This window comes from Oncorhynchus mykiss, chromosome 11 (genome assembly GCF_057628025.1).
Source record: "Oncorhynchus mykiss isolate SJ-2025 chromosome 11, ASM5762802v1, whole genome shotgun sequence".
In the NCBI taxonomy this organism is placed as follows: Eukaryota; Metazoa; Chordata; class Actinopteri; order Salmoniformes; family Salmonidae; genus Oncorhynchus; species Oncorhynchus mykiss.
Window position 1 is genome coordinate 75,846,223 of NC_143032.1, and position 144,179 is coordinate 75,990,401.

At 42.7% G+C, this 144,179-nt stretch overlaps 4 protein-coding genes across 4 annotated transcripts in view; 2 read left to right on the forward strand and 2 right to left on the reverse strand.

Annotated features, from left to right (window-relative positions):
• The window catches only part of selenoe (selenoprotein e), a 4,217-nt gene extending 2,329 nt beyond the window's left edge, over window positions 1-1,888 (forward strand). The window contains exon 4 of the mRNA NM_001195778.1: window positions 1,557-1,888. Within this exon, the coding sequence (NP_001182707.1) occupies window positions 1,557-1,700 (144 nt within the window). The 3' untranslated portion in view covers window positions 1,701-1,888. The remainder of the gene's footprint in view (window positions 1-1,556) is intronic.
• Window positions 1,889-4,028: 2,140 nt separating this feature from the next.
• Window positions 4,029-6,702, forward strand: zgc:112294 (transmembrane protein 17A). The gene is made up of 5 exons (XM_021622381.3): window positions 4,029-4,757; window positions 4,957-5,060; window positions 5,171-5,284; window positions 5,585-5,754; window positions 6,080-6,702. The coding sequence occupies exons 1-5, from the start codon at window positions 4,625-4,627 to the stop codon at window positions 6,261-6,263; spliced, it is 705 nt and encodes a 234-aa protein (XP_021478056.1). The 5' UTR covers window positions 4,029-4,624; the 3' UTR covers window positions 6,264-6,702.
• Window positions 6,703-45,008: 38,306 nt separating this feature from the next.
• Window positions 45,009-103,352, reverse strand: LOC110536374 (calcium-binding protein 7). Its single transcript, XM_021622128.3, has 5 exons — window positions 101,559-103,352; window positions 55,388-55,531; window positions 54,944-55,056; window positions 52,460-52,610; window positions 45,009-49,680 (listed from the first exon to the last, which is right to left on the reverse strand). Exons 1-5 carry the CDS (start codon window positions 101,668-101,670, stop codon window positions 49,553-49,555), a joined length of 648 nt encoding a protein of 215 aa, XP_021477803.1. The 5' UTR covers window positions 101,671-103,352; the 3' UTR covers window positions 45,009-49,552.
• On the reverse strand, window positions 99,491-101,100 carry LOC149979870 (uncharacterized). The gene is given in 2 exon segments (XM_090189177.1): window positions 99,491-100,340; window positions 101,072-101,100. Coding segments are annotated over 2 exon segments (879 nt in total).
• Window positions 103,353-144,179: the final 40,827 nt, after the last annotated feature.

Consider the following 144,179-nt stretch of genomic DNA (forward strand, 5'->3'; position numbering starts at 1 on the left):
ATTATGGTCATTATAGTTATTATGGTCATTATGGTCATTATAGTTATTATGGTCATTATAGTTAGTATGGTCATTATAGTTATTATGGTCATTATGGTCATTATAGTTATTATGGTCATTATGGTCATTATGGTCATTATAGTTATTATGGTCATTATAGTTATTATGGTCATTATGGTCATTATAGTTATTATGGTCATTATGGTCATTATAGTTAGTATGGTCATTATAGTTATTATAGTCATTATAGTTATTATAGTTATTATGGTCATTATAGTTATTATGGTCATTATAGTTATTATGGTCATTATAGTCATTATGGTCATTATAGTTATTATGGTCATTATAGTTATTATGGTCATTATGGTCATTATAGTTATTATGGTCATTATAGTTATTATGGTCATTATGGTCATTATAGTTATTATGGTCATTATAGTTATTATGGTCATTATAGTTATTATGGTCATTGTAGTTATTATGGTCATTATGGTCATTATAGTTATTATGGTCATTATAGTTATTATGGTCATTATAGTTATTATGGTCATTATAGTTAGTATGGTCATTATAGTTAGTATGGTCATTATAGTTATTATGGTCATTATAGTTAGTATGGTTATTATAGTTATTATAGTCATTATAGTTATTATAGTTATTATGGTCATTATGGTCATTATAGTTATTATGGTCATTATGGTTAGTATGGTCATTATGGTCATTATAGTTAGTATGGTTATTATAGTTATTATAGTCATTATAGTTATTATAGTTATTATGGTCATTATGGTCATTATAGTTATTATGGTCATTATAGTTATTATGGTTATTATAGTTAGTATGGTCATTATGGTCATTATAGTTAGTATGGTTATTATAGTTATTTTAGTCACTATAGTTATTATAGTTATTATGGTCATTATGGTTAGTATGGTCATTATGGTCATTATAGTTAGTATGGTTATTATAGTTATTATAGTCATTATAGTTATTATAGTTATTACGGTCATTATAGTTATTATGGTCATTATAGTTATTATGGTCATTATGGTTAGTATGGTCATTATGGTCATTATAGTTAGTATGGTTATTATAGTTATTATAGTCATTATAGTTATTATAGTTATTATGGTCATTATGGTCATTATAGTTATTATGGTCATTATAGTTATTATGGTTATTATAGTTAGTATGGTCATTATGGTCATTATAGTTATTATGGTCATTATGGTCATTATGGTTATTATAGTTATTATGGTTATTATAGTTAGTATGGTTAGTATGGTCATTATAGTTATTATGGTCATTATAGTTATTATGGTTATTATAGTTAGTATGGTCATTATGGTCATTATAGTTATTATGGTCATTATGGTCATTATGGTTAGTATGGTCATTATAGTTATTATGGTCATTATAGTTATTATGGTCATTATAGTTATTATGGTCATTATAGTTATTATGGTCATTATAGTTATTATGGTTATTATAGTTAGTATGGTTATCATGGTCGCTTGCCTGTACTGAATGTAAGCATGTTGTATGTGTTGTATCAGACTGTCCCTGTGAAGAAGATGAAGGTGGATGAGATCAGTAGCCTGCTGGACTCTCTGGGTTTCTACAAGAGATCTCAGAAGGGAGAGGAGGTGCCAAAGGAGTTTCAACACTTTCCCCTGAGAGCCCCCAGGGACGAGTTGTGAGCACAATAAGATCTGGTGGCCAGACTCTGTCACTGCATCCAGTCACAGATGATGAGAGGGGTCCCAAGGTCACAACATGAGCCAGACCCTAATTTGAGAACAAACGACTCGGTGCAGCTATACAGAGCAGAGCCTACCACACTGTCTCTTTTAAAATATACATTTGTCAATAAAAGTTTAAACAAGTTACATAGAATGTGTCTCATGCTGACTCTGTGGTATAATATGCTGTCTGTCTTCCATCCAAATAAAACGCTGTACAGTAGAGTTTCAGCAGGTAATGACAGCAGTTAGCGTACCAAAAAGGTAATGTTGACTTAAAAGATTACCTTCATTAATCCTGAACCTATTACAGGGTACTGTTTCATTGGTTTTATGTATACTAAACAAAAATATAAACGCAACATGTAAAATGTTGGTCCCATGATTCATGAGCTGAAATAAAAGATCCCTGAAATGTTCCATATGCACAAAAAAAAAATGTATTGCTCTCAAATGTGTTAACACCCGTGTTAGCGAGCATTTCTTCTTTTCCAAGATAATCCATCCACCTGATAAGTGTGCCATATCAAGAAGCTGATTAAACAACATGATCATTACACAGATGCACCTTGTGCTGGGGACAATAAAATGCCACTCTAAAATGTGAAGTTTTGTCACACAACAAAATGCCACAGATGTCTCAAGTTTTGAGGGAGCATGCAATTGGCATGCTGACTTCAGGAATGTCCACCAGAGCTACAGTGCCTTGCGAAAGTATTCGACCCCCTTGAACTTTGCAACCTTTTGCCACATATCAGGCTTCAAACATAAAGATATAAAACTGTATTTTTTTGTGAAGAATCAACAACAAGTGGGACACAATCATGAAGTGGAACGACATTTATTGGATATTTCAAACTTTTTTAACAAATCAAAAACTGAAAAATTGGGCGTGCAAAATTATTCAGCCCCCTTAAGATAATACTTTGTAGCGCCACCTTTTGCTGCGATTACAGCTGTAAGTCGCTTGGGGTATGTCTCTATCAGTTTTGCACATCGAGAGACTGAATTTTTTTCCCATTCCTCCTTGCAAAACAGCTCGAGCTCAGTGAGGTTGGATGGAGAGCATTTGTGAACAGCAGTTTTCAGTTCTTTCCACAGATTCTCGATTGGATTCAGGTCTGGACTTTGACTTGGCCATCCTAACACCTGGATATGTTTATTTTTGAACCATTCCATTGTAGATTTTGCTTTATGTTTTGGATCATTGTCTTGTTGGAAGACAAATCTCCGTCCCAGTCTCAGGTCTTTTGCAGACTCCATCAGGTTTTCTTCCAGAATGGTCCTGTATTTGGCTCCATCCATCTTCCCATCAATTTTAACCATCTTCCCTGTCCCTGCTGAAGAAAAGCAGGCCCAAACCATGATGCTGCCACCACCATGTTTGACAGTGGGGATGGTGTGTTGCTTTTACGCCAAACATAACGTTTTGCATTGTTGCCAAAAGTTCAATTTTGGTTTCATCTGACCAGAGCACCTTCTTCCACATGTTTGGTGTGTCTCCCAGGTGGCTTGTGGCAAACTTTAACCGACACTTTTTATGGATATCTTTAAGAAATGGCTTTCTTCTTGCCACTCTTCCATAAAGGCCAGATTTGTGCAATATGCGACTGATTGTTGTCCTATGGACAGAGTCTCCCACCTCAGCTGTAGATCTCTGCAGTTCATCCAGAGTGATCATGGGCCTCTTGGCTGCATCTCTGATCAGTCTTCTCCTTGTATGAGCTGAAAGTTTAGAGGGACGGCCAGGTCTTGGTAGATTTGCAGTGGTCTGATACTCCTTCCATTTCAATATTATCGCTTGCACAGTGCTCCTTGCTTGGGATGTTTAAAGCTTGGGAAATCTTTTTGTATCCAAATCCGGCTTTAAACTTCTTCACAACAGTATCTCGGACCTGCCTGGTGTGTTCCTTGTTCTTCATGATGCTCTCTGCGCTTTTAACGGACCTCTGAGACTATCACAGTGCAGGTGCATTTATACGGAGACTTGATTACACACAGGTGGATTGTATTTATCATCATTAGTCATTTAGGTCAACATTGGATCATTCAGAGATCCTCACTGAACTTCTGGAGAGAGTTTGCTGCACTGAAAGTAAAGGGGCTGGATAATTTTGCACGCCCAATTTTTCAGTTTTTGATTTGTTAAAAAAGTTTGAAATATCCAATAAATGTCGTTCCACTTCATGATTGTGTCCCACTTGTTGTTGATTCTTCACAAAAAAATACAGTTTTATATCTTTATGTTTGAAGCCTGAAATGTGGCAAAAGGTCGCAAAGTTCAAGGGGGCCGAATACTTTTGCAAGGCACTGTATTTCCAGAGAATTGAATGTTCATTTCTTTAGCAAAAGCCGCCTCCAATATTGTTTTAGAGAATTTAGCAGTACGTCCAACCAGCCTCACAACCGCAGACCACGTTTAACCACGCCATCCAAGGACTCCATGTCTGGCTTCTTCATCTGTAACTTACTAAAATCATTGAAATTGTTGCATGTTGCATTTTTATTTTTGTTCAGTATATTTTCAGTTTTCTCCTTATTAATTTTTTCATTTGTCATCTAAAAACCGCTGATTGCCATCATACTTTCTCCTCCCACATATTAAACCCTAATAATAACATAGTGAATACAGAGACAGAGACACGCTCCTAGGTCTGTCAAGGGTGCTAATCCTCTGTCTTCCTCCTCCCACCACTCCGATAATCTGATTAGTAGACGCTGCTGTCTGGTTAACTGACTAATCCCTGTAGTCCTCAATCAGGGACACACACACTCTGTCTTCTGTTTCTATACACCAATTTATTTTCTATTAGTTTAAGAATAGCATACATTTTTCTGGACACACACAGAGTGGTAGCGGTACATGGTTGTATTGGGCCACAATGCCTGTGTTCTACTCCCCCATACCCCAGAACCTCCGGATGGGCCTGGCCTCTGTCGGTGGATCCGTGTTCACTAACAACAGGACAGGGGACTTTAGCAGTGACTACAACAAGGACCAGGATGATAAAACAGGTAGGCCTGTTGCCTGCTACAATATATGGAGTACTGTATGCTGTATAATGCCTGTGTCAAATATTATTGGGGATTTTGTTTTGTTTTAGGAAAGTATTTTATATATTTTTGGATATATTTTTGGATATTCAGGAAAGCATTTGTATAATTCAAATTGCGAAACTTCAAATATAAATAGTTTTATGTTTTTATATTCCAGTCAATGAGTTGGTGTCTCACCTACCCCTTCAGATGATCCTGTACTTCAACATATTCTATTTCCCATGCTGGTGGGTCTCTGCTGTTCTCATGCTGGATCTAAAGGTGACTTTTTCCCTACTGACTTCAGAGGTTTCCCCCAAGGTTTCCCAACTCTCAATTTATTATGTATGGAATACCCAGATCAATAATACAATATGTCTTTCTTGTCATAGTTGTATTACCTGCCTGGGTACTACCAGGCTCTACTTGTGACTGGAGTGGTTCTGCTTACCATCTGTGAAATGACCAGGCTCTATTTGGGCTATATCGGAAACCTCAAAGAGAAGGTAACTGAATCTAACTTCCTCTCTGGAAACGCTTCTCCTCTCCCCCTCTCTCCTTCACTGTCTACCCCTTTCCCACAAACTCAATGAATATCTGATCTGATACACTGCCTGTTTAAGTACCCTGTGTGAGTAGGTGTGTAAACATTCCCACTGCGCGCACACTTGGCTAGGACGCAACACTAAGTGTCTGACTGTGTGTGTGTGTGTCTTCATACATCTGTGTGTGTATGTCTCTTTCTCCCTGTCTCTTCCACTCTGTCGCTTCAGTCTCTTTCTCTGTGTTCCTCCCTCTGTGATCAGGTGCCAGAGCTGGCTGGGTTCTGGCTGATATCCTTCCTGTTCCAGCTGCCCATTCTACTCTTCTTCCTGACTGACGAGGACATCATCATCCTCCCTCTGGAGAGGGCCGTCCACTCCATCTACCTTCTCTTCATCCTCTCAGAGCTCCTGGCTTCCTTCTTCGCCCTCAGGTAGGATGATGTACTGTATAGTACTGTATGCCATTTATCAGATGCTTTTACCCACAACCTTGGCGTTTCTAGTGCCATGCTCTATAACCTGAGCCATATAGGAGCCATCACAGAGGAGTGTCTATGGAAAGCTGATGTAGACTTATACTGTCAGTGGAATCAACCAATCTCATGCAGAGCGTGGACAGCAGAAAAAAGTATATGTTTACCTCTCAATGGTCGTGGCATCTGTTCAGAGACAGTCATGATATGTAATATATTCCTATTCTCTCTCTCCCTTCTTCTTCTGCTTCTTCTGCTTCTTCCTCTTCTTCTTCACCCTCAGGGCCATGACCAGGAAGTTAACCCTGCTGTTCCACCTCAGGCAGTTTGGGGAGGTGGAAAACCTTCATCACCTCCACCATCACCACCTCCACATAGCGGGAAAGAGCCCAGCCTTCGGCATGCCATATTATGGGAGGACTGTTCTGCCCATGCCACCACACACCAATAACGTTCACAGCCACTGATAGAGCACAGAGAGACAACCAGGAACACTGTGACTGGGATGGATGGGACTGGGAGATGGGGTATGATCTGGAGGGAAAGGCGTAGGGGTGAATAGTTTAATGTGGAAGAGAGTTCTTGAAGGGACTGGGAGATGGGGTATGATCTGGAGGTAAAGTCGTAGGGGTGAATACAGCCTTGAAATGATTTTCCAAAGAGGGAGGAAGCTTTTGAAGTGTTCCATGATGTTCAAAATATAATGCTGGATTTTGTCATCTTTATGAAAAGATGAGTTGATGCACTGTTTTATAATTGTTGTGTTTTCATTTCTAGATATAAAACACGTGTAAAAAATATTATTGGACACCGGTAGTAGTGATGGTCATAACATATTAGAACCACATGGTGGCACTAAATGGCCATAAGAGGGGTTAGTAATAAACTGAAAAGTGTTGCAAAGTCCCAATTTGTCAGGCAGAATAATCACAAAGTGTCATGATGCACAGATACTGGTTAGAGAGCCTTTCTGATTGTCTATACAAGTGAAGCTTGTCAGGAGCTGGTCAGAAGCTGGTCAGAAGCTGTCAGAAGCTGTCAGGAGCTGTCAGAAACTGGTCAGAATCTGTCAGGAGCTGGTCAGAAGCTGTCAGGAGCTGTCAGAAAGTGGTCAGAAGCTGTCAGAAGTTGGTCAGAAGCTGTCAGGAGTTTGTCAGAAGTTGGTCAGAAGCTGTCAGGAGCTGTCAGGAGTTTGTCAGAAGTTGGTCAGGAGCTGTCAGAAGCTGGTCAGAAGCTGTCAGGAGCTGTCAGAAGCTGGTAAGAATCTGCCAGGAGCTGTCAGGAGCTGTCAGGAGTTTGTCAGAAGTTGGTCAGAAGCTGTCAGGAGCTGTAAGGAGACAGGAACAAAGGCAGCACAGTTTAAAAGAGCACTTTTGAAAATATGCTGGATAACACATCTCAAATTAACATGAATTAAATGACCATCCTGTACACCAGACAACAAGTTATTTGTTCGAGAAGGAGTGGTTCTCTTCCAAGATTTAAAAGTTATCTTTCAACAACACATTTCAACTAAAAACATCTAATAACCAGCATACAAGCAACCTTGTACCTGACCACCAATCCTAAAGGTTGTCTACAAATAACAAAATGATTATATATCACTAAATAGAAATCACAGCCTCAATGTGTTTCGAGTCAAGCTTATCTCTCTCTAGCCCATCAAATCGATCTGATCACTATCTGATCGAGATTTGTGGCATCTACACATGGTAATAAAATGGGTCTCTTATCTTCGTTCATATTGTGACCAGATTCAATGGCCCCTCCCTGTATGCAAATGATTCCAACCTGCTTTGCACCCCTATTGTGGCATAAGCTGCATCAATTGAGAGAAAATAGCACACTTTTAAAGTCAATACTTTTATACTCTCATCATTACAGCCTACTTTTGTTATGCAACGATGTAAGACTGGGCGTAATAGGCTACTGTCCCTATGACCTCGAGCTGTCCACAGCCATACAAATAAGTATTAAGGAGAAGCTCTCCCATCCCTAAAATAGTCACCACACAAATTAGCTGAGTATCTGGATGTGTTTACAAAATACAATTATTGCACATTATAAATAAAAATGACTCTTAGCTCCTAATGTAACCTAAAAACAGAAACATGTTCCGTTACAGAGTAGACTACAAAGTGAGTCTCTGAATGGCGCAAAGCAATGTCCAAATAGGTCTGGACAGGGTTGTTCTTTTCGCATGGATGTTTATATACGTTGTCTTTATATAATTGTAATCTTGTATTGCAATAACCTTTAGCATAGGGCTAAACAGTACCAAAGGGAAAAAAGTGACAAGCTGGCAGAACGACCCTGTTTTAGTTTCCGCCAAATAATTGACCAGTGATAATTCGCTGACGGAACATCAATATGATAACCTATTGCGAGACTCACGGGGGGGGGGAAATCGATAAAAAGTGCAATCGATAAAAAGGGCAAAGGAGCACACATGTAAAGCAAATGGCTTTATAAAGGAATAAAGTGTACATCTAGAAGTAGCTTAAAGAGTCCTTCGTTTTGAAGCCTACATTATATTGGACAGTGGCCTCGCTCATGCTTCCAGAAAGCTATGCGCCGTTATGCATCAGTTTGGACATCTTCTGCACTTTATTGAAAGCTGGAAAATGCTAAAAGACTATTCACCACCCATCCACCGTTCATTCTGACTTGTTTTTATTTATTTCACCTCTATTTAACCAGGTAGGTTCTCATTTACAACTGCGACCTGGCCAACACAGAGTTAAACATAAACAAACGCACAGTCAATAACACAATAGAAAAACTAGATCTAAACATTAGGCATTCATATTATACCTGACCATACACTTGTCATGTACTGCGCTCTTCTGCAGTGACTCCATCATAGTCTGTCCCATGGATCACTAATACAGCTTGAGATCAGTTCTGCTATTACAGTCATATTCCCTTACTGTAGCCGATGTTTTTAAATATTTAATGTTGCGTTGGCACTGGACGTGGGAACATGATAACCATTTTTCTCTCATTCTGGATGATATCTCTTTACGCATATCTTTATTTCTATATAATATAATATGCCTATTTTATTCTGAGCTGGACATGGTATTGGACAGTGGCATCTGACAACAGTAGGCGCATAGTTTCTAATGAAGACCATGATCGTAATTCAACTGTCCAGTGTGATTTTTTTTTAGATGGCGGGACAACCGTGACGTTAGCCAAATGTCTAAGCTTTCTTGTCCGTATTCGTTTACACTTCAAGGATAAGATGCATCTTCGACTGGCCCTGGCGGTCAGGAAGATCTAATCATGATCAGATCACAATACGTTTTTTGATTTTCTAAACCTCTTGACAAATCAACTCAAATGTATTTATAAAGCCCTTCTTACATCAGCTGATATCTCAAAGTGCTGTACAGAAACCCAGCCTAAAACCCCAAACAGCAAGCAATGCAGGTGTAGAAGCACAGTGGCTGGGAAAAACTCCCTAGAAAGGCCAAAACCTAGGAAGAAACCTAGACAGGAACCAGGCTATGAGGGGTGGCCAGTCCTCTTCTGGCTGTGCCGGGTGGAGATTATAACAGAACATGGCCAAGATGTTCAAATGTTCATAGATGACCAGCATGGTCAAATAACAATAATCACAGTGGTTGTAGAGGGTGCAACAGATCAGCACCTCAGGAGTAAATGTCAGTTGGCTTTTCATAGCCGATCATTCAGAGTATTTCTACCGCTCCTGCTGTCTCTAGAGAATTGAAAACAGCAGGTCTGGGACAGGTAGCACGTCCGGTGAACAGGTCAGGGTTCCATAGCCGCAGGCAGAACAGTTAAAAATGGAGCAGCAGAACGACCAGGTGGACTGAGGACAGCAAGGAGTCATCAGGCCAGGTAGTCCTGAGGTTATCCTGAGGCATGGTCCTAGCCTCCTAGGGCTCAAAATCAGGACAATGGACACATGTTAGAACCAGGTATGAACGGAACTTTTGACTGATATAGCCTATTGAATCCAACCTCTGCTTATGAAATGTAGTCCTGTGTAATAGCATTTTCCTCATGTTCTCTCTATTCCAGAGAAACTGCTCAACAGATGACCCTGCCCTCCCTGCCCTTCTCCTGAATCATGTTTACAATGTTTGAACACCATTTGACATTGAAAAGGAATATGGAGTAGAAACCGTGGTGAGAAAAAAAGTTTACACAATTCCCTAAGGAGTTCCAGGATTTATCTTAGACACAGGCCACTCCGGCTTCTCAGGATTCTCATCAAATTGCCTTTCATTGGCTGAGTGTGGTGAATAAAAGCCTGTTCACTACCTCATCAAATATATTGTTTCTCCTTGTGCTTTCACCTCCCTTTGAAATGGACCTGCGAGTGTCTGAGTGTCTCTCTCTCTGTCTGGAACCCAGCATACTTTTTATTGTATTTCTTCTGGATTTTATTAATATCCCTGCAGAGTACGGTCATCTCTCTCTCTCTCTCTCTCTCTCTCTCTCTCTCTCTCTCTCTCTCTCTCGTTTTTTTTCTCTCTCTCTCTCTCTCTTTTTCTCTCTCCCACCCGCTCTCTCTTTCTCTCGCCATCTCTTTCTCTCTCTCTTTCTCTCTCTCTCTCTCTCTCTCTCTCTCTCTCTCTTTTCTCTCTCTCCCACTCGCTCTCTCTCTCTTCCTCTCTCCATCTCTTTCTCTCTCGCGCTCTCTCTTTCTCTCTCTCTTTCTTTCTCTCTCTCTTGCTCTCACTCTCTCTCCCTCTTCTGAGGTAGCAGACCTGTCTTCTCCTTAATTATAATTGGGTGCAGCTTGAAGGTAATCAGAAATGTGATCCCTGGGACATGTGGTGGCGGTGCTGTGAGAGCTGTGTGAAACCTGATGAGAAACAACAGCCTCCTGGATCTGAGTGTGTTTTTTTGAGAGGGTGGGACAACCGTGACTTTGGCCAAATTTAAAAGATTTCTTTGTCTGTATCAGTTTACACTTCAAGGATATCCGTATAAGATGCATCTTCGACTAGCTCTGGAAGTGGTCAGGAATATCTCATCACGATCAGATCACAATGCGCCTTTTGAAAATCAGGACAACTGATGCATGTTAGAAGGGGCTTTTGACAGATATAGCCTATTTAAAAATCCAACCCCTGCTTATGAAATGTAGTCCTATGTAATACCATTTTCCTCATGGTCTCCCTGTGAATGAAGGCACCCCTGATCACCCGCACACAGTTCATTTTCATAGCACCACTTTGCTCGTATAATTCCTTTTTGCATCTATTTGCTCTCCTCATCTCACCTTGTCCCTTTGCTTGTGGACTTCAGTGCACAACACAACAGCTGTCTGTGACCAGGATTAAAAACCTCTCCAAACCAAATCTTCATACCATAAACTGCTACACAGCCCACATCATTGTCACCATATTAACGTTATTGTCAACAAACTAGAACTAACGCGCAAGTAAACCAAATCCAATCCATGGCTGGCCCCTGTAGCAATAAATGTATAAACACAAAAGCTTACCTTGACTTGGAAGACTTGCAGTGTTGGATAACCTTAGCCAGCTTAGCTTACATAAATAGCATTCCTCCCTGTTTGTCAGGTTGTTGAGTAGACTAAATTAGCTCTATTAGCTAGCTAAGTAAGTGAAAAATATATGAAATATAGCTAGCTCTTTCTTGCTCTATCTTTCTCTCTCTCCCTGCTACTTCACCTTCATTTTTGAAGAAATTAATTAGTATTTTACTCTCTTTGACTAACTACTCAACACATTTTATCCACTGCAGTGCTAGCTAGCTGTAGCTTATGCTTTCAGTACTAGATTAATTCTGATCCTTTGAATGGATGCACAAGATGTTAATTCATACTGACAGCACTGATAGGTTGGAGGACGTCCTCCGGAAGTTGTCATGATTACTGTGTAAGTCTATGGAAGGTGGTGAGAACCACGAGCCTCCTAGGTATTGTATTGAAGTCAATGTACCCAGAGGAGGAAGGAAGCTAGCTCTCCTCCAGCTACACCATTGTGTTACCCTACAGAGTGCTGTTGAGGCTACTGCAGAACTTCATTGCAAAACAGTGTGACTTAATCAGTCATTTGGTGACGTGAATATATTTTGTTTATTACAAAAGGATAGCTTTTTTAATGTTCCTCTATTTTGATTTTTATGTAATTCACTGAGTAGGATGGTCCTCCCCTTCCTCCTTTGAGGAGCCTCCACTGATGTATTCCACTATTTTTACAACTAGTAGGGTGCATATGTCACAGGCACAATCTCAGTATAGACAATACCAAACATGGACACCTTTCTCAGCCAACTCTTTATTTCTATCCCATCTCTAATGCTCTACCACTGAGCTCAGAGATAATAAATAGATTTTGACACCATCCTCTTATGTATTGGGATGCAGGTGAAGATTGGCGGCGGGAGATTGCCTGTGTTAGGGGAATGCCAGGGCTCAGACTAATTCACTTCCTTTAGTCAGTGGTTTAAATGGCCACTCAGGGTTCTGCATTATGAATATGACAGCAGAGTGGGGCAGCTGGGCTCGTTGATATTGCCATGCATGAGCTAACTGAGCGTCAATTTTTTTTATCTATTTCGTGAATAGTATTTCGATTTTTGCAATGATTTTTAGTGTTTTTTTATGCCTGTATTTACCTTGGTGTATTATGTTCATTTAAGTTAACCATTTACTGCAGTGCCACTGCTACTTTCTGGACAACTGTCCCAACTAGTGCAGCTCACCAATCAATGAGCATATTATTACTGCTCTTATCTTGGATTGATCTATATCACAGCTGATAGTCCTCAGAGTCAGAACTCACCTCAAATTAATCACAAAACTACAGTACACTAGCAGGTTCCAAAGACTGTCCAGGATGGGGCACAAAGACATGTTCCAAAGACTGTCCAGGATGGGGCACAAAGACATGTTCCAAAGACTGTCCTGGATAGGGCACAAATACATGTTCCAAAGACTGTCCTGAATGGGGCATAAATACATATTCCAAAGACTGTCCTGGATGGGGCACAAAGACATATTCAACACTAGGTTGAATAGTGACCATATGCTTGTCTTGCTGGTGTAGTTTTGCTGGTGTAGTTTTGTGATCCATTTGAGCTGAGTTCTGAGGACTCTCAGCTGTGATATAGATTGTTATATTTTGAAAAGAGGGAGCAGAAGGAGCTTGACGTTTTGATGAGCGTGTGGTTTGAGGACGAAACCAGTAGAGGATTCCTCACGATGAGACAACACATCTGGTCTAATAGATCTCCTATGGATTCAACCACAGCTTGATTCACACACTCAGACACACATGCACGTACGATCGCAGACACACACATACACACACACAGGCACATGTGCACACACACGCACACGCACGCACACACAATAATTTCAGACATGCAAATGTGATGTGTTCTGAAATCCTTTCAACCCTTCCCTTCTATGTACTGCAGGCCCCCAAAGCGTCAAAGATGAAAAACAAACAGCATTACTCGCAGTAAAATAACTTAAAAATGGAAATTATGTGTACATCAGAACATTTCTTAGGGTTATGGCTAGGGTTAGAGTTAGGGGTAGGGTTGAGACTAGGGTTAGGTTTAGAGTTAGGTGTAGGGTTGAGACTAGGGTTAGTGGACTCCATCAGAACACAGTGGACTCCATCATTCTTAAATGGTAGAAGTTTGGAACCACCAAGACTCTTCCTAGAGCTGGCTGCCCAGCCAAACTGAACAATCGTGGGAGAAGGGCCTTGGTCAGGGAGATTACCAATAACCCGATGATCACTCTGACAGACCTCCAGAGTTCCTCTGGGGAGATGGGAGAACATTACAGAAGGACAACCATCTCTGCAGCATTCCACCAATCAGGCCTTTATGGTAGAGTGGCCAGACGGAAGCCACTCCTCGGTAAAAGGCACATGACAGCCCGCTTGGAGTTTGCCGAAATGCACCTAAAGGACTCTCAGACCATGAGAAACAAGATTCTCTGGTCTGATGAAAATTGAACTCTTTGCTCTTCGCCCCCTACCATGTCCGTAAGAATCCTGACACCATCCCTACGGTGAAGCATGGTGGTGGCAGCATCATGCTGTGGGGATGTTCTCAGCGGCAGGGACTGGGAGACTAGTCAGGATCGAGGGAAAGATGAACGGAGCAAAGTACAGAGAGATCCTTGATGAAACCTGCTCCAGAGCACTCAGGACCGCAGACTGGGGACCGCAGAAACATTCCAACTGGACAACAACCCTAAGCACACAGCTAAGACAGCACAGGAGAGGCTTCGGGAAATGTATCTGAATGTCCTTGTGGCCTTGAACTGATTGAACATCTCTGGAGAGACCTGAAAACAGCTGTGCAGCGATGCTCCCCATCCAACCTGACAGAGCTTGAGAGGATCTGCAGAGAAGAATGGGACAAAATCCCCAAATATCGGTGTGCCAAGTTTTTTCGTCATAGCCAAGAATACTCACGGCGTAATCGCTGCCCAAGGTGCTTCAACAAAGTACTGAGCAAAAATTGATGAAGGAAAAAAATGATTTAATCCATTTTAGAATAAGGCTGTAACAAAATGTGGAAAACGTCAAGGGGACTGACTTCTTCCGGAATGCAGTGTAACTGTAGCCTCCTCACATATTACAGTGATGCAGTGTAACTGTAGCCTCCTCACATATTACAGTGATGCAGTGTGACTGTAGCCTCCTCACATATTACAGTGATGCAGTGTGACTGTAGCCTCCTCACATATTACAGTGATGCAGTGTGACTGTAGCCTCCTCACATATTACAGTGATGCAGTGTGGACGTGACATTTTCTTTATTTGCCGAAGCGTAACAGACGGGACACACGTGTAGCTCAACATTAGTGTTTATAAAGTATAGAACAAAGAAAAATCAAAGTAAATATGTAAGACTAGTTTTCTAAACCTTTTCCAATGTGAGTCGTTTCAACCCATCCCATTGTTTCATACAGACACAGAGGTATAGATCTGTCTCTAGAAATAATATTACAATATCTTCTTCTAATGTTATTGGGAAGCAGAGGAGGCTGATCGGCAGAGATTTAGGAGGACAGGCTCATCGTAATTGCTAGAACTAAAGAAATGGAATTGTATCAAACACATCAAACCATTCCATTTATTCCGTTCCAGCCGTTACAATGAGCCAGTCCTCATTTCATCCCCCTGCTGCCTTTTTCTAAATATGTTTTTTTCTCAGGCAGAGAAGATCACCTCCAAAATATGACTAGCTAATATCTAATAAAAGCACTATCTGTCAACTGCATACAGTGCCGTGAATCATTATTTCCCCCCTTTATTATTTTCTACATTTTTGCATTTTTTTTTAATACTGAATGAAAAATTGATCTTCAATCAAAACCTAATATTAGAGAAAGGGAACCTGAATTTACAACACCCCCCCAACAAATTGATACTTATTTTATTTATTTAATCAACAAAGTTATGCAATTCCACTGTGTGAAAAGTAACTAACCCCTTACACTCAATAACTGGTTGTGCCACCATTAGCTGCAGTGACTTCAGCCAAATACTTGTGGGAATTTTAGCCCACTCTTCCATACAAAACTGCTGTAACTCAGCAACTTTTGTGGGTGTTCTAGCATGAACTGCTCGTTTCAAGTCCTGCCACAACATCTCAATAGGGATAATGGGACCGACGTCGTCCAAAAGTTCTACTTTTGAATCATCTGTCCATACAACATTCTTACAAGAGTCTTGATGATCATCCAGGTGCTTCCAGGTGTTTTTAGACAAACGTAATTCAACTTTTTGAATGGCATGATTAATTGCCTGGTCATGTGACTTCAGCTGCACGTATTTAAAGACCTCTGTATTGTGTTTGTTGGCGGCAGCCCACAGGAAGTGATGCAGTCTGGAGGCATGGCGGACCCTTTTAGAAGAGCATGTGATGGCTAAAATAGAGTTAGTATGATAAACTAGAATGTATGAAGAGATGGTTCCTTACCTGCTGGACTATGTCGCTTTTTGCTTGGTTTGTCGTGTTGTAAATAGCTTGGTTTGTCGTGTTGTAAATAGCTTGGTTTGTCGTGTTGTAAATAGCTTGGTTTGTCGTGTTGTAAATAGCTTGGTTTGTCGTGTTGTAAATAGCTTGGTTTGTCGTGTTGTAAATAGCTTGGTTTGTCGTGTTGTAAATAGCATGGTTTGTCGTGTTGTAAATAGCTTGGTTTGTCGTGTTGTAAATAGCATGGTTTGTCGTATTGTAAATAGCATGGTTTGTCGTGTTGTAAATAGCATGGTTTGTCGTGTTGTAAATAGCTTGGTTTGTCGTGTTGTAAATAGCATGGTTTGTCGTGTTGTAAATAGCTTGGTTTGTCGTGTTGTAAATAGCATGGTTTGTCGTGTTGTAAATAGCTTGGTTTGTCGTGTTGTAAATAGCATGGTTTGTCGTGTTGTAAATAGCTTGGTTTGTCGTGTTGTAAATAGCTTGGTTTGTCGTGTTGTAAATAGCTTGGTTTGTCGTGTTGTAAATAGCATGGTTTGTCGTGTTGTAAATAGCTTGGTTTGTCGTGTTGTAAATAGCTTGGTTTGTCGTGTTGTAAATAGCTTGGTTTGTCGTGTTGTAAATAGCTTGGTTTGTCGTGTTGTAAATAGCTTGGTTTGGAAAGCTTAAAGTATAATACAATTATACGAAGTGTCAATGATTTACGGAACTGAAATAAGAATGTGAACCGAGAACATGCTTCAACTTTGATTGCAACTTTTTTTTAATGTTAACTGTCCTTATGTCTGCCACTGCTTCACTCTGCCTGCTCAATCCAGACTTAGAACCTGTCACATTCCACCCCGTGACACTCACATTAAAATCAAAGGAACGTATTACTGTATACTCCCAAAGAACTTCTGAATTGACTGAATGGTTTTTCTACCAAAATAATTCAGATTCTTAAGAGGAAAAATTATTTTTAAACCTTGGCTGATGGAGCTCTTCTCTCTTCTGGAAGGTCTGCATCTGTTACAAATAACTGCATGTGGGGTCATTTACAATAAGCACATAACAGAGGCAAAATGTATGGACATGGAAAAGGTACTTTCTTTTCCCACATTCAAAACATTTTCCATCTCGTGTCCTGAACATGAGCCGGGTCTATTAAACTCAGCTTGTACACCTGTGAGTGAGAAACAGGTGCAGCAGGTCATTACACCAATGCGAATGATTGTTTGGCAGGACTAATGGAGATTTACAGTCTATGATTGATGATCTTCTGTAAGTGACAGTAGCTAGGGAGAGGAGATTTCCTAACCACTTGACTGGGCAGTAAAAAAGAACTGATATAATTTAGGAACTATATCCAAAATATAAGGTAATTGCCAGGGGTGTTAATTGGTCATGGCAGGGCATAGCAGGGTACGGCCGGGTATGGCAGTCGCCATGACCATACTCAACACCAACAATTTTAAATAGGCTACTAAAATCATTCATATCCCAATTTAATATGCAATTCTGCGGTAAAAGGGGCAGACTTTAGGAGTGAAGGCTGTTTGTATGGCTGTCTGGCTTTATGGAGAGCAGAGATCTGTATATAATGACGAGATGTGTATGTCTGCGCCCAAACAATGGCGGGAACGCAGGCGACAAGTTTACTACCAAAATAAACCCATAGAAACGCATTGGTGTTATTTTGGATAGATCTACAGAGAGGTTTCAGTTAGATGCAGCTACAGGGAACAGCGGGACTTTTTCTCAACACATTGCAGAGGTAAAAATGGCTGTAGTACATGGCATTGGCTAGGTAACTGCTGTTTGACATGACATGAAACTAGAGTTTAATCCCGGTGCTGAGCTAGTGGGTAGCAGGCAGCTGATTATTTATTGTATGATGTGTTTGTAGAATGTTGAATTCCCTATCGACTGAGGTGAATGAAGTTACAGCAACAAGGTGATAATGGCTGGAGTCAATTTAGCTCATTTCAGCTGTTCTACAAATTGCGGTAAATTAGCTTTAAAAAAGTGTGTGTCCTTATGGAGAAGCTTCCAGTCTGGTGCCTTTATCTCACGTTTAGAAAGCGGAGACCTTGTCAGTTTGCTTTGTCGGTCTACCGTTTAGGGAGTGCGCAGATTGCTTTGAATTTGATGTAGGCATTTGAGCTCTGCCTTGTAAACCTTGTTGTAATCTGATAGCCAGAGGTTGATTAAATTGGGAATTGGTAGGCATGATATTTTAATTATTTCGCCCAGTAGGCTAGTGCAATTTTGGTTTCATGTATTGAAAATAAACTCAACTGAACAACTTGCAATTTAGAGCATTTCCCCAAAATGCATGTCCTGTTTTTATTTTCAAAGGCAATAACAAGCGTAGACTGTATAACAAATAATGATTACTTAGTCGGGCTAACTTATTTTGTTGCTGTAGGCCTACTTCATCCTCCTCTGTCTGCATCCCTGATTCCTACTTGTAGTCTACCTGCCTCAGCTATAATGCATTTCCACTACTCACTCTATAAATCTTGCTCATCCATCTTTCTGAATTAAAATTAGATGTTCTAACAGATCAAACAGTTTCCAACTGCTGTGTGTGTAGGCAACACAATAACATCAGCCAGAGAAAGGCTGCCCTGAGGAAAAATGTGCACCCCCAATTTTCTCTTTTTGATTCCCTTAAGTAGCCTAGAATTATTCTTCATGTATATTTGTCAGATAAACATAATTTACAATTGATACCACCATTTCTAAAGATCTGCGTGTCAGTTATGATTTTAGTATATGCCTACGCATTTCTGGCTACTTAACTGTGCCCTCAAAAATATCTTAACTGCGCACAAGCACAAATGGAAGAAATCTGTATGTTGTTACTTGATAGCATCTCGGCCTTGTTGTGAGCTGATAGCTTGTATTATGCATCCATTTCATGTATTCCCCATTCCACAAGTAAATTAGTCAATTCATGAAGAGGTTGAGTGGTGGTTGACATTGTAGGCGTACACTCCATTCCACAGACCTTTAAAACTAATGCAGTAAAATATCCCCCAGTACTAGAGTTGTGGCTCCTGGCCAGTGTTTGAGTTGTGGCTCCTGGCCAGTGTTAGAGTTGTGGCTCCTGGCCAGTGTTAGAGTTGTGGCTCCTGGCCAGTGTTAGAGTTGTGGCTCCTGGCCAGTGTTAGAGTTGTGGCTCCTGCCCAGTGTTAGAGTTGTGGCTCCTGGCCAGTACTAGAGTTGTGGCTCCTGGCCAGTGTTTGAGTTGTGACTACTGGCCAGTGTTAGAGTTGTGGCTCCTGGCCAGTGTTAGAGTTGTGGCTCCTGGCCAGTATTAGAGTTGTGGCTCCTGCCCAGTGTTAGAGTTGTGGCTCCTGGCCAGTACTAGAGTTGTGGCTCCTGGCCAGTGTTTGAGTTGTGACTACTGGCCAGTGTTAGAGTTGTGGCTCCTGGCCAGTGTTAGAGTTGTGGCTACTGGCCAGTGTTAGAGTTGTGGCTACTGGCCAGTGTTTGAGTTGTGACTACTGGCCAGTGTTAGAGTTGTGGCTACTGGCCAGTGTTAGAGTTGTGGCTACTGGCCAGTGTTAGAGTTGTGGCTACTGGCCAGTGTTCGAGTTGTGACTACTGGCCAGTGTTAGAGTTGTGGCTCCTGGCCAGTGTTAGAGTTGTGGCTCCTGGCCAGTGTTAGAGTTGTGGCTCCTGGCCAGTGTTAGAGTTGTGGCTCCTGGCCAGTGTTAGAGTTGTGGCTCCTGGCCAGTACTAGAGTTGTGGCTCCTGGCCAGTGTTTGAGTTGTGACTACTGGCCAGTGTTAGAGTTGTGGCTACTGGCCAGTGTTAGAGTTGTGGCTACTGGTCAGTGTTAGAGTTGTGGCTCCTGGCCAGTGTTAGAGTTGTGGCTACTGGCCAGTGTTAGAGTTGTGGCTACTGGCCAGTGTTCGAGTTGTGGCTACTGGCCAGTGTTAGAGTTGTGGCTACTGGCCAGTGTTTGAGTTGTGGCTACTGGCCAGTGTTAGAGGTGTAGCTACTGGCCAGTGTTCGAGTTATGGCTAGTGGCCAGTGTTCGAGTTGTGGCTACTGGCCAGTGTTAGAGGTGTGGCTACTGGCCAGTGTTCGAGTTATGGCTAGTGGTCAGTGTTAGAGTTGTGGCTACTGGCCAGTGTTAGAGTTGTGGCTACTGACAAGTGTTAGAGTTGTGGCTACTGGCCAGTGTTGGAGTTGTGGCTACTGGCCAGTGTTAGAGTTGTGGCTACTGGCCAGTGTTAGAGTTGTGGCTACTGGCCAGTGTTCGAGTTGTGGCTACTGGCCAGGGTTCGAGTTGTGGCTACTGGCCAGTGTTAGAGGTGTGGCTACTGGCCAGGGTTCGAGTTGTGGCTACTGGCCAGTGTTAGAGGTGTGGCTACTGGCCAGTGTTAGAGTTATGGCTAGTGGCCAGTGTTAGAGTTACGGCTAGTAACAGGGGTATTACAGACATTACATTTCTTCACATTATTTTGTTAGCTTCTCAGAAAAGAAACATTTCAATGCTCAATTATAATTCCATGAATATCAAATTTTCCAATTAGTATTTCTAACCCAAAGGCTACATCGTCCTGGGGAAAGAGAGAGTAGCATTGATTCAATCACAGCAAGAAGTTAGGTGACTTCTGATTCAATTCCCATCTTGGCTGTGGTCCATGACTGTGCCCTGCATGTAAATGTACTCACTTCTCCACCAACGACAGACAGACAGGACGTCAGACATCGGCAACATGACGCAGAGTCTGTCAGCGTTCATGAAAATTCATGACGCTGCAAATAAATGTAAGATGGATGAGACAAAACATATGTCGATAGCCCACAGCAGCTTGTAGCCCAGCTGTCATGTGTTTACGATGACAACACGATAGGAATTCAAATGGGACGTGATAGGCAAAAAAATATATATCTGTATGGTACATCCTTGTATGTTGCCATACTCGTAACAATATTATAATTTATAGCATCCAATAGTATTATTATGTCCTGCTAATATTGTTAATTCCATTGAAATAATGCAATGTTGATTTCCATTTTTTGGACATAGAAGACTTGAACCATTTGGCAAACATAAAATACTATAATAGCAAACCATAAAAATTCTGGCTACACAACCATAAACCATTTCCAGCCCACGCCACTATTAAGAAATATGCTGACAGACACTGATACAGACAAGCCTTTTTCTCCAAACATATTTTTCATCCCAATGATGAAATAAAATATAATCCCCCTCAACACAAACAATCCAGTGCTGACTCCCGTGTCAAATTGAGTGACATTTCCCCCTGGCTGGAAACGTAACATTGTTTGGTTTCCTTGCAGTCGGTTGATTACTCCACAGTCACTGACCTGTGAAATTAAAGGGTGAGGGAACAGGGGAGAGTTAAAGGTTGAGTTAAAGACTAAATATTTCAGATTTGGTGGTAGCCTATCTATGTGGAACGAGTTTGCTTGTTGCACCAGAACATGTGGGACAATAGTGAGAAATATCACTAATGTAAATAGTGTGGCTTGTTAACCTGGCAAGGAGCTGGGTGAAGGTAAGATGGATCGCTGTGTGACTGTATCGCTGTGTGGCAGCCCATTGAAGATGGCTGTGTGTCAGATGATATGCAGGGGAAGTGGACTGAGGTAGTGTGTAGAGAACTTCACTATGACCATTTGCAGAAACATTTTGAAAAAATCCCACATCTCAAATGGTGTGGACAGGAGAAAGGCCTTGTGTTGCTCCGTCCAAACGGAGGGGTCAGTCAAAATAAAACAGTCCCATCATTATCAGAACATCAGGGCTTTTAACCACTGTGGACTCTGTGAGGTTATAAGGACTGGACTGGACTATTAGCGTTCTCATCCATACACACCATCCATGTGTACGCACAGGCACACGCACACCCACACCCACACGCACACACACACAAAAACACGCACACACACGCACACACACACACACACACACACACACACACACACACACAAACACACACACAAAAACACGCACACACACACACACACACACACACACACACACACACACACACACACACACACACACACACACAAACACACACACAATAAAGGGCTATCTGACCACTGTAGTGTTCAGTGAGACAGAAGGCAAGTTTATGTAATTGGTAATAAACTGCTGCTTTATCCCATCTTGGATTGGGGAATACGCATTATGATCTGTATGGAAACTTGAGAGGTCAGGATTGATTGTGGTTTACAACAGGTAAATTGTTGCGCATGTATGAGAGTTAAAATGGTTTCATTTATTATAATTTTTATTTATTTAACCTTTATTTAACCAGGTAGGCAAGTTGAGAACAAGTTCTCATTTAGAACAGTTACACAAAAACAAACGTACAGTCAATAACACAAAAGAAAATAAAAATAGAAAAATCTATGTACTGTGTGTGCAAATGTAGAAGAGTAGGGAGGTAGGCAATAAGTAGGCCCTAGAGGTGAAAATAATTACAATTTAGCATTAATACTGGAGTGATAGATTTGCAGAGGATGATGTGCAAGTAGAGATACTGGGGTGCAAAAGAGCAAGAGGATAAGAAATATGGGGATGAGGTAGTTGGGTGTGCTATTTACAGATTGGCTGTGTACAGGTACTGTGATCGGTAAACTGCTCTGACAGCTGATGCTTAAAGTTAGAGAGGGAGAAGACTCAGTTTCAGAGATTTTTGTAATTCGTTCCATTCATTGGCAGCAGAGAACTGGAAGGAAAGGCGGCTAAAGTAACTGCTGGCTTTGGGGATGACCAGTGAAATATACCTGCTGCAGCGCGTGCTATGGGTGGGTGTTGCTATGGTGACCAGTGAGCTGAGATAATGCGTGGCTTTACCTAGCAAAGACTTATGGATTACCTGGAGCCAGTGGGTTTGGCGACGGATGTGTAGTGAGGGCCAGCCAACGAGAGCATACAGGTCGTAGTGGTGGGTAGTATATGGGGCTTTGGTGACAAAACGGATGGCACTGCGATAGACAGCATCCAGTTTGCCGAGAAGAGTGTTGGGGTCTATTTTGTAAATGACATCGTCGAAGTCAAGGATCGGTAGGATAGTCAGTTTTATGAGGGTATGTTTGGCAGCATGAGTGAAGGAGGCTTTGTTGCAAAATAGGAAGCCGATTCTAGATTTAATTTTGGATTGGAGATGTGAGTCTGGAAAGGGGGTTTACAGTCTAACCAGACACCTAGGTATTTGCAGTTGTCCACATATTCTATGTCAGAAGCGTCCAGAGTAGTGATGCTAGTCGGGCGGGAGGGTGCGGGCAGCAAACGGTTAAAGAGCATGCACTTAGTTTTACTAGCATTTAAAAGCAGTTGGAGGCCATGGAAGGAGTGTTGTATGGCGTTGAAGCTCGTTTGGAGGTTTGTTAGCAAAGTGTCCAAAGAAGGGCCAGACGTACCTAGAATGGTCTGCATAGAGATGGATCAGAGAATCACAAGCAGCAAGAGCGACCTCATTGATTATATACAGAGAAAAGAGTAGTCCCGAGAATTTAACCCTGTGGCACCCCCATAGAGACTGCCAGAGGTCCGGACAACAGGCCCTCCAATTTGACACACTGAACTCAAAACAAATCAAATGTTATTTGTCACATACACATGGTTAGCAGATGTTAATGCGAGTGTAGTGAAATGCTTGTGCTTCTAGTTCCGACAATGCAGTAATAACCAACGAGTAATCTATTTCACAACAACTACCTTATACACACAAGTGTAAAGAGATGGAGAATATGTACATAGAGATATATGAATAAGTGATGGTATAGAACGGCATAGGCAAGATGCAGTAGATGGTATAGAGTACAGTATACACATATGAGATGAGTAATGTAGGGTATGTAAACATTATATTAAGTGGCATTGTTTAAAGTGGCTAGTGATTCATTTTGTTCATCAATATTTCCATTATTAAAGTGGCTGGAGTTGAGTCAGTATTTTGGCAGCAGCCACTCAACGTTAGTGGTAGCTGTTTAAAAGTCTGATGTCCTTGAGATAGAAGCTGTTTTTCAGTCTCTCGGTCCCAGTTTTGATGCACCTGTATTGACTGCGCCTTCTGGATGATAACGGGGTGAACAGGCAGTGGCTCGGGTGGTTGTTGTCGTTGATGATCTTTACGGCCTTCCTGTGACAATGGGTGGTGTAGGTGTCCTGGAGAGCAGGTAGTTTGCCCCCGGTGATGCGTTGTGCAGACCTCACTACTGTCTGGAGAGCCTTACGGTTGTGGGCAGAGCAGTTGCCGTACCAGTCGGTGATACAGCCTGACAGGATGCTCTCAATTGTGCATCTGTAAAAGTTTGTGAGTGCTTTTGGTGACAAGCCAAATTTCTTAAGCCTCCTGAGGTTGAAGAGGCACTGCTGCGCCTTCTTCACAACGCTGTCTGTGTGGGTGGACCAATTCAGTTTGTCCATGATGTGTACGCCGAGGATCTTAAAACTTACTACCCTCTCCACTACTGTCCCGTCGCTGTGGATAGGGGGGTGCTCGCTCTGCTGTTTCCTGAAGTCTACGATCATCTCTTTTGTTTTGTTGGCGTTGAGTGTGAGGTTATTTTCCTGTCACCACACTCCGAGTGCCCTCACCTCCCTGTAGGCCGTCTTGTTATTGTTGGTAATCAAGCCTACCACTGTAGTGTCATCTGCAAACTTGATGATTGAGTTGGAGGCGTGCATGGCCACGCAGTTGTGGGTGAACAGGGAGTAAAGGAGAGGGTTCAGAACGCACCCTTGTGGGGCCCCAGTGTTGAGGATCAGCGAGGTGGAGATTTTGTTAACTACCCTCACCATCTGGGGGCGGCCCGTCAGGAAGTCCAGTACCCAGTTGCACAGGGTGGGGTCAAGACCCAGGGTCTCGAGCTTGATGACGAGTTTGGAGGGTACTATGGTGTTAAATGCTGAGCTGCAGTCAATGAACAGTATTCTCACATAGGTATTCCTCTTGTCCAGATGGGTTAGGGCAGTGTGCAGTGTGGTTGCGATTGCGTTGTATGTGGACCTATTGGGGCGGTAAGCAAATTGGAGTGGGTCTAGGGTGTCAGGTAGGGTGGAGGTGAAATGGTCCTTGACCTGTCTCTCAAAGCACTTCGTGATGACGGAATTGAGTGCTACAGGGCGGTAGTCGTTTAGCTCGGTTACCTTAGCTTTCTTAGGAACAGGAACAATGGTGGCCCTCTTGAAGCATGTGGGAACAGCAGACTGGGATGAGAATTGATTGAATATGTCTGTAAACACACCAGCCAGATGGTCTGCGCAAGCTCTGAGGATGCGGCTGGGGATGCCGTCTGGGCCTGCAGCCTTGCGAAGGTTAACACGTTTAAATATTTTACTCACGTCGGCTGCAGTGACGGAGAGTCCACAGGTTTTGGTAGTGGGCCGTGTCAGTGGCACTGTATTGTCCTCAAAGCGAGCAAAGAAGTTGTTCAGTCTGTCTGGGCTGGTTTTCTTTTGTAATCCGTGATTGACTGTAGACCCTGCCACATGCCTATTGTGTCTGAGCCATTGAATTGCGACTCTACTTTGTCTCTATGCTGACGCTTAGCTTGTTTGATTGCCTTGCGGAGGGAATAGCTACACTGTCTGTATTCGGTCATGTTTCCGGTCACCTTGCCCTGGTTAAAGCAGTGGTTCACGCTTTCAGTTTCACTCGAATGCTGCCATCAAGATGGAGAGAAAAGCACTTTTGAAGAAAAACAGTTTGATGGTTGTTCCATTCTGGGTTATTGGGTCATCCAGAACAGAACGTTCAGCTTAATGGTCAGTGGCCCAGAGTAGAAAATCCATGTTAAGGGTCAGTGTTCCAGAGTAGAACATCCAGGTTAAGGGTCAGTGGTCCAGAATAGAACGTCCAGGTTAAGGGTCAGTGGCCCAGAGTAGAACATCCAGGTTAAGGGTCAGTAGCCCAGAACACAACGTCCAGGAACATTACTTTTGATTTATGTTTTCATTTGATGAGCTACTAGTACTGCTTGTTGATTTTTAGGAGGCAGCTACAGTAGCTGGAAGATATTAATATCTTCGTTTTTATTTCATTGAATGTATTTTCTTTTATCTGGGTGCTTACATCACCAGCTAGCACCCTGGTACTACCGGCAGCTTCTGTTCTCCTCAGTCCATGGAAACACAGAGAGTAAGAACAACTTGTCAGATTGTGCATTGAAGACTGATGTGTTTCTGTCCTGGACAGATATATATGACAGCCCTAAAACACAGCCGTGGTGTAGCTCTTCATTTCTTTGTGTATTTAGCTGACACAAATAGCATGAATGTGCTCAACACCAATTGGTAGGTGATAATGATTTGTGGTGTGATCTAAAGCTCAAGGGACTGAAGGCAATTTGCAGGACTAGACAGGGCATAGCCTTTTGCACACCCATACCAAATGACCCATACCAAATGACCCATACCAAACGACCCATACCAAACGACCCATACCAAACGACCCATAACAAACGACCCATACCAAATGACCCATACCAAATTACCAAATGCTCTAGATACATTAGGAGAAATAGATGGTCAACTTCAATCTATTCAATAATGGATGCTCTTCAGCTTTCTGGGTGCTGATGGTGTTATGTCATCTAATCTAATGTTATCTAATGTTTGGTTATACTGTACAATCAAATAGAAAGTGTTATAAAATGGGAGGGTAAGGTGTGTAATGGAAACACTACTTTTGTCGGCGGCGATCTTATAGACTTAAAACAAATATATATATAATAATGGTAATCAAATCAAATCAAATCCAATTTATTTATATAGCCCTTCGTACATCAGCTGATATCTCAGTCCTGTACAGAAACCCAGCCTAAAACCCCAAGCAGCAAGCAATGCAGGTGTAGAAGCACGGTGGCTAGGAAAAACTCCCTAGAAAGGCCAAAACCTAGGAAGAAACCTAGAGAGGAACCAGGCTATGAGGGGTGGCCAGTCCTCTTCTGGCTGTGCCGGGTGGAGATTATAACAGAACATGGCCAAGATGGTCAAATGTTCATAAATAACCAGCATGGTCAAATAATAATAATCACAGGCAGAACAGTTGAAACTGGAGCAGCAGCACGGCCAGGTGGACTGGGGACAGCAAGGAGTCATCATGCCAGGTAGTCCTGAGGCATGATCCTAGGGCTCAGGTCCTTCGAGAGAGAGAAAGAAAGAAAGAATTAGAGACAGCATACTTAAATTCACACAGGACACCGGATAAGACAGGAGAAGTACTCCAGATATAACAAACTGACCCTAGCCACCCGACACATAAACTACTGCAGCAAAAATACTGGAGGCTGAGACAGGAGGGGTCAGGAGACACTGTGGCCCCATCCGATGATACCCCCGGACAGGGCCAAACAGGAAGGATATAACCCCACCCACTTTGCCAAAGCACAGCCCTCACACCACTAGAGGAATATCTTCAACCACCAACTTACCATCCTGAGACAAGGCCGAATATAGCCCACAAATATCTCCGCCACGGTACAACCCAAGGGGGGGAGCCGACCCAGACAGGAAGATCACATCAGTGACAACCCACTCAAGTGACGCACCCCTCCTAGGGACAGCATGAAAGAGCACCAGTAAGCCAGTGACTCAGCCCCTGTAGTAGGGTTAGAGGCAGAGAATCCCAGTGAAAATAGGGGAATCGGCCAGGCAGAGACAGCATGGGCGGTTCGTTGCTCCAGAGCCTTTCCGTTCACCTTCACACTCCTGGGCCAGACTACACTCAATCATATGACCCACTGAAGAGAGAGTCTTCAGTAAAGACTTAAAGTTTGAGACTGAGTTTGCGTCTCTCACATGTGTAGGCAGACAGTTCCATAAAAATGGAGAAAGCCCTGCCTCCAGCTGTTTGCTTAGAAATTCTAGGGACAATTAGGACAATTATACAACAAGACTCTGGAGAGCTACTCTCCTGTTTGTTTTCGGTCCAACCCTGTTCCTGGAGAGCTACCGTCCTGTAGGTTTTCCCTTCAACCTTAATCTAGTTAGCTGGTTGATAAGCCGAATCAGGTTAGTTACAACTGGGGTTGGAGGGGAAAAAAAGCTTCCTGATCTTTCTTATGTCTCAGAGATAGGATAGACCCTTCAGAACAAACTTCCTTTAGTTTTTTGGGAAGGGACTATCTATTGTTCCATGTAGTAAATCTGCTGTTCAATGCATTTGTGTGGGATAATAGCAGTAAGTCTTTCTTATACACTACATATATAAAATTATGTGGACACCCCTTCAACATCACTTTTTTTATTCTCCTCAATTAGGTTGGAAAAGTATGCTCGTCAGAAGACTTCCAGTTTGGTGGAGAGCCATTTTCATTCCAATCTTCTGGAAGCTTGCTTCAGTGCCCGGGTATCTTCTGTATACCAGGAAGCAAATGTTTTATGACAAATGTTTTAGATTTTTATAATGTTTGCAATCACGGTATTTTAGGGTATTACGCAAGGTGAAGTTTAGATCCTCGGTTAGGTGGTTAGCTGATTTTTGTACTTCGACATCCTTGGGTAGGTGGTGGGAGTCTCGAAGGGCATCTAGGAGTCTTTGGGTTGTCCAAAAATGCATAGTGTGGCTTTTTCTAATCCGTGATTGGGGTCTGAGCAGATTATTTGTTGTGTTTTATTTCTTTACTAACCTATTGTTCACCTAACACCTTTTTTGCACTATTGGTAAGACACTGTAAATAAGCATTTCACTGTAAGGTCTACTACATCTGTTGTATTCGGCGCACGTGACAAATAAAATTGAATTTGATTGCAAACATTATAAAAGAGTGATCTGATAGTCCAGGATTATGAGGAAAACCATTCAGATTCACAATATTAATATATCTACAAAACTAGATCCAGGGTTTGACTGTGGCAATGCGTAGGTCCAAAAGCCTTTTGGAGTGGGTCGGTTGACTTTTCTATGTGAATATTGAAGTCACCAAAAATGTGAATATTATCTGTCATGACTACGAGGTCCGATAGGAGTTCAGGGAACTCAGTGAGGAACGCTGTATACGGTCCAGGGGGCCTGTAAACAATAGCTATAAAATGTGATTGAGTATGCTGCATAGATTTCATGACTAGAAGCTCAAAAGACGAAAACAAAGGGAGGGAATATGGTCACTAGTGTAACCAGGATAAGAGGCCTCATTTAACACAGTAAATTCAGCAGGCTTGAGCCATGGTTCAGTCAAGCCGATCCCATCAAGGTTATGATCAGTGATTAGTTAATTGACTATTACTTCCTTGGAAGTGAGGGTTCTAACATTAAGTAGTCCTATTTTGAGATGTGAGATATTACCACAATCTCTTTCAATAATGGTAGGAATAGAGGAGGTCTTTATTGCAGTGTGATTGCTAAGGCGAACACCGCCATGTTTAGTTTTGCCAACCTAGATTGAGGCATAGACACGGTCTCATTGAGGAAGGCTGAGCTGACTACACTGACTGTGCTAGTGGCAGACTCTACTAAGCTGGCCGGCTGGCTAACAGCCTGCCGCCTGGCCTGCACCCTATCTCATTGTGGAGCTAGAGGAGTTAGAGCCCTGTCTATGTTGATAGATAAGATGAAAGCACCCTTCCAGCTTGGATGGAGTCCGTCACTCCTCAGCAGGCCAGGCTTGGTCCTATTTGTAGGGGAGTCCCAGAAAGACAGCCAGTTATCTACAAATTCTATCTTTTGGGAGGGGCAGAATACAGTGTTCATCCAGCAATTGAGTGAGACACTGCTGTATAGCTTATCACTCCCCCTAACTGGGAGCGACACAATTACTTATGCCAACACATCTTTCTAGCTAAGTTACACGCTGAAGTTATGTTGTGCTTGGTGACCTCTGTCTGTGTCATCCTAACATTGTTGGTGCCAACATGGATGACAATATCCCTATACTCTCTACACTCGCCAGTTTTAGCCTCAGCCAGCACCATCTTCAGATTAGCCTTTACTCCGGTAGCCCTGCCCCCCAATGTATGATCGCTGGATGATTCTTTTTTAGTCTAATATTGCAGGTAATGGATTTGCCAATGATTAGGGTTTTCAATATATCAGAGCTAATGGTGGGAGGCTTCGGCGGCTCAGATTCGGGAACGGGTGGAGGAGAGACCTGAGACGGCTCAGACTCTGACTCCAACTTGTGCGTTTCGTCACCCGTGTGTGTGTGTGTGTGTGTGTGTGTGTGTGTGTGTGTGTGTGTGTGTGTGTGTGTGTGTGTGTGTGTGTCCAACTCTAGAGAATTTGCATTGATTACGTAGTCGTCAAAAAAAGTAGAAGAGAACCATTCTCCGTCATGGCATTTTCATTTGTGTTTTGATATGCATCGCTGATGTGGTGCACAGCTTCAGATGCATGTAATTTTCCCAAGTATTCTCCTCTTTTTTTCACAAACTTTAATATCATTTGAGCAAGCCAGTGCTGCTGCACAAAACCTTTGAAATGCTACAGACCACCATCGAGCAGTGGCGCACTGAGACCAAAAATCACACCTGGCGTATATAGTGCATTCGGATAGTATTCAGACCCTTAATTTTTTCCACATTTTGTTGCATTACAGCCTTATTCTAAAATGGATCAAATATATATTTTTAAGCTCAACTGAACTCAATTTTAAATAAATCATGGAGTGGTCACAGTCAAACCTAAATGAATCATGGAGAGGTCACAGTCAAACGTAAATGAATCATGGAGTGGTCACAGTCAAACTTAAATGATTCATGGAGTGGTCACAGTCAAACGTAAATGAATCATGGAGTGGTCACAGTCAAACTTAAATGATTCATGGAGAGGTCACAGTCAAACGTAAATGAATCATGGAGAGGTCACAGTCAAACGTAAATGAATCATGGAGAGGTCACAGTCAAACGTAAATGAATCATGGAGAGATCACAGTCAAACTTAAATGCATAAGGTACCGTTCTGAAGTGAGCTCCACCAGGGCAGTCCCGTTAGTTCTGTTATACTGCTTACACAGACAAGTTATATTTGCATTATTTTGCTTATTCCTCATTCATAATTAATTATTCATTCATGTTTGGTTTATGCATGTGACAGACCAATTCCTCACGAGGCCTCTTCTCTCCTTTTGTTCTCAAAACAAGGTTCTGGGCGTACTGCCAAATTGCAGATACTGATAGTGAGGATTCTGCCTAGGCACATTCAATCAGTCATTTGCATGAATAAAGGAATTGGCTATTAGAAAAGCACATTATTAAAATGTTCCATCACAAGATGTTTCTACAAATTGATTGGAGTCCACCTGTGGTAAATTCAATTGATAGGACATAATCTGGAAAGTCACACACCGGTCTATATAAAGTCCCACAGTTGACAGTGCATGTCAGAGCAAAAACCAAGCCATGAGGTCGTAGGAATTGTCCGTAGATCTCCAAAGAGGATTGTGTCAAGGCACTGATCTGGGGAAGGGTACCAAAACATTTTAGCAGCATTGAAGGTCCCCAAGAACACAGTGGCCTCCATCATTCTTAAATGGTAGAAGTTTGGAGACTCTATACTGGCCCATTATTTTCCTTGAGGATCCAATACTGTCCCATTATTTTCCTAGAGGCCCCCATTATTAGCAAGATTATTATAATTTTGCGCAAAAAAATCAAGTTAGACGTATCCACTGTGCAAATAAGCACAGTGGCATTTGCTCAAAATGCCAAATGACCAGTCCGCCCCTGCCATTGAGGCTGGGGTAGAAGTTTTAAAAAATCACTGTATGAGTCAAACTTAATTTTTTTTGTTTGTATTTAAATAAAGACTTTTCAGCTTCCAAAAAAAGCTTTTAGTCTCGCATATCTCTGGCCATAAATTGTTCCAATGAATACACAGTGGACATCTTTGATATGTTGAGCTTCAGTAAGCCCTCTGCTGATTGGTGCAATACGGGTTCTGAGTCATGAGGCTTTTAAAAAATCTACCGTGAGTAACTGAGCCTTCAAATGATCCAGGAGAGATGCTATGTTTGGCTTCTGAAAAACACAGTTATCACATCACCTATCCAGCTTTGTTGCTAGCTTTACAAGGAAATATCAAATGTCCATTTTCATTTCTCTAAACATTTTGTGCATCAAAGCTGTGACCTTGCAATTTGAAGGATGTGACAGTTGCACAAATGTCACATTTTGGATATTCATGTTCAAAATCTGGTCACCTTAGGCTACACAACCATAAACCATGTTTAGCTATATAACCAACTTTCAGCCCACGGCACCTTTAAGAACGCATGTATTGCTACACTTTGCACTTCAAAGTAAATCTCAGCTCTGTTAAAAGTACACTCAAGAAAAACTATTACACATATCACTCCTTGAGATATCAGAAGTACTATAGATGTAGACTGAAGCTGCAATAAGACTTGGTGGCGTAGTAGGAAGATCCGCATGCCATGAACCTAGAGGTTCAAATCCCAGGTGAGGACGTATATTAAATGCACTCTAATGACTTGTTCAACAGACTTAATAATTGCGCAAGCACATTATTTTAAATTGCCAGATTCTTGCTTACGTTTTCTCACATTGGAGCGATGTTTGGGCAAACTTAACATTTTAAGTTCAGTTACTGTAACACTTCGACCGAATAGTTGAGTAAACACAAAAAAAGACTGTGGAACCAGTTACTTAATAATAATTTGTTGAAAAAAATAGATTTTGTGGGTGTTTTTTTTTTTACAGTGTACTTTTTCAAAGCTCTATAGATCTCCAGTTTAGTAAATGTGTATTTTAAGACCAAATGTGATCTTTGAGCTAGGCAGTGGTGCTGCACAAAGCCTTTGAGATGCAGTAGACCACCCCTGGGTTTCAAGTCTAATAAAAAATCAGATATGCCTAAAGGAACTGTATGAGTCAAACTTTTTAAAGATTAAATAAAGTATTTTCGGCTCCCAAAAAAAAGCTTTTAGTCTCTCCTCATCTCTAGCGATATGTTGTTCCCATGGATTCATGGGAGACATCTGTGATTTGTTGAACTTCAGTAAGCCCTCTGCCTACTGGGACAATACAGGTTCTGAATCCGGTGCCTGAAAACAAAGCTGCCGTGAGTAATTGAGCCTTCAAACAATCCAGGAGATACGCTATATATGGCTTGGGGGATTGTCTTCTAAACAACACAGGCATCATATCACGTATCCAACCTGGTTGAGTAGCTTTACAAGGCTAAAATAATCATCCATTCCCATTTCTCCAATGTTTGTGCACCGTAGCTGTGACCTTGCAAATGTGACAATTGGATAAATGTCTCATTTCGACTTGAGTTCGTGAGATCATGTTGCACTTATCCTAGGGGCTAGATTCAATCAGACACGTTAGAATTTCATGCAGCCGCGTTACAAGTTCAAACACTCAAATTAGACAGACAGGCATAAATCCCCTCATTTAAATTGACATGGAAACATCAATGGTTTGACATTTGAGTCATTATTTCTAACTTTCTAGTGCCATTTTGAACTTAATAAGGGATTGGTTTGTGACACACAACAGCAGCCTCTCACCGGCTCCTACTCCTCCAACATCACCAAAACATCTGCTATGTAGATGTTGGCCAATGTTGTTTAAAAATGCTCAATCTAATTGAATCTAAGCCAAGGTTTTTACCAATTCATCAAGCTTAGCTAGCTGACAGTTAGTTCTATCATGAAGAAGTCAAAGGGATGTATGTTGTTTTTTGAGTCCGTCTGCAGCTTTAATGGGTTAAAACATACACTATACATTCATTTTCAGGCCGTCATAGATCACTGTCTCCAATATATGTTGTGATGGCGGTGCCCCAGCCATTCATTGTTGTTTTTTAGATGTTTGACTCTAATATATATAAGAACTAATAATAAAAAGATGAATGTCATGTCATATATGTACTTTTGATTACTAGGAGATTCCTTGGGGCAATCGGTGCAACTATTGATTAATGTTGTTACAAAGGAAATGGGATGTTTTTTCTGCTCCTGTACGGAAGACGGAAACACCAAGTCACTCTGATTCATACTGTGACATCATCATTTTACTTTTTTCATTTTACACAAGTACAGAGGGAAATAACACATCCAGGAAATATCTGTGTGAATCGAGGTCAGTAGATTTAAATATCTGTGTGATTAGGAGTCAATAGGTTTAAATATCTGTGTGATTAGAGGTCAATAATACATATCTGTGTGATTCAAGGTCAGTAGGTTTAAATATAGCAAAGGTATAATTTCTAACTTTCTGTGTATACAGTACATACTGTTCACTATATTCTGTATATATAGCCACCTTCTCATCTTCGACGACACAGATTTATCTGTTCTGAGTTGAAATTCTTCCCACTACAAGTAGGTTGATTAATACAAACCTTTTTGGTTACACCGTAATATTTTAGCGCTGTTAAAATGGTACCCTAAAGATTACTTGGAGAAGCTGGGCCTAAACCCTCGGATGGGCAATGAATATCATAGATCATGAGGCTAGCCCAGGTCTTCTTAACAGGTAAACACATATAAGGCCATTCACCACATTGTTCTATCGATCTCATTGTTCTATCCTCCTTCATCACTTCCTGTTGAACGCGGAACGAGGGGAAGCTCGGTTTGTTGTTTTGGAAAGTTTTGAAAATCTATTGTAAAAGTTATTTACTAGCTAGCTACCTTTTTGAGTTTGAATCCCACGACGTGGTTGGCATCAGTTGCTGGGACTACTGCTATCTCTCAAGTGATCCTGCCGACCAAGGCCATTTTTGAGGAGGTGTTATGCGTAGCAGCTAGCCAGCTGCCTATCATGCTAGCAGGGTTTTCTTGAGGGCTTGAACCCAGCCATTGTGACTGGACTGCGGATTGTCCCAGGCTTGTGGCTGTCTAGATCCCTGCTGTTTGTTGTTGTTGTTTTCAATCTCCCCTGTGAGTTGTTACAACAACAAGAAAATAGCTTCAAGGGTTTCGTCCAAATACTGGTGGAGTCAACTAATAAAATGGACGACCTGACCAGAGAGGTCCAGGACCTGAAGAACAGTTTGCAGTTATCCCAGGGGCAGCTCAATGAGTTTAAAAAAGAGGACGGCAAGATTACAGCAATCTTTAAGTCATTGAGAGAGGACATCAGTTCCGTATGTGAATCAATGATAACAATGACGGAGAAATCAGATTATCTCTATGGACAATCAACGATGAACAACATGGTTGTGGACGGAATTGAAAAATCTCTACATAAGACCTGGACGGAGTCTGAGGACAAAGTGAGGGAAATTATCTCTAAGAAACTGAAGATGGACCACAGGAAGATTGAGGTGGTGCGCGCCCAACAGTCCAGGTGACAGGCACACCCGCTCCCCCTCCCTGGTGCTCGAGGGTGCCAGGCTGCCCATCGTTACACACACCTGTAACCATCATTACGCGCACCAGCGCGTCTTCGACTCACCTGGACTCTATTGCTTTGTTGATTGCCCCTTTATAGCTGTCTTACTCCTCAGTTTGTTCCCCGTGTCAGCATTGATGTCGTTATGTTTTCCTCTGTCCAGACGCTGTCCTTGTTTGTTTCTTGTCGGTTATCCATTAAATGTTCACTCCCTTTACTTGCTTCTCGTCTCCCAGCGTCAGTCTTTACACTTCTCAGTGTAACCAGTGCCTGTAATCTGGTTCAGGTTATTAATCAACCTTCTAAGGTGTTTATAACCACTACAGAAACAAGATCATCCCCATGTATTGATCACATTTTTACTACTACTGTAGAACTTTGTTCTAAAGCTGTATCCGTACCCATTGGATGCATTGATCACAATATAGTGGCTATATTCAGAAATGCCAAAGTTACAAAATCTGGGCCTAAAATAATGTATAAGAAATCAAACAAAATATGTAGCTTTGACTTTTGTGAATAATAAGGAGCATCCAGATGCTGCACTTGATGAATTTATGAAATGTCTTCTTCCAATTATTGATAAACATGCACCTGTTAAAAAAGGGACTGTTAGAACTGTTGAAGCTCCATGGATTGAAGAGGAATTGAAAAATGATATGGTTGAAAGAGATGGGGCAAAAATAATGGCTAATAATTCTGGCTGCACATCTGACTGGCTGACTTGCTGAAAATTGAGCAATTATGTGACTAAACTCAACAAAAAGAAGAATAAACTGTATTATGAAGCCAATATCAATAATAGAAAGAATGATAGAAAGAAAAACAGTTTGAGTATTTTAAATGAAATTATGGGCAGAATAACAAATTCAACTCCATCTTTCATTTAATCCAAAGGCTTCTTCATCACAAAACCATTTGCTGTTGCCAATAATTTTTATGATCAGTTCATTAGCAAAGAGGGCAAACTTAGGCAGGAAATGCTATCAACAAACTGTCAGGTGCGTGAATGAGGACCCAAAAGCGAATTAACAAAACAGAGTTTCTTTAATGACGAAACACAAGTAGGCTCAGATGGACAGGCAGATTCCGACAGGACAGGACAAGGTTAGCTGAACAGGCAGATTCCGACAGGACAGGACAAGGTTGCAGCAAACACGACGATAGTCTGGTTCAGGCATGAGTAACACAAACGAGAATCCGACAAAGACAGAAGCAGAAACAGAGAGAGATATAGAGACCTAATCAGAGGGAAAAAGGGAACAGGTGGGAAAAGGGGTGAACGAGGTAGTTAGAGAAGACAAGGAACAGCTGGGGGAAAGAGGGGAAGAAAAGGTAACCTAATACGACCAGCAGAGGGAGACAGGGTGAAGAGAAAGAACAGGAACAGGACACAACATGACAATACATGACAGTACCCCCCCACTCACCGAGCGCCTCCTGGCGCACTCGAGGAGGAAACCTGGCGGCAACGGAGGAAATCATCGATCAGCGAACGGTCCAGCACGTCCCGAGAGGGAACCCAACTCCTCTCCTCAGGACCGTACCCCTCCCAATCCACTAGGTACTGGTGACCACGGCCCCGAGGACGCATGTCCAAAATCTTACGGACCCTGTAGATAGGTGCGCCCTCGACAAGGATGGGGGGGGGGGGGGGAGACGAGCGGGGGCGCGAAGAACGGGCTTAACACAGGAGACATGGAAGACCGGGTGGACGCGACGAAGATATCGCGGAAGAAGAAGTCGCACTGCGACAGGATTAATGATCTGAGAAATACGGAACGGACCAATGAACCGCGGGGTCAACTTGCGAGAAGCTGTCTTAAGGGGAAGGTTCTGAGTGGAGAGCCAAACTCTCTGACCGCGACAATATCTAGGACTCTTAGTTCTACGCTTATTAGCAGCTCTCACAGTCTGCGCCCTATAACGGCAAAGTGCAGACCTGACCCTCTTCCAGGTGCGCTCGCAACGTTGGACAAAAGCCTGAGCGGAGGGGACGCTGGACTCGGCGAACTGAGATGAGAACAGCGGAGGCTGGTACCCGAGGCTACTCTGAAAAGGAGATAGCCCGGTCGCAGACGAAGGAAGCGAGTTGTGGGCGTATTCTGCCCAGGGGAGCTGTTCTGACCAAGACGCAGGGTTGCGAAAAGAAAGACTGCGTAAGATGCGACCAATAGTCTGATTGGCCCGTTCTGCTTGACCGTTAGACTGGGGGTGAAAGCCGGAAGAGAGACTGACGGAAGCCCCAATCAAACGGCAAAACTCCCTCCAAAATTGAGACGTGAATTGCGGACCTCTGTCCGAAACGACGTCTGACGGAAGGCCATGAATTCTGAAAACATTCTCGATGATGATTTGTGCCGTCTCTTTAGCAGAAGGAAGCTTAGCAAGGGGAATAAAATGAGCCGCCTTAGAGAACCTATCGACAACCGTAAGAATAACAGTCTTCCCCGCTGACGAAGGCAGTCCGGTGACAAAATCTAAGGCGATGTGAGACCACGGTCGAGAGGGAATGGGAAGCGGCCTGAGACGGCCGGCAGGAGGGGAGTTACCGGACTTAGTCTGCGCGCAGACCGAACAAGCAGCCACGAAACGACGCGTGTCATGCTCCCGGGTGGGCCACCAAAAACGCTGGCGAATGGAAGCAAGCGTACCCCGAACGCCAGGGTGGCCGGCTAACTTGGCAGAGTGAGCCCACTGAAGAACGGCCAGACGAGTAGGAACGGGAACGAAAAGAAGGTTCCTAGGACAAGCGCGCGGCGACGGAGTGTGAGTGAGTGCTTGCTTTACCTGCCTCTCAATTCCCCAGACAGTCAACCCGACAACACGCCCCTCAGGGAGAATCCCCTCAGGGTCAGTGGAGGCTACTGAAGAACTGAAGAGACGAGATAAAGCATCAGGCTTGGTGTTCTTAGAGCCCGGACGATAAGAAATCACGAACTCGAAACGAGCGAAAAACAGCGCCCAGCGCGCCTGACGCGCATTAAGTCGTTTGGCAGAACGGATGTACTCAAGGTTCCTATGGTCAGTCCAAACGACAAAAGGAACGGTCGCCCCCTCCAACCACTGTCGCCATTCGCCTAGGGCTAAGCGGATGGCGAGCAGTTCGCGGTTTCCCACATCATAGTTACGTTCCGACGGCGACAGGCGATGAGAAAAATACGCGCAAGGGTGGACCTTGTCGTCAGAGAGGGAGCGCTGAGAAAGAATGGCTCCCACGCCCACCTCTGACGCGTCAACCTCGACAACGAACTGTCTAGAGACGTCAGGTGTAACAAGGATAGGTGCGGATGTAAAACGATTCTTGAGGAGATCAAAAGCTCCCTGGGCGGAAACGGACCACTTAAAGCACGTCTTGACAGAAGTAAGGGCTGTGAGAGGAGCTGCCACCTGACCGAAATTACGGATGAAACGACGATAGAAGTTCGCGAAGCCGAGAAAGCGCTGCAGCTCGACGCGTGACTTAGGGACGGGCCAATCAATGACAGCTTGGACCTTAGCGGGATCCATCTTAATGCCTTCAGCGGAAATAACAGAACCGAGAAATGTGACGGAGGAGGCATGAAAAGTGCACTTCTCAGCCTTCACAAAAAGACAATTCTCTAAAAGGCGCTGGAGGACACGTTGAACGTGCTGAACATGAATCTGGAGTGACGGTGAAAAAATCAGGATATCGTCAAGGTAAACGAAAACAAAGATGTTCAGCATGTCTCTCAGGACATCATTGACTAATGCCTGAAAGACAGCTGGAGCGTTAGCGAGGCCGAAAGGAAGAACCCGGTATTCAAAGTGCCCTAACGGAGTGTTAAACGCCGTCTTCCACTCGTCCCCCTCCCTGATGCGCACGAGATGGTAAGCGTTACGAAGGTCCAACTTAGTGAAAAACCTGGCTCCCTGCAGGATCTCGAAGGCTGAAGACATAAGAGGAAGCGGATAACGATTCTTCACTGTTATGTCATTCAGCCCTCGATAATCTATGCAGGGGCGCAGGGACCCGTCCTTCTTCTTAACAAAAAAAACCCCCGCTCCGGCGGGAGAGGAGGAGGGGACTATGGTACCGGCGGCAAGAGCTACAGACAAATAATCTTCGAGAGCCTTACGTTCGGGAGCCGACAGAGAGTATAGTCTACCCGGGGGGGAGTGGTTCCCGGAAGGAGATCAATACTACAATCATACGACCGGTGTGGAGGAAGAGAGGTGGCCCTGGACCGACTGAACACCGTGCGCAGATCGTGATATTCCTCCGGCACCCCTGTCAAATCACCAGGCTCCTCCTGTGAAGAAGAGACAGAGGAAACAGGAGGGATAGCAGACATTAAACATTTCACATGACAAGAGACGTTCCAGGAGAGGATAGAATTACTAGACCAATTAATAGAAGGATTATGACAAACTAGCCAGGGATGGCCCAAAACAACAGGTGTAAAAGGTGAACGAAAAATTAAAAAAGAAATGGTTTCGCTATGATTACCAGAGACAGTGAGGGTTAAAGGTAGCGTCTCACGCTGAATCCTGGGGAGAGGACTACCATCCAAGGCGAACAAGGCCGTGGGCTCCCTTAACTGTCTGAGAGGAATGTCATGTTCCCGAGCCCAGGTCTCGTCCATAAAACAGCCCTCCGCCCCAGAGTCTATCAAGGCACTGCAGGAAGCTGACGAACCGGTCCAGCGTAGATGGACCGACAAGGTAGTGCAGGATCTTGAAGGAGAGACAGGAGTAGTAGCGCTCACCAGTAGCCCTCCGCTTACTGATGAGCTCTGGCTTTTACTGGACATGAAGTGACAAAATGACCAGCGGAACCGCAATAGAGACAGAGGCGGTTGGTGATTCTCCGTTCCCTCTCTTTAGTCGAGATGCGGATACCTCCCAGCTGCATAGGCTCAGCACCCGAGCCGGCAGAGGAAGATGGTAGTGATGCGGAGAGGGGGGCAACGGAGAACGCGAGCTCCTTTCCACGAGCTCGGTGACGAAGATCAACCCGTCGCTCAATGCGAATAGCGAGTTCAATCAAGGAATCCACGCTGGAAGGAACCTCCCGGGAGAGAATCTCATCCTTTACCTCTGCGCGGAGACCCTCCAGAAAACGAGCGAGCAAAGCCGGCTCGTTCCAGCCACTGGAGGCAGCAAGAGTGCGAAACTCAATAGAGTAGTCTGTTATGGATCGATTACCTTGACATAGGGAAGACAGGACCCTGGAAGCCTCCTCCCCAAAAACAGATCGATCAAAAACCCGTATCATCTCCTCCTTAAAGTCCTGATACTGGTTAGTACACTCAGCCCTTGCCTCCCAGATTGCCGTGCCCCACTCACGAGCCCGTCCAGTAAGGAGAGATATGACGTAGGCGATACGAGCAGTGCTCCTGGAGTAAGTGTTGGGCTGGAGAGAAAACACAATATCACACTGGGTGAGGAACGAGCGGCATTCAGTGGGCTCCCCAGAGTAACACGGCGGGTTATTGATTCTGGGCTCCGGAGATTCGAAAGCCCTGGAAGTGGCCGGTGGATCGAGGCGGAGATGGTGAACCTGTTCTGTGAGGTTGGAGACTTGGGTGGCCAGGGTCTCAACGGCATGTCGAGCAGCAGACAATTCCTGCTCGTGTCTGCCTAGCATCGCTCCCTGGATCTCGACGGCTGAGTGGAGAGGATCCGAAGTCGCTGGGTCCATTCTTGGTCGGATTCTTCTGTCAGGTGCGTGAATGAGGACCCAAAAGCGAATTAACAAAACAGAGTTTCTTTAATGACGAAACACACGTAGGCTCAGATGGACAGGCAGATTCCGACAGGACAGGACAAGGTTAGCTGAACAGGCAGATTCCGACAGGACAGGACAAGGTTGCAGCAAACACGACGATAGTCTGGTTCAGGCATGAGTAACACAAACGAGAATCCGACAAAGACAGAAGCAGAAACAGAGAGAGATATAGAGACCTAATCAGAGGGAAAAAGGGAACAGGTGGGAAAAGGGGTGAACGAGGTAGTTAGAGAAGACAAGGAACAGCTGGGGGAAAGAGGGGAAGAAAAGGTAACCTAATACGACCAGCAGAGGGAGACAGGGTGAAGAGAAAGAACAGGAACAGGACACAACATGACAATACATGACACAAACAGTGAGCCATTGTACTCATGCATAAAAAAATATATAATGAAAGAAAAGCATTGAAAGTTAGAATTTTGTCAAGTTTATGTGGGAGAGGTGGAAAAATTATTGCTATTGATCAATAATGACAATCCTCCTGGCATTGACAATTTAGATGGAAATCTACTAAAGATGGTAGCTGACTATAGCCACACCTATCAGTCATATATTTCAACTGAGCATAGAGGAAAGTATTTGTCCTGGAGGGAAGCCAAAGTCATTCTACTACCCAAGAGTGGTAAAGAGTGGCCTTTACTGGTTCTAACAGCAGACCTATCAGCTTGCTGCTAGCTCTTAGCAAACTGTTGGAAAAAATGGTGTTTGATCAAATACAATGCTATTTCTCTGTAAACCAATTAACAACAGACTTTCAGCATGCTTATAGAGAAGGGCACTCAACATGTACTGCACTGACATAAATGACTGATGACTGGTTGAAATAAATTGATAATAAGAAGATTGTGTGATCTGCACTGTTAGATTTCAGTACAGCCTTTGATATTATTGATGATACTCTGTTGTTGAGAACGTATGTGTTATGGCTTTTCAACATCTGCAATATCGTGGATTCAGAGCTATATATCTAATATAACTTAGGTTTTATTTAATGGAAGATGATCTAATGTTAAATGTGTGGTGTACCACAGGGCAGCTCTCTGGGCCCTCTACTCTTTTCTGTTTTGATCAATGACCTGCCACTGGCATTAAACAAAGCATGTGTGTCTATGTGTGCTGATGATTCAATCATATACGCATCAGCAACCACAGTTAATAAAGTAACAAAGAGTTGCAGTTTTGGAACTAACAGCATTGTATTTGGTGCAAATCATTCCCTAAGTTCTATACCTCAGCTAAATCTGGTAATGAATGATGTGACTATTGAATAAGTTGAGGAGACTAAATTACTTGGTGTTACCTTAGATTATAAACTGTCATGGACAAAACATATAAATTCAATGGTTGTAAAGATGGGGAAAGGTCTGTAATAAAGAGACGGTCTGTTTTTTTAACACCGCACTCCAAAAAGCAAGTCCCGCAGGCTCTAGTTTGATCATATCTTGATTATTGTCAACTCATAGGGTCAAGTGCTGCAAGTGCTTGCTCTTCATTGTAATCAGAGGTCTAATATTAACACTATGCAAGCCAGTCCCTAGAATTTCTAAGCAAGCAGCTGGAGGCAGGGCTTTCTCCTATAGAGTTACATTTTTTATGGAATGGTCTGCCTATCCATGTGAGAGACGCAGACTCGGTCTCAACCTTTAAATCTTTATTGAAGTCTCATCACTTCTGTAGGTCCTATGATTGAGTGTAGTCTGGGCCAGGAGTGTGAAGGTGAACGGAAGGCACTGGAGCAACGAACCACGCTTGCTGTCTCTGTCTGGCCGGTTCCCCTGTCTCCACTGGGATTCTCTTCCTCTAACTCTATTACAGGGGCTGAGTCACTGGTTTACTGGTGGTATTCCGTGCCGTCCCTAAAGGGGTGCGTCACTTGAGTGGATTGAGTCACTTGACGTGATCTTCCTGTCTGGGTTGGTGCCCCCCCTTGGGTTCTTGCCGTGGGGGAGATCTTTGTGGGCAATACTCAACCTTGTCTCAGGATGGTAAGTTTGTGGTTGAAGATATCCATCTAGTGGTGTGGGGGCTGTGCTTTGGCAAAGTGGGTGGGGTTATATCCTGCCTGTTTTGCCCTGTCCGGGGCTATCGTTGGACGGGGCCACAGTGTCTACTGACCCCTCCTGTCTCAGCCTCCAGTATTTATGCTGCAGTAGTTTGTGTGTTGGGGGGCTAGGGCCGGTCTGTTAAATCTGGAGTATTTCTCGTCTTATTCGGTGTCCTGTGTGAATTTAAATTTGCTCTCTCTAATTCTCACTCTCTTTCTCTCGTTCTCTCTTCTTCTTTCTCTCTTTCTCTCTTTCTCTCTTTCTTTCTCTCTCTCGGAGGACCTGAGCCCTAGGACCATGCCTCAGGGCTACCTGGCCTGATGACTCCTTGATGTCCCCAGTCCACCTGGCCGTGCTGCTGCTCCAGTTTCACCAGTTTCAACTGTTCTGCCTGCAGCTATGGAACCCTGACCTGTTCACCGGACGTGCTACCTGCCCCAGACCTGCTGTTTTCAACTATCTAGAGACAGCAGGAGAGGTAGAGATACTCTGAATGATCGGCTATGAAAAGCCAACTGACATTTACTCCTGAGGTGCTGACCTGTTGCACTCTCGACAACCACTGTGATTATTATTATTTTACCCTGCTGGTCATCTATGAACATTTGAACATCTTAGGCATGTTCTGTTATAATCTCCACCGGCACAGCCAGAAGAGGAATGGCCACCCCTCATAGCTTGGTTCCTCTCTAGGTTTCTTCCTAGGTTTTGGCCTTTCTATGGAGTTGTTCCTAGCCACTGTGCTTCTACAGCTGCGTTGCTTTCTGTACAGCACTTTGAGATATCTGCTGATGTAAGAAGGGCTTTATAAATACATTTGATTTGTTTTTTGGGGGGGTTTTAAGCTGGGTTTCTGTACAGCACTTTGAGACAGCAGCTGATGTAAGAAGGGCTTTATAAATAAATGTGATTGATTGGTTGATTGATTGACTAAGAGTTTAAGAAAGGCTAATTGCATCACTTCTTGTTTTTGTAAGAAACACCAATTTGTTGGAAATTCCAATTTGTTTGCATAGTAAACTGAAATGGAGCGCTGACACACACATTTACCCCACCAGACATTCCACTAGGGTTTTTTTCACAGTCCCCAGGTTTAGAACAAATGAAAGGAAATGTACAGTATTATACAAAGCCATGAGTGCATGGACCTCTCTTCCATCTCATATAGCGCAAGTAAACAGCAAACCTGGTTTAAAAAAATAAATGAAGCAACACTTCATGACACAACGCCTCTCCCCCATGTCACCTACTTGTTGTGTGTATGTACTGACATGTACGTGGAACTGATAGAGGCACACACAAACACACTACATGTTCATATTTTAAATGTATGTAAAGTCTTTTGTCTGTAATGTTTTTTCGTTATGTGTCAGACCCCAGTAGTCACCATTGGTGTTGCCATGGGGATCCTAATAAATCAACACAAAAAAACCCACCTGAGGCCGAGCCTGCATACCCATGCTTTAACTATGCAGCAGACTATCTTCAGACATGTCACTCCCCTCTCCCAAATGGCAAACGACATCAAAATGACTGGATGCATGAGTCACAATAAAAAATGTCTGATGTCGTTTAACATTTCCACACATTGTATCAAGAGCCTAGCAAATACCACATAGTGTAAATTAACATCTCCCAAGTGTGTGTTGTTGGAGGGTAGTTTTCCAGCAGCCTGACTTGCATCAGAACGTTCAAAGGGGTGGATGAAGGTGATAAGAAGCCGAAGGATTGGTGATGATACTGGGTTAGGATCCCAAACATCTCAGTGGAGGATCCATGGCTACAGGAAGTTAGCATCATACCCAGTTGGGATCCACACATACAGTACATCATAGGATAGCATGGACTGACTATCATATCATCTGTGTTAATGTGCCCGCTAGTTAAACTGCAATGTAAGCATCTTCAAAATGGGATGCTACCTACGGTTTTAAACCATGTGACAGATTGCACAGCTTGGACTCAGAGACTCTGAGAAACCAATATGCTACTTCAGATGGAATAGCAATCTATAAATCCACTGAACCCAACAAAGCCCATCCGTTTATATTGAGTTACAATCTGAAATCATATCAAACAGTATTGTGACACAGTCCATAGAGACAGTCCACAAAGTTGTCAACTGGGATTGTAGAATTGATGAATCGAAAGGATTTCACACATCGATGCATTGCGCCAATATACTTTTATTTATGTGAAATACCATTCCACAGACAGACAGGTACATATGGTGTGATCAATGAACATGTGTCACAGCGGGTGGATAATACAACATCGTTTTTGAGACATAAAGTATCAAAGTATAATTAATAGAACTTTAACATTCAGTAAACTATCAACATTTTCAATACAATATGTTTTGTTTCATCTGTAAAAAGAAAATAAATATTTGATTGGTCTTTATATTTTTGTATAGCTTTGCTTTGATAATAAACATGTCTCGGAGTGTTTCATGTCTCAGAGTATAAGGCAAAGTATTAGGTCATGGAACAACATTCTCAACACCCTCTATTTCAAAATGCAAAATGATCTCATTAGAATATGCCAAAAGTAATGATATTTAACCATTGTAGCCAAATGTCAGCCATGCTGACTTATTAGTATCACCGAAGCTGACATATTAGTATCACCCAAGCTGACATATTAGGGTCACCCAAGCTGACATATTAGGGTCACCCAAGCTGACATATTATTATCACCCAAGCTGGCATACTAGAGTCACCCAAGCTGACATATTAGTATCACCCAAACTGACATATTCGTGTCACCCAAGCTGACATATTAGTGTCACCCAAGCTGACATATTAGTATCACCCAAGCTGGTATATTAGTATCACCCAAGCTGACATTGTAGTGTCACCCAAGCTGACATATTAGTATCACCCAACCTGGCATACTAGTGTCACCCAAGCTGACATATTAGGGTCACCCAAGCTGACAAATTAGTGTCACCCAAGCTGATATATTAGTGTCACCCAAGCTGACATATTAGTATCATCCAATCTGACATATTAGTGTCACCCAAGATGACATATTAGTGTCACCCAAGATGACATTTAGTGTTACCCAAACTGACATATTAGTATCACCCAAGCTGACATATTAGCGTCACCCACGCTACACATTAGTGTCACCCAAGCTGACATATTAATGTCACCCAAGCTGGCATATTAGTGTCACCCAAGCTGACATAGTTGTGTCACCCAAGCTGACATATTAGTGTCACCCAAGCTGACATATTAGTATCACCCAAGCTGACATATTAGTGTCACCCAAGCTGACATATTTGTGTCACCCAAGCTGACATATTAGTGTCACCCAAGCTGACATATTAGTATCACCCAAGCTGACATTTTAGTGTCACCCAAGCTGATACAATATGTACCAACAACAGATGAAGTGTGTTCATATATCAGTTATCTATCATCTACTCTAACTACTTTTTTCTGAAGATGTAAGGAACATGTATATACAATACTGTAACCATTCAAGATGCATGTACAGTATGTTTTGAAATTGAACACAATCATAATGGCGGTGTATTATCATTGTGTGCATCTACGCCATATTATAAAGTGCAAAATGAAAACAAAGCTATTTGTTTACAGTACGGTGAATTGACAATGTGCAATTGTATTATGTCCTCTGTGACCTTGCTGCAACCTTACTGCGACCTTGCTGCTTTTAACAAAACGCTCAGCGAAATGAGATAATTGTTGTCTGTCTTGACTGTTTTTAGACAGGACAGTAATCATAATTCAATCACCCGGCTGCTGAATTGTAACACCAAAATATTGGTGTGCTCAATCATGTGAAACCAAATAGTCCAATACAGTAGGTTTTATTTAACTGGGCAAGTCAGATAAGAACAAATTCTTATTTACAATGAGGCCTAGGAACAGTGGGTTAACTGCCTTGTTCGATCTACCAACCTTTCGATTACAGGCCCAACGCTCTAACCACTAGGCTACCTTCCATTACATTACAAAATAAATGTCCTCAGCCTCCAAAACAGATGTAAGTATTTTAGTGAAGTGCATTTATCTTTTAGTTCTTTGTTTTTGCGTCTCTCCAGTGCATTGTATTGTACTTGTCCTAGTAGTTTCTTTACAACAAATCTAATAGAAGACATCATGACTATTTTTAGAATTCCAACAACAATACATATTGATGAGCTATTCAAGTTTCCCTTTTATTTGGCAACTACATTATAAAATGGTGTACTTTCCATTTACTTGTTTTACTGTTCTCTCTCCTTCCATTCTGTGAGCCATTTACTCCACACAATGGTTGACTTTCATAGCTTTGGTCAAAATGTGTATTATACAGATGTATAGAGATTATCAGTATTCCAAGATGTCACTGGCAATCATGCACAACACTCTAAAGAGCACTGGAACAGCAATGGTGGAAATATTGCCCAGAGTTGGATTAGTGCTTTATTGCAGGGCTTCACAGGCCATTTGATGATCAGTATAGCAAAGTCTGTGTCCCAGAATGAGACATAGGATAGAAACCTGGTTTCAGAAGTGTCTTTAAGATGAAAGTGCTTCCTGGTTCTTTTATCTAGTGTGAATGTCATTACTTTTTAATTTTAAAAAACAAGATAGAATATATTACTATGGTATGCTCAAAGTCGCCATAGGAAGAGTATTGCATTCCAAGGACAACAAGGAGCTACCAAGGCATGGAAGTGGATTGAAGGTTATTGCTCCTGCTTCAATTCCCCAGAGCAGAGCTTCCTCATGGATGAGCCTAAAGTTCTATATTGAACATGTCTAGCCAGCGATATCACATGTGAAATGTATACTTGTGATGTATTGCCTAATATAGCCGTGTATACATTCCATCACATTCATCATATTCCCCGTGTACAGAGCAGACATCTCTGTTATAATGTTATTATGCATATATGTCACATATCAAGCAAATACTGTATGATTTCCCAGTGATATGCTAATACAACACCCATCACGTCTGAGTTATAGGTTTTTCAATGGCAGTAAGGTATGTTATGATCCTTATGACAGTGACATATGTTATGATCCTTATGGCAGTGAGAAATGTTATGATCCTTATGGCAGTGAGATATCTTATGATCCTTATGGCAGTGAGAAATGTTATGATCCTTATGGCAGTGAGAAATGTTATGATCCTTATGGCAGTGAGAAATGTTATGATCCTTATGGCAGTGAGATATGTTATGATCCTTATGGCAGTGAGAAATGTTATGATCCTTATGGCAGTGAGATATCTTATGATCCTTATGGCAGTGAGAAATGTTATGATCCTTATGACAGTGACATATGTTATGATCCTTATGGCAGTGAGAAATGTTATGATCCTTATGGCAGTGAGAAATGTTATGATCCTTATGGCAGTGAGATATCTTATGATCCTTATGGCAGTGAGATATCTTATGATCCTTATGGCAGTGAGATATCTTATGATCCTTATGGCAGTGAGAAATGTTATGATCCTTATGGCAGTGAGATATGTTATGATCCTTATGGCAGTGAGAAATGTTATGATCCTTATGGCAGTGAGATATCTTATGATCCTTATGGCAGTGAGAAATGTTATGATCCTTATGGCAGTGAGATATCTTATGATCCTTATGGCAGTGACATATGTTATGATCCTTATGGCAGTGAGAAATGTTATGATCCTTATGGCAGTGAGAAATGTTATGATCCTTATGGCAGTGAGATATCTTATGATCCTTATGGCAGTGAGAAATGTTATGATCCTTATGGCAGTGAGAAATGTTATGATCCTTATGACAGTGAGATATCTTATGATCCTTATGGCAGTGAGAAATGTTATGATCCTTATGGCAGTGAGATATCTTATGATCCTTATGGCAGTGAGAAATGTTATGATCCTTATGGCAGTGAGATATGTTATGATCCTTATGGCAGTGAGAAATGTTATGATCCTTATGGCAGTGAGATATCTTATGATCCTTATGGCAGTGAGAAATGTTATGATCCTTATGGCAGTGAGAAATGTTATGATCCTTATGACAGTGAGATACGTCATGATCGTTATGGCTGTGAGATATGTTGTGGTCGTTATGGGGTGCTCAGTGAAGCTAATAGTCCACAGTATGTCAATAAGAACAGTTGTCCAAAAACGACTTTTACGATATGATCATGTAGTCCACTAAACAGCCCTTTTGATCATGCAGAACTGTGAAATATACATTTATTATGAAATATTAACTTGTTTGTTGTTGTTCGTTTGTTGTTGTTTGATACACAGTACAGATGTAAAACCCATTGTTCATTCCCGCCACTGACCCCTTGACCCGCGACCCTATTAACAAAGTTGGTCACAGTTGGTTCACAATAAGTTAATAATGACACACCTCTGTTTGTTACACAGTCATATGGATATACACTGATAATAAGGTCTACAAATGTTTCAAGAGACGACTGGTTAAATCCATGCACTTCATGCACAGATGATGGTCAACCTCCAGGCCACCGTAGTTAAGGGTCTCAATGGGTTCCATTCAGAAAGGAGATAAAGGAGCATGTTGGGAAATATGCCCATGAAGTCATTTGGATGAGAGCCATGCCTTTCTGTCAGTTTATTTAGATGGTGGATTAATTGTCTGTTGTTGTTGTTGAGCTGTTTTTTCTCAGTCATTTGTCCAGGTGTCTTACAGCAGTCTCTTTCAGAGGGTCAGGAGGCCATGGCCGTCCCCGCCTACTTCATGCCACTCCGAAGCACCTGATTGGCTGCGATAAGCATGACGCTGATGATGAAAGCGATGGCAAAAGCACATATCAGGCTCTTGCGTACACACGTCTGCTTGACTTGCTGCGTTGGACTAGCTGCTTGACAGGGAAAGGAGACAAGAAGAGAAGGAGGAAAGTGAGAGATTATCAAGAAGGAGAGACATGCACCTGTGAGTCCTTTGAATAAAATCTATTTTGATGCTCTGCACATATCTGACACCGGAGGCAAGTTACATTGTAATCTCATCTCCAAATGTACAAGTATATGAACACAATTATTACGGCTGAAAACTGCTTGGAGATGTGTTTTTACACCAGTGTGTACGATACATAATTACCTAGATTACAGCTCTGATTTCAGTTAGCTCCAAACAAGATAACAAATGCATTGGCACCTGAGAAGCATGATAAAATAGAATATATTAAGGAGTTTGGTGGACAGAGCCTTGCAAAAGTTTTCATCAATCTTGGCGTTCATCCTATTTTGTTGCATTACAACCTGTAATTTAAATTTATTTTTATTTGGATTTTATGTAATGGACATACACTAAAATAGTCCAAATTGGTGAAAAAAAATACATACAAATAAAATTGGTGCGTGCATTTGTATTCACCCCCTTTGCTATGAAGCCACAAAATAAGATCTGGTGCAACCAATTACCTTCAGAAGTCATATAATTAGTTAAATAAAGTCCACCTGTGTGCCATCTAAGTCTCACATGATCTGTCACGTGATCTACGCATATATACACCTGTTATAAAAGTTCCCAGAGTCTGCAACACCACCAAGCAAGGGGCACCACCAAGCAAGTGGCACCATGAAGACCAAGGAGCTCTCCAAACAGGTCAGGGACAAAGTTGCGGAGAAGTACAGATCAGGGTTGGGTTATAAAAAAATATCAGAAACTTTGAACATCCCGCTGAGCACCATTAAATCCATTATTAAAAAATGGAAAGAATATGGCACCACAGCAGTCCTGCCAAGAGAGGGCCGCCCACCAAAACTCACAGACCAGGCAAGGAGGGCATTAATCAGAGAGGCAAACAAAGAGACCAAAGATAAACCTGAAGGAGCTGCAAATCTGCAAAGCACCAAAGGGGAGATTGGAGTATCTGTCCATAGGACCACTTTAAGCCGTACACTCCACAGAACTGGGCTTTATGGAAGAGTGGCAAGAAAAAAAAAACATTGCTGGTAGAAAGAAATAAGCAAACATGTTTGCCAAAAGGCATGTGGGAGACTCCCCAAACATATGGAAGAAGGTACTCTGGTCAGAAGAGACTACAATTTAGGTTTTTGCTATCAAGGAAAACGCTATTCTGGCGCAAACCCAACTCCTCTCATTACCCCGAGAATACCATCACAGTGAAGCATGGTTGTGGCAACATCATGCTGTGGGGATGTTTTTCATCGCCAGGGACTGGGAAACTGGTCAGAATTGAAGGAATCATGGATGGCACTAAATACAGGGAAATTCTTGAGGGAAACCTGTTTCAGTCTGAGTGGTTTTAAACATTTAAATGTCTTGGAATGGTCTAATCAAAGCCCAGACCTCAATCCAATTGAGAATCTGTGGTATGACTTAAAGATTGCTGTACACCAGCGGAACACATCCAACTTGAAGGAGCTGGAGCAGTTTTGCCTTGAAGAATGGGACAAAATCCCAGTGGAAGGGTGTTCCAAGCTTATAGAGACAAACCCTAAGAGACTTGCAGTTGTAATTGCTGCAAAAGGTGTCTCAACAAAGTATTGACACGCTCAAGTGTTCTGTTTTTTTTGTCATATTTCTTGTTTGTTCACAAGAAATATGGTAGGCATGTTGTGTAAATCAAATGATACAAATCCATTTTTAATTCCAGGTTGTAAGGCAACAAAATAGGAAAAATGGCAAGGGGGATGAAAACTTACGCAAGCCACTATATAGGCAATGCAGCCAACTCCAGGCTACGCATTTTTCCACCACTTCCACTCTGCATATCTTTCACCTTTTACTCTCTCTCAGTTAATCCACTGAACAAAAATAGAAATGCAACATGCAACAATTTCAAGAATTTGACTGGGTTACAGTTCAAATAAGGAAATTAGTCAATTGAAATAAATTCATTAGGCCCTAATCTATGGATTTCACAAGACTGGTCAGTGGTGCAGCCATAGGTGGACCTTGGATGGCAAAGGCCCACCCACTTGGAAGTCATACCCACCCACTGAGGAACCAGGCCCAGAAAATCAGAATGAGTTTTTCCCAACAAAATTCTCTAAAACGATGTTGGAGATGGCTTATCGTAGAGAAATTGACATTCAATTCTCTTGCAACAGCTCGGGTGGACATTCCTGCAGTCAGCATGTCAACTGCATGTTCCCTCAAACCTTGAGACATGTGTGGCATTGTGTTTTGTGACAAACCGGCACATTTTATAGTGGCCTTATATTGTCCGCAGCACACGGTGCATCTACAGTATGTCATTTGTTTATTCAGCTTCTTGATATGGCACACTTGTCAGGTGGATGGATTATCTTGGCAAAGGAGAAATGCTCACTAACAGTGATATAAACACATTTGTGCACAACATTTTAGAGAAATAAGCTTTTTGTATGTATGGAACATTTCTGGGATATTTTATCATGCATCATGGAACCAATGCTTTACATGTCGTGTTTATGTTTTTGTTCAGCACGGATGTCTTTCTCAATTAAACTATTATACTGGAAGTATATCAAAGTGTACAATCGGTCTTCTACTGTCCATATTAACCTGAGACACGTTAAAGTGTTTACCACAAAGTGTGTACTACAAAGTGTGTACTATACAGTGTGTACTACAAAGTGTGTACTATAACATGTATACTATAAAGCGTGTACTATAAGGTTCCTTACTGTCTATATCCACCTGGCAGGCCCCTGGGTTCGCTATGTGACTCTCCTCGGTCATGATGATGTTCTCGATATCCTTCATGGTGAGGTGGTCGGAGAATGTATCATACAGCAGCCTCTTCAGCTCCTCTACCGTCAGCTTCTGCATGTCAGTCTGGACACGCAAGCACGCACACACACTCACACACACACACACACACGCACGCACGCACGCACACACACACACACACACACACCATATGCACACACACAGGAACTGATGTCACTACAATGAGATACTGCTCTATGGTCTATTTTAGTTTATACAATGTTTTGTATTTGGGGATGGTAAGCTAAGTGATCCTGGAGATTTTAGCCAGAGAATACAACACAACACTGCCCATTGATACATGTGGCATACTGTATGACTGTCTGGACTAATTTGAGCATAAAGTACACTGCCATAGACCTCCCCTTAAAAAAAAACATTTTCAAGAGTCAGATGTGGTTTTCAGGCACCTGTGATTTTTCACATTAATCTTTCACATGTGAACAAATCACATGACAAATGTCACGTGGGAAAAACATACTTTTTTTTGGACACGTGTGAAGATTCACATGGATTGTTCATATTACTCAGACATGTGTGGTCTCCCAACATTTCACATCATGAGTTTCATATGTTTGCTTTTGTAGCAGGCGGGATTAGAGGCCATGGGAGAAGCCACCGTCTTGACCATTAGACCAACAGGGCCAAAACTAATTTAGAAGTCGCAGGCGAGACTACTTCATCACGTCACCATGAGCAACCATGACCACCGCATGCCCTCTACATTTTCACATGTGTATCTTCATATTTTAATGTACATTTTCACATGTGTATCTTCATATTTTAATGTACATTTTCACATGTGTATCTTCATATTTTAATGTACATTTTCACTATGGGTATCAAATGTCCTTGAATTTACTGCAGGTTTTTCTGTGATTAATTATTATTAATCGCAAATTTGGAATTTGCTCAAATTGAGCTGTAATTTAAGATTATTTATGCAAAAAGCATTACAAAAAATATTTACATCTTGATTTTGTTCAAAATAATGGTTAGCAAAACATTCTTTAACCTCAATGTCAACTTGTTTTGACGTGGCATAGTTGTTTTTCATTGTATATATTATGTATGTTGGATGTCTTCAGTGTACTTGCAAAGCAATAAAAAATGTGTGCACAAAAGTGACAAAAGATTAAGTTGAGATTAAATCAGTTAATTTTAACATGTTAAACAGGATAAATAAGAACACCCAGTTTTCTAGCATGAGAAACTAAAGTTTAATTTACACATGTTATTGTTTTTCACGTGGAGTTTTTGAACATGTGAAACTGCAAATGAGATTTTTACATGTGAAACTGCATAACCAATTTTAATACGACCAAGCACAAATTTCACATGTGCAACTGCAATTCACATGTTAGGTGAAAACACGTTTATGTTATCACATGTGAAAAGTTGGTGTTAACATGTGAATTAAAAATGTAAGACACGTGAAAATATGGTTTCAAGTGAAATTTTAGCTCAGCATGTGAAAACAGCTATTTCACATGTGAAAATGCTAATTTTATATGTATTTTTTTTTACACACACAATAAGATATGAGTTTGTTCTAGAATCTAGATTGTATACAAAGACACTGCATAGATAATGCTAACACAAGCCTGACTCTGAATCAGTCTCTAAATACTTTTTACTATTACTGTGAATATGGGAGGGTAATTATCTGAAAAACTGTCACACAGTAAAAACCTGATTTAATCTAAATCGATTTTTCTTCTTTCGATCGTCAGACTAGTGTATACAATAGGTGGGGATGGTTGTTGAAAGTCAGGAAGGAAGGACACAGTTCTGACAGAAGAACATTACTAAGAATACTAAGTACTAAGTAAATACTAAGGTTGCATTCCAAACACATAAAAGTCACACCATCTCCCCTCAGCCCTCAAATTAAGTGGACACTTCTGATGATGTATCATGATGTCTGACGAGTTGACACCTGCAGGGCAAGGGGTGAGGGAAGAATGAATGGATTTTAAATTAACCGCTCTCATTCGTCCCACAGTTGTGTTTTCAGTTATCGTGCGATACAGTCAATTATGATTGGCTAGAAGACAACACCTCCGCAGACATTGAATGCTAGCCATCCGACTAAATCAGGTAAATAAAAAATTACAATGTATAAGTGTGATGTCGGGGAAAGTTGTATGCGCAAGCTAACGTTTCCAAAAGCTAACCAAATAAAAGCCTCATTACTCACGAGGGGTCACTGCCTTATCAACCCTCCACTGAATCTGGGAATTACATTTGTTTTCCTTTCAAGTCACAAAGTCTCCATACGATGGATAAATGGTGATATAGATGACAGTTACAGTATAGCATTACATCCTAATCACCCAGAAGCCTTTGTAGCTTGTCAGTGGTAATAATCAGGAAGGAAGCGGTTTATGATTACTTACCTTCCAGAACACGGAGTCAAAGTCGGTTCCGTGGAACTTGTCAGGCATTCCGGCTGCTGTCAGCTTGGGTCCGAGGAGAGTGACAAACTCTTCGAAATCCACCTGACCATCACCTGTTGATGACAGGAATCTTGATGACACTTGGTATGCTAGTGTGTGTGTGTGTGTGTGTGTGTGTGTGTGTGTGTGTGTGTGTGTGTGTGTGTGTGTGTGTGTGTGTGTGTGTGTGTGTGTGTGTGTGTGTGTGTGTGTGTGTGTGTGTGTGTGTGTGTGTGTGTGTGTGTCTGTGTGTCTGTGTGAGTGTCTGTGTTTGGGTTGGTGGGTGTGAGCGCCCGTCTGTGTCGTGAATGCGTGCCTGTGTGCGTGCCTGTGTGCATGCCTGTGTGCATGCCTGTGTGCATGCCTGTGTGTGTCCGTGTCTGTGTGTGCGTGTGTCTATCTCACCGTCCATGTCCAGTCTCTGTATGATGACCTCCAGCTCCACCTCATTGGGCATGTACCCCAGAGACCTCATGGCCATGCCCAGCTCTTGCTTCGAGATGAAGCCATTCCCATCACGGTCAAATACCTTGAACGCCTCGCGAATCTCTGTGAGGAAGACAACAAAGAGAAGTGTTATAGCATCAGCCTACCTATGTCATGTGCCTAAGCACTAAATAACTTCAATTTCGAAAATAAGGTTTTAATTATGCTACACAAATGAATGGTCAATCTCTACCAACGAATGTAGCGGATGCACTGAAGACGATGAAAAAAAACCCAGAACATTTAAATCTCCAAGGGATAAAGTGATGTGAGGTGAACAAATGGCACATTCACTTTCACAGTGTATAGATTGGATCTTAAGAGAGCCACTGTGGCCATTTTGACAGACCAAAATGCATCCGTTAAAAAATGAACTAGGTAACTGTATGTAAAAGGTCACTTCAGGAAAAAAAATGTATGACAGAAACCTAAGAAGAGGCTTTTCAAATAGTTATTTTAATTTAAACTAATCTAAAGCATACCAGAGATCTGTATAATGAAGAGATATTCATGTCTCCGCCCTAACAATGGGAGTCGTTGTCCCAAAGGCAGGAAGGTAGACGAAAAGCTTAGGTCTGCATACTAAGCCCATAGAAACGGATTGAGCTTATTCTGGACAGATTTTGGCGAGAGTGAGCCCTCTCATTTTGCCTCTTCCTATCTGAGCATACTGACCAGGTCTGTCCTTAAAATACTTCTCCCATAGCTCAAAAGCCCCTTTCCTTACGAGTGACCGAAACCCATCACTCATATGTGTTGTAGACCGTCGGCCAGTCAAATTACTGATTGTAAAAGATCTAGCATACAGGAAACTGGTTCAGATGATGATGAACAATCTTCCCTATATACACTTGATGATGGGTAGATCTGGGATGAATCTGCTCCGGTATCTACTCTGACTGTTTTTGCAGTAGCCAAGAATCACAAAACACATTGTTAAAAAAATCATGTACGATATCAGATGTGTTAAGTCAGTGTAGGTCTTATGGAAAGGAAATGTAGCTCTGTGAGAGGACATTCTAGATAACATTTGCAGGTGGAAAATAGGTGACTGCAAACATGCTTATGTAAATAAAAAAAGATATGAACCCCAATTTGAATTTGAATGACATTGAATAAGTCAATAATTTAATATATAAGGGACAATTTTATATATTCATTAAAGTGATTAGAGAAAGCAGGAATGAGTAGATGTACCTATCACTAAGTAAGAATTATCATAATAAAACGTACTTCATTCACTCTGTAGCTTATTGTTAGTGACGTGCGGTGTAGTAAATACCATTTGCTGTTGCATTGATGTAGTGGGGTGTCAGAATAGGGATATGTGGGCATGTCCGTGGCCAAAATAAACCCCTGACTCATTTTGACAAATATTTTGGGCAAGAAAGAAAATGTGAGACGGATGAATGAAGACAGAATGTGTTGTGTATACATGAGGTGATGCCAATGCTTTAGGAAATAGTTCAGTATTATTTTCAAGGCGCAGAACGGAATGGATACCCATCTGCTACAGGGACAGGGGCACTTGGCTATCATGGATTACAATGTGACACACAATTTATAAGGTGGAGTAGAATGACATTTCCCCACCTCATGGCCACCCCAGCTGCTTCCGATCCTATTAACAACACCTCCAAATCCACCTGAGGTCCTTCACTCCATCTTTTTCTGGTGTTTGCTGTATAAACAGCTCTTCAGCTGAGCAGAGCCCTATACCATTGAAAAAGCTCAAACGCTGCCTCTCAGGAGGGGCGAGACTCTTAGAGAAGGTGCCAGCACCGTTTTAGAAGGTCTATATCTCTTACAATTAGCCATGAACTATAAGAGAGTTACATCATAACAACTAATTACAATATACACTCAGTGGCCAGTTTATTGGGTACACCCACCTTTGTCTCCAGAACTGCCTGAACTCTTTCGGACATGGAAAAGTTGATCAATTGGTATCAAATCAAAATTATTTGTCACGTGCCGAATACAACAGGTGTAGAACTTACAGTGAAATGCTTACTTACAGCCTCTAACCAAGAGTGCAATTTCTAAGTAAATAAAAAAGCATTAGGTGAGCAATTGATGAGTAAAGAAATAAAAACAACAGTAAAAAAGACTGAAAAATAACCGTAGCGAGGCTACATACAGTAGAGAGGCTATATACAGTAGAGAGGCTACATACAGTAGAGAGGCTATATACAGGCACCGGTTAGTCAGGCTGATTGAGGTAGTATGTACATGTAGGTATGGTTAAAGTAACAACGCATATACAATAAAGAGAGAGTAGCATTAGCGTAAAAGAGGGGTTGGCGGGGGTTGGGTGGCGAGACACAATGCAGATAGTCCGGGTAGCCAATGTGCGGGGACACCGGTTGGTTGGGCCAATTGAGGTAGTATGTGCATGAAATGTATAGTTAAAGTGACTATGCATATAAGATAAACAGAGAGTAACAGCAGTGTAAAAGAGGGTTGGGGGGGGCACACAATGCAAATAGTCCAGGTAGCCATTTGATTACCTGTTCAGGAGTCTTATGGCTTGGTGGTAAAAACTGTTGAGAGGCCATTTGGTCCTAGACTTGGCTCTCCAGTACCGCTTGCCATGCGGTAGTAGAGAGAACAGTCTATGACTGGGGTGACTGTGGTCTTTGAAAATTTTAGGGCCTTCCTCTGACACCGACTGGTGTAGAGGTCCTGGATGGCAGGCAGCTTAGCCCCAGTGATGTGCTGGGCCATACGCACTACCCTCTGTAGTGCCTTGCGGTCGGAAGCCGAGCAGTTACCGTGCCAGGCAGTGATGCAACCAGTCAGGATGCTCTCCATGTTGCAGCTGTAGAACCTTTTGAGGATCTGAGGACCCATGACAAATCTTTTTAGTTTCCTGATAGGGAATAGGCTTTGTCATGCCCTCTTCATGACTGTCTTGGTGTGTTTGGACCATTCTAGTTTGTTGTTGATGTGGACACCAAGGAACTTGAAGCTCTCAATCTGCTCAACTACAGCCCCGTCAATGAGAATGGGGGCATGCTTGGTCCACCTTTTCCTGTAGTCCCCAATCATCTCTTTTGTCTCGGTTACGTTGAGGGATAGGTTGTAATTCTGGCACCACCCGGCCAGGTCTCTAACCTCCTCCCGATAGGCTGTCTCGTCATTGTCGGTGATCAGGCTTACCACTGTAGAGTCGTCTGCAAACTTAATGATGGTGTTGGAGTCATGCCTGGCCATGCAGTCGTGGGTGAACAGGGAGTACAGGAGGGGACTGAGCACGCACCACTGAGGGGCTCCAGTTTTGAGGATCAGCATGGCGGATGTGTTGTTTCCTACCGTTACCACCTGAGGGCGGCCCGTCAGGAAGTCCAGGATTGTTTATTCCGAGAATCCTTAGCTTAGTGATGAGCTTTGAGAGTACTCTGGTGTTGAACGCTGAGCTGTAGTCAATGAATAGCATTCTACATAGGTGTTCCTTTTGTCCAGGTGGGAAAGGGTGGTGTGGAGTGCAATAGAGATTGCATCACCTGTGGATCTGATTGGGCGGTATGCAAATTGGAGTGGGTCCAGGGTTTCTGGGATGATGGTGTTGATGTGAGCCATTACCAGCCTTTCAAAGCACTTCGTGGCTACGGACGTGAGGGTTACAGATCTGTTGACATTTAGGCAGGTTGCCTTAGTGTTCTTGGGCACAGGGACTATGGCGGTCTGCTTGAAACATGTTGATATTACAGACTCAATCAGGGACATGTTGAAAATGTCAGTGAAGACACCTGCCAGTTGGTCAGCACATGCCCCGAGCACACGTTCTGGTAATTCATCTGACCCAGCAGCCTTGTGAATGTTGACCTATTTAAAGGTCTTTCTCACGTCGGCTATGGAGAGCGTGATCACACAGTCATCTGGAACGACTGATGCTCTCATGCATACCTCAGTGTTGCTTGCCTCGAAGTGAGCATAGAAGTGATTTAGCTCATCTGGTAGGCTCGTGTCACTTGGGCAGCTCTCGACTGTGCTTCCCTTTGTAATCAAGAGACCTAACGTGTTCCCTACATTATTACACCACTGCCAGAAGACTTTACCATTGACAACAGGCAGGATGGGGCCATGGACTCATCCTGCTAACGCCAAATCCTTACTCTGCCATCAGCATGACACAACAGGAACTAGGATTCACCAGACCAGGAAATGTTTTCTCCTCTCTGTAATTTCCCTGTGTTGGTGATCGCGTGCCCATTGGAGCTGCTTCTTCTTGTTTTTAGCTGATAGGAGTGGACCCTGGTGTGGTTGTCTGCTGCAATAGCCAATACGTGACAGGGACCGAAAAGTTGTGCTGTACCAATATTTGCCTGTTTGTGGACTGCCTGTTAGCTTGAACAATTCATTCTCCTTCAACCTGTCATCAACTAACTGTTCTCTCCCACAGGGATGCCCCTTACTGGATGTTTTATGTTTCTTGCACCATTCGGGCGGTGGGTAGCCTAGTGGTTAGAGCATTGGGCCAGTAATTGAAAGTTTGCTGGATGGAATCCCCAAACTGACACGGTAAAAAAAAATCATTCTTCCCCAAAGGCAGTAAATCTACTGTGCCGTGGATGTCGATTAAGGCAACCCCCCCCCCCCCCCCCCACACACACACACACACCCCACACCTCTCTGATTCAGAGGGTTGGGTTAAATGTAGAAGACACATTTCAGTTGAAGGCATTCAGTTGTACAAATGACTAGGTATACTCCCTTTCCTTCTCAGTAAACTCTAGACACTGTCGTGTGTGAAAAGCCCTGGGGGCCAACTGTTTCTGCGATGCTGAAACCAGTGCACCTGGCATTGACGAACATACCACCCTCAAAATCGCTTAGGTCACTCATTTTGTCCATTCCAACTTTCAATCAAACAGTAACTGAATGCCTTGATGCCTGTCTGCCTGCTTTATATAGCCAGCCACGGCTACGTGACTCTCTGTCTGTAGGAGCAAACTATTTTCATAAACTGGGTGTTGTACCCAATAATCTTGTAACGGCATTCTTCCTCCTCTTCTGAGGAGGAGAAGCGAGAAGGATCGGAGGACCAATGCGCAGCGTAGTAAGTTTCCATAACGTTTATTTACAGACATAAACTGAACACTACAAAACAATAAACGTGAAATGAACAAAACCAAAACAGTACCGTGTGGCAACAAACACTCACACAGAAACAAACACCCACAACTCAAAAGTGAATCCCAGGCTACCTAAGTATGATTCTCAATAAGGGACAACGATTGACAGCTGCCTCTGATTGAGAACCATACTAGGCCAAACTCAAAACCCCAACATAGAAAAACAAACATACACTGCCCACCCCAACTCACGCCCTGACCATACTAAAACAAAGAATAAAATAACAGAACTATGGTCAGAACGTGACAAATCTGGACATTGAGTGTGTATTTGCCGCCATTGCCAATACTTGTCAGCACAAGATATCTATTAACATTAATCAAATGAATCAAAACAAACTCCTAACTCCTAGATCTCCGGCCAATTTCGGCAAAAATTATAGGCATATCTATGATCATTGTGAATCGACTCAACCATAGTCCTCCTAAAACAAGAAGAACAACTTGCATCTACAATGTAATCTAGGCTAGGCTAGTTAGCCCTGCGAATTCAGCTAGCTCTACTAACCCATTTAGCCCTAGAAGCTCAGCTAGCCCCTCACACCACGAGTCCAACATGGCAACCAACAATGTCGACGACCTAAACCAGAATCAGAGCAAAGGGGTCTTGGAAGCAATCTCTTCCATGAGGACGGACATTTCCCACAAACTCGAAAGTGTTGTAACAGGGATTAGTGAGGTTAAACTTTACCTTAACTCCACGCGCCTTGACAAAGCAGAGGAACGCATTAGCATGGTGGAAGATACTCTAGTCACTGTCAAAACAACGACAGAAAAGTTAAAAAACAGATGGCTGACATTATTTCGAAACTAAGCTCGCTCGAGAACTACCACAGGAGGTCAAATTTGAAACTGTTCCATCTACCCGAAAAAGTGAAAAATGGTGATGCAGTTGAATCGCTTGAGAAATGGCTGCCCCGGCATTTGGGCCGGACATCTTTTCGGACACCCTGCCCGTTGAAAGAGCCGAATGGCTTCCAGCTCCTAAAGGCCCAAGTCCTTATCATGAAGATTCTCAACTTTCCAGACAAAGTCTGACTGTTGTGGAAAGCCAGAGTCAAGGGCAAAGTGATGTACGGGGACCAAGAAATCATGTTCTTCTCTGACATATCAGCGGACCAGCACCAAAAAATTAAATGGCTACGACTGGGTTAAACGCCAGCTCAGGTCCATCCCATTGCCTATGGAATAGCTTTCCCAGCTAAACTATGTGTGACGTACAATGGACGGTCACAACAGTTTGAATCTCCCTCTCAAGCCTAGGCATTCATCTGTGATGTATAACGTGATTCTTCTTTCTAGCCGTGTTGCCGCTGTGAAGTTTATCACCACCCTGGACTACGGAGAATTAAACCACCATGGATTTTGTGACTGGTTACAAGCTAGCAAACTACCGTTAGCCAATTTGTTGGCAGCTAGCTAGCATGACATTTAAGCGAATAATAACTCCTCTGAATAACAGTGTCTTGACAAGTGAGCACATTTTCTATGCCAGGTAAAATCGTGCCTCAATAGCTCATTGTTATGAATGTTTCCAAATAAATGTTATTAGAATACAGCTTAAACAAATGCAAATACAGCTACTTAACTGGCTGCACTTTTTGCCGTAACTGTAGGTTACCCGTAGTTGGCTAGATAGCAACCAACAGATAAGAACGTTGCCAGCCAACATGGTAATGGAACATTTAGAATGAACGACGGGTTCGCGTCCATAGATAAAGAACAAAAATACTGAACGATTGGGTCACGTCTCTGGCAACCGAACCGATAGACCAGAAGGCTTGGGTAGCAACCCTACATTTGTGTCGGGACTATATATTGTGGAAGGATGAAATAGCATGAATAAATGTATAAAAATCTAGTTTTTATTAAAATATGTCAATCATTACTTGCACATGTTGGTAACCCGTTGTATAAAAGTGATAATGCCTTCAAAGCCAGTGTTTGGGCCTAACAACACACGTGCCAATATATCTTCCAAACACCGGCTTCTCAGATATTAGCACTTAATTAAGCTTGTCGCATAGCATTTTGCTAGGTATGCCTATTGTTTGGTTCGTGAGGAATAATAGTCGAGAGAAGGCAGGAGACACTTTGTTTTTTTTAGCATCACTTAGATTAGACTGCTCCCTTTACTGGATCAGTTGTCAACCAGGCTACACTTTACGATGAGGAGGATGTGGGAGGGGAAGCTTTGAGTGTCTCGGTTAGGGAAACAGGGGAATGGGGTTCAGTGTTTTACTGTTAGGAAAGATTTAGGTATTTTTTTTCAACAGATCTTTACATATTTTCCTCAACAGATCTTTACATATTTTCCTCACTACAAAATACTCATGCAGTGCTTGTGGTTACTAAACACATTTTAGATATGCTTTTATACTCTAGCTTATTCCATGTTCATATATTTAGTTAAACGACTTCAAATGCAAAACTGAAATTTACTTTGTCGAATGTCCGTGGAGTTGATAAACTATCCAAGCTTAAACAGGTTATTACTAATCTATTGTGTTCCTACAAGAAACTCACTTGCTGAAGGATGAGCTAATTAAAATATGCAGGAGATGGCAAGCACAAGTGATGGCATCCTGTTTCTCCTCTCATTCTCATGGTATTATGGTTTTAATTAAAAAATCTGTTCCGTTTCAAATGGAAAATAGTATAACTGATACAGCTGGGTAGATACATTTTGATACAGGAAACTCTTTTGAATGAGCGTATTAATCTGGTTAATGTATATGGTCCTACTGATGATAATCTCAAATTATCTGAGAATTTCTTTCTATTCGTAGTATAGCCTCCCTTCCTGGTAAAGTCCTAATGGCATGGGGATTTTAATTGCGTTTCTGATCCTCATCTCGATCACTCCACTTGCAGAGTAGAAAGAAATTACAGCATTTCATTAAGAATACGGAACAAGGTTTTTACATATCTTGGTATTAAAATCACACCAGAAATTAGCTGATTGAGTAGTACAACAAATGATGAACCCATGGTAACGGGTGTAACAAAATCCGTCAACAAATGGACATCATTACAGCCTACATCTATTATTGTTAGAATAAATATAATTAATATGAATATTTTGACCCAATATCTTCATCTATTTCAATCAATTCCTCTGGCTCCACCACCACCTTTATTTTTCCCAAAGATCAGAAAGATACTAACATTTTATCTGGTGCAACAGAAAACCAAGGCTTAGACTTTCGCTTATTTATTTGCCCTAAGACAGAGGGGGGTTAAAACGTCCAACCCTACAGTGGCATTACTGGTCTCCACAACAGAGGGCTGCAATGTTTTGGTTTTCCAAGGAACCATACTTACCCTGGCTGCAGACTGAAATCTTATCCACGAAAGGCTTAACTTTGGATGAATATTTGTACTCTGCTCCCTTTCAGAAACTAAGAAGAACACTACTAATCCTTTTGGTAAAAACAACCTATCTATATGGCACAAAGTGCAGCAATATTGTTTGAATCCCCTGAATTATCCAGTTGTAGACCAATTTTGGACAATTTCACACCTGATAAAAATGACTTGGAGTTTAAAGACTGGGAAAGAAAAGGTATTGTTAAAGTAATGGACATACACAATGAAAAGGTGCTCATGTCATTTGAAGAACTAAAGGGCATATTGAACTTACCAGAAAAGCATTTTTTCAAAAACGTACAATTGAGAAGCTTTATTTTTTCCAGTCCAAAACAATCTGCCCTACAACCTCATTTGACCACTTTAGAAATGTTCTCTGTTGATATGTGTTATGGGAGAGGTCACATGACGTTACTATATGGGAAAATGGTAGCTACTCATAATGACAACTCTGATAGTAAGATACGTCAGTGGATACAAGATATGCAAGAAGATATTTCCGAAGAGGACTGGGGTATGATCTGCTCTTGAGCTCAGTTACAGACACTAAACACTCGCCGGAAATTGTTGCAAAACAATTGGATAATGAGAACATACATGTTTATCACCCTTGTTAAGCTTCCCAAATTTGACCCTAAAATCCAAGACCTGTGTTTTAAAAGTAACATGCATCTACAGTAGGAACCTTGTATCATTGCTTGTGGGAGTGTGCTGAGATATAAACGTTAGGGAGCTCAGTTCTGGGCTACATCTCTGAGATGACCTTCACAACAATACCAATAATCCCTACATTTTGCATCTTCAATTTTTGTCAGAGAATTTGTCTTTACATAGGAGAGAAAAGAAAACAGTTGACCTCTTGTCTATTACGAGCTAGACATTCAAATGCTCTCCACTGGATGTATGTCAATTCCCCTCGTCATTGGTTAAAATACACTGCTCAAAAAATAAAAGGGAACACTTAAACAACACAATGTAACTCCAAGTCAATCACACTTCTGTGAAATCAAACTGTCCACTTAGGAAGCAACACTGATTGACAATACATTTCACATGCTGTTGTGCAAATGGAATAGACAACAGGTGGAAATTATAGGCAATTAGCAAGACATCCCCAATAAAGGAGTGGTTCTGCAGGAGGTAACCACAGACCACTTCTCAGTTCCTATGCTTCCTGGCTGATGTTTTGGTCACTTTTGAATGCTGGAGGTGCTATCACTCTAGTGGTAGCATGAGACAGAGTCTACAACCCACACAAGTGGCTCAGGTAGTGCAGCTCATTCAGGATGGCACATCAATGCGAGCTGTGGCAAGAAGGTTTGCTGTGTCTGTCAGCGTAGTGTCCAGAGCATGGAGGCGCTACCAGGAGACAGGCCAGTACATCAGGAGACGTGGAGAAGGCTGTAGGAGGGTAACAACCCAGCAGCAGGACCGCTACCTCCGCCTTTGTGCAAGGAGGAGCACTGCCAGAGTCCTGCAAAATGACCTACAGCAGGCCACAAATGTGCATGTGTCTGCTCAAACGGTCAGAAACAGAATCCATGAGGGTGGTATGAGGTGGGGGTTGTGCTTACAGCCCAACACCGTGCAGGACGTTTGGCATTTGCCAGAGAACACCAAGATTCATGGTGTGGGGTGGCATTTCTTTGGGGGGCCGCACGTGCTCGCCAGAGGTAGCCTGACTGCCATTAGGTACCGAGATGAGATCCTCAGACCCCTTGTGAGACCATATGCTGGTGCGGTTGGCCCTGGGTTCCTCCTAATGCAAGACAATGCTAGACCTCATGTGGCTGGAGTGTGTCAGCAGTTCCTGCAAGAGGAAGGCATTGATGCTATGGACTGGCCCGCCCGTTCCCCAGACCTGAATCCAATTGAGCACATCTGGGACATCATGTCTCGCTCCATCCACCAACGCCACGTTGCACCACAGACTGTCTAGGAGTTGGTGGATGCTTTAGTACTTGTTTTAAGGACTTTACATCAAAGTTGGATCAGCCTGTAGTGTGGTTTTCCACTTTAATTTTGAGTGTGACTCCAAATCCAGACCTCCATGGGTTGATAAATTTGATTTCCATTGATCATTTTTGTGTGATTTTCTTGTCAGCACATTCAACTATGTAAAGAAAAAAGTATTTAATAAGAATATTTCATTCATTCAGATCTAGGATGTGTTATTTTAGTGTTCCCTTTATTTTTTTGAGCAGTGTAATTAATGTCAAGCTCTTTAAACCGCTGACATTGTAGAAGCATTGGAATTGTATATTGGAATCTGTATATTCTCTCTCTTTTTGGATGTGAATATTGGCTATAGTTGAAGCATAATCTGCATTATCTGCGACTGCATATTATTATTTATTTATTTTGACTATTGGGAATGTGAGGATGTATTTTTTTCTGTTTATCTGTTGTTTATGTTGGTTCTTGTTGTTATGTTTTTGTCTTTGTTTTGAGGTTGGGGGGGTGAAAGCTCTCTAATGAATCTCATATGAATATGATCAGCGATTAAATGAGGGGGACCTTAATATCGGAAACATAATTAAAAAGATTCCTGTTCAAAACGATCATGAGGAAGCACACCAGTTATAAAGACATTTCCACCAGTTTCAAATATAACTATGACTCACATATTACCATGAAGAGGACGGTATAGACAAAGACTACTCTAAAGTGGTTCACCTTTTACAAAGTTGTTTAGGGTATATCTGCACAATACAACCTGAGGCAATAGCCAGCACATGGTTAAAAACTGGACGAAACAGAGGTTACAGTACAGACTTTAGGGCATGGAGACGATTTAAGATGCATTATAAACTGGGTGGTTCAAGCACTGAATGCTGATTGGCTGACAACACATTCATTTATACTGCTCTAAGTACGTTGGTATCCATTTTATAATAGCAATAAGGTAGCTCGGGGGTTTGTGGTATATGGCCAATATACCACGAATAAGACCTCAGCGATGCGTCATACATAAGAACAACCCTTAGCCATGATATAATGGCCCTATACCACACCCCCTCAGGCCTTATTGCTTAATTAGCACTCCCTAATGACACGGATCAAGTGAATAAGCATTGATGCTCTTGGCCTAGTTCAGATACTGTTTCCTTGGTGCCTCAGCTTTTCTGTATCGGTTTGACCCTCTTTAAACTGGCCCGTGTTTGTTCCCTTTTCTTTCATTTGTTCCTGCTCGGTTCGGTGCGCTTCGTAGTGGCCTCCTCTCTCTGGGAGTGTGTGCCGCCATTGAAGACATAATAAAAAAATATATTTGTACCGAGTGGCATTTCCTTTGATGTAAGAAGCTGCTTCAAACATGCCGTTATGTACAGGCCCCTAGGGGCTTGATGGAGTGGAGATCTGGAGAAACTCCTTTAGAGTTTAACCTTACAAGAGAAAGGTGTTCCAGGCTTCTTTTCCCTACATTACTGTAAATCAATAGGACTAAAATAGAAAGCCATAAACAGTGTATCGTTACAGCTCACAAGTCACTATTTGATCACGTACAAAGTACTTGGGAACCAAACAGTTGAAGTAAGTTACTTTGGGATAGCAACAACATTCACATGAGACGTTCAAAGGAAACTTTATATCTGAACATTTTCTGTGGACCTGGATTGATCTTACATTACGGTGATTTTGGCTCGCAATTCAGATAATGCTAAGTCACACTCTCAGTAACAGTAGCAGGATTGGACTAAACGAGAAACATCCTGCCGAATACGCCAACTGGAATACCTTGATCAAAGGTTTATGGTCAATCCCATACACTTCATATACATTTTAGAGAACAAATAATGAAACGGTTGAACAATCTTCATCCCTGAATAAAAGCCCACTGTACCGACAATATGGGTAGACGTCTTTGAGACATCCATTTCCTAAAGTAAAGTTGTTGCCTTGAGTTTAGTTAATAACTTTGTCATTACCAGCTGCAGTGGCTTTGTGAGAGCTTAGTAAAGTGGTGTGGAGAGGAAATACCCACTCCTAGAATCTGGGTTCCTCTACACACACACACACACACACACACACACACACACACACACACACACACACACACACACACACACACACACACACACACACACACACACACACACACACACACACACACACACACACACACATACACACACACACACACACACACTCCTTTAATCCTGGGCTCCTATCCATGCTTCAGAGCCAGATAACTTCTCCAGTCAGTCAGAGCCTGTGTGTGTGTGTGTGCGTGTGTGAGTGTGATGTACTCCTCCAGTCAAGCTCTCATCTGCCAGGACGACTCCCTCACATCAGTAATTGCTGCAGACCAACCATGTATTTATGTAAGGCCCCTAAAAATCAATACTTCCAACCAAAACACCTCTTCACTGTGTTTGTGTGTGCGTGTGCTTGTGCGTGTGCGTGTCTGACTGTGTGTGTGTGTGAGCGTGCGTGCGTGCGTGTTTGTGTGGGTGAGGATGTGCAGGTATGTGCCTGTGCTCATTCCTGCACGTGTGGATGCGTGTGACTCTGCTGACTATTTTTAAACAGCTACAGTATGACATCCTTAACCCATCGTCTGCTCTAAAGGAGCCTACTTGGGCGCCCCAAATATTCGAACAATTGACAAATTCTAAAAGGATTCTTGATTATGGTGATATTATTTATCAAAGTGCAGCTGAGGCTACTCTTAAAACTTTGGATGCCATCTACCATAGTGCCCCTCGTTTTGTTACAGGTGACAGTTTTGATCCTCATCACTGAATCCTGTATCAAAAAGTTCACTGGACTTTGCTAAAGATCCGTAGATCTCTACATTACTCTCATTTTGATCACAAGGCCCTACTTCATGAACTTCTGTCTTATCTAACTTTGCTGTTGAAGTATAGACACCTAAGCTGCTTAACCCATTCACAGGAATGGGTAAGTCTCCTGAGGGGCGCACTGGTCTAAGGCACTGCATCTCAATGCTAGAGGCCTCACTAAGACCCTGGTTCAAGTCCAGGCTTCATCACAACCGGCCGTGATTGGGAGTCCCATAGGGCAGCGCACAATTGGCCCAGAATCGTCCGAGTTATTTGTGGAAGAATGTAGTTGTTTTTCTGGGTGATATGTTAGGTTTTATTTGTGCTTACCATATCTGTGTTTTTGTATTTAGTGTGTGTATATAAATATATATATATATATATATATATATATATATATATATATATATATATATATATATAGGTGTTGAGTGTTCCTGGGTGGTCTAGTGTCAGTCCTACTTAAAAATTGCTTGAAAATCAGAGACAAGGTTTGAATATTGCTGTCCATCACTGATACCTGAACCAAATTTACTGAGCTTGACGAATTTTGACAAAAAACAATGGAGTGAATTGTGCAAAGTTGGTAGAATATTATTCCAAATGATTCACAGCTGTAATGGCTGTCAAGTTCTTCCACTAAGTCTTAACTACTGGGTGTGAAGACATGCAATCAAGACATCATCAGTTTTTTGGGGGTAGGGTTCTTCTATAACATTATTTTACTTTGAATATGTGGAGTTGGTTGTGTAGATCCGTAGATAAAAACATCTAAATGAATACTTTAATTTAATTTTAAGGCAGCAAAATGTGAAGACCGTGCAAGGGGTGTGTACACTTTCACCTGGCACTGTATATTACCACTCAACAACTGTTTTACAAAGAGGGCTAAAGTGGACAAGACATCAATGAAGCATAGAGTTCCTTCATCTATAAGAATAATGAATGCAGCCGCTCCAGTGTATAGCTAGCTGTAAGATGGATCTCTGTGTTAGTGTTCATCCTATTTCTGTGGAATATACTGAGTCATTGATCTAACTCCTCTATTCTCCATTTCCACTCCCTCTTCAAAGCTGTGTGCTCAAATAATCTCTCCAGAAACCAAACTGAGTCTCTCTATATCCTTCAGGCTAAAACCATGAGAACACCCAAAAAGGTCAAATGCAAAAATCAAATGTTCTGCTACGCATATAAACAAAGCTGTCCAAAAAGTTTATCCTAAATGTATTCAAACTATTTACAAAACATCCATTATGTTCATACCACACTGATCTTATAAAGGGCAACAACAGGGTGAGATATTGATAACTGCACAACAGTGAATATATTTTCATAATATAAAATAAGTATACTGTATATGCTTCTATATATCCAGTGAAGATCAAATTACTTTTCATTAAACTGAGACACAATACCATCCCTTTAGGGTGGTTTCTTTCATTTGACTGAAAAACGTTCAACCTCCAAAACTCATCACAGTTCATTTCACAGGCAGTAAAGTATACACAGTCCATCTCTGCAATCGATCAAAGGGGAAATAAATGATTTAACCCTTAACTGACAGAAACTAGCTAGCAGCTCTATGAAATTCAGAGGCATTACTTTATCTGGCCAACATTATATTGTATCAGAAAAGTTGAACAAGGGAAGTACAGACCAGTGTCAATCTTGAGTGTGTTGTCAGGTTTTAGAAAGAGCACTCCATGAACAGATCCTAAAGTATATTGATGACAATAACATTTTGTATGACCTTCAGTCCGGTTTTAGACAATCCTATTCTACTGACACCTGTTTACAATACTTGGTTAGTCCTCAACTGGCAGCTTCATTAAATAGTACCCACAAAACACCAGTCTCAATGTCAACAGTGAAGAGGCGACTCCGGGATGCTGACCTTTTAGGCAGAGTTGCAAAGACAAAGCCATATCTCAGACTGGCCAATAAAAATAAAAGATTAAGTTGGGCAAAAGAACACAGACACTGGACAGAGGAACTCTGCCGAGAAGGCCAGCATCCCGGAGTTACCTCTTCACTGTTGACGTTGAGACTTGTGTTTTAAGGGTACTATTTAATGAAGCTGCCAGTTGAGGACTTGTGAGGAGTCTGTTTCTCAACCTAGACAATCTAATATACTTGTCCTCTTGCTCAGTTGTGCACCGGGGCCTCCCACTCCTCTTTCTATTCTGGTTAGTGGCAGTTTGTGCTGTTCTGCGAAGGGAGTAGTACACAGCACTGTACGAGATCTTCAGTTTCTTGGAGATTTCTCACATGGAATAGCCTTAATTTCTCAGAACAAGAATAGACTGACGAGTTTCAGAAAAAAAGTTATTTGTTTATGGCCATTTTGAGCCTGTAATCTATCTCACAAATGCTGATGCTCCAGATACTCAACTAGTCTAAAGAAGGCCAGTTTTATTGCTTCTTTAATCAGACAGCAGTTTTCCACTGTGCTAACATAATTGCAGAAGGGTTTTCTAATGATCAATTAGCCTTTTAAAATTATACACTTGGATTAGCTAACACAGCATGCCATTGGAACACAGGAGTGATGGTTGCTGATAATGGGCCTCTGTACGCCTATGGAGATATTCCATCAAAATCATCCGTTTCCAGCTACAATAGTCATTTACAACATTAACAATGTACACACTGTATTTCTGATCAATTTTATGTTATTTTAATATAGAAAAAATGTTTTTCTTTCAAAAACAAGGACATTTCTAGTGACCCCAAACTTCTGAACGGTAGTGTGTATCTAACATGTTATAGGTGTCAAATATGTTTAAGCCGTTTTGTTTCAAAGACTACCAAGATTGGTTTAAGACTACCAAGAAGCACACTGTGTTACCCCGATTTAGCCCACTGCAGTAAAAGGTTAACATTTATTTAGGCAAGGTGGAGTCCCACTCTAATTCTTTGTTACCCCATATTGTATGGAGATAAACTATTAACATATTATAGGCCCACAGGTGAAATACAATATGCAAGGACAGGCCTTGTTGGTGGTCTAAAGAGATGCTGGCTAGATTATCAACAATCAGGAGTAACAAGTTCTTCTCTTTGAGTACAGTACAGTATGAGTATTTGGTCATCCTGCACCCAGAGAACCTGAAAATCAGCCAACACATCTTTGCCATGAAGATTGGTCACTGTCACGTGTTGTCCTCATCACCATGGCAACATGTGTTTCCAACGGACGATTGGTGTTTGACCCCTTGAAAGTACACCCCCACAACGCCCACAAATTCTGCACAGGCAAACATAATGTGCATCATTTCTGACTTAGCCTACTGAGCATATCCCGGATTCTTTAAATATCTTCATTTGTATTCACTCAAGTATTTCAACAGAAATGGAAAGCAAGCCATCACCTTGAGGCTATGAGATGTCAATGTTTCCTCTGCATCTAGAAGGGGAGCAACAGACATATCAAAATAGCCTTGCAGGCTGTCAGTGTCATTATTAATACACCGCTGTTATTTAAAACCTCTTAAGCTGACAGTCCCCGAAATCGGGCACTAGAATGACTTTTAAAAAAATATATATTTTTACGTAAACATTTTATACAGTGGCAAGAAAAAGTATGTGAACCCTTTGGAATTACCTGGATTTCTGCATAAATTGGTCATAAAATGTGATCTTATCTTCATCTAAGTCACAACAATAGACGAACACAGTCTGCTTAAATTAATAACACACAAACAGTTATACATTTTCATGTTTTTATTCAACACACCTTGAAAACATTCACAGTGCAGGGTGCAAAAAGTATGTGAACCCTTGGATTTAATAACTGGTTGACCCTCCTTTGGCAGCAATAACCGCAACGTTTTCTGTAGTTGTGGATCAGACCTGCACAACGGTCAGGAGGAATTTTGGACCATTCCTCTTTACAAAACTGTTTCAGTTCAGCAATATTCTTGGAATGTCTGTTGTGAACCACTCTCTTGAGGTTATGCCACAGCATCTCAATCGGGTTGAGGTCAGGACTCTGACTGGGCCACTCCAGAAGGCATATTTTCTTCTGTTTTGTTGTTGATGTACTTCCGTGTTTTGGGTCATTGTCCTGTTGCATCACCCAACTTCTGTTGAGCTTCAATCGTGGACAGATAGCCTCACATTCTCCTGGAAAATGTCTTGATAAATTTGGGAATTCATTTTTCTGTCGATGATAGCAAGCTGTCCAGGCCGTGAGGCAGCAAGCAGCCCCAAACTATGATGCTCCCTCCACCATACTTTACAGTTGGGATGCAGTTTTGATGTTGGTGTGCTGTGCCTTTTTTCTCCACACATAATGTTGTGTGTTCCTTCCAAACAACTCAACCTTAGTTTAATCTGTCCACAGAATATTTTGCCAGTAGCGCTGTGGAACATCCAGGTGCTCTTTTGTGAACTTCAGAAGTGCAGCAATGTTTTTTTGGACAGCAGTTGCTTCTTCCGTGGTATCCTCCCATGAATGCCATTCTTTTTAGTGTTTTACGTATCGTAGACTCGTCAACAGAGATGTGAGCATGTTCCAGAGATTTCTGTAAGACTAGTTGACACTCTTGGATTCTTCTAAACCTCATTGAGCATTCTGTGATGTGCTCTTGCAGTCATCTTTGCAGGATGACCACCCCTAGGGAGAGTAGCAACAGTGCTGAACTTTCTCAATTCATAGATAATTTGTCTTACCGTGGACTGATGAACATCAAGGCTTTTAGAGATACTTTTGTAACCCTTTCCAGCTTTATGTAAGTATTCTGAGATCAATTTTGTTTGAGGCATGGTTCACATCAGGCAAAACTTCTTGTCAATAGCAAACTCAAGGGCCTCCCGGGTGGTGCATTAGTCTAAGGCACTGCATCACAGTGACCGGGAGGCCCATGGGGCAGCGCACAACTGGCCCAGCATCGTCCGGGTTAGGGAGGGTTTGGCCGGCAGGGATATCCTTGTCTCACTTGCTACTCCTGTGGTGGGCTGGGTGCTGTGCATGCTGACCAGGTTGTCAGGTGTACAGTGTTTCATCCAACACATTGGTGCGGCTTGGTTGTGCATTGTGTCAAGAAGCAGCATGGGTTGTGTTTTGGAGGACGCATGGCTCTCAACCTTCGCCTCTCCCGAGTCTGTATGGGAGTTGCAGCGATGAGACAAGACTGTAACTACTACCAATTGGATACCACGAAATTGGGGTAAAATAAAAATAGAAAACTCAAATTTTGTGAATACGTTTTACACTGCAGGGCAGCTCTAACCAACATCTCCAATATTGTCTCATTGATTGGACTCCAGGTTAGCTGACTCCTCCAATTAGCTTTTGATAAGTCATAAGCCTAGGGGTTCACATACTTTTTCCAACCTACACTGTGAATGTTTAAATGATGTATTCAATATAGACAAGAAACATACAATAATATCTTCTTTATTATTTTAAGCACACTGTGTTTGCCTATTGTTGTAACAGATGAAGATCAGATGCAATTTTATGACCAATTTATGCAGAAATTCAGGTAATTCCAAAGGGTTCACATACTTTTTCTTGCCATTGTAAGTCAGAAGACAGCCATCCAGACCTTCCTATGACAATAAGTAAAGAAGTCATTTTGTGTGTAAGTCAATCATTTGTTTTATGTCGGAGGCAGACACATTGCATATTCTCAGAACAACAATATTGAGCCCTAAACATAGCCCTTCTCCCCTTGTCTGTTAAACTGGCCCAAATGTTGATTTACACCACCGTTCAGAAGTTTGGGGTCACTTAGAATTTTTTTTACATTTTTTTATTTCACCTTTATTTAACCAGGTAGGCAAGTTTAGAACAAGTTCTCATTTACAATTGCGACCTGGCCAAGATAAAGCAAAGCAGTTCGACACATACAACGACACAGAGTTACACATGGAGTAAAACAAACATACAGTCAATAATACAGTATAAACAAGTCTATATACGATGTGAGCAAATGAGGTGAGATAAGGGAGGTAAAGGCAAAAAGGCCATGGTGGCAAAGTAGATACAATATAGCAAGTAAAACACTGGAATGGTAGATTTGCAATGGGAGAATGTGCAAAGTAGAAATAAAAATAATGGGGGTGCAAAGGAGCAAAATAAATAAATAAATAAAATACAGTAGGGAAAGAGGTAGTGTCCTTGTTTTTGAAAGAAAATAATTTTTTTGTCCATTAAAATAACAACAAATTGATCAGAAATACAGTGTAGACATCGCTACTGTTGTAAATTACTATTGTAGCTGGAAACGACTGATTTCTAATGGAAAATCTACATAGGCGTACAGAGGCCCATTATCAGCAACCATCACTCCTGGGTTCCAATGGCACTTTGTGTTAGCTAATCCAACTTTATAATTTTAAAAGGGTAATTGATCATTCGAAAACCCTTTTGCCATTATGTTCTATAAGACTGCTGAACAATGAATCAAATGGCCTCCGGACAATTACATTGACCTTGTTTGTTTTGTACACTGCTGCTACTTATTATCTATGCATAGTCACTTCACCCCTACCTACATGTACACTGCTGCTACTCGCTGTTTATTATCTATGCATAGTCACTTCACCCCTACCTACATGTACAAATGATGTCTAACCTGTACCCATGCACACTGACTCAGTACCCCCTGTTTGTAGCCTTGTTATTGTTATGTTATTGTGTTACTTTTAATTATTTTTTACTTTAGTTTATTTGGTAAATATTTTCTTAACTCTTCTTACACTGCACTGTTGGATAAGGGCAAGTAAGTTAGCATTTCACGGTAAGGTCTACACTTGATTTGATTTGAAACAAGCCTAAACATTTCACAGACAGGTGTTGATTTTTAAAATTTTCTTTAATGTATTGGCAAAAGATGAGCACAGAGGAGATTCCAGGACTGCCCTATCAGGTGTCAGAACGTCTTTAGGACTCCTCCTTCTCATCTCTGTGTGTAATGATGTAATACAGTGACTTGTAGTCGATGTTGCCGGCCACATCAATTGGAGCCACAGAGAAAGTCTGATCCACCTGAGGATTTCATCAAGAGAGGACAGTGGGGGTTAGGCAACTCATTGGGAACGGATCCAAAAGAATGTGCACAGATATTGATTCTACTGTCCATGTAGGACTGCGCTACTGATCACTCTGGGAATTTGTCAACTGTGTGATTTTTAAAATGTATTCTTCTTGTTAAGGAGGTAAGAAGGAGTTAGACATTACCAACCTCATCTGCTGTGAATTTGATTTGACTTGATTTGAAACCCAGATTTGTCCGTCGGACTGCCAGATGGTGAAGCGTGATTCATCATTCGTGAGAATGCGTTTCCACTGTTCCAGAGTCCAATGGTGGCGAGCTTTACACCACTCCAGCCGACACTAGCCATTGCGCATGGTGATCTTAGGCTTGTGTGTGACTGCTCGGCCATGGAAACCCATTTCCTGAAGCTCAGTGTCAGTTATTGTGCTGACATTGCTTCATTGAGGCAGTTTGGAACTCGGTAGTGAGGACAGACAAGTTTTACGGACTACGCACTTTAGCACTTGGCAGTCCCGTTCTGTGAGCTTGTGTGAGACTAGTCAAGGATCATATCACCTCCCCCTTACCTGTCACCCTAGACCCACTGCAATTTGCATACCACCCCAATAGGTCCACAGACGATGCAATCGCCATCACACTGCACACTGCCCTATCCCATCTAGAGGAATACCTATGTAAGAATGCTGTTCATTGACTACAGCTCAGCATTCAACACCATAGTACCCTCCAAGCTCATCATTAAGCCCACCCTGTGTGATTGGGTCCTGTACTTCCTGACAGGCCGCCCCCAGGTGGTGAAGGTAGGAAACAACATCTCCACTTCGCTGACCCTCAACACTGGGGCCCCACAAGGGTGCGTGCTCAGCCCCCTCCTGTACTCTCTGTTCAACCATGACTGCGTGGCCATGCATGCAAGGTCATCAAGACTGTTAAACAGCCATCATTAGTACATAGATGCTGCTGCCTACATACAGACTTGAAATCATTGGCCATTCTAACAAATCACTAGTCATTTTATTAATGCCACTTTAATAAGGATGCTTACATATATGGCATTATTCATCCCATATGTATATACTGTATTTTATACCGTCTATTGAATCTTACCTATGCCGTTCGGTCATTGCTCATCCATATATTTATATGTACATATTCTTATTCCATCCCTTTACTTAGATTTGTGTGTATTCGGTAGTTGTTGTGAAATTGTTAGATTCCTTGTTAGATATTACTGCACGGTCGGAACGTGAAGCACAAGCATTTCGCTGCACTCACATTAACATCTACTAACCATGTGTATGTGACCAATAAAACTTGATTTGATTTGTGGCCTACCACTTCGCAGTTGAGCTGTTATTACTCCTAGACGTTTCCACTTCACAATAACAGTACTAACAGTTGACCGAGGCAGCTCTAGCAGGCCAGAAATTTGATGAACTGACAGATTGGAAAGGTGGCATCCTATGAAGGTGCCATGTTGAAAGTCACTGAGCTCTTTAGTGAGGCCATTTTACTGCCAATATTTGTCTATGGAGATTGCATGGCTGTGTGCTTGATTTTATACACCTGTCAGCAACTAAGGGGTGTCCAAATACTTTTGTATAGATAGGGTATCTGAAGGTGATAGAAATCTGTTTTTGAAGAGGATCCATCCTCATTCCTCCCCAATAGTGTAGGAGGAAATGATGAGAACACATCCCCTTAATCCTGGTCTTGTTGTACACACACACTTCAGCCTTCAGAGCAACACAAATTATGGCTTTTGACAACCCTCTCAGGCGCTGGGAGAACGATGCTGTTTGCCTTATCCCCCTGAGTGTCCAATCTGAAAATTGAAACTCAAGTTCTTGGCTATGAGTGTCAATAGTAATTGCCCTGGACGTCCCCTATCACATACCAATGTGCAATTTGGCCGGCTGAAGTCAAAGCTCCCTGCCTCCCTAATCTGCTGGCTGATGCTGATGATTTTAACATCGCCGACGACCAAAGACAATTCCCGATCCTCATCTAAAGAGACTCTACCTAGCAGAGACCTTACAGAGAGCATAGTACATACAGTATACATACAGCGTTTCAGTGGTATTAGACGTGAGAAAGAACTGAAAGCTCTGTGCATCTTGGCTCCCCTTAAGCTTGAGTAATGAGATTTCAAATCATTCAAAATAAGCACACATTGTGAATGATAATTGTGATTCCCACAGCTATTGAAAAGGATGCATTAAAATCATTAAAAAAAAACACAATGGAGATAATATAAGACTGGAAACGATAGGACACTATGAAAAATCTGGGAAACAGGGCCTGGTATTCATAGCTGACTTTGAAAAGGCTTTTGATAAAGTACAACTGAAATATAATTTTGAAGAATCCCTGGGTTAAAGTGATGTATAGTAATGGCTATTTCTCAGAAAGTTTCAAGAGGAGTAAAACAATGCTGTCCACTATCGGCATATCTACTATTTATTTTGGCTATCGATATGTTAGCTATTAAAATTAGATCCCAAAATAATAACAAGGGGCTAGAAATCCAGGGTTTAAAAACAAAGGTGTCATTGTACTCTGATGATTCATGTTTTCTTTTAAACCCACAATATGGATGATTATTACGATAATATTACATATTGGATCACAAAAAAACTCAACTTTAACATTACCGTGTAGTTAATCAATAAAATGGCTTGACGGGGATGTGGACATACTCTGTATTCATATCCGGAAAGAAGGAAATTATCTCACTACAATATATTTTAATAGAAAGTTAGGAAAAATAGATAAGATCTTACTACCATGGAAAGGAACATTTGTGTAAAAATCACCCTGATTAACTCTTTAGTCATATCTCAGTTAACCTATTTGCTTATGGTCTTGCCCTCACCAAGCAATTTTTTTTTTACAATAACTGGGCCTATTTATATAATGAATATGATTTCAGAGGGCAGAAATTATGAAATATTAAACCATTAGACCTCTAAAAGCTTCAGTCATAAAAATGTTATACTTAAATCCGAACTGGTTCACTAGCAGATTAGTAAGAATGTCTCACCCCATGTTCAAGAATGGCATTTTCCCCTTTATTCAGATTACAACCTCTCACTTTCAGTTATTTAAAAAACAAATAATCTCCAAAATATCTGTTGTTTTAAACAAGTCATAGAAAGTTAGTTGCAATTTCAGTTTAATCGACCAGAAAAAAACAGAACAAACAATACAACAAATATTATGGTTAATAAACGCAAAACTCGAAAGCGGTGGTAGGTAGCCTGGTAGTTGGAGCGTTGGGCCAGTAACCGAAAGGTTGCTAGATCGAATCCCCGAGCTGACAAGGTAAAAAAATCTGTTGTTCTACCGCTAAACATGGCAGTTTGCCAACTGTTCTTAGGCCGTCATTGTAAATATGAATTTGTTCTTAACAGAATTGCCTAGCAAAAATATACTGATGAAGAAACTATATTTATTTTAAGTATAATTTTTGTCAATTAAATCATAAATAGCAGTGGTGGAGTAATGTCACGCATGCATCTAACAAAAATATATGGAAATCTCTGCTCTACCCAGAATTACAACCAACTAATTGCAGCATTACCGCAAAAATAGAAGAGGCAAGTGGAAGGGGCAGACAAGTAAGGAACAAGTAAGGAACTGCAAAGACCAGTTTAAGGACAAAAAAATGGACAGATGTGCAATATAGATTGCAATATAGTTGGGAAGGGATTTTCGATGTACCTTTTCGATGTACCTATTCCATGGTTTATGAACTGATATACAAAACGATTCAAAACTGTATGTTTTTTACTTTCAATTATATATATTTTTTAAATCAACCAATAGAATGTTATATGACGTGCATTCGGAAAGTATTCAGACCCTTTGACTTTTTCCAAATTTTGTTAGGTTACAACCTTATTCTAAAATGTATTAAATAAAAAATATCCCTCATCAATCTAAACACAATACCACATAACGACAAAGATCGAATCCCAGAGCTGACAAGGTAAAAATCTGTCTTTCCGCCCCTGAGCAAGGCAGTTAACCCACTGTTCCCCGGGTGGCGAAGACGTGGGTGTCGAATAAGGCAGCGCCCCGCCCCGCCCCGCACCTCTCTAATTCAGAGGGGTTGGGTTAAATGCGGAAGACACATTTCAGTTGAAGGCATTCCGTTTACAACTGACTAGGTATCCCCCTCTCCCTTTCCCAAAAACAGGTTTTTAGACATTTTCGCAAATGTTGAAGAAAAAAAAAAACGGAAATATCTCATATACATACGTTTTCAGAATCTTTACTCAATACTTTGATGAAGCACCTTTGGCATCGATTACAGTTTAGAGTCTTAGGCAGAACACCTCAAGCTTGGCACACCCGTATTTGGGAAGTTTCTCTTAATCTTGTTTCTCATGGTCTGACAGTCTTTAGGTGCCTTTTGGCAAACTCCAAGCGGGCTGCCATGGTCCTTTTACTGAGGAGTGTCTTCCGTCTGGCCACTCTACCATAAATACCTGTTTGATGGAGTGCTGCAGAGATGGTTGTCCTTCTGGAAAGTTCTCCCATCTCCACAGAGGAAATCTGGAGCTCTTTCAGAGTGACTATCGGGTTCTTGGTCACCTCCCGATTGCTCAGTTTAGCCAGGTGGCCAGCTCCAGGAAGAGTCTTGGTGGTCCCAAACTTCTCCCATTTAAGAATAATGGAGGCCACTGTGTTCTTGAGAATATTCAATGCTGCAGACATTTTTTTGTACCCTTTCGCAAATCTGTGCCTCGTCGCAATCCTGACTCGGAGCTCCTCGGACAATTCTTTCAACCTCATGTCTTGGTTTTTGCTCTGACATGCACTGTCAACTGTGGGACCTTATACAGACAGGTGTGTGCCTTTCCAAATCATGTCCAATTAATTGAATTTATCAAAGCTGGACTCCAATAAAGTTGTAGAAACATCTCAAGGATGATCAATGGAAACAGGGTGCACCTGAGCTCAATTTCGAGTCTCATAGCAAAGGGTCTGAATACCTATGTAAATGAGTTATTTCAGTTTTTTATTACTAATATATTTGCAACAATTTCAAAAAATCTGTTTTCGCTTTGTCATTATGGGGTATTGTGTGTAGATTGTTGATTTTTTTATTTCTTTAATCCATTTTAGAATAAGGCTGTAATGTAACAAAATGTGAAAAAATTCAAGGGGTCTGAATACTTTATGTAAATTGTATGTAGACTAGAGAATGGCGCTGGAGGGTTACCATTTTACTGGCTCCTAACAATTGCTCTATTTTGTATTTTTTTGCATTGTTTGTAGCTTATTTTGTACGTAATGTTTCTGCTAAAGTCTGGTATGACCGAAAAGAGCTTCTGAATATCAGAACAGCGATTACTCACCTCAGACTGGATGAAGGTTGTTTCTTTCGTCTGAAGCAAAGGATATACTGTTGCTACGGACCAGGCCCAAAACCCTGTCATTCGCATGAAGAGAAGACGGAGAGGGGGGCGCAGATCCGGGTGCCTTGTAACACGGAACCCAAACCAGCTGCGCAAGTGCACCATCATGCACCATTTTGCATAAATTTATTTTGTCCCCCTACACAAAACGCGATAACGACACGCAGGTTAGAATATCAAAACAAACTCTGAACCAATTACATTAATTTGGGGACAGGTCGAAAAGCATTAAACATTTATGGCAATTTAGCTAGTTAGCTTGCACTTGCTAGCTAATTTGTCCTATTTAGCTAGCTTGCTGTTGCTAGCTAATTTGTCCTGGGATATAAACATTGAGTTTTTATCTTACCTGAAATGCACAAGGTTCTCTACTCCGACAATTAATCCACACATAAAACAGTCAACCGAATGGTTTTTAGTCATCTCTCCTCCTTCCAGGCTTTTCATCTTTGAACTTATATGGTGATTGGCATTTAAACTTTCATAGTATTACTACACTGACCGGCAACCCACGTCTTTCAATCACTCACGTGGGTATAACCAATGAGCAGACATGGGTACCTGCTTCAAACCAATGAGGAGATGGGAGAGGCAGGAGAGGCAGGACTTGCAGCGTGATCTGCATCAGAAATAGGAATGACTTCTATTTTAGCCCTTGGCAACGCAGACGCTCGTTGACGCGTGCGAGCAGTGTGGGTGTAATAATTGAATTACATAGATTCATAAATGTATTTTGCGCACACGATGCGAGCGGTGTGGTTAGCCTGTAAGTGATCCATTCTATTTGCCAACGTGAAAACACTGGATAATAAACTGGTTGAGTTCGGTTCAAGACCATCCTACCAATGGAACATTAAAACTGTAATATGGTATGTTTCACCGAGTCATGGCTGAATCACGACACGAATAATATACATTTGGCTGGGTTTTCCGTGCATCAGCTAAACCAAACAGCTACTTCCGGTAAGACGTGGGGTGGGGGTGCGTGTCTATTTTTCGATAACAGCTGGTGCGCAATGTCTAAAGTCTCGAGGTATTGCTCGCCTGAGGTAAAGTACATCATGATAAGTTGTAGACGACACCACCTACCAAGAGAGATGTAATCTATATTTCTTTGTAGCTGTCTATTTACCACCACAAACTGGTGTTGGCACTTAGACCGCACTCAACAAGCTGTGTAAGGCCAAGAAAATGCTCATCCAGATGCGGACGGAGACTTTATTGCAGGAAAACTTAAATCTGTTTTAACCTCATTTCTACCAGCATGTCACATGTGCAACCAGAGGAAAAAAGACTCTAGACTACCTTTACTCCAATACAGGACTAAGTTTGAATAGTACAACACTGGCTCTGAAGCTCGGCAGATGTGACAGGGCTTAAAAACTATTACGGACTATTAAAGGAGAACATGGCTGTGAGCTGCCCAGTGATGCAAGCCTACAAGACGGGCTAAATACCTTTTATGCTCGCTTCAAGACAAGCAACACTGAAGCATGCATGAGAGCACCAGCTGTGCCGGATGACTGTGTGATCACGTTCTCCGTAGCCAATGTGAGCAAGACCTTTGAACAGGTCAGACGACAGGCCGCGGGGTCAAATGGATTACCAGGACGTGTACTCAGGGCATGCATGGACCAACAGGCAAGTGTCTTCACTGACATTTTCAACCTCTCCCTGACTGAGTCTGTAATACCAACATGTTCCAAGCAGACCACCATTGTCCCTGTGCCCAAGAAAACAAAGGTAACCTGCCTAAATGACTACCACCCCGTAGCACTCACCTTGGTAGCCATGAAGTGCTTTGAAAGACTGGTCATGACTCTCATCAACACCATCTTCCCAGGAACCCTAGACCCACTCCAATTCGCATACCGCCCAAACATATCCACAGATGATGCAATCTCAATCGCACTCCATACTGCCCTTTCCCACCTGGACAAAAGGAACACCTATGTGAGAATGCTGTTCATTGACTACAGCTCAGCGTTCAACACCATAGTGCCCACAAAGCTCATCACTAAGCTAAGGACCATGGGACTAAACACCTCCGTCTGCTACCGATCCTGGACTTCCTGACGGGCCGCCCCCAGGTGGTAAGGGTAGGTAACAACACATCTACCATGCTGATCCTCAACACTCAAGCCCCTCATGGGTGCGTGCTTAGTCCGCTCCTGTCAGGAAGTTAAAGCTTGGTCACAAATGGGTCTTCCAAATGGACAATGACCCCAAGCATACTTCCAAAGTTGTGGCAAAATAGCTTAAGGACAACAAAGTCAAAGTATTGGAGTGGCCATCACAAAGCCCTGACCTCAATCCCATAGAAAAAGTGTGTGCGAGCAAGGAGGCCTGCAAACCGGACTCAGTTACACCAGCTCTGTCAGGAGGAATAGGCCTCTACTGGGCTTTTACTTGGATTAAATGTCAGGAATTGTGAAAAACTGAGTTTAAATGCATTTTGCTAAGGTGTGTGTAAAGTTCAGACTTCAACTGTATAAACTATAAGTATATATGGGGGATTGGAAATAATGCATGTAATTACATCGATGGAAGCTACAATCTATCTGCAATGTCTACCCCCTGAAAACATTGTGATCATCACTGGCTGAAGGAGATGTATTTTCTTATATAGCTGTTTTTATAATTCTGTCTGTCTAAAACACTACCCTGGCACAGATTTGGGAGGAAAGCCTGAGCGGCTTAGCTCATTGTGAGAGAGTCTGATTGCAGTGAGCCAACACCTTCCGTTTTCTTCTCATATCATTGGATAAATTCTAAATGAAACTGTATTTGTTCAAAGAGCCTGATTGCTTACAGATGATAGATAGAACAAAATAAAACAACTAGAAATTGAGATCCATTTGTACTATATACTGTACATGAAAACTCCTCACTCTGAAAACTGGGAAATCAATTTGTAGTGCCTTGTCTTCTTTCGTAGGTCACATCATGCAGTCAGTGTGCACACACAATTCTATGTGCTATGTCTTTTCTCTGAAAGTCATATTTGCTCTTAAGGAATGTGACACAGTCTCATGTCGGTTATGTGGGAGTGACGGGTAGACAGAAGGAAGGAATGGTATAAATAATCCTCTTAGAGCTATCCCCCTACTTTTTTCAATTTCCGCCTGAAGACATACCCAAATCTAACTGCCTGGAGCTCAGGCACAGAACCAAGGATATGCATATTCTTGGTACCATTTGAAAGAAAACACTCTAAAGTTTGCGTAAATGTGAATTGAATGTAGGAGAATATAACACAATAGATCTGGTTTAGATAATACATTGAAAAAAACATACGTTTTTTATTTGTATTGTTGTATCATCATCTTTAAAATGAACAAGATATAACAAACATTCAGATAGGATGATGGGGACAATTTCAGTGAAAAACATAAGAGGGCAACAGTACTTGTGCAAAGTTTCAGAATGATAACTTCCAAAATGAGTGTGCTACATGACATTTATCATGAAGTCACCCAGGTGTCCCACACAAGTATCCCAAATGTACCCAAGTGGCAAAATTGGTGAAGTTATACATTTTGAATGGAATAACTATATACAAAATACCAAAATGGTATTCTAACACCCCCCCCCCCCACCAAAAAAAAAATAAAAAATTGAGAAAAAAACATGAACAAAATATATACACATTTAAAAAATAACACTTTCAATATTTGGAAGACCCTCAGTCTTCTACACAATATTATGCTGCTGATGCCTGGGGCCATAGCACATCCATGCCTGCAGAAATACATTTGGGCAGATGAACACCACTTGTGGCAGGAGCTGGATGAACCAGCTTCGGTGGGGGGTGGACACCTTGGCACTGGGGGCTCCCATTCGGAGTCAGTGTCGCTGTGAAAGAAAATGTTTAGTTAGAATAGTTTCACATATGAGCCCTGTATCAACAGGTATAATAAACAGATATATATATATATATATATATATACATAGTACAGGGAACATAAGGTTGAATATATTACTATAGACCTGCAAGATCTACTGTCTCTATTATATTATGACATTTCAGCTAGATCTACTGTCTCTATTATATTATGACAGACCAGCTAGATCTACTGTCTTTATTATATTACAACAGACCAGCTGTATCTACTGTCTCCATTTCACTTTGGCCATTGTTGTGGGCCTGCCCTCCCCTCAACAGCCTCAAATAGGCTCTTTCATTTCACAAATAATATTTTATATTATTAATTTCAAACAACGGCATTAGCATGAGAAGAACTTACCAGTCCAAAACGATGTCCTCTCCGTTCAAAAAATATTCCTCTATTTGGGAATCGCTAAATGAATCGTCCTCGGTCTTTACGCCAGAGTTTACTACATGGGTTGGTCTTCCAACAAATAAACATTACATATTGCCGTTTACCTCAGCTCATTGGCTATCTACCCAGCTAGATTTCAAGACGATCAGTGGTCATTGGGATAAAATACAGTCAGTCATGAAACAGCGGGCAAATCATTGGTGCACAATGATGTCATTACTTGTTGTCTTCAAATCGGTTTCTTTCAGTCAATACGTCCCGTGAAATCATCCATCAGGTTTGGTTGTGTTACAAACAAACCAGTTGATTGCAATGAAACCAAACATGACTGGAAAAGTCATGTTCTGTGTGTGTATTTACCTCGAATGTGTCGTTGAAAATGGAATGAGACGGAATTCACGACCACAAGCGGTTCACAAAAATGTTCGTGTTAGGCTATAAAAATGAATTTTATTAAACAAAAAAACATTCATTGTGTAACAATGAGCATTGGGATTGCAAACAGAGGAAGATCGTCAAAGGTAAACAATTTATTTTATTGCAGTTTGTGATTTTGTTACGCCTGTGCTGGTTGAAATGGTTGTTTTTTATGGGGCTCTGTCCTCAGAAAATCGTACCGTATTCTTTCGCAGTAAATCCTGTTTTAAATCTGACAACGCAGTTGGATTAGCAAGATTCTAGGCTTTCGAAACATGTGAGACACTTGTATTTTCATGAATGTTTAATATGACTATTTATGTAGCGATCACCGTATGTTGTCGAATTTCAGCCCGCTACCGGGTTCCGTGCGCAGAGGTTAAGCAATAAGGCCCAAGTGGGTGTGGCATATGGTCAATTTACCACGGCTAAGGGCTATTCTTAAGCACGACCCAACGCAGAGTGCCTGTATTTTTTGTTTTTATTTAACCAAGTAGGCTAGTTGAGAACAAATTCTCATTTACAACTGCGACCTGGCCAAGATAAAGCAAAACAGTGTGACACAAACAACTACACAGAGTTAAACATGGAATAAACAAACATACAGTCAATAACACAATAGAGAAAAAAAGTCTATATAAAGTGTGTGCAAATGAGGTAAGATAAGGGAGGTAAGGCTATAAATAGGTCATATTGGCGAAATCATGTCAATTTAGCAATTAAACACTGGAGTGATAGATGTGCAGAAGATGAATGTGCAAGTAGAGATACTGGGGTGCAAAGGAGTAGCAAAAAAAATAACAGTATGGGGATGAGGTAGTTGGATGGGATATTTACAGATGGGCTATGTACAGGTGCAGTGATCTGTGAGCTGCTCTAACAGCTGGAGCTTAAAGTTAGTGAGGGAGATATAAGTCTCCAGCTTCAGTGATCGTTCCAGTCATTGGCAGCAGAGAACTGGAAGGAAAGGCGGCCAAAGGAGGAGTTGGCTTTGGGGATTACCAGTGAAATATACCTGTTGGAGCACATGCTACGGGTGGGTGATGCTGTGGTGACCAGTGAGCTGAGATAAGGTGGGGCTTATAGATGACCTGGAGCCAGTGGGTTTGGCGATGAATATGAAGCGAGGGCCAGCCAACTAGAGCACACAGGTTGCAGTGGTGGGTAGTATATGTGGCTTTGGTGACAAAACGGATGGCACTGTGATAGACTGCATCCAATTTGCTGAGTAGAGTAAAGTCAAGGATCGGCAGGATAGTCAGATTTATGAGGGTATGTTTGATACAGTCCTTAGCCATGGTATATTGGCAATATACCACGAACACCCAAGGTGCCTTATTGGTTTTATAAACTGGTTACCAACATAATTACATCAGTAAAAATACATGTTTTGTTATACCCATGGTATATGGTCTGATATACCACGACTTTCAGCCAATCAGCATTCATGGCTCGAACCACCCAGTTTATATTCATGCAAAAGACACAGCAAAGAACAATGTTGGTTTCTCCTATACCTTATTCCGTCTGTCTGTTGACAAAATAAGCAACTACACTCCAAAAGGGTTCTTCAGCTATCCCCATAGGTGAACCCTATGGGGAGAGTTGACTAACCTATGTTTTTCATCTTATATGTTCTCTGGTTCCAGGTAGAACCCTTTTTGGTTACATGTAGAACACTTTTTGGTTCAATGTAGAACCCTCTGTGGAAAGGGTTCTACATGGAACCCAAAACAGTTATTCCTCGAACTAAAGAGTGTTCTTCAAAGGGTTCTCCTATGGGGAGAGTTGACTAACCTATGTTTTTCATCTTATATGTTCTCTGTTTGCTGGTTGAGAGAGGGACAGAGAGAAAGACAGAGAGACAGACAGCAAGACAATTATACAGACAGAGAGTCATAGAGAAAGTGAGACAGAGGGACAGACATAGAGACAGAGATGTATTCCCGAAACTGCTAACAGTTTGAACAATCCTGTTGGCATCCACTCTACTGTAGGTGTCAAAAGATATTCAGAGTGTTAATTTAACACATGCTCAGTCTATCGGAGTTGAAACTCATCATCCAAACTAAATGATAGAATCTCACTATTACCATTTTTCAGCAAGCTCTTGTAATTGAAACCAGTCGCAGCACTGAATGGGTTTCCTCTACTGTGCCAAGCCAAAGTGTGTGTGTGTGTGTGTGTGTGTGTGTGTGTGTGTGTGTGTGTGTGTGTGTGTGCATGCGCGGGCGTGCGAGCGTGCGCGCGGGCGTGTGTGTGTATGTGTGTGCGTGTGTGTGTGTATGTGCCCCTGTGAGGCTGTGCGTGCATATGTGACTCGAGATTCAATTAACTGTTCGTCTCGTTTCTGTCCCAGCGAATTTCTGCATCAATAACCACGGTGGAGACGATCTCTCACAAGACCTGACCAGCGACACACAATCAGATGCTGTCATTCACACTTACGCATGCATTCTGTCATGGTCAGATTGGCCAACATGCAATTCATTTGGATTGTCTTACAGTACATTGATATACATCTCCTCAATCCTAAACAGCACAATATAGCAATAGTCAATCCATCAGAATCAACCGTGCAACCAAGTGCTGCTGTCTGTGTCATAGTATATACCGTTACTGGAGAGTGGGTTGACTGCCTTAGGCCTGCTTCCCTCTCTGTATCTGCACTCAAAACTATTGTGTTCCCTTGAAATACAATCTATAAATGTACTCTATCAGATCCATAAACCTCAATCAGGTGACAGGGGGAGTGTCGGGGAGTGTTGCAGTGTATAAAGCCAGCCAGACACAGTAAGACTGAATCCAACCCTACAATAGTAGATGTCTGTCACAATGTACGCGTTCAGTCATTGAGGTGATTCATCCACTGGATTTCTATTCCAATACAGGGCGGAGGAGTGTTGTAATATGTATAGCTAGTAAGACAGCCAGCCACCACAACACTGAATGTAACCCTACAATGGGAAATGTCTGTCACAATATTTACATCAGTGAGATTCACTGTGACAGGGGGATAGTAGCAGTGTGTGATTCAATAGTAAACCAGACAGATCCCACAACAATAAATACAGCACTAAAATAAGCTTTCTGTCAAAAAGACAGATTTCTGACATAATACATGTGAGCATGTCTGTGTGTTGTAATGTGTATTACAGCCAGCCACCACAATACTGAATATAACCCCACGAAACTTAAAATAACCCCACAATACTGAATATAACCCCACGATACTGAATATAACGCCACAATACTGAATATGACCCCACAATACTGAATATGACCCCTGTCGTGTCTTTGGCATCATTAAAAGTGAAGACTGTTTATTTTCTCAAATCAATTCTCTGTAATTATTATTATGTGATTAAACTCATCAGGTAAATGTAATTAACTAGGAAGTCGGGGCACCAAGGAAAATCTTCAGATTCCAAAGTTATAATTCTCCTAATATAACTCTTCATATATTTTAATATCTGATCAATTAGTCTTCTCATTAATGAATTATTATTTACCTCACATTAGTGTCATTCCAAACGTCGTAAATTGTTGGTTATCTGCACGAACCCAGCCTTTACTATGAATCATCCATACACCAATTGGCTAAATCAGTGATTTACTGACTAACTAAATAATCACAGAAATGCATAAACAAACAACACAGTAGATATTGGTTACTAACACAGGACAGGGAAGATGCCCTAGTGGGCTAAGCCGATATGACGGCTTGGTGGACAAAGGGAAGTGGGTGTGGACTGAGCGAGAATGGGAAAGACCAGAGGGATCACTACACACAGTACTACTATAATTATATTAATTGAAATGCTAATCCTTTGCACATGAACGCTCACTCACTCGGGAATAATTGCAATCAATATATATTCACATCCAGGTGTCATCGTGATCTCTGTTGGAATCTTCAGTCCGTCTGCTGGAGAGTCAGTTCATCCGCGTCTCTCTCTTTCTCTGCATCCCTGAAGTATTTTGTGGTTAGAATGGATACTTCAGAGTACCATTCAGAAATGTTCTCATTAGAGTAGATGTTTCGGCGGTTGTCGGAAATAGCATCCCAGGTTTACATAATTTCTAGCTGCAGACTAGTAATTAGTATCTAAGATGTGCTCTTATTCTGTCGGGATCGATCAACCATTTCCAGCCGTGTAGCCAATGTAGCTCACGCTGTGGGTTTGCTCAGTATTGGTACTCAAACCTGTGCCACCTCAGCTGACACCGAGGTATTAGTGGTCTGAAGAGGATTTCCTCAGGAGGGGTTTTTATTCGTGACAATAGGAAAGGACTGTTCCATGATACCAGATCATGTCTGTATTCACGGGGCGGGCCAATGACTTTGTTAAACTTTAAAGGGAATACAATTCTCTAACATTAAAGGTTTAACATCACATTACATCATTTCACAAATGGTTTCATCTTTACTCATTCATTTTATGTCCACGGCCCAATACCACCTATTCACAAGTGGACATTTTGTTTCAAATTCTCATTTTGGGAAATTAGGAGTTGGCCATGTAAAATCCTTTGTTCTCTCTGTCACTCTTTCTGCATGTCCAGGAGGAGAGAGTCTCCGCAACGAATTTACGACCAGAGATAACAGAACTTGGGTGTAGGAGAGAGCGGGAAGCCATGCTCTATACCCAGAAGGAGCCACTCCATGACACCTCACAATACTTAATATAACCCTACAATACTGCATATAACACCAGAATACTGAAAATGAGCCCACAATACTGCATATAAACCCACCATACTGAGTATAACACCACAATACTGAATATAAAACCCAACAACACTTAATAGAACCACACAATACTGAATATGACCCCACAATACTGAATACAAACCAACAATACTGGGGAAAAACACACTACTGAATATGACCGCACAAAAATGAGTATAACCCCAGAATAGTGAATATAACCCCCCAATACCTAAAATGAACACACAATACTGAATATGACCCCACAAAACTAAATATAACACCGAAAATACTGAAAATAAGATCACAATACTGAATATAATACTACAATACTGAAAAAACACAGAAAACTGAATATACACTAAATGCTGAAAATAACACCACAGTACTGAATATAACACCACAATGCTGAATATAACATCACAATACTGAAAACAACCCCACAATACTGTAGAAAAAAAAAAATACTGAATAAAACCTCACAATTCTGAATATAACCCCACACTACTGAAAATAACCCCACAATTCGGAATACAACCCCACAATATTGAAAATAACTCCACAATTCTGAATATAACCCCACAATACTGAATATTACAACACAATACTAAATATTACCCCACAATATTGAATAAAACACTACAATACTGAATATAACACCACCATAGTGAATATAACTAAACAATACTGAATATAACCCCACAATACTAAAAATAACCCCACAATACTGAATATGACCCCACAATACTGAATATAACTCCACAATACTGAATATGACCCCACAATACTGAATATAACTCCACAATACTGAATATAACCCCACAATACTGAATATTACAACACAATACTAAATATTACCCCACAATATTGAATAAAACACTACAATACTGAATATAACACCACCATAGTGAATATAACTAAACAATCCTGAATATAACCCCACAATACTAAAAATAACCCCACAATACTGAATATAACTCCACAATACTGAGTGTAATACAACAATACTGAATATAACACCACAATACTGAATATAACACCACAGTTCTCAAAATGACATGGAAAATACTGAAAATTACTCCACAAAAGTCAATATTATACTACAATACTGAATAACCTCACAATTCTAATTACAACCCCAAGCACTGAATATAACCCCACACACAATACTGAATATTACACCACACACAATACTGAATATTACCCCACACACAATACTGAATATTACCACACAAAAGTGAACATGACCCCACAATACTGAACATAACTACACAATATTAAATATGACCCCGCAATACTGAATATAACACCACAATACGGAATAAAACCCCACAATGCCAAATATGAAAACACAACATAATATAACCCCACAGGACTGAATATGACACGACAATACTGAATGTAACGCCACAATACTGAATATGACACTACAATACAGAATGTAACACCACAATACTGAACATAACATCACTATACTGATTATAGCACCATAATACTGAATATAACTCCACAATACTCAATATAATCCTACAACACCGAGTATAACACCAATATCATGAATGTGACACCACAATACTGAATGTCACAACACAAACCTGAAAATAACACCACAATAATGACTATAACTCTAAAATACTGAATGTAACACCACAATACTGAATATAACACAGAAAATACTGAATTTAAGACAGTACTGAATATAAGACCACAATTATGAATATAACCACACAATACTGAATATAACACCACAATACTGAACATAACCCCACAATTCTAAATATAACACCGAAAATACTGAATAAAAGTATTGAATATAATACCACAATACTGAATATAACCCTGCAAAACTGAAAATGAACCCTGCAAAACTGAACATTTGCCTCACAATACTAAATATAAACACACAATACTGCATTAAACTCCAAAATACTGAAATCTAACACCACCATACTGAATTTAACCCCATAATACTGAATATAACACTCCATTACTGAATATAACCCCAGAATACTGAATTTAACCCCAAAATACTGAATACAACACCAAACAAACTTAATATAAGACCACAATACTAAATATAAACCCAAAATACTAAACATAAGCCCAAAGTACTGAATATATACCCAAAATACTGAATAAAACCAAACAGGACTGACTAACCCAACAAAACTAAATATAACCCCACAATAGTGAAAACATCACTATGCAATATAGTGGGGCGGCAGGGTAGCCTAGTGGTTAGAGCGTTGGACTAGTAACCGGAAGGTTGTGAGTTCAAACCCCCGAGCTGACAAGGTACAAATCTGTCGTTCTGCCCCTGAACAGGCAGTTAACCCACTGTTCCCAGGCCGTCATTGAAAATAAGAATTTGTTCTTAACTGACTTGCCTGGTTAAATAAAGGTAAAAAAAAATAAAAAATAAAAATACCACAAAAATTTACATTTACCCGCAATACTGAACATTAACCCCACAATACTAAATATAAACCAACAATACTGAATATAACCCCAAAATACTGAATATAACACCACCGTACTGAAAATAACACTACAATACTGAATTAAACACCATAATACTGAATATAACACTGAAAATACTAAATATAAGACCACAAAGCTAAAAATAAATACAAAAAAAATACAAAAAAAATACAAAAACTGAAAATATCCAAACATGACTGAATAAAACCTAACAGTGCTGAACACAACCCCACAAAACTGAACATAACCACATTAACCTGAATATAACACTGAACATACTGAATATAAGACCACAATAATAAATATCAACCCAAAATACTGAATAGAACCCGAAAAAACTGAATATATCCACACAATACTGAATATAACCCTGGAACACATAATATGACCAGAACTGAAAATAACACCACAATCTTGAATATAACCCCAAAATACTGACTATAAGGATAAAATACCAAACATAACACAACAATACTGAATATAACCCAACAATACTGAATATAACACAGAAAATTATGAATATAAGGCAAAAGTACTGAATATAATAACGCAATACTGAATATAAGACCACAACACTGAATATAACCACAAAATACTGAAAATAACCCCACAATACCAAATATAAACCCACAATACCAAATATAACCCCACAATACCAAATATAAACCCACAATACCAAATATAACCCCACAATACCAAATATAAACCCACAATACCAAATAGAACCCCACAATACCAAATATAAACCCACAATACCAAATATAAACCCACAATACCAAATAGAACCCCACAATACCAAATATAAACCCACAATACCAAATATAAACCCACAATACCAAATACAAACCCACAATACCAAATATAAACCCACAATACCAAATATAAACCCACAATACCAAATATAACCCCACAATACCAAATATAAACCCACAATACCAAATATAAACCCACAATACCAAATATAAACCCACAATACCAAAAGTAAAATACATTTAAAATGAAAAATACTGAATATAACCTCACAAAACTGAATATAACACCACACTACTGAATATAACCTCACAAAACTGAATATAACACCACACTACTGAATATAACCTCACAAAACTGAATATAACACCACACTACTGAATATAACCTCACAAAACTGAATATAACACCACACTACTGAATATAACCTCACAAAACTGAATATAACACCACACTACTGAATATAACCTCACAAAACTGAATATAACACCACACTACTGAATATAACCTCACAAAACTGAATATAACACCACACTACTGAATATAACCTCACAAAACTGAATATAACACCACACTACTGAATATAACCTCACAAAACTGAATATAACACCACACTACTGAATATAACCTCACAAAACTGAATATAACACCACACTACTGAATATAACCTCACAAAACTGAATATAACACCACACTACTGAATATAACCTCACAAAACTGAATATAACACCACACTACTGAATATAACCTCACAAAACTGAATATAACACCACACTACTGAATATAACCTCACAAAACTGAATATAACACCACACTACTGAATATAACCTCACAAAACTGAATATAACACCACACTACTGAATATAACCTCACAAAACTGAATATAACACCACACTACTGAATATAACCTCACAAAACTGAATATAACACCACACTACTGAATATAACCTCACAAAACTGAATACAACACCACAATTTTTTATTTGTTTTATTTTATTTCACCTTTATTTAACCAGGTAGGCTAGTTGAGAAGAAGTTATCATTTACAACTGCGACCTGGCCAAGATAAAGCATAGCAGTGTGAACAGACAACACAGAGTTACACATGGAGTAAACAATAAACAAGTCAATAACACAGTAGAAAAAAAAGAAAAAAAAAGAGTCTATATACATTGTGTGCAAAAGGCATGAGGCGGTAGGTGAATAATTACAATTTTGCAGATTAACACTGGAGTGATAAATGATCAGATGGTCATGTACAGGAAGAGATACTGGTGTGCAAAAGAGCAGAAAGTAAATAAATATAAACAGTATGGGGATGAGGTAGGTAAAAATGGGTGGGCTATTTACCGATAGACTATGTACAGCTGCAGCGATCGGTTAGCTGCTCAGATAGCAGATGTTTGAAGTTGGTGAGCGAGATAAAAGTCTCCAACTTCAGCGATTTTTGCAAATCGTTCCAGTCACAGGCAGCAGAGAACTGGAATGAAAGGCGGCCAAATGAGGTGTTGGCTTTAGGGATGATCAGTGAGATACACCTGGTGTTGCCATCGTGACCAGTGAACTGAGATAAGGCGGAGCTTAACCTAGCATGGACTTGTAGATGACCTGGAGCCAGTGGGTCTGGTGACGAATATGTAGCGAGGGCCAGCCGACTAGAGCATACAGGTCGCAGTGGTGGGTGGTATAAGGTGCTTTAGTAACAAAACGGATGGCACTGTGATAAACTGCATCCAGTTTGCTGAGTAGAGTATTGGAAGCTATTTTGTAGATGACATCGCCAAAGTCGAGGATCGGTAGGATAGTCAGTTTTACTAGGGTAAGTTTGGCGGCGTGAGTGAAGGAGGCTTTGTTGCGGAATAGAAACCCGACTCTAGATTTTATTTTAGATTGGAGATGTTTGATATGAGTCTGGAAGGAGAGTTTACAGTCTAGCCAGACACCTAGGTACTTTGTGCAGACCTCACTATCCTCTGGAGAGCCTTACGGTTGTGGGCAAAGCAGTTGCCGTACCAGGCGGTGAGACAACCCGAAAGGACACTCTCGATTGTGCATCTGTAGAAGTTTGTGAGTGCTTTTGGTGACAAGCCGAATTTCTTCAGCCTCCTGAGGTTGAAGAGGCACTGCTGCGCCTTCTTCACAACGCTGTCTGTGTGGATGGACCAATTCGGTTTGTCCGTGATGTGTACGCCGAGGAACTTAAAACTTACTACCTTCTCCACTACTGTCCTTTCAATGTGGATAGGGGGGTGCTCGCTCTGCTGTTTCCTGAAGTCCACAATCATCTCCTTTGTTTTGTTGACGATGATTGTGAGGTTATTTTCCTGACAACACACTCCTAGGGCCCTCACCTCCTCCTTGTAGGCCGTCTCCTCGTTGTTGGTAATCAAGCCTACCACTGTAGTGTCGTCCGCACACTTGATGATTGAGTTGGAGGTGTGCATGGCCACGCAGTCGTGGGTGAACAGGGAGTACAGGAGAGGGCTCAGAACGCACCCTTGTGGGGCCCCAGCGTTGAGGATCAGCGGGGTGGATATGTTATTACCTACCCTCACCACCTGGGGGCGGCCCGTCAGGAAGTCCAGTACCCAGTTGCACAGGGCGGGGTCGAGACCCAGGGTCTCGAGCTTGATGACGAGTTTGGAGGGTACTATGGTGTTAAATGCTGAGCTGCAGTCAATGAACAGCATTCTCACATAGGTATTCCTCTTGTCCAGATAGGTTAGGGCAGTGTGCAGTGTGATTGCGATTGCATCGTCTGTAGACCTATTGGGGCGGTAAGCAAATTGGAGTGGGTCTAGGGTGTCAGGTAGGGTGGAGGTGATATGGTCCTTGACTTGTACCTCAAAGCACTTCATGATGATGGAAGTGAGTGCTACGGGGCGATAGTCATTTAGCTCAGCTACCTTAGCTTTCTTGGGAACGGAAATAATGGTGGGCCTCTTGAAGCATGTGGGAACAGCAAGTTGGGAAAAGGATTGATTGAATATAAACACACAGCTGGTCTGCGCATGCTCTGAGGACGCTTCTGGGGATGCCGTCTGAGCCTGCAGCCTTGCGAGGGTTATAACGTTTAAATGTTATACTCACGTCGGCTGCAGTGAAGGAGAGTCCGCAGGTTTTGGTAGCAGGCAGTGTCAGTGGCACTGTATTGTCCTCAAAGCGAGCAAAGAAGTTAATTAGTCTGTATGGGAGCAAGACATCCTGGTCCACGACGGTGCTGGTTTTCTTTTTGTATTCCGTGATTGACTGTAAACCCTGCCACATACAGTGCCTTGTGAAAGTATTCGGCCCCCTTGAACTTTGCGACCTTTTGCCACATTTCAGGCTTCAAACATAAAGATATAAAACTATATTTTTTTGTGAAGAATCAACAACAAGTGGGACACAATCATGAAGTGGAACGACATTTATTGGATATTTCAAACTTTTTTAACAAATCAAAAACTGAAAAATTGCGCGTGCAAAATGATTCAGCCCCTTTACTTTCAGTGCAGCAAACTCTCTCCAGAAGTTCAGTGAGGATCTCTGAATGATCCAATGTTGACCTAAATGACTAATGATGATAAATACAATCCACCTGTGTGTAATCAAGTCTCCGTATAAATGCACCTGCACTGTGATAGTCTCAGAGGTCCGTTAAAAGCGCAGAGAGCATCATGAAGAACAAGGAACACACCAGGCAGGTCCGAGATACTGTTGTGAAGAAGTTTAAAGCCGGATTTGGATACAAAATATTTCCCAAGCTTTAAACATCCCAAGGAGCACTGTGCAAGCGATAATATTGAAATGGAAGGAGTATCAGACCACTGCAAATCTACCAAGACCTGGCCGTCCCTCTAAACTTTCAGCTCATACAAGGAGAAGACTGATCAGAGATGCAGCCAAGAGGCCCATGATCATTCTGGATGAACTGCAGAGATCTACAGCTGAGGTGGGAGACTCTGTCCATAGGACAAAAATCAGTCGTATATTGCACAAATCTGGCCTTTATGGAAGAGTAGCAAGAAGAAAGCCATTTCTTAAAGATATCCATAAAAAGTGTCGTTTAAAGTTTGCCACAAGCCACCTGGGAGACACACCAAACATGTGGAAGAAGGTGCTCTGGTCAGATGAAACCAAAATTGAAATTTTTGGCAACAATGCAAAACGTTATGTTTGGCGTAAAAGCAACACAGCTCATCACCCTGAACACACCATCCCCACTGTCAAACATGGTGGTGGCAGCATCATGGTTTGGGCCTGCTTTTCTTCAGCAGGGACAGGGAAGATGGTTAAAATTGATGGGAAGATGGATGGAGCCAAATACAGGACCATTCTGGAAGAAAACCTGATGGAGTCTGCAAAAGACCTGAGTCTGGGACGGAGATTTGTCTTCCAACAAGACAATGATCCAAAACATAAAGCAAAATCTACAATGGAATGGTTCAAAAATAAACATATCCAGGTGTTAGAATGGCCAAGTCAAAGTCCAGACCTGAATCCAATCGAGAATCTGTGGAAAGAACTGAAAACTGCTGTTCACAAATGCTCTCCATCCAACCTCACTGAGCTCGAGCTATTTTGCAAGGAGGAATGGGAAAAAATGTCAGTCTCTCGATGTGCAAAACTGATAGAGACATACCCCAAGCGACTTACAGCTGTAATCGCAGCAAAAGGTGACGCTACAAAGTATTAACTTAAGGGGGCTGAATAATTTTGCACGCCCAATTTTTCAGTTTTTGATTTGTTAAAAAAGTTTGAAATATCCAATAAATGTCGTTCCACTTCATGATTGTGTCCCACTTGTTGTTGATTCTTCACAAAAAAATACAGTTTTATATCTTTATGTTTGAAGCCTGAAATGTGGCAAAAGGTCGCAAAGTTCAAGGGGGCCGAATACTTTCGCAAGGCACTGTACCTCTTGTGTCTGAGCAGTTGAATTGCAACTCTACTTAATCTCTATACTGACGTTTAGCTTGTCTGACTGCCTTGCAGAGGGAATAGCTACACTGTTTGTATTCGGTCATGTTTCCGGTCACCTTGCCCTGGTTAAAAGCAGTGGTTCGCGCTTTCAGTTTCGCGCGAATGCTGCCATCAATCCACGGTTTCTGGTTTGGGAATGTTTTAATCGTTGCTGTGGGTATAACATCGCCGATGCACTTTCTAATGAACTCGCTCACCAAATCAACGTATTCGTCAATGTTCTTGTTGGACGCAATGCGGAACATATTCCAATCCACCTGATCGAAGCAGTCTTGAAGCGTGGAATCAGATAGGTCGGACCAGCGTTGAACAGACCTGAGCGCTGGAGCTTCTTGTTTTAGTTTCTGTCTGTAGGCTGGAAGCTACAAAATGGAGTCGTGGTCAGCATTTCCGAAAGGAGGGCGGGGGAGGGCCTTATATGCGTCTTGTTTTCAGATTAGCCTTATTAAAATCCCTAGCTACAATGAATGCAGTCACAGGATATGTGGTTTCCAGTTTACATAGAGTCAAATAAAGTTTGTACAGGGCCATAGATGTGTCTGCTTGGGGGGTAATATATATGGCTGTGATTTTAATCGAAGAGAATTCCCTTGGTAGACAATCAGGTCGACATTTGATTGTGAGGAATTCTAAGTCAGGTGAACAGAAGGTCTTGAGTTCCTGAATGTTGTTATGATCACACTACGTCTCGTTAATCATAAGGCATACCCCCCCCCCGACCCCTCTTCTTACCAGAAAGATGCTTGTTTCTGTCGGTGCGATGCGTTAAGAAACCAGCTTGCTGCACTGACTCCGATAGCATCTCTCGAGTGAGCCCTGTTTCCGTAAAGCAAAGAACGTTACAGTCTCCGATGTCTCTCTATTATGCTACCCTTGCTCGGATTTCATCAACCTTGTTGTCAAGAGACTGGGCATTGGCGAGTAGTATGCTAGGGAGTGGTGCGCAATGTGCCCGTCTCCGGAGCCTGACCAGAAGACCGCTTCGTTTGCCCCTTTTACAGCGACGTTGTTTTGGTTCGCCGGCTGGGATCCGATCCATTGTCCTGGGTGGTGGGCAAAACACAGGATCCGCTTCGGGAAAGTCATATTCCTGGTCGTAATGATGGTGAGTTGACATTGCTCTTATATTCAGTAGTTCCTCCAGACTGTATGTAATGAAACCCAAGATTACCTGCGGTACCACTGTAAAAAATAACACGTAAAAAAACGAAATACTGCATAGTTTCCTAGGAACGCGAAGCGAGGCGGCCTTCTCTGTCGGCGCCGGAGTATGGTATACTGAATGTAACCCAACAATCCTGAATATAACACCACAATACTGAATATAACACTGCAATACTGAAAACCACAATACTGAATATAACACCACAATACTGAATATAACACCAAAAATGTAATATGACCCCACAAAACTGAATATAACACCATAATAATGAATATAACCCCACAATAATGAATATAACCCCACAATACAGAATAGAACTACACAAAATGGAATATAACACCACAATACTGAATAAAGTGATACAATACTGAATATACTGTAACCACACAATACTGAATGTAACACCACAAAACTGAATAATACACCATAATACTGAATATAACCTCAGAATTTTGAATATAACACCACAATACTGAATATTACACTACAATACTGAATATAACCTCAGAATTTTGAATATAAAACCACAATATTGAATTTAACACCACAATATTGAATTTTAATCCACAATACTGAATATTACTCCACAATACTCAATATTATCCTATAATACTGAATATAAGACCACAGTACTGAATATTACCCCACAATACTGAATATAACCCCACAATGGGATATGTTTGTTACAGTGTCAGCGTTTTCTCATTTAGATTATTTCTCCACAGGGTTTTTTATGTAATGGAGCTTTTGTGTCTGCCACAGGCTTACATCTCATTTGCTGTTCACATAGATGCTGATAATCTTGCAATAGGGAAACATGCTTGCTTGAGGATCAATACATAAAAACATTAACAACGGTGATCTCTAACCCTTATCTGGGAGAGTTAGAAGGAGCAACACCTTCATAAGTCCACCATGAGACAATTACAACATACAGGTGTGCTCTCCTTAAAATTACCTTACATTAGAAATAAATCCCAAATAAATGATCAGTGATGAGCTAAAACAAAATTGAATCTCAATCTTATCTGGGCAAATGGTGGATAGGCTTGTAGGCTTGTAGAACTGTCTTTAAAAGATCATCTGTGGACATCCCACGCCTCTTACAAATCCCCTTTCACCTGCAAACACAACATGTTTATACTACACACAATTGGCCCACTAATTGACGATCAAATAAATTGATTAATTGATAACTTCATAACTAGATCAACTATAAAGTTGAGGTAGCGAAGTAACAAATTATCTGTGAGTGACAATCTACAGTGGGTGGACGCTATTCCAAACGGAGTCGCACCTAGTCAACATGGTGAGACAAGGGACTGATTCAAATGCGGACTCCCTGAGCGGCGCTGTCCGTGGTGCTGAATCTACTTGCACTGATGGCGACAGTCTAAAAGAACTCACCGCTCTCTTGCCATTACTTTGACTCAAGACCTCGCTTCACCAAGTATGAATTGATAATGAAACGATTATGTGAGATGAAAGGCTACAGCATAGCTGCGAGCTGGCAACGGAACCAGACCTGGGAACAGAACCAGAGCTGGGAACAGAACCAGAGCTGGGAACAGAACATGTAAACTCTCCTCCTCACCTTCCACCTCGTCCTCGGGCAGGTTGACCGGGGCTCGGTAGGCGAGCATGTCTGGGATGGTGCAGATGCCCCGGTACATCAAATTGGAGGTGATTGGATGCATGATAGGCATGGCTGCGGTGACGGTCTGGGGCTGCCACCTGTGCCCTGATCTTCATATAAGGGATAGTTCAAGAGAGTCACTCACAACTTTTCTCCAGTTTCAAACAGGGTGCGGAGGATCAAGTCCATGAATAGAAAGGAACAGATGTGGTCCCAGATTCGAGAGGCAGGAGAGAAGAGAGGATCCGTGGTAGCCTATCTCCCGTTCCTTGGTGAATGAACACGGAGAAGACTAGTGGATTATTGTTTTTATGTATAAATACAAACTTGACGTTGTCACTGTATCTCCTTTTTATTTTTCTGGATACTTGACAGTTATTTGTTACACAAATTACGAGATATATCTAGCCTGGGTTGAGGAAATTAATTGACAATCATCGAGTTGAATTAATTGCCTAAATTGTCACACTTATACAGGCTATTTGCTGAACAAGACTAAACACATCACGGTGGCTCCATCTGCAGAGACACGCCGCCAGTGAGATGTCAGTGCAGATGAAAAGGAACAGCGGTTTCTCTCACTGGATTAGAAAACAAAGAGATAAAATCCCAAAACAATGAGTTCATTCAAAGATGCTTGATCCGTTGTTTTAGTCCAGTCATTAGTGCAGAGGCAGAATATTCGTTCATCCACTTGTTGGATCTTTTGGATGCGAGTTATTTTCTTGGTAGGCACGGTGTCCTTTTACCTTTCCATTGAGCTTTTAGTGATAAGATCCAGGTGAGAAACACAAAATAAATACGGACAGCGTAGAAATCAAAAGTACAAATGTACCTTCACTCAAACACAATAAATGTAAAGTCACCGAATCCTTAGAACATTCACTGAAAATAGCCTATGCATTCAGCGCGTGGGCACACTCGCTCGCTCTTATTTGGTCATTGGAACGGGGGCGGCTTTCCATCTCCAATTCACTCTTCGCTCCACAGGTGAGGGGACGACGCTCTGTGTGGATTTTGTGAACTGCAACCCTGGCTCCTGTGTATAGTCAGCTATCTCTCTCCCACAGGAACACACACACACATTCCGTACCCTGACTCCAGTGTGTGTGGCTCTCTCGCACTGCGTGAATTCTGTATTCCACACAGCGCACGCACTAAATCCCGGTCTTGCTTGCCGTAGTGACACACGTGCTCCCCGGGTACCAAACAAACCACGAGAGCTGTGATTAATGACCACGAGCCACATTGTAGGATACGGATGAATTCTACCCTAGCATCTCTCCTAATGGAAATTAATATATTTTAATCTTGAGCCTTAAATGACATACTCTAGATGTTATACACTGAACAGCCAGGTGTGACATTGTGTCTGTTGACCAGAAACCATCGAAGGTGAAGCCAGTAAATGAGTAGAATTGAAATCATGCTAGTGGCTGTCATAATGCAGTAACAGTAAGTAACACACGTTTCTCATTAAGTTGATAAGGATGAAAAATGTTTCTGTTTTTTTTCAGATAGCGGTTCTTTACTGGCCTGTTGTTGTGTGGTTAATTAACTGCTTAGTGTTTTAAAAGATAAGTCACACACCCTTCCTTCCCAAGAGTGGCTGCCGAGGCAGATATATTTGCATAAGAATGGACAAGGGCATATACAGTAGGTTAATTTGCTTTTGAAAACCTTCACAATGTTGCATCATTAGCCCTTATCAACACTGCTGTGTGTGTGTTGCGCTTCGGGGGTAGTGGTACTCGCTAAGAAAGAAACGTGATGCCCATAACACTAGCAAGGCAGAGGTCCTGGTTTCTATTCTTGGTGTAGCCTGAATTAAGAGGAAGTGGTTCTCGCTTAACAAGCAGCGTGACATCCTTTTCACATGAGTGTGACTCTCTCACCCTTTCTCCCTCCCCCCTCTCTCTCTATCTCCCTTTCCCTCTCTCTCTCTCTCTGATGCACCAAAAATTCTTCCTGACTGGATATGATAACATTGTTTGATCACACTGTGGTTGAAGCTATGTTGACGACTGTGGAGAACAAGGTTGGGTCAATTCCATCTAAACTGAGGAATCAAATTTCCAGTCCTGAATTGTATTCCAACATGGCTGCAATCCTGGTGTTGTTGAGTCATGTTTAATTCTTAGAATTGAAAAGTAATGACATTACATCAAACAAATCATGAGTATACTGTTAAGAGTAAACAGACACACACAAACAAACACACACACACACACACACACACACACACACACACACACACACACATACACTACCGTTCAAAAGTTTAGGGTGACTTAGAAATGTAATTGTTTTTGAAAGAAAGGTACATTTATTGTTAACTAAATTAACATAAAATTAATCATAAATACAGCGTAGACATTGTTAATAATGTTGTAAATTACTATTGTAGCTGGAAACTGCAGATGTTTTTGTGGAGTATCTACTTAGACCTACAGAGGCCCATTATCACCACCACTCCTGTGTTCTAAAGGCACGTTGTGTTAGCAAATCCAAGTTTATCCTTTTAAATGGCTATTTGATCATTAGAAAACCCTTTTGCAATTATGTTAGCACAGCTGAAAACTGTTGTTCTGATTAAAGAAGCAATATAACTGGCCTTCTTTAGACTAGCTGAGTATCTGGAGCATCAGCATTTGTGAGTTTGATTACAGGGTCAAAATGGCCAGAAACAAATAACTTTCTTCTGAAACTCGTCAGTCTATTCTTGTTCTGAAAAATTAAGGCTATTCCATGCGAGAAATTTCAAAGAAACTGAAGATCTTGTACAACGCTGTGTACTACTCCCTTCACAGAACAGCTCAAACTGGCCCTAACCAGAATTAAAAGATGAGTGGGAGGCCCCGGTGCACAACTGAGCAAGAGGACAAGTACATTATAGTGTCTAGTTTGAGAAACAGACGCCTCACAAATCCTCAACTGGCAGCTTCATTAAATGGTACCCGCAAAACACCAGTCTCAATGTCAACAGTTGGCTTTTTCTTTGCAACTCTGCCTAGAACGCCAGCATCCCAGAGTCACCACTTCCTTGTTGACGTTGAGACTGGTGTTTTGCGGGTACCATGTAATGAAGCTGCCAGTTGAGGATTTGTGAGGCGTCTGTTTCTCAAACTAGACACTATAATGTACTTGTCCTCTTGCTCAGTTGTGCACCGGGACCTCCCACTCCTCTTTCTATTCTGGTTAGGGCCAGTTTGCACTGTTCTGTGAAGGCAGTAGTACACAGTGTTGTATAAGATCTTCAGTTTCTTTGAAATTTCTCACATGGAATAGCCTTAATTTCTCAGAACAAGAATAGACTGACGAGTTTCAGAAGAAAGTCCTTTGTTTCTGGCCATTTTGGGCCTGTAATTAAACCCACAAATGCGGATGCTCCAGATACTCAACTAGTCCAAAGAAGGCCAGTTTTATTGCTTCTTTAATCAGAACAACAGTTTTCAGATGTGCTAACATTATTACAAAAGGGTTTTCTATGATCAATTAGCCTTTTAAAATTATATAATAGGATTAGCTAACACAACGTGTTATTGGAACACAGGAGTGATGATTGCTGACAATGGGCCTCTGTACGCCTATGTAGATATTCCACAAAAAATTGTCATTTACAAAATTATTAACAATGTCTACACTGTATTTATGATCAATTTAATTTTATTTTAATGGACAAAAATGAGCTTTTCTTTCAAAAACAATGACATTTCTAGTGACCCCAAACTTTTGAACGGTGGTGTACATATACCTGTGAGACACACATGACATCCTGTGGACCTCAATTGTATTAATCCTTCCTCTGATCTCTCTCTCTCTCTCTTGCTCTCCCTCCATATCTCGCTTTCTCCCCTCTCTATATGTCTCTCTCTCTCTCTCTGTCTTCTTGCTCTTTCTCTCTCTGTCTTTCTCTCTCTTTCTTTCCCTGCCTCTATTCCACCCTCCATACATCCCATCCCTGTGTTAAATCAAAAGGCTGAGTAAAAACAACTCTCCACGTGATCGTTTGTTTCAACCAAGCATGGTCTGTGACTAACAATACCCTTCTCAGAAGAAACATTGAAAGCTTCTTTGGCATCTCCAAAATGATTCTCTGCAGCTACCACTTCCTCCTTATTGTCTAAAGGAGAAAGCCATTGCACCGAGTGACGGTTTGCCGGTTCGTCTGCCATTTCTTCACCGTTCATTTGGCACTGTGTGTTTTAGGGACCAAAACACACCGTCACTCTGTTCAGAGATGCTAAGTAATCTTGGCCGGTAAATGCTACCGACCGGTGTGTCTGTGCCTTAACAGCACAAACCTGGACTCTCACACTTTTATGTTCATAAAGCAGCCTACCTAAAGTCCACTCAATGGGGAGGCACTGAGAAGGTCAGACTGCTTTGTGCTTCCAATAGATACTCAATAGCCCTGACGTTTAGAACCTGATGCAGTCAGGGCCTTCCTTTGTAACTGCAGGTATATAATGATTTCCTTTTCCTGTGCAAGAGTATGTATCCTACTGTTTCTCTCTGGTTCACCTCAATGTCAGTGGTTTGGTGTGTCTGTCTGTTTGTCTGTCTGTCTCACTGTCTGTCTCAGCGCTAGCACTAGATGCCAGTGTTCCTACCATTACTGCCCACACAACACTCACTGCTTAGGCCCTCTCAATTTACTGAATTCCAAATTGACAAATATACTTCGTACCCCTAAGGCAGTTGTGTAGATGCGAGAAACAGTTAGGGGGAAGAGGATAGATTTGGAATTCAGTGTATGTTGTCTGGTAGATGTTCCCCATAATTTTTTTTTTTGCTGACCCTGTATCAGTTCTTAGGAACAACTTCTTCCCACTCTGTGTCCATGAGTTATGAGGTAGTGTAGCATAGAGACAAGGCATGCCTGGGCTGGGCTTGGAAGAACTAGAAGCCAAGAGATCACATAGCATGGAACTAATGGGCTAGGGGAGCTGGGGTAGGTATTTAAGTTAGGGGAGCTGGGGTAGAGTATTTGAGTTAGGGGAGCTGGGGTAGAGTATTTGAGTTAGGGGAGCTGGGGTAGGTATTTGATTTAGGGGAGCTGGGGTAGGGTATTTGAGTTAGGGGAACTAGGATAAAGTATTTGAGTTAGGGGAGCTTGGGTGGAGTATTTGAGTTAGGAGAGCTTGGGTAGGGTATTTGAGTTAGGGGAGCTAGGGTAGGGTATTTGAGTTAGGGGAGCTGGGGTAGAGTATTTGAGTTAGGAGAGCTGGGGTAAGGTATTTGAGTTAGGGGAGCTGGGTAGGGTATTTGAGTTAGGGGAGCTGGGTAGGGTATTTGAGTTAGGGGAGCTGGGTAGGGTCTTTGAGTTAGGGGAGCTGGGTAGGGTATTTGAGTTAGGGGAGCTGGGTAGGGTAGTTGAGTTAGGGGAGCTGGGTAGGGTATTTGAGTTAGGGGAGCTGGGTAGGGTCTTTGAGTTAGGGGTGCTGGGTAGGGTATTTGAGTTAGGGGAGCTGGGTAGGGTAGTTGAGTTAGGAGAGCTGGGGTAGGGTATTTGAGTTAGGGGAGCTGGGTAGGGTCTTTGAGTTAGGGGAGCTGGGTAGGGTCTTTGAGTTAGGGGAGCTGGGTAGGGTAGTTGAGTTAGGGGAGCTGGGTAGGGTATTTGAGTTAGGGGAGCTGGGTAGGGTCTTTGAGTTAGGGGTGCTGGATAGGGTATTTAAGTTAGGGGAGCTGGGTAGGGTAGTTGAGTTAGGAGAGCTGGGGTAGGGTATTTGAGTTAGGGGAGCTGGGTAGGGTATTTGAATTAGGGGAGCTGGGTAGGGTCTTTGAGTTAGGGGAGCTGGGTAGGGTATTTGAGTTAGGGGAGCTGGGTAGGGTAGTTGAGTTAGGAGAGCTGGGGTAGGGTATTTGAGTTAGTGGAGCTGTGGTAGAGTATTTGAGTTAGGGGAGCTCGGGTAGGGTAATTGAGTTAAGGGAGCTGGGGTAGAGTAGCTAAGTTAGGGGAGCTGGGTAGGGTATTTGAGTTAGGGGAGCTGGGAAAGGGTCTTTGAGTTAGGGGAGCTAGGGTCGGGTATTTGAGTTAGGGGAGCTGGGGTAGGGTCTTTGAGTTAGTGGAGCTGGGTAGGGTATTTGAGTTAGGGGAGCTGGGTAGGGTAGTTGAGTTAGGGGAGCTGGGTAGGGTATTTGAGTTAGGAGAGCTGGGGTATGGTAGTTGAGTTAGGGGAGTTGGGGTAGGGTATTTGAGTTAGGGGAGCTGGGTAGGGTATTTGAGTTAGGGGAGCTGGGTAGGGTCTTTGAGTTAGGGGAGCTGGGTAGGGTCTTTGAGTTAGGGGAGCTGGGTAGGGTAGTTGAGTTAGGGGAGCTGGGTAGGGTATTGGAGTTAGGGGAGCTGGGTAGGGTCTTTGAGTTAGGGGTGCTGGATAGGGTATTTAAGTTAGGGGAGCTGGGTAGGGTAGTTGAGTTAGGAGAGCTGGGGTAGGGTATTTGAGTTAGGGGAGCTGGGTAGGGTATTTGAATTAGGGGAGCTGGGTGGGGTCTTTGAGTTAGGGGAGCTGGGTAGGGTATTTGAGTTAGGGGAGCTGGGTAGGGTAGTTGAGTTAGGAGAGCTGGGGTAGGGTATTTGAGTTAGGGGAGCTGTGGTAGGGTATTTGAGTTAGGGGAGCTCGGGTAGGGTAATTGAGTTAAGGGAGCTGGGGTAAGGTATTTGAGTTATGGGGAGCTGGGTGGGGTAGTTGAGTTAAGGGAGCTGGGTAGGGTATTTGAGTTAGGGGAGCTGGGGTAGGGTATTTGAGTTAGGGGAGCTGGGGTAGGGTATTTGAGTTAGGGGAGCTGGGTAGGGTAGTTGAGTTAAGGGAGCTGGGTAGGGTAGTTGAGTTAGGGGAGCTGGGTAGGGTATTTGAGTTAGGGGAGCTGGGTAGGGTCTTTGAGTTAGGGGAGCTGGGTGGAGTATTTGAGTTAGGGGAGCTGGGTAGGGTAGTTGAGTTAGGGTAGCTGGGTAGGGTATTTGAGTTAGGGGAGCTGGGTAGGGTATTTGAGTTAGGGGAGCTGGGTAGGGTATTTGAGTTAGGGGAGCTGGGTGGGGTAGTTGAGTTAAGGGAGCTGGGTAGGGTATTTGAGTTATGGGAGCTGGGGTAGGGTATTTGAGTTAGGGGCGCTGGGGTAGGGTATTTGAGTTAGGGGAGCTGGGTAGGGTAGTTGAGTTAAGGGAGCTGGGTAGGGTATTTGAGTTAGGGGAGCTGGGTAGGGTATTTGAGTTAGGGGAGCTGGGTAGGGTAGTTGAGTTAGGGGAGCTGGGTAAGGTATTTGAGTTAGGAGAGCTGGGGTATGGTAGTTGAGTTAGGGGAGTTGGGGTAGGGTATTTGAGTTAGGGGAGCTGGGTAGGGTATTTGAGTTAGGGGAGCTGGGTAGGGTATTTGAGTTAGGGGAGCTGGGTAGGGTATTTGAGTTAGGGGAGCTGGGGTAGGTTATTTGAGTTAGGGGAGCTGGGGTAAGGTATTTGAGTTATGGGGAGCTGGGTGTGGTAGTTGAGTTAAGGGAGCTGGGTAGGGTATTTGAGTTAGGGGAGCTGGGGTAGGGTATTTGAGTTAGGGGAGCTGGGGTAGGGTATTTGAGTTAGGGGAGCTGGGGTAGGGTATTTGAGTTAGGGGAGCTGGGTAGGGTAGTTGAGTTAAGGGAGCTGGGTAGGGTATTTGAGTTAGGGGAGCTGGGTAGGGTATTTGAGTTAGGGGAGCTGGGTAGGGTCTTTGAGTTAGGGGAGCTGGGTGGAGTATTTGAGTTAGGGGAGCTGGGTAGGGTAGTTGAGTTAGGGGAGCTGGGTAGGGTATTTGAGTTAGGGGAGCTGGGTAGGGTCTTTGAGTTAGGGGTGCTGGGTAGGGTATTTGAGTTAGGGGAGCTGGGTAGGGTATTTGAGTTAGGAGAGCTGGGGTAGGGTATTTGAGTTAGGGGAGCTGGGTAGGGTATTTGAGTTAGGGGAGCTGGGTAGGGTCTTTGAGTTAGGGGAGCTGGGTAGGGTAGTTGAGTTAGGGGAGCTCGGTAGGGTATTTGAGTTAGGGGAGCTGGGTAGGGTCTGAGTTAGGGGTGCTGGATAGGGTATTTAAGTTAGGGGAGCTGGGTAGGGTAGTTGAGTTAGGAGAGCTGGGGTAGGGTATTTGAGTTAGGGGAGCTGGGTAGGGTATTTGAATTAGGGGAGCTGGGTAGGGTCTTTGAGTTAGGGGAGCTGGGTAGGGTATTTGAGTTAGGGGAGCTGGGTAGGGTAGTTGAGTTAGGGGAGCTCGGGTTGGGTAATTGAGTTAAGGGAGCTGGGGTAGAGTAGCTAAGTTAGGGGAGCTGGGGTAGGGTATTTGAGTTAGGGGAGCTGGGTAGGGTAGTTGAGTTAAGGGAGCTGGGTAGGGTATTTGAGTTAGGGGAGCTGGGTAGGGTATTTGAGTTAGGGGAGCTGGGTAGGGTATTTGAGTTAGGGGAGCTGGGGTAGGTTATTTGAGTTAGGGGAGCTGGGGTAAGGTATTTGAGTTATGGGGAGCTGGGTGGGGTAGTTGAGTTAAGGGAGCTGGGTAGGGTATTTGAGTTAGGGGAGCTGGGGTAGGATATTTGATTTAGTGGAGCTGGGGTAGGGTATTTGAGTTAGGGGAGCTGGGTAGGGTAGTTGAGTTAAGGGAGCTGGGTAGGGTATTTGAGTTAGGGGAGCTGGGTAGGGTATTTGAGTTAGGGGAGCTGGGTAGGGTCTTTGAGTTAGGGGAGCTGGGTGGAGTATTTGAGTTAGGGGAGCTGGGTAGGGTAGTTGAGTTAGGGGAGCTGGGTAGGGTATTTGAGTTAGGGGAGCTGGGTAGGGTCTTTGAGTTAGGGGTGCTGGGTAGGGTATTTGAGTTAGGGGAGCTGGGTAGGGTAGTTGAGTTAGGAGAGCTGGGGTAGGGTATTTGAGTTAGGGGAGCTGGGTAGGGTCTTTGAGTTAGGGGAGCTGGGTAGGGTATTTGAGTTAGGGGAGCTGGGTAGGGTAGTTGAGTTAGGAGAGCTGGGGTAGGGTATTTGAGTTAGGGGAGCTGTGGTAGGGTATTTGAGTTAGGGGAGCTCGGGTTGGGTAATTGAGTTAAGGGAGCTGGGGTAGAGTAGCTAAGTTAGGGGAGCTGGGTAGGGTATTTGAGTTAGGGGAGCTGGGAAAGGGTCTTTGAGTTAGGGGAGCTAGGGTCGGGTATTTGAGTTAGGGGAGCTGGGGTAGGGTCTTTGAGTTAGGGGAGCTGGGTAGGGTCTTTGAGTTAGGGGAGCTGGGTAGGGTATTTGAGTTAGGGGAGCTGGGTAGGGTAGTTGAGTTAGGGGAGCTGGGTAAGGTATTTGAGTTAGGAGAGCTGGGGTATGGTAGTTGAGTTAGGGGAGTTGGGGTAGGGTATTTGAGTTAGGGGAGCTGGGTAGGGTATTTGAGTTAGGGGAGCTGGGTAGGGTATTTGAGTAAGGGGAGCTGGGTAGGGTCTTTGAGTTAGGGGAGCTGGGTAGGGTCTTTGAGTTAGGGGAGCTGGGTAGGGTAGTTGAGTTAGGGGAGCTGGGTAGGGTATTGGAGTTAGGGGAGCTGGGTAGGGTCTGAGTTAGGGGTGCTGGATAGGGTATTTAAGTTAGGGGAGCTGGGTAGGGTAGTTGAGTTAGGAGAGCTGGGGTAGGGTATTTGAGTTAGGGGAGCTGGGTAGGGTATTTGAATTAGGGGAGCTGGGTAGGGTCTTTGAGTTAGGGGAGCTGGGTAGGGTATTTGAGTTAGGGGAGCTGGGTAGGGTAGTTGAGTTAGGGGAGCTCGGGTTGGGTAATTGAGTTAAGGGAGCTGGGGTAGAGTAGCTAAGTTAGGGGAGCTGGGGTAGGGTATTTGAGTTAGGGGAGCTGGGTAGGGTAGTTGAGTTAAGGGAGCTGGGTAGGGTATTTGAGTTAGGGGAGCTGGGTAGGGTATTTGAGTTAGGGGAGCTGGGTAGGGTATTTGAGTTAGGGGAGCTGGGGTAGGTTATTTGAGTTAGGGGAGCTGGGGTAAGGTATTTGAGTTATGGGGAGCTGGGTGGGGTAGTTGAGTTAAGGGAGCTGGGTAGGGTATTTGAGTTAGGGGAGCTGGGGTAGGATATTTGATTTAGTGGAGCTGGGGTAGGGTATTTGAGTTAGGGGAGCTGGGTAGGGTAGTTGAGTTAAGGGAGCTGGGTAGGGTATTTGAGTTAGGGGAGCTGGGTAGGGTATTTGAGTTAGGGGAGCTGGGTAGGGTCTTTGAGTTAGGGGAGCTGGGTGGAGTATTTGAGTTAGGGGAGCTGGGTAGGGTAGTTGAGTTAGGGGAGCTGGGTAGGGTATTTGAGTTAGGGGAGCTGGGTAGGGTCTTTGAGTTAGGGGTGCTGGGTAGGGTATTTGAGTTAGGGGAGCTGGGTAGGGTAGTTGAGTTAGGAGAGCTGGGGTAGGGTATTTGAGTTAGGGGAGCTGGGTAGGGTCTTTGAGTTAGGGGAGCTGGGTAGGGTATTTGAGTTAGGGGAGCTGGGTAGGGTAGTTGAGTTAGGAGAGCTGGGGTAGGGTATTTGAGTTAGGGGAGCTGTGGTAGGGTATTTGAGTTAGGGGAGCTCGGGTTGGGTAATTGAGTTAAGGGAGCTGGGGTAGAGTAGCTAAGTTAGGGGAGCTGGGTAGGGTATTTGAGTTAGGGGAGTTGGGAAAGGGTCTTTGAGTTAGGGGAGCTAGGGTCGGGTATTTGAGTTAGGGGAGCTGGGGTAGGGTCTTTGAGTTAGGGGAGCTGGGTAGGGTCTTTGAGTTAGGGGAGCTGGGTAGGGTATTTGAGTTAGGGGAGCTGGGTAGGGTAGTTGAGTTAGGGGAGCTGGGTAAGGTATTTGAGTTAGGAGAGCTGGGGTATGGTAGTTGAGTTAGGGGAGTTGGGGTAGGGTATTTGAGTTAGGGGAGCTGGGTAGGGTATTTGAGTTAGGGGAGCTGGGTAGGGTATTTGAGTAAGGGGAGCTGGGTAGGGTCTTTGAGTTAGGGGAGCTGGGTAGGGTCTTTGAGTTAGGGGAGCTGGGTAGGGTAGTTGAGTTAGGGGAGCTGGGTAGGGTATTGGAGTTAGGGGAGCTGGGTAGGGTCTGAGTTAGGGGTGCTGGATAGGGTATTTAAGTTAGGGGAGCTGGGTAGGGTAGTTGAGTTAGGAGAGCTGGGGTAGGGTATTTGAGTTAGGGGAGCTGGGTAGGGTATTTGAATTAGGGGAGCTGGGTAGGGTCTTTGAGTTAGGGGAGCTGGGTAGGGTATTTGAGTTAGGGGAGCTGGGTAGGGTAGTTGAGTTAGGGGAGCTCGGGTTGGGTAATTGAGTTAAGGGAGCTGGGGTAGAGTAGCTAAGTTAGGGGAGCTGGGGTAGGGTATTTGAGTTAGGGGAGCTGGGTAGGGTAGTTGAGTTAAGGGAGCTGGGTAGGGTATTTGAGTTAGGGGAGCTGGGTAGGGTATTTGAGTTAGGGGAGCTGGGTAGGGTCTTTGAGTTAGGGGAGCTGGGTGGAGTATTTGAGTTAGGGGAGCTGGGTAGGGTAGTTGAGTTAGGGGAGCTGGGTAGGGTATTTGAGTTAGGGGAGCTGGGTAGGGTAGTTGAGTTAGGAGAGCTGGGGTAGGGTATTTGAGTTAGGGGAGCTGGGTAGGGTCTTTGAGTTAGGGGAGCTGGGTAGGGTATTTGAGTTAGGGGAGCTGGGTAGGGTAGTTGAGTTAGGAGAGCTGGGGTAGGGTATTTGAGTTAGGGGAGCTGTGGTAGGGTATTTGAGTTAGGGGAGCTCGGGTTGGGTAATTGAGTTAAGGGAGCTGGGGTAGAGTAGCTAAGTTAGGGGAGCTGGGTAGGGTATTTGAGTTAGGGGAGCTGGGAAAGGGTCTTTGAGTTAGGGGAGCTAAGGTCGGGTATTTGAGTTAGGGGAGCTGGGGTAGGGTCTTTGAGTTAGGGGAGCTGGGTAGGGTCTTTGAGTTAGGGGAGCTGGGTAGGGTATTTGAGTTAGGGGAGCTGGGTAGGGTAGTTGAGTTAGGGGAGCTGGGTAGGGTATTTGAGTTAGGAGAGCTGGGGTATGGTAGTTGAGTTAGGGGAGTTGGGGTAGGGTATTTGAGTTAGGGGAGCTGGGTAGGGTATTTGAGTTAGGGGAGCTGGGTAGGGTATTTGAGTGAGGGGAGCTGGGTAGGGTCTTTGAGTTAGGGGAGCTGGGTGGAGTATTTGAGTTAGGGGAGCTGGGTAGGGTAGTTGAGTTAGGGGAGCTGGGTAGGGTATTTGAGTTAGGGGAGCTGGGTAGGGTCTTTGAGTTAGGGGTGCTGGGTAGGGTATTTGAGTTAGGGGAGCTGGGTAGGGTATTTGAGTTAGGAGAGCTGGGGTAGGGTATTTGAGTTAGGGGAGCTGGGTAGGGTCTTTGAGTTAGGGGAGCTGGGTAGGGTCTTTGAGTTAGGGGAGCTGGGTAGGGTAGTTGAGTTAGGGGAGCTCGGTAGGGTATTTGAGTTAGGGGAGCTGGGTAGGGTCTGAGTTAGGGGTGCTGGATAGGGTATTTAAGTTAGGGGAGCTGGGTAGGGTAGTTGAGTTAGGAGAGCTGGGGTAGGGTAGTTGAGTTAGGAGAGCTGGGGTAGGGTATTTGAGTTAGGGGAGCTGGGTAGGGTATTTGAATTAGGGGAGCTGGGTAGGGTCTTTGAGTTAGGGGAGCTGGGTAGGGTATTTGAGTTAGGGGAGCTGGGGTAGGGTAGTTGAGTTAGGGGAGCTCGGGTTGGGTAATTGAGTTAAGGGAGCTGGGGTAGAGTAGCTAAGTTAGGGGAGCTGGGGTAGGGTATTTGAGTTAGGGGAGCTGGGTAGGGTAGTTGAGTTAAGGGAGCTGGGTAGGGTATTTGAGTTAGGGGAGCTGGGTAGGGTATTTGAGTTAGGGGAGCTGGGTAGGGTATTTGAGTTAGGGGAGCTGGGGTAGGTTATTTGAGTTAGGGGAGCTGGGGTAAGGTATTTGAGTTATGGGGAGCTGGGTGGGGTAGTTGAGTTAAGGGAGCTGGGTAGGGTATTTGAGTTAGGGGAGCTGGGGTAGGGTATTTGAGTTAGGGGAGCTGGGGTAGGGTATTTGAGTTAGGGGAGCTGGGTAGGGTAGTTGAGTTAAGGGAGCTGGGTAGGGTATTTGAGTTAGGGGAGCTGGGTAGGGTAGTTGACTTGGGGGTGCATAACGGGGGGCTCCGGTGATGCCCATCAGGTCTCTGATGACAGCTTGGCATTGCAGATTTAAACTTACTCACACAGAGCCTAGCTCCTCAGCTGCCTGGCAGTTATTCCCCAAAGACAGGAGGCTCGCAGGAGGCTGATAGCCTTTTCCTTAGACTATTTTTCTCTATCGCACCATCTCTTTAGAGAAGAGGAAGAATTGACAAGTCTGTAACAAGGACCAAGTGGAGGAGAGAGGCAGAGCTTTTTGGGAAGAAGCCTGATTGCATTGTTCCATATGAAAGAGAGGGGAGAGATAAATAAGTAGGAAAGACAGAGAATGGGAGGAGGGGAGAGATAGAGAGGAGATTGAACATTTGAGAAAAAATAATTTAATCCAAATACATTTTATAACACAGAATGCAATAATAATCTCAAATCCTTCAAAGTACACTAACCAGATTTAGTTTTAAATTCGCAAATTGACATCAGCAGTTGGAGCTTTAAAGAAAAAATGAATACAGCAGAAACACAGGCAGGCTGACGTAAAACTACAATCCCAAAGTAAAATTATAGGAACATTGTGTATGTAATTTCAGAACACTCTATTGAAAGACATCCAGATTGTACTACCATGTCCATCCGTCCCCCCAGAACCCAGTTAGGGATGAGCAAGTCTGTTCGTCTGTCTGGGGGGCTAGTACCCTTCACTTTCTTTCATATTTGCCCCTGAACCAATCATCCTCTCCATTCAGACCGCATTTCTCGCTTGCTGCAGAGAGAGCCGCAGAGCAGCCAGGAAACTACAGTACTTGGGAGTGAATAATGGCCCACATTGCAGCTTATTCAGCTGCAGCCGGATTAGGGCTACGTCCCAAAGAACACCCCTTTTCCTATGGCACATGGCACTCTGGTCAAAAGTAGTGCACTATATACGAAACAGGGTGCTATTTGGAAGATTTAAACTGCAGACTGGAGCCACAGGGACCTGCAGGCTGAAGGATAAGAAAGCAGGAGAGAGAGGGGAAAGGGCTATTTTTCTGAATTTGGGACTGAGGAACACAGACTTTATGGTCATTTGGATAAAAGCACAACACACTAATGCATCTTTATTACCGGCTAGCCACTTTCTTTCTATGGGATCCATTTAGATTTTTTTTATTGATGCACTGAATGTTTGTGTAAGCAGTAAGCATTGATGTTGTGCAACATTCACTACAATACAGGATCAGACAGAGCTTTGTTCCAATTGGATTTCCCCTCCATGTCCCATTTCAAACGTTCCCATTTGGTAAGCATTGGCACCGCTAGCCTTGTTTCAAATCCTCTTTTGCTGACTCTCATACTGCTCGTCTGTGCACACTCACTGAAACACACAGCAGACCCACTTGGTCCATCACATCATTTTGACGTGGAAAATGTGACAATATTTGGTAGATACGTAGATTCATGATATTTCAACCTATTTTCACCCACTCAAAAAGACAGTCAAAAGTTTGTTGAATCCCAATGTGTTATCGCTATGCTTTCAACCATCTAAAAGGACAACAAATTCCAATGGAAAATCCTATGTTTGATTTTTGACTTAGTTGTCACCTAAATGTGTTATCACTGCTCTTTCCACAATTTAAAAGCACACCAAAGTTTAAATTGGCAATAAAATGTTCAATGTGTTGTTTATTTATACAACAACTTAAAGTGTTCTCAGTCTGCTTCATCTAATAGCACAACCAAATGACCTGTACTGCAGTTAATTGAGATTACAATAAAGTACATGGTGCAAGTGATCAATCCTGTTTGAGATTCTATGCAGATTATCATAGCAATTTGGAAGATTTCTACAGACCTGCGACTCTGAACATACGCGCTTTCTATGATTACATAAGAAAACCCTGGTTACAACCCTGGATAGGAGATGGATGGGATAGCTGTAGATAGATCAACTCTCCAGTAGGAGGTGCTGCCAGGCCTATAGTTTTTTTCTGTTAGTGGCCATAACATTGAAAATCTGACATTGTTACAAAGGTACAAATTCCACATATTTTACACAAGGTTTGTCTATGTTGCAAATATGTTGCCATGATGACATAAAGTGGTAAAATGTTACCTAAAAACAGCAGTTTACGTTAATAATTGCAAAAACAAATCCAATGTATTTTTCACGTAGATTCCACATCACAATGCATTGACAAATTTCATTGAAACAACGTTGATTTAAGCAGTTTGTGCCCAGCTGCCAAGAGGAGTAGAGCCAGACTAAACCCTTCTCTCTAAATTCCGCAGTGTCATAAATACACTAAACAGAAAGGGGTTTTTTTTTGGATGAAAAAGTTTCCAACTCTTTGAGAGGCCTTTTTTCTTTGGCTTTCTCTTGGGCATTGTGTTCATCTCCAATCATTCCTCCCCTCTTTCCTCTGTTCTCCCTCCCCTCTCTTCTCCCTCCCCTCTCCCCTCTCTCTCTCCTCCCTCTCTCTCTCTCCTTCCTCCCTCACTCTCCCTCCTCCCTCTCTCCCCTCTCCCTCCCCTCCCCTCTCCATCCCCTCTCCCCTCTCGTCTTTCTCCCCGCTTCATCTCCTCTCTGATCTCTACGCTCTCTTCTCTTTTCTCTCTTGTCTCACCTCTTCCCCTGTCCCCCTTTTCCTCTCTGAGAAGGACAGACCATGCTGAGATTTTTAGAGGACAACACCCCAGCTCCTGTTTTTGAAGTGTTGCTCGGTTATTTGACGAACTTCCGCTGTGAGGAGGTAGGGGGTAGGAGGTAGGGGAGAAAGGTAGGCGGAGGAAAGGAGGAATAGACTTGGATGTGCGGAAGTGGAAAATAAGAACACAACTCCTGGTGACAAACGGATGAGACAGCTCAGGCTCCCCCGGTGCCACGCTGTTGATCCGATGCCTCTAAATAAACCAAGGCTTTGCAGGAGTTCTGAAACGCTTTGAAGATATCTGAGGAAATCTTGGGAGTGGTAGAGAGCTCCTTGTGGCGTTGTGCACATTTGCATAGACAGAGTGGTGTATGTGGTTGCAGCTTTTTGTCAGCATGAGTGGGTAAGGTAATGTATACTGGTATGATATAATTAATGTTGTTTTTCTCAAAGACCCTCATATTCTCTGCAGTCAATCAGTCAATCAAATGTATTTATAAAGCCCTGTTTACATCAGCAGATGTCACAAAGTGACAGAATCCCAGCCTAAAACCCCAAACAGCAAGAAATGCAGATGTAGAAGCACGGTGGCTAAGAAAAAGTCCCTAGAAAGGCAGGATCCTAGGAAGAAACCTAGAGAGGAACCAGGCTGTGAGGGGAGGCCAGTCTTCTTCTGGCTGTGCTGGGTGGAGATTATAAAAGTACATGGCCATTTAAGGCCAGATGGTCCTTCAAGATGTTCAAACGTTCATAGATGACCAGCAGGGTCAAATAATACTCACAGTGGTTGTGCAACAGGTCAGTACCTCAGGAGTAAGTGTCAGTTGGCTTTTCATAGCTGAGCCTTCAGAGGTTGAGACAGCAGGTTCAGTAGAGAGAGAGTCGAAAACAGCAGGTCCGGGACAGGGTAGAACGTCTGGTGAACAGGTCAGGGTTCCCTAGCCGCAGGGAGAACAGTTGAAACTGGAGCAGCAGCACGACCAGGTGGACTGGGGACAGCCAAGAGTCATCACGCCAGGTCGTCCAGAGGCATGATCCTAGGGCTCAGGTTCTCCGGGAGGAGAGGGAGAGAGAGAATTAGAGGGAGTATCCTTAAATTCACACAGGACACCAGATAAGATAGGAGAATTACACCAGATATAACAGATTGACCCTAGCCCCTTGGCACATAGACTATTACAGCATAGATCCTGGAGACTGAAACAGGGGTGGGTCAGGGGACACTGTGGCCCTGTCCGACGATACCCCCAGACAGGGCCAACCATATTTATGTAATATCACTAGCCACTTTAAACTATGCCACTTTTATGTTTACATACCCTATATTACTCATCTCATATGTATATACTGTACTCGATACCATCTACTGCATCTTGCCTATGCCGTTCTGTACCATCACCCATTCATATGTATGTACATATTCTTTATCCCTTTGCACTTGTGTATAAGGTAGCAGTTGTGGAATTGTTAGGTTAGATTACTCGTTGGTTACTAGTGCATTATCGGAACTAGAAGCACAAGCATTTCGCTACACTCACATTAACATCTGCTAATATAACAGTATAACTTTAGACCGTCCCATCGCCCATACCCGGGCGCGAACCAGGGACCTTCTGCACACATCAACAACTGACACCTATGAAGCATCGTTACCCATCGCTCCACAAAAGCCGCGGCCCTTGCAGAGCAAGGGGAACTACTACTTCAAGGTCTCAGAGCAAGTGACGTCACTGATTGAAACGCTATTTAGCGCCCACGCTAACTAAGCTAGCCGTTTCACATCCGTTACACTAAAGATGTGTATGTCACAAATAAAATTTGATTTGATTTGACCATGCAAGATATAACCCCATCCACTTTACCAAAGCACAGGCCCCACACCACTAGAGGGACATCAACAGACCACCAACTACTACCCTGAGACAAGGTTGAGTTTAGCCCACGAAGATCTCCTCCAACGCACAAGCCCGTGGGGGGCACAAAACCAAACAGGAAGATCATGTCTGTGACTCAACCCACTCAAGTGACGCACCCCTCCTAGGCACAGCATGGAAGAGCACTAGTAAACCAGTGACTCAGCCCCCGTAATAGGGTCAGAGACAGAGAATCCCAGTGGAGAGAGGGGAGTGTGGCGATCATGTCATCAGCTGACAGTATTTCAATGTACACAATATAATAATAAACTTAAACGGATGTCATTGGATTAACTGATGTTCCAATTAAACCAATGCAGAGTACACTCTTTACTCAGTGCCATGCTTCAGATGTATAAATGTTCTGAAGGAGAAAGTGCTTAGGTGGTGTTACTCTAGTATTCTACACGGTTATTCATAGTTTTGGCTATGATAAATAACCACCTATTTGGTAACGGAGTGATAGTGTGGAGACTCAAAACCTACCAAATTAATGCACAGCTGTGATAATATTAGGATAGATAAATGGTAAATAAAGTATTGATATGATGGAATTTCTCTCATGGAGGCCTTATAGCTCAGACACACCGGTAGGATTGTCAAACGTTTGCCTGCCGACAGTACTTAGCACCTCTGAACAGTGCCGGCAGTCAATCTCTTTTGTGTTCACACAGCAAAGACCTTGAAGTCGTCAGCCACTCAGCCTTGTTAAAATACTCCAATCCAGGAGGCCGAAGCATTGTTTGGCAATGCATGTTCATGTATGTTATTTCAAAAATACTTTTGAGGAGATGGTAAACTCCATTGGAATCGTATTAACGGCCATTATGTATGTTGCCCATGCAACATAAATGGGCTGTGCAGTGCATTCTGGATGATTCTGGGACAAGAAGGTCACTCCTTCAATGAGTGAATGGGAGTCAGTTGAGCGCTAAATCAAAAACCCAAAATTCGCATGAATTATGTGAACAAGAAGTACAGCATTACAAATCATTTCAGAGATGTGAGATTATTAACTTGTTCTCTCTAGTAGTGTATAGCTTTGAAATCTTAACATTACATACTTTTGGGGAAAATAAGCAGATTTCTCGACTAATACCCTGACTTTTAGAAGGGATCGCGTGACAAATAGTTTAGAATACGCGTAACGCAACGTGAAAGCGATTAGAACTACATTCTTCTGGGCAGAGCGTTATACATTTCTCCATTCTTACTGTATCTCCTCCTTTTCTTATATCTCTGGTTTCTTATGGTTTAGATTTCTTAGTTAGCTGCGCTAATGTTGTTATTTTGTAGATAGGTCCTTGTTGTTTCTAGCCAGATGGCCAGAGCTAGCTAACTAACTAGCAAGATGACGAAGGAACAATTTAATTCCCACTCCATAATCCCATACTGCCAGTGCCAGCCCATAACAAAAATGTTTAGCTAGCTAGCTAGTTAACCTATTCGCTAACTAACACAACATAGCTAGCTAGCTAGTTAACCTATTCGCTAACTAACACAACATAGCTAGCTAGTTAACCTATTCGCTAACTAACACAACATAGCTAGCTAGCTAGTTAACCTATTCGCTAACTAACACAACATAGCTAGCTAGCTAGTTAACCTATTCGCTAACTAACACAACATAGCTAGCTAGCTAGTTAACCTATTCGCTAACTAACACAACATAGCTAGCTAGCTAGTTAATCTATTCGCTAACTAACACAACATAGCTAGCTAGCTAGTTAATCTATTCGCTAACTAACACAACATAGCTAGCTAGCTAGTTAACCTATTCGCTAACTAACACAATATAGCTAGCTAGCTAGTAACCTATTCGCTAACTAACACAACATAGCTAGATAGCAAAGGCCACTGCACTAACTCGGCAGCCAACACAAGTAGCTCTTTCATGGAAACTAAACCATTGTGATTGAATTATAATTTCAATACTAGCTACAGTGGTTAGCTATCTTGCAGGAAGTATTTAGTGTTGGGTGCATTGTGTCTGTGCACTTAGCTCGCTACCATCCCATAGCCACGTTACATATGAAGTGTGACTGTCTCATGATATTTAATTGTGGATGTATGGAGAGAATGCCCTATACGTTTTATTTTTGTTGTCACTCCTGTTGGCTCCCCCATGTGTGGGTTTGTGCTCTCTGATCTGGAGAAAGTCAAGTTGTTGGCCACTGACAACAATTGCGATTCTACAAGTAGAAACAGTAGGTTTGTCGCAACCTGGTCGGCATGCAGAAGGTACCGCATTTGTTCTAGCTAAAGAAAGGAATGGTCTCCCACTGTGATAAGTACCTACGTATCAGTACAATTTTTGGTGTGTTTCATGCTTTAAGTTCCACATAGGAACGATTCCACATAGGAATGAAGGTACAGATGTACTAGCATCTAAATTTGATAACACTATTGTTAAAGGAAATGGAAACTTGTAGTGTATTCGATGTTTAAAAAGGCCTTAAGTTTGTAATTTCCACTCAGACTTTATTTTCCCTAACAAAACATTTTATAAACCCCTACAAAAATGTCCATTAATTATAATCCACGCAATATTTCAAATGTCCTGTTGCCACAGGATTATTTTCCTGCTGTGAAAAACTGGTCAAATTAATTTCTTACATCTGTAAGTAAATAAGGGATTTTATTACCCTATTGAAACAATAAATTGAAGGTTCTGGTATGGAATAGAAGAGTAAAAGGTTGGTTTGGGAAATAACGCTGCAAATTATCATCTCATAAGATGAGGGAGGACGATAATTTGGTTTTGTGAGCACAGCTTTATTTCTATTACAGCAAATTGAATGACTGTCATTCATATTCCATTCACCCAGCGCAATGTAACATCAATAGGTTTAGGCTATTAAATGTTACTCAGATTTTCCCTATACCCATCATGAGGTTGCTACAACCTAGCCTATGATTGAAAATGTACAACTTACTGTAGGTGCAGACAGTTTGAGTAATCAAGGTGACAGACACTGACACATTCAATACCGCCTTGCACACTCTTGCCTGCATCTTGCTGATCTAGGGTGTAATCATTAGTCCAACAGTGGCAAATCATAGTTTCTATTGGACAAATTCAGGTATGTTTTTCCCCGTTTCCTTCTGTTTGTTTCCAATTAAGAAAAATGTTTTACAACAAAAGCTGCGGAATGAATACAAACCTGATCACACACACACACACACACACACACACACACACACACACACACACACACACACAGCTCACTTTCATAGCAGCCACATACAAAAATCATGATCACTTTGTTCATTGTATAATTCCTTTTCGCATTTACGCACTCTCCTCCTCTCACATTTTCCCTTCGCTTGTGTATTTCAGTGCACAACATATCAGCTGTCTGTGACTAGGTGAAAAAACCTTTCCAAGCCAAACCTTCATATCATAACCGCTAACCACTACACACAGCCTACATCATTGTCACCATATTAGCTAACGTCATAATCAACATAGCTACTGGAACCAAAGTTTTAGTAAACATTCATGCTGTACAGTTTAGCTTTTAGACAGCTGGGCTCTGGTGGATATAAATTCATCAAACTAAAAGTTTACCTTGACTTTGAAGAGTTCTAATTTGGATAGCCATAGCCAGCGGGCTAACATTGTATCCCTCTCTGTTTGAGCCAGGTGTTTGAGTAGGTTAAACTAGCTAGCTGCAATTGCTAGCTAAGTGGAAGTGAAAGTGAAAAGAATACAAATATAGCTACATTTGAAATCGTAAGTCACAAATTTCTTGTTAACAAACATTAATTTTGGCAAGTCAGTTAGGACATCTACTTTGTACATGACACAAGTACTTTTTCCAACAATTGTTTACAGACAGATTATTTCACTGATACTTCACTATCACAATTCCAGTGGGTCAGAAGATTACATACACTAAGTTGACTGTGCCTTTAAACAGCTTGGAAATTTCCAGAAAATTATGTCATGGCTTTTGAAGCTTCTAATAGGCTAATTAACATAATTTGAGTCAATTGGAGGTGTACCTGTGGATGTATTTCAAGTCCTACCTTCAAACTCAGTGCCTCTGTGCTTGACATCATAGGAAAATCAAAAGAAATCAACCAAGACATCAGAAAAAAAATGTAGACCTCCACAAGTTTAGTTCATCCTTGGGAGCAATTTCCAAACGCCTGAAGGTACCACGTTCATCTGTACAAACAATAGTACGCAAGTTTAAACACCATGGGACCACGCCTCCGTCATACCGCTCAGGAAGGGGACGCATTCTGTGTCCTAGAGATGAATGTACTCTGGTGCGAAAAGGGCAAATCAATCCCAGAACAACAGCAAAGGACCTTGTTTGAGGAAACAGGTACAAAAGTATCTATGTCCACAGTAAAACAAGTCCTATATTAACATAACCTGAAAGGCCGCTCAGCAAGGAAGTAGCCACTGCTCCAAAACCACCATAAAAGAGCCAGACTCTGGTTTGCAACTGCACATGGGGACAAAGATCATACTTTTTGGAGCAATGTCCACTGGTCTGATGAAACAAAAACAGAACTGTATGGCCATAGTTAATAATGACCATAGTTATGTTTGGAGGAAAAAGGGGGAGGATTGTAAGCTGAAGAACACCATCCCAACCATGAACCACAGGGGTGGCAGCATCATGTTGTGGGTGTGCTTTGCTGCAGGAGGGACTGGTGCACTTCACAAAATAGATGGCATCATGAGGAAAGAAAATGATGTGGATATATTGAAACAACATCTCAAGACATCAGTCAGGAAGTTAAAGCTTGGTCGCAAATGGGTCTTTCAAATGGACAATGACCCCAAGCATACTTCCAAAGCTGTGGCAAATAGCTTAAGGACAACAAAGTCAAGGTATTGGAGTGGCCATCACAAAGCCCTGACTTCAATCCTATAGAAAATGTTGGCAGAACTGAAAAAGCGTTTGCGAGCAAGGAGGCCTACATACCTGACTCAATTACACCAGCTCTGTCAGGAGGAATGGGCCAAAATTCACCAAATGTATTGTGGGAAGCTTGTGGAAGGCTACCCAGAACGTTTGACCCAAGTTAAACACTTTATAGGCAATGCTAACAAATACTAATTGAGAGTATGTAAACTTCTGACCCACTGGGAATGTGATGAAAGAAATACAACTGTAATATATCATTCTCTCTACTATTATTCTGACATTTCACATTCTTAAAATAAAGTGGTGATCCTAACTGACCTAAGACAAATAATTTTTACTAGGATTAAATGTCAGGAATTGTGAAAAACTGCATTTAAATGTATTTGTGTCACGTTCTGACCTCTATTTCTGTTGTTTTTGTATTTATTTAGTATGGTCAGGGCGTGAGTTGGGTGGGCAGTCTGTTTGTTTTTCTATGTTTTGGGGCATTTCTATGTTTTCGGCCTAGTATGGTTCTCAATCAGAGGCAGGTGTCATTAGTTGTCTCTGATTGAGAATCATACTTAGGTAGCCTGGGTTTCACTGTGTGTTTGTGGGTGATTGTTCCTGTCACTGTGTTTGTTGTCACAGGATAGGACTGTATAGGTTTTCACGTTCCGTTTGTTGTTTTGTAGATTTGAGTTATTTCATGTATCGTTCAGTTTTCCATTAAAGAACATGAATAACCACCACGCTGCTTTTTGGTCCGCTTCTCCTCCTACAGACGAACGTCGTTACAGAATCACCCACCACAACAGGACCAAGCAGCGTGTCAACAGGCAGGAGCAGCAGGAGAAGCAACAGCGGCTGCAGGAGATACGTAGTAAGGAATTCTGGACATGGGAGGAAATCCTCGACGGGAGAGGACCCTGGGCTAAGCCAGGAGAATATTGCCGCCCCAAGGCCGAGCTGGAGGCAGCAAAAGCAGAGAGGCGGCATTCTGAGAAGCAAGCACGGCGGCGCGGACGGAAGCCCGAGAGTCACCCCCAAAAATTTCTTGGGGGGGGGCACAGGGGGAGTGTGGCAGAGTCAGGAGTCAGACCTGAGCCAACTCTCCCCGTTTATCGTGAGGAGCCAAGGAGGAGCTCAGAACCTGAGCTGGTGTTGGAGGTGAGCGAAGCAGAGACTGTGAAGGAGTTAATGGGGAAATTGGAGGAGAGTGATATGAGGGACTTGCTGGTTTGGTGCATGAGGCACGACATTCGCCCGACGGAGCGTGTCAGGGATTTAATGGCACCGGGGTCAGCTCTCCATACGCATCCTGAGGGACGAGCGAGGGGTCTGGTGAAGACTGTGCCAGCCTCACGCACCAGGCCTCCTGTGCATCTCCCTAGCCTTGCACGTCCTGTGCCATCTCAGCACTACAGTGCTCCTAGCAGTGCTAACTGTGGCGGGCGTGGTGCTGGTCAGGCACCGTGTTATGCAGTTGTGCGCACGGTGTCCCCAGTACGCGTGCTTAGCCCGGTGCGCTACATCCCAGCTCCCCACATCTGCTGGGCTAGGGTGAGGATCCAGCCAGGGCGGTTGGTGCCAGTCCTGCTCTCAAGATCTCCAGTACGCCTTCACGGTCCGGTCTATCCGTCACCACCTCCACGCACCAGCCCTCCGGTGGCAGCCCCCCGTACCAGGCTGTCTCTCCGGCCCATCCTTACAGGGGCTCCCTCCTCTCCAGCGCTGCCGGAGCCTCCCGCCTGTCCGGCGCCTCTGCCGGAGCCTCCCGCCTGTCCGGCGCCTCTGCCGGAGCCTCCCGCCTGTCCGGCGCCGCTGCCGGAGCCTCCCGCCTGTCCGGCGCCGCTGCCGGAGCCTCCCGCCTGTCCGGCGCCGCTGCCGGAGCCTCCCGCCTGTCCGGCGCCGCTGCCGGAGCCTCCCGCCTGTCCGGCGCCGCTGCCGGAGCCTCCCGCCTCTCCGGCGCTACCAGGGCCTTCCTCTTCTCCGGCGCTGCCGGAGTCTCCCGCCGTTTCGGCGCTACGAGAGCTACTCAGTCCAGCGCTGCCGGAGCTTCCCGTCTGCCCAGCGCCAGCTGAGCTTCCCGTCTGCCCAGCGCCAGCTGAGCTTCCCGTCTGCCCAGCGCCAGCTGAGCTTCCCGTCTGCCCAGCGCCGCCAACGCCGCCCGTCTGCCCAGCGGCGCCAGCGCCGTCCGTCTGCCCAGCGCCGCCAGCGCCGTCCGTCTGCCCAGCGCCGCCAGCGCCGCCCGTCTGCCCAGCGCCGCCAGTGCCGCCAGTCTGCCAGGAGCCGCCAGTGCCGCCCGTCTGCCAGGAGCCGCCAGTGCCGCCCGTCTGCCAGGAGCCGCCAGTGCCGCCCGTCTGCCAGGAGCCGCCAGTGCCGCCCGTCAGCCAGGGGCCGCCAGTGCCGCCCGTCAGCCAGGGGCCGCCAGTGCCGCCAGTCAGCCAGGGGCCGCCAGTGCCGCCAGTCAGCCAGGGGCCGCCAGTGCCGCCAGTCAGCCAGGGGCCGCCAGTGCCGCCAGTAAGCCAGGGGCCGCCAGTCAGCCAGGGGCCGCCAGTGCCGCCAGTCAGCCAGGGGCCGCCAGTAAGCCAGGGGCCGCCAGTGCCGTCAGTCAGCCAGGGGCCGCCCGAGCTGCCGCCCCTCTGTCCCGAGCAGCTGCCCCTCTGTCCCGAGCAGCTGCCGCCCCTCTGTCCCGAGCAGCTGCCGCCCCTCTGTCCCGAGCAGCTGCCGCCCCTCTGTCCCGAGCAGCTGCCGCCCCTCTGTCCCGAGCAGCTATCGCCCCTCTGTCCCGAGCAGCTATCGCCCCTCTGTCCCGAGCAGCTATCGCCCCTCTGTCCCGAGCTGCTATCGCCCCTCTGTCCCGAGCTGCTATCGCCCCTCTGTCCCGAGCAGCTATCGCCCCTCTGTCCAGAGCAGCTGTCGCCCCTCTGTCCCAAGCTGCTGCCGCCCCTCTGTCCCGAGCAGCTGCCGCCCCTCTGTCCCGAGCTGCTATCGCCCCTCTGTCCCGAGCTGCTATCGCCCCTCTGTCCCGAGCTGCTATCGCCCCTCTGTCCCGAGCAGTTGTCCCTCTGTCCCGAGCAGTTGTCCCTCTGTCCCGAGCAGCTGCTTCACCTCTGTCCCGAGCTGCCCCTCTGTCCCGAGCAGTCCCTCTGTCCAGTGGGGTCATTGAGAGGGGTGGTCATGGTGAGTAAGCCAGGGAGGCGGACAATAAGGCGGACTAAGACAATGGTGAAGTGGGGTCCGCGTCCCGCGCCAGAGCCGCCACCGCGGACAGACGCCCACCCAGACCCTCCCCTATAGGTCAAGGTTTTGCGGCCGGAGTCCGCACCTTTGGGGGGGGGTACTGTCACGTTCTGACCTCTATTTCTGTTGTTTTTGTATTTATTTAGTATGGTCAGGGCGTGAGTTGGGTGGGCAGTCTGTTTGTTTTTCTATGTTTTGGGGCATTTCTATGTTTTCGGCCTAGTATGGTTCTCAATCAGAGGCAGGTGTCATTAGTTGTCTCTGATTGAGAATCATACTTAGGTAGCCTGGGTTTCACTGTGTGTTTGTGGGTGATTGTTCCTGTCACTGTGTTTGTTGTCACAGGATAGGACTGTATAGGTTTTCACGTTCCGTTTGTTGTTTTGTAGATTTGAGTTATTTCATGTATCGTTCAGTTTTCCATTAAAGAACATGAATAACCACCACGCTGCTTTTTGGTCCGCTTCTCCTCCTACAGACGAACGTCGTTACAATTTGGCTAAGGTGTATGTAAACTTCTGACTTCAACTGTATCTCTCTCTCTCCCTTTCTCTCGCTCTCTCACTTTCTCTTGCTTCTCCTTCAATTTTCAATAAATTAATGTTCAACAATTGTCTTACTCTCTCTTTGAGTCAACTACTCGCCACATTTTACGCACTGCAGTGCTAGCTAGCTGTAGCTTATGCTTTCTGTACTTGATTCTTTCTCTGATACTTTGATTGGGTGAACATGTCAGTCCAAGCTACAAGAGCTCTGATAGGTTGGAGGATGTCCTACAGAAGTTGTTATAATTACTGTGTAAGTCGATGGAAGAGGATGAGAACCATGAGCCTCCTAGGTTTTCTATTGAAGTCAATGTACTCAGAAGAGGATGGAAGCTAGCTGTCCTCCGGCTACACCATGATGCTACCCTACAGAGTGCTCTTGAGGCTACTGTAGACCTTCATTGCAAAACAATGTGTTTTAATCAATTATTTGGTGACATGAGTATATTAAACATGTGACCCGTTTCAGGTGTATGTCGCGGTCACTACTTCACAGGAGAGCCATTTGAATGTAAACATATTTTTCTTTTTAAAATGGGTTCTTTGGCAGAAATGCCTTCTCGAACATGTGAACTTTCATGTGCCTTAATAACAAATTTGTATGCCATCTGTAAATATGAGTACAATTGTTAAATTACGAGCCTAGTTGGTTAAGCCACAGAAAAAGGGATGATGATTGGCTGAGATAATGAGTGGGCTGGACATGCCGAGAGATGAGTTTAGATTGATCTGCCATATAACACACTTCTGTCTATTTGAGCTGGTCAGTTTGTGTAGGTAATCCTGTCTAACGCAGCTTTTTTTTATGTATCACGTAGCAGAACTTAACAAAAGACTCAGCTATACAAGTATCAGTTTCAATAGAACGTCACTGCAACAACAGTTTCAGAGCACTCTCGTCTAAGTGTGCCAGAGGGCAGAATAACTGATGAATTTACCAACGCTTAACACCGGTTGAATACGTCCGGTGTCAGTAAACATTGGCAATTGTTGCCAGGGGCACAGTTACAGTCACCAACACTCTGGATAACATGAAAACAGCCTAACCAGCTCTGCTTGGGTGAGTAAAATGGTCTGAGTTTGGGTGGGGGTTAAAGCTGAAGATGATTCTTGTGGCATTGCACACGGTCAGTGTGAACCAGAGTGACTTGACACAACAACGGCCCAAGCAAGCTGTACAAACAAAACGGAAACGACACAAAATGTCTTATTAAATGGAAGGGGTTGTAGTCTATCATGAAGCATTCATCCATGTATACGAGTAAGAGTCCAGCTACAGTTTCAAATTTGTCAGAAAGCTGCTTTCATTGCAAGTTAATTAAAGCTTAATTAAAGCTTACTGTTAGCACACACTGCCAACCCTGATGTCCTAGCCATGTCTGAATCCTGGCTTAGAAAGGCCACAAAAAAAATTGAATTTTCCATACCCAACTACAACACTTTCCGCCAAGATAGAACTGCCAAAGGGGGTGGAGTTGCAATCTACTGCAGAGTATGCTGGCAGAGTTCTGTCATGCTATCCAGGTCTGTACCCAAACAGTTTGAGCTTCTACTTTAAAAAATCCACCTTTCCAGAAATAATTATCTCACTGTTGCCGCTTGTTATATACCCCCCTCAGCCCCCAGCTGTGCCCTGGACACCATATGTGAATTAATTGCCCCCCATTTATCTTCAGAGTTTGTCCTGTTAGGTGACCTAAACTGTGACATGCTTAACACCCCGGCCGTCCTACAATCAAAGCTAGATGCCTTCAATCTCACACAAATTATCATGGAACCCACCAGGTACAATCCTAAATCCGTAAACACGGGCACCCTCATAGATATCACCCTGACCAACCTGCCCTCTAAATACACTGTCTTCAACCAGGATCTCAGCGATCACTGCCTCGTTGCCTGCATCCGTAATGGGTCCGCGGTCAAATGACCACCACTCATCACTGTCAAACACTCCCTAAAACACTTCAGCGAGCAGGCCTTTCTAATCGGCCTGGTCTGGATATCCTGGAAGGATATTGACCTCATTCCGTCAGTAGAGGATGCCTGGTTATTCTTTAAAAATGTTTTCCTCACCATCTTAAATAAGCATGCCCAATTCAAACATGTAGAACTAAGAACAAATATAGCCCTTGGTTCACTCCAGACCTGACTGCCCTTGACCAGCACAGAAACATCCTCTGGCGTTCTGCATTAGCATCGAATAGCCCCTGTGATATGCAACTTTTCAAGGAAATTAGGAACCAATATACACAGGCAGTTAGGAAAGCAAAGGCTACCTTTTTCAAACAGAAATTTGTATCCTGTAGCACAAACTCCAAAACGTTTTGGGACACTGTAAAGTACATGGAGAATAATAACACCTCCTCCCTGCTGCCCACTGCACTGAGGTTATGAAACACTGTCACCAAATAATCAATAAGCATTTTAATACAACTGCATGCTTTCCACCTGTCTACCCCTACCCGGTCAGCAGCTCTGCACCCCACACAGCAACTTGCTCAAGCCTCCCCATTTCTCCTTCACCCAAATCCAGATAGCAGATGTTCTGAAAGAGCTGCAAACCTGGACCCCTACAAATCAGCTGGGCGAGACAATCTGGACCCTCTCTTTCTAAAATTCTCCACCGCAATTGTTCCAACCCCTATTACTAGCCTATTCAACCTCTCTTTCGTATCGTCTGCGATCCCTAAAGATTGGAATGCTGCCATGGTTATTAGGGTGACACTCTAGACCCAAACTGTTACAGACCTATATCTATCCTACCCTGCCTTTCTAAAGTCTTCGAAAGCCAAGTTAAAACTTCTTCGGGATAGGGGGCAGTATTCGAAAGTTTGTATGACTGAGGCGCCCAGAGTAAACTGCCTCTTATTCAGGCCCAGGATCTAGGATATGCATATAATTGATAACTCTAAAGTTTCCAAAACTGTTAATATGGTGTCTGTGAGTATAACAGAACTGATATAGCAGACGAAAACTCAAGGAGAATCCACCCAGGAATTCTTTGGGGAATGGAATGCGGGGCGCTGTCCTCAGATAATCGCATGCTGTGCTTTCGCCATAAAGTCTTTTTGAAATATTACAAAGCGGCTGGATTAACAAGAAGTTAAGCTTTTAAATGACTTAAGACAATTGTATTTTCATGAATGTTTAATATTAAGAATTTTGTATTTTGAATTTCGCTTTCTGCAATTTCACCGGATGTTGACCAGGTGGCCAACTAATTCCTCCCATGTCTAAAAAAAAAGATCACTTCACCAGATGATTACATGACCCATCAAATTAGCCAGGTGTGTCTGATGGTGATTTTATAATAATGCCAAAATATATGAATCTGGAATTTGTCTTTCAGCATCAGTAGAACACGCTTCACTCTCCTCCACCAGTCATACAAGGAAAATGGTTGAATGCCTCCCATCAAAAAGAGAGCTGGCCCAAGCAAGCACAGGTTACACCTAAAATATGAGGACTTACTGTGAGTGGTGAACTTCATCAACAACTATGCAGAGGATAATATTACCAGGACACAAACACTTTGGTGGAAAGCTGCTGCCATCCCATGTGACAAAAGCAGAAATGTGGCATCTCTACAAGGAATCAATGACAACACTTTGTATGTAAAGCATAAACAACATGTTTTGATTATTTAATTGACCTCCAACATGATTGGCGCTACTTTTATTGATCTCACTTTCAAATCAAATCAAATCAAATGTATTTATATAGCCCTTCGTACATCAGCTGATATCTCAAAGTGCTGTACAGAAACCCAGCCTAAAACCCCAAACAGCAAGCAATGCAGGTGTAGAAGCACGTGGCTAGGAAAAACTCCCTAGAAAGGCCAAAACCTAGGAAGAAACCTAGAGAGGAACCAGGCTATGTGGGGTGGCCAGTCCTCTTCTGGCTGTGCCGGGTGGAGATTATAACAGAACATGGCCAAGATGTTCAAATGTTCATAAATGACCAGCATGGTCGAATAATAATAAGGCAGAACAGTTGAAACTGGAGCAGCAGCACGGCCAGGTGGACTGGGGACAGCAAGGAGTCATCATGTCAGGTAGTCCTGGGGCATGGTTCTAGGGCTCAGGTCCTCCGAGAGAGAGAAAGAAAGAGAGAATTAGAGAGAGCACATGTGGGGTGGCCAGTCCTCTTCTGGCTGTGCCGGGTGGAGATTATAACAGAACATGGCCAAGATGTTCAAATGTTCATAAATGACCAGCATGGTCGAATAATAATAAGGCAGAACAGTTTATCACTTTATTTCTGTATTTTCCAGAGGTACGTGAAGTCGGGCTGTGTGTTTTAACTTTCAGTTTACCTGATAATGATGCTTTAAAAAATTATATTGCGTTTGGCGTGTTTGCTGTCTGCTGTGAAGGAATACCACAACAAGTCAACTACTTGATTGATGAAGGCATGTCATCCAGCAAACCATTTGGCTGTACTGTTTCCACCTTCTGTAGAGACCCATCCTCTTAGCAATATGTGGCTGGGTGTTATAGCATGTCTTTCACATGACCCATCAATTTAGACAAGTGTGTCTGTGTAGGTGTCATCTAATATTTTACAAATATTGTTATCTGGACACTCTATTTACCTGGAATTCTTCTTCATTGTAGGCTATTACTTTTACTACTTTTAATCTTAATCTTTACTACACTACTCACTGTTTAGCACATTGTGAATCCTTAAAGAGATGGGTGGGGCTGGCTTAAGAGGGTGTGAACGATGCTGAATGGGTGTAGACAAAGGAGAGCTCTACAGTAGGTATCAAAATACTCAAAGGTATTTTTGTCAAAAGTGAGTTTACAAGTTTAGCAACTTTCAAAGCAGAATTACTTTCCCATTGTTCCTCAAATGCAGCATATGACATACCATTTTGAATCTCTACTTTAATCCAATGTAAAAAACACAATTTCAAATGTTGGTACATAAGACCAATTTGAGCCGATCGGTCACATATATTTTTTTATCTAAAAAGGATAACTTTCTAATGTTTCACTATTACAATTTGTATGAACTTCCCTGAGGAGGATGGTCCTCGCCCTCTTCTTCTGAGGATCCTCCGCTGATCTCATCACATACCCGTAAACAGACAGAAAGAATGAAAAAAATGAAAACAAACAATGAGGGAATAAGCATCATTAGACCCTCTTCATCCCATAATCTTGAGCTATATTTAGTTTTAACCCACGGAACTGAATTAATTTAATTTCTCTAGAAATTATTGCAATTTCCTTCAAGTTAGGATATATTAGTGGGGGGGGGGGGGGGGGGGTGTAATGTAAAGATATTTTTGGAAAGATAGGCATTGAAGCCTGAAAGTGTGTGGCAATATTTGATACCCTCCAATTAATTATTTGTCAGTGGCCTAATGGGCCTCCTCGGTGCTATAACTCTGTCCCCAAATGCAAATGAACCTGAGCGAACTGCAACAAGCCCTAGGTATGTGAACAGTTTTTAATGCAAAGATAATACATTGCATACATCACCCAGTCGCAGCGCTCATTAAAAGTCAATCACCTATGTATGATACGACGTGTCATACGTGGCTACGCTTTTCTATTCTCATTTAAATAAAGTCTAAGTCAGTGGTACATGGCCAATTGACAGGGGGTACTTAAGAAGACTCATGAGACCATAGGCCTACTGGTAAAATGGCACATGATGGGGTACTTCAGGGCTACTCCTAGCAGAGCACCACTCGGCTAAGTGTTCATCAATCAGACTTTAAAGGATTTGTCTGGTCATTACTGTTCATGGGTATTGAGATTGAGATCTCTCTCTCTCTCTCTCTCTCTCTCTCTCTCTCTCTCTCGCTCTCTCTCTCTCTCTCTCTCTCTCTCTCTCGCTCTCTCCCTCTCTCTCTCTCTCTCTCTCTCTCTCAATGATACAGAACGGACTTGCCATGCAAAAGCTTTTAAAAATCCATTACCACATCTGCCCTATGAATCTCCCCAGGCGCCTGCTGGCAATGTTAGACAGAATGACTGACCATTATATATGTACACCCACAGCCAGAGGCAAATATGGAATACTAAAACACAGATCAAGACTTTAGGCCTGATAAGAGTTTTGCTGGTGGAGCTTATTTACCCTGAAGCTCTGCAGAGTTTTGGGGCATCGTAAAAAAAAAAAAAAAAACAACAGTCAAGACTCCTTCCTTTGTTTCTCTCAGACTTCAAAGCTGTTAAAACCAGGGCAAGATGTCTCTGTCATATTTCCTCTTCCACCAGTGAGCTGCAGTTTGTTTGCACACACCTTTAGAGGGGAGCAATTTTGACACATAAGAACCTCTGAGTCTGCAGGCTGTGAAACTACTTCCTCCCAGTAACCCAGAAATGCGATAGTTAGGAGCTACCGATGGGGAAAAGGCAATTGAACTTCTGTCCTGACTCCACTATCAACTAAAGTTTCAAGCCTTTGTAATCAAAAATACTGAATTTACCCATTATGTAACCTAAAGTAGACTTTCCAAAACCTTTCAAAATATTGGTTCCAAAGGGTCAATTGCAAATCATTGGTGAGTCAAGTCCTCCCCATGTATTTCAATTGTATATGGAAATAGTTTAAATCCCACTTTCCAATTTCTGAAATCAATTATTCCCAGCTGCTTAATGACAAATTGAGTCCTGACCGTTTGCTGAGTGGATTCTGAGAGGCAGTGCCCTGGACTGATTCTGAAACTCAAAGGCTGTCACGTCTGTGGATGCTTCTGGCTGAGTCCTTTAACATAGAGTTAGTGATGCTGCTCTGCCGGAACGGTCTGTATGTGTGCCTCCCGCGCCTCCCGCGCCTCACCCCAACGCCTCTCTTTCCTGGTTCCCCCTGACCCATCCAGCCTGCCCTCTCCTCTACTCTGCCTCCCTTCTCCTCCCCCACCTCCCAGGCTCATCTTTCCTATGACCGTACCCTGCTAGGGAAATGTAGTTCTCTGAGGGGTCTGGAAGAGCAGATATGAGAATCCCAATGTGGTTCTCTGAGAGGTTTACAACAGCACATATGAGAATATCACAATGTTTCTCTCAAAGAGAAGTGTAGTAATGCCAAGGAATAGCTGACCCACCAGTGTTAAATCACAGAGAAGGTGTGTGTGTGTGTGTGTGTGTGTGTGTGTGTGTGTGTGTGAGAGAGAGAGAGAGAGATAGAGAGAGAGAGAGAGAGAGAGTATGTGTGTGTGACAGAGAGAGGAAGTGCGTGTGTGAGAGAGAGAGCGTATGTGTGAGAGAGAGTGTGTGTGTGTGTGTGTGTGTGTGTGTGTGAGAGAGAGTGTGTGTGTGTGTGTGTGAGTGACAAGAGATAGAGAGAGAGAGTGTGTGTGTGTGTGTGAGAGAGAGAGAGAGAGAGAGAGAGAGAGAGAGTGTGTGACAGAGAGAGGAAGTGCGCGTGTGTGAGAGAGAGAGTGTGTGTGAGTGACTAAGAGATAGAGTTTGTGTGTGAGAGAGAGAGAGAGAGAGAGAGAGAGAGAGAGAGAGAGAGAGTGTGTGTGACAGAGAGAGGAAGTGCGCGTGTGTGAGAGAGAGAGTGTGTGTGAGTGACTAAGAGATAGAGAGTTTGTGTGTGTGTGTGTGTGAGAGAGAGCGAGAGAGAGAGAGAGAGAGAGAGAGAGAGAGAGAGAAAGTGTGTGTGTGTGTGTGTGTGAGAGAGAGAGAGTGTGTGTGTGTGTGTGAGTGTTAGAGTTGATTTGGACATATTTGTATAAAAGACTGAACATACGGAGCTCCATGTATATATGTGTAAATATATAAAATATGAATGCACATGATGAAATATTAGGTACGTACCTTTATGACTTATATTTTTACCTGATTGAGATATATTCATTTGTTAGTGTAACTCAGTTTTTGCCCCCCCTCTTGCCTATTAATTGTATTGTGGTAAGTGTGTTAGGATAAAGGCAGGAAGTTGGGCCTTCGGGGGAGGAAGTCCTTGCTAGATGCGGGAGCGGTATAGTTTTTTGACCATACAGACAGGTCATAATATGTATTTTCCATATCAAGTATTCTATGCTTTAAGTTGATTGGATAATCTTTTATTTGTTAGATATAAGAAGAATAAACATTGTTGTTGCACCATATCCCTGGATGTCATTGAATGTTTGGCCATTTGGAAACCTTGAGTGTGAACTGTATGCGTACCAAACAACCCCGCTTCAGGCTTGGGCAGTGGCCTTGGTAAAGAGGAAAGGAAGCCACTACAGTGAGTGTGAGTGTGAGAGAGAGAGAACATTTGTGTGTTAGTGTATGCCCTCCTCCATTTCCCCTATCTTGTATTTTGCTTTTCCTTGGCAGAGAACTTGTCCACAACAGTTTTTAAAAACTATTTGAATAACCCTGATCCTCTGCCAGTGGTAGAAGAATAAGTTGAAGGCCAATATATGCATCTTCTACAGTATCCGAGTCCTTGCTGTTCAAAGCAAGAGGCTCTGTAAAATGAGTTTTGCCCACATAAAATCAGACACTGGGCAGGTCCGTTTGGGACTTTAGAAGCCTTTTTAAACCTTGAGTACATGCTGTGCAGGACAATACTCAGCTCCAGAAAGAGTGATCAAGTGTGAGAGAGTTTTTATTTAACTTTATTTTGAAAGGGAAGACATATTGAGACCTAGGTCTCTTTTTCAAATGTGCCTGGTATAATACAACATAAATATGTACATTATACACTATATATATATATATATATATATATATATATATATATATATATATATATATATATATATATATATATATATATATATATACAGTGGGGCAAAAAAGTAATTTTGTAATTTTCATCATAGGTACACTTCAACTATGGCAGACAAAATGAGGAAAAAAATCCAGAAAATCACATTGTAGGATTTTTAATGAATTTATTTGCAAATTATGGTGGAAAATAAGTATTTGGTCAATAACAAAAGTTTATCTCAATACTTTGTTATGTACCCTTTGTTGGCAATGACAGAGGTCAAACGTTTTCTGTAAGTCTTCACAAGGTTTTCACACACTGTTGCTGGTATTTTGGCCCATTCCTCCATGCAGATCTCCTCTAAAGCAGTCATGTTTTGTGGCTGTTGCTGGGCAACACGGACTTTCAACTCCCTCCAAAGATTTTCTATGGGGTTGAGATCTGGAGACTGGCTAGGCCACTCCAGGACCTTGAAATGCTTATTACGAAGCCACTCCTTCGTTGCCCGGGCAGTGTGTTTGGGTTCATTGTCATGATGAACCAGCCACGTTTCATCTTCAATGCCCTTGCTGATGGAAGGTGGTTTTCAATCAAAATCTCACGATACATGGCCCCAATCATCCTTTCCTTTACACGTATCAGTCGTCCTGGTCCCTTTGCATAAAAACAGCCCCAAAGCATGATGTTTCCACCCCCATGCTTCACAGTAGGTATGGTGTTCTTTGGATGCAACTCAGCATTCTTTGTCCGCCAAACACGACGAGTTGAGTTTTTACCCAAAAGTTATATTTTGGTTTCATCTGACCATATGACATTCTCCCAATCTTCTTCTGGATCATCCAAATGCTTTCTAGCAAACTTCAGACGGGCCTGGACATGTACTGGCTTAAGCAGGGGGACACGTCTGGCACTGCAGGATTTGAGGCCCTGGCGGCGTAGTGTGTTACTGATGGTAGGCTTTGTTACTTTGGTCCCAGCTCTCTGCAGGTCATTCACTAGGTCCCCCCGTGTGGTTCTGGGATTTTTGCTCACCGTTCTTGTGATCATTTTGACCCCACGGGGTGAGATCTTGCGTGGAGCCCCAGATCGAGGGAGATTATCAGTGGTCTTGTATGTCTTCCATTTCCTAATAATTGCTCCCACAGTTGATTTCTTCAAACCAAGCTGCTTACCTATTGCAGATTCAGTCTTCCCAGCCTGGTGCAGGTCTACAAATTTGTTTCTGGTGTCCTTTGACAGCTCTTTGGTCTTGGCCATAGTGGAGTTTGGAGTGTGACTGTTTGAGGTCGTGGACAGGTGTCTTTTATACTGATAACAAGTTCTAACAGGTGCCATTAATACAGGTAACGAGTGGAGGACAGAGGAGAAGAAGTTAAAGAACTCTTAAAGAAGAAGTTACAGGTCTGTGAGAGCCAGAAATCGTGCTTGTTTGTAGGTGACCAAATACTTATTTTCCACCATAATTTGCAAATAAATTCATTAAAAATCCTACAATGTGATTTTCTGAACCCAGGGCCAACCGCACCAGCATATGGTCTCACAAGGGGTCTGAGGATCTCATCTCGGTACCTAATGGCAGTCAGGCTACCTCTGGCGAGCACATGGAGGGCTGTGCGGCCACCCAAAGAAATACCACCCCACACCATGACTGACCCACCGCCAAACCGGTCATGCTGGAGGATGTTGCAGGCAGCAGAACGTTCTCCACGGCGTCTCCAGACTCTGTCACGTCTGTCACGTGCTCAGTGTGAACCTGCATTCATCTGTGAAGAGCACAGGGCGCCAGTGGCGAATTTGCCAATCTTGGTGTTCTCTGGCAAATGCCAAACGTCCTGCTGTAAGCACAACCCCCACCTGTGGATGTCGGGCCCTCATACCGCCCTCATTGAGTCTGTTTCTGACCGTTTGAGAAGACACATGCACATTTGTGGCCTGCTGGAGGTCATTTTGCAGAGCTCTGGCAGTGTTCCTCGTGCTCCTCCTTGCACAAAGGCAGAGGTAGAGGTCCTGCTGCTAGGTTGTTGCCCTCCTATGGCCTCCTCCACGTCTCCTTATGTACTGGCCTGTCTCCTGGTAGCGCCTCCATGCTATGGACACTACGCTGACAGACACAGCAAACCTTCCTGCCACAGCTCGCATTGATGTTCCATCCTGGATGAGCTGCACTACCTGAGCCACTTGTGTGGGTTGTAGACTCCGTCTCATGCTACCACTAGAGTGAAAGCACCGCCAGCATTCAAAAGTGACCAAAACATCAGCCAGGAAGCATAGGAACTGAGAAGTGTTCTGTGGTCACCAACTGCAGAACCACTCCTTTATTGGGGGTGTCTTGCTAATTGCCTATAATTTCCACCTGTTGTCTAATCCATTTGCACAACAGCATGTGAAATGTATTGTCAATCAGTGTTGCTTCCTAAGTGGACAGTTTGATTTCACAGAAGTGTGATTGACTTGGAGTTACATTGTGTTGTTTAAGTGTTTTTTGGAGCAGTGTATACACACACATATTAAAATACATAAACACAGTCATCGTAGGCACAAATAAAACATCACAAATCACCCAGAAGAACAACTACATTCTTCCACAAATAAAACCCCAATCAATATTTTAAACTGCACGAACGGCACCAGAACATCAAGATAAAATGTATTTTGATTTTTGTTCAAGCAATAAGGTGCACTAAAACTAAAATCAGATTTATCTAGCTTGGAACCTCAATAGTTAACCAATCCTGTAAATGGGTTAGGCAACTCAGGTGTCTATACTTTAACAGCAAAGTTAGATACGGAGTAAGTTTATGAAGTAGGGCCTTGTGATCAAAATGGGAGTAATGTGGAGATCTACGTCCAGACAACTGTTTGATACAGGATTCAGTGATGAGGATCAAAACTGTCACCTGTAACATAACGAGGGGCACTATGGTAGATGGCATCCAGAGTTTTAAGAGTAGCATCAGCTGCACTTTGATAAGTTAAAAGGTTGACTGAATAATCTGTTTCCTACTGCTTAGAGAAAGGCACGATCTGTTTCTGTAGAAAAAGACAACTTTAAATCTTAGCTTCTTAACCAGCTCATCTACAGTATATGTTTTTTAAAGGTCAAATCCATGTCAATCCAAATGCCTAAGTATTTATATGCAGGAACACGTTCGATTGGAGAACCATTTAATGAGTGACCATGTAATTAATCTGAAACATTGTTACGAGTTTAAAAACAACACAAATTTAATTTTGCCCTTATTAAGTTTTAAATCAGCAAGGGATTCCTGCATAGCTATAAAATATGACGGTAGTTTGACATACATGATAGTATAATCCGTATATAGATTACGTTTGAAAAATCAACAGATTGACCGGTGGTGTTTATATAAGTAGTTAAGAGAACAGGTCCCAAAATCAACCCCTGTGGGACACCTTTATGCACTTCAAGAAATTCAGACTTAACCCCATCAATCACGATGGCCTGAGTTCAGTCACTAAGATAATCATGAAACCATGAACAGACATCAGAGCTCAGGCCTATCGAGGACAACTTGTTCAATTAAATAGCATGATCAACAGTATCAAAAGCTTTTGACAGTTCCACAAACAAAGCAGCACATTTCATGTTAGTGTCTAAAGCGTTGACAAAATCATTATCCATTAAAGTGGTTTCTGTAATAATGCTATGCCCAGGCCTAAACCCTGATTGGTTTAAATTCAAAATATATTTCTCAGATACCAAGGATTCGAGAATCTTAGCTAGACAAGGAATCCTTGAAACAGGGTGATAATGATCACGACTGTCCCCACCCTTGTGGAGTGGCAGCACAAGAGCTGTTTTCCATACTTTTGGAATATTTCTTGGTAACAATGTTAAATGAAAACATGTGGGTTATTAAGGCCTCCTGAGTGGCGTAGCAGTCTAAGGCACTGCGGCGCAGGATTGCTGCATCACTGCATGGGTTCGGGACTCCCAAATGGCGGTGCATAATTGGCCCAGTGTCGCCCGGGTTAGGGAAGGGTTTGGCCCGGGGGGCTTTACTTGGCTCATCGGGCTCAAGCGACTCCTTGTGATGGGCAGGGCGCCTGCAGGCTGACTTCGGTCGTCATTTGAATGGTGTTTCCTATGACACATTGGTGCAGCTGGTTAAGCGAGTGGGTGTTAAGAAGTGTGGCTTGGTGGGTCATGTTTCAGAAGATGCATGACTTGACCTTTATCTCTCCCGAGCCAATTGGGGAGTTGCAGCAATGAGACAAGATTGTAATCATGAAAAAGGGGGGAAAATTAAAGTAATGTGGGTTATTGAGCCAACAATGATGGGTGCTACACACTTAAGCAGACCAGGATCCAATTGGTTGGTTCCTGTGGATTTCTTGTTGTCTATTGCTAGCAAAGCATCCAGGACCTGGTTTTCTGGAAATAGCCTAAAAGAAAAGCTTAGACTATAGTTTTTCTGATCATTCATCAATCAGCATCCAGCCCAATATCAATGTGAATAGGCTTAGAAGTTATTTCAAAGAGATAGACTGCTAAAATAAAATGGTGATTAAATGCATCAATGATGGTCTTTTTTTCTGTAATGAGGCCAGTGTCTGAATTAATTTGTTGTGGCAGAGCGGAGGAAGTAAAACCCTTCAGGGATTTTACATTTTTCCAGAATTTAGCTGGGTTCCTGTTTTTACACAATGATTCCTTAGTTGCTTAAAAGCTTGCCAGTTCGGGCCTAAGCCTGTGTTCCTGGGCTTGACCCAAGCATCATCTCTTTTATAAATTACTTGAGATAATTCCAGAGTGTACCAGGCATTCGATCTACCTTTAACCCTTCATTTGAAAGGAGCCTGATTATCTACAATAGTATTGAAGACATCTGCAAAGAGCCTCAAAGCTAAATGAGGTCCAGGGATAGCTGAAATACAATGAAGGTCACTAAAATAAAGATTGTGTATAAAAGTCTGTTCACTGAAGTTTTTAAAGTTCCTCTTTGTGAGTTTTGTATTCTCACATCTCTAACACAAACAACTGGGAAATGGTCACTAATATATTGGGCAAAGTAGAAACATATTTCTCTGTTGTATTCGTTAAAAAAACTAAGATCAATCAGAGTAGACTTTGAAGGATCTTTAGGGTTGGGCAGTGTAGGTTTAGGCACCGTATGGGTTAGGTTTAGATCATCACAAATGTTTTTTAGATTGTCTGAAGCCTGCATTCCCAATCGTAATTTAGGTCACTTTGGATTTAGTAAAAGATTACAACAAACCAGTTAACTCTTCGAGTGCACAAAGGTTATACGAGGGAGGACGGTAGACCCGTATAACTGTTATGGATACATTTTTCCCCATTCAAAAGCTTAAAGATAGTAGCTCAACTTTTTTGGTAAGGGAAATGGATTTCAGAAATACAATTTCATAAAAATGACCATTCCACCACCTCTACCCTGTCTGTCAGCTCTGAACACATGATAACCCTCAAGTCCAAAATGTCCCAAGAGATCCATGTTTCAGTCAACACCAGAAAGACAGGATTCATCAGCATAGCACAGATTGTAATGTAATCCTGTTAATGAAGTAAGCTCCTAATGTTCAGCTGCATCAACCCAAGTAATAAAAAAAAAAGGTAAGTCACATGGAAACTCCAACTCAAACAATCTATGTTCAGTAGGCGAATGCAGGGCCCTGTCTGAAGGTTTATATTGATATAGTTGCTATGGCTATAAGATTGCATAGACCTGCACCATTTGGTCTATCCCCATTAGTAATAGAGGAAGGAGAAAAACATTGGAATTAGCCAATGTCAATAGGAACTGTCAGAGTAACCAATGATGCAATGTTATACATTTACATTGGCTTTGGCTGCTATAGTGTAACAGCCCAAGCCCTCTACATGATTTGAAACCGAGGGGGTTTTCAAGTTTATGGAATTTACATTGGAACTCTTTTGAGCTAACAATAGCAGATTTAAGAGTGGAGTTCAAATTAATGGGTACAAGATTACAACTGACAACACCCCTGGCAGTACAGACAACAGTATGACAATAACGCTTAGAGAGGATGGAAGATATTACCTGAGCGGGGCTTGGTCTGTTTCTGAGTCAATATCTTAAAAGGTATAGGGTGCAGCATTTTCACTTTTGGATAAATAGCGTGCCCAATTTCAACTTCCTGTTACTCATGCCAAGAATATAAGATATGCATATTATAAGTAGATTTGGATAGGAAACACTCTGAAGTTTCTAAAACTGTTTGAATCATCATGTGAGTATAACATAACTTATGTAGCAGGCAAAACCCCGAGGACTAACCGTTCAGAATTTCTCATTGGCAAACGATATTTCTCATTGGCAAATTATATTTCTTAGGAACTTGTTTTCAGTTCCTACCGCTTTCACTGGATGTCACTAGTCTTTGGAATTTGGTTGAGGTTATTAATTTGTGCAATGAAGAAGTACGGCCATCTAGGAACTACGTAACACTGTTGAGAGTTGCACAAGACTTGAAAAGTAGCTTGGTTTGTTGTGTTCCTGTATTGAACACAGATAGACCCGTCTTCAATTTGATTAATTATTAACGTTTAAAAATATTTTGGCAAAGTTTATATGCAACTTTTTAAATATTTTGTAGTGATGTTGCGCATTTTGGAAGCTGTTTTTTTCTGGATCAAACGCACCAAATAAATGGACATTTTGGATATATATGGATGGAATTAATCAAACAAAAGGACCAATTGTGATGTTTATGGGACATATAGGAGTGCCAACAAAAGAAGCTCATCAAAGGTAAGGCATGTTTTATATTTTATTTCTGCGTTTTGTGTAGCGCCTGCAGGGATGAAATATGCTACCCTCTTTGTTTACTGTTATGCTATCATCAGACAATAGCTTCTTATGCTTTCGCCGAGAAGCCTTTTTAAAATCTGACATGTTGGCTAGATTCACAACGAGTGTAGCTTTAATTGAGTATCTTACATGTGTGATATAATGAAAGTTTGATTTTTATATAATTTATTTGAATTTGCCACGCTGCATTTTCCCTGGCTTTTGGCAGAGTGGGACGCAACCGTCCCCTGTACCATAAGAAGTTAAGTGGTGTCTTTGATAACATGTTATCAAGATGGTCAGATGAGGCAATTCTAACTTAACGGATATATGAGTTTTACAGCAGTTTTAAGGGTAGGAACATGCTTTATCACATTTGGTTATCAATTTCACCTAACTTACTGAAATGTTTCAGTTCATCTTTAAAGTGACAAACCCGGTCATCTATGTTTCTATGAATCTGGTTCTATTACACATATAATATAATAATAACATGCGCAAACACTAATTGAGACAAATAGTCTTGTTTAGTATTCCAAGCATATTCAAGCCTGAAGCTTGCATTTTGCGTAAAACAACCTCTCTCTCTTTCTCGCACACGCACACACACACACACACACACACACACACACACACACACACACACACACACACACACACACACACACACACACACACACACACAAAACAAAATTAGAAAAGTAAGAGAAAAGTGAATGCCCTCTGCATTCGTCCCAGCAGAGGAAGGCTGTCTGAGGCATATTCAGGGGAACAGTGGGCTCCAATCAGGTTTACCTGGTACCCATGCAGGTGTCCTTGTTGTGAGTGGAAACAC

Excerpts from the sequence above, each read along its gene's own strand:
- zgc:112294 (XM_021622381.3), top strand. The coding sequence starts at position 4,625 with ATGCCTGTGTTCTACTCCCCCATACCCCAGAACCTCCGGATGGGCCTG. Across the intron at positions 5,061-5,170 it reads TTCTCATGCTGGATCTAAAG|TTGTATTACCTGCCTGGGTA; the intron begins GTGACTTTTTCC and ends TTCTTGTCATAG. Across the intron at positions 5,755-6,079 it reads GCTTCCTTCTTCGCCCTCAG|GGCCATGACCAGGAAGTTAA; the intron begins GTAGGATGATGT and ends CTTCACCCTCAG.
- LOC110536374 (XM_021622128.3), bottom strand. The coding sequence starts at position 101,670 with ATGCCTATCATGCATCCAATCACCTCCAATTTGATGTACCGGGGCATC. Across the intron at positions 52,611-54,943 it reads TTGACTCCGTGTTCTGGAAG|ACTGACATGCAGAAGCTGAC; the intron begins GTAAGTAATCAT and ends TTGCGTGTCCAG. Across the intron at positions 49,681-52,459 it reads CTGCCAGGTGGATATAGACA|CTAGTCCAACGCAGCAAGTC; the intron begins GTAAGGAACCTT and ends CCTGTCAAGCAG.